General features: G+C 43.9%; 2 protein-coding genes across 8 annotated transcripts; both read left to right on the top strand.

Moving 5' to 3' along the window:
• The first annotated feature begins 37,779 nt into the window (after positions 1-37,779).
• lrp4 (low density lipoprotein receptor-related protein 4) lies at positions 37,780-116,299 on the top strand. Of its 5 annotated transcripts, XM_028956291.1 has the most exons (39): positions 37,780-38,406; positions 75,067-75,213; positions 85,636-85,752; positions 88,729-88,842; positions 90,353-90,469; positions 92,331-92,459; positions 95,132-95,251; positions 95,367-95,492; positions 95,969-96,085; positions 96,538-96,672; positions 97,932-98,057; positions 98,366-98,596; positions 99,050-99,206; positions 99,807-100,024; positions 102,316-102,492; positions 102,809-102,934; positions 103,129-103,337; positions 103,524-103,605; positions 103,704-103,809; positions 103,999-104,200; positions 104,445-104,634; positions 105,560-105,691; positions 106,342-106,482; positions 106,570-106,656; positions 106,861-107,032; positions 107,114-107,276; positions 107,364-107,589; positions 109,077-109,380; positions 109,476-109,694; positions 109,788-109,922; positions 110,295-110,403; positions 110,685-110,877; positions 111,030-111,143; positions 112,378-112,492; positions 112,593-112,657; positions 112,740-112,827; positions 113,152-113,293; positions 113,565-113,639; positions 114,094-114,229. In XM_028956291.1, exons 1-38 carry the CDS (start codon positions 38,358-38,360, stop codon positions 113,604-113,606), a joined length of 5,442 nt encoding a protein of 1,813 aa, XP_028812124.1. In that variant the 5' UTR covers positions 37,780-38,357; the 3' UTR covers positions 113,607-113,639; positions 114,094-114,229. The 5 variants fall into 5 exon arrangements, with proteins under 5 accessions (XP_028812124.1, XP_028812125.1, XP_028812123.1 ...); XM_028956290.1 differs by lacking the exon at positions 113,565-113,639 and having other exon boundaries at positions 37,783-38,406; positions 110,733-110,877; positions 114,094-116,299; XM_028956289.1 differs by lacking the exon at positions 113,565-113,639 and having other exon boundaries at positions 37,783-38,406; positions 112,399-112,492; positions 114,094-116,299.
• Positions 116,300-118,683: 2,384 nt separating this feature from the next.
• LOC114765745 (cytoskeleton-associated protein 5-like) lies at positions 118,684-132,045 on the top strand. 3 transcript variants are annotated; one of them, XM_028956150.1, is made up of 45 exons: positions 118,684-118,781; positions 119,149-119,217; positions 119,343-119,536; positions 119,616-119,822; positions 120,008-120,179; positions 120,832-120,967; positions 121,060-121,160; positions 121,258-121,371; positions 121,470-121,574; positions 121,680-121,769; positions 121,847-122,011; positions 122,134-122,262; positions 122,391-122,537; positions 122,646-122,744; positions 122,833-122,943; positions 123,059-123,151; positions 123,354-123,539; positions 123,634-123,728; positions 123,849-123,906; positions 124,879-125,004; positions 125,168-125,298; positions 125,381-125,555; positions 125,649-125,762; positions 125,858-125,986; positions 126,101-126,295; positions 126,403-126,547; positions 126,639-126,730; positions 127,518-127,640; positions 127,724-127,873; positions 127,990-128,193; positions 128,317-128,452; positions 128,543-128,736; positions 128,976-129,130; positions 129,215-129,385; positions 129,472-129,589; positions 129,671-129,847; positions 130,258-130,439; positions 130,546-130,618; positions 130,701-130,889; positions 130,976-131,023; positions 131,057-131,071; positions 131,151-131,225; positions 131,313-131,469; positions 131,605-131,723; positions 131,793-132,045. In XM_028956150.1, exons 2-45 carry the CDS (start codon positions 119,161-119,163, stop codon positions 132,024-132,026), a joined length of 5,886 nt encoding a protein of 1,961 aa, XP_028811983.1. In that variant the 5' UTR covers positions 118,684-118,781; positions 119,149-119,160; the 3' UTR covers positions 132,027-132,045. The 3 variants fall into 3 exon arrangements, with proteins under 3 accessions (XP_028811983.1, XP_028811982.1, XP_028811984.1); XM_028956149.1 differs by having other exon boundaries at positions 130,976-131,071; XM_028956151.1 differs by lacking the exons at positions 130,976-131,023; positions 131,057-131,071; positions 131,151-131,225; ... (1 more) ...; positions 131,605-131,723; positions 131,793-132,045 and having other exon boundaries at positions 130,557-130,618; positions 130,701-130,842.
• Positions 132,046-144,179: the final 12,134 nt, after the last annotated feature.

Here is a 144,179-nt window from a genome sequence, read left to right as displayed (position 1 = left end):
TTTCGAGGCTGCATATGCATTAGTTCAATGGTGCTCTGGGTTATTATTAATTGCAAATTCCTTACAGATGTATCCTGTTCACCTTAATAAATCTCCTGTTACACATGGTGCACACAGCTAGCTGGCAAAACATCCCAAAATCTTCAAATCATTAATTTTGCGGCAAACATCAGCGTTCAGATCAACAAGACCCCATTTTTAGAGGCATGTTTGAAAAGCAAGTATACCATTATCCCATTCCAGAATTACTGTCAGCTGTCTTCCAGAGGGGAGAGATGAGAGAAAAGAAATGATGAGAGAGCGAATTGAAAATGAGAAACAGAAGAAAAGGGGAAAGCAGCACAAGCTATTGTGGTGAGGAGTAGTGTGTGAAGAGTCTGCATTGTGATTTCCAGACAGGTAAATTAATGTCCAAAGGAACAGCATCCCACAATGGTCTTTGTTTAAGCAACATTATTTAGACAATTAATGGAGAATAAAAAGATTTTTGACATTCCGAGGGTCAGAATTGAGGACAATAACTTATTATTGTGCTTGTGTGATACCATGACAGAAAAGTGGCATCCATTAGCATGGAGATGAGTTTATAAAGTAGTTTATACTGAATAACAACACTTAAGCACTTAAATGGCAAAGTCATTGCAATTTAAAATCATTTACAGTTCTTAGACTAAACAGATGATAGAAACATAAGTCCTATGAGTTCACATTTACATTTTTTATTTAAATAAATAAAATTTAATTTTATTAAATAATCCAGATCATCTATCAATAAATACATTATGATAATTGTACACTAGCACCCAGGCTACAAATACCATTATGAATACCAATTCCATGCACTGCTGTAGAATAGACATTATAATAAACACAGTCAGTGCTACTCTAGGTACATCTTTAAAAGGTTGGCCTTCAGTTGTCATTTGAAGCAATTCAGTGGCTTTGTTGTTGAGAGATCCAGGGGAACTTCATTCAACCACCTAGGTGTCAAAAAAGAAGAGAGTCTGGATGCATGACTTGCTTGTACTTCTGAGCTGGTTTGACCAGTTGAGCAGTGATGGACATTTGGAGAGAGTGTGGTTTTGCACCAGTACTTTGAATCTCCAGGAAGCCAGTGCAGGGAGTGCAGCAATGTGGTGAAAAACGCAGCGGCATTCTGCATCAGTAGGAGAAGTCGAATGGCGCTCAGAGGCAAACATGCCAGGAGTTTTGAGAGAAATGTGAAATAAGAAATGGACTAAAGTTGAAGTGAAAGTGAAGTGATTGTCATTGTGATACACAGCAAGCACAGCACATGGTGCCACAACGAAATGTTTCCTCTGCATTTAACCCAGTGGGCAGCCATGAAAGGTGACAGGGAGCAGTGCTTTGCTCAGTGTCACCTTAAATATGAACGGGCAACCTTCAGATTACGGGTCCACTTCCTTACCCTCTAGGCCACCACTGCTCCAAAACCTATATGTGTCTTTTTAGATCACAATGACAGGACAAGGTTTGCTGATAAAAAGGTTTCCACCTACATTCATTATGTGACACTTTCAACAGATGCATTGTATTTCCAAAAATACCTACTTCAAGCAGACAAGGGCATGGAGGACTTCTGAGAATTCGGAGGGGCACTGAACAGCTCCCACAATCCTTCACTGAGCATGACTCCTTCAAGCGGCCAGATGCTAATTACACTAATCTTAAAATCAATATCTTTGCCAGTATGAAATCCCTCATCGCTGGCAGTATGTGTTATTAAACACTCCTCAGGTCGATGCTTAATTAGTAAAATAATGTTTTAATTACTATGCTCATAGAAATGCCACGACCTTCAAAGCGACAAATATGAGAAAAGGCAGATAGCAGTTAAACAGCATGATTGATTTTGCACCACTAGGCTTTTTGTTTTATGCTATTTTGCTTTCATGGATGTATTGTAAATTTTGTCATTGGTCTATCATTGCATTTTGCTGCGGATCAAGCTGAAACAGATGCTGGAAACTGTGCCTTTTTAAAACAAGGGAGGAAATGCCCTTGGATGACCATTATGGACCACACACACCAAGATGCCCACCGAGAAAACATGCATACTCCACTCTAAGAGCACCCTTGTGACCAGACAGTAGTTTACTATGTAAACTAGCAAAGCTATGTTTCGGATGCCAGGAAACAGACTTATTTCTGTCAACCACTCTCTAGTATTCAAAAGCTATATTTTGTGAAGTACATTTGTGGTGATCAGTGGTGAAAAAAATCACAGTTAAATCCTCTTTAATTCCATGTAGTAATACAATAAAAAGTCCCAAGTACATTTCTGTAACTGCTACAGTCCTCTCAGTTAAAAGTAAATGAATCCCCCGCTCTTGTGGAACAAACGAAGTGTGTTGGTGACTCATTAACAGATTGCACAGAAGAAGAAGAAAAAAAACAGTGCTATAAAACCACATTCTGGAGTGCCTGTGTGATATCGGCCACCAACTGTACACTCTGTTTATACTTCAGAAACCAAAGGGCCGTTTTTGCTTAGATATTCTGATGTCTCATGCAATGAACCTTATTTTTGGGAGCGTATATAGGACATTAGGATAATGCGCTGAATATTTTTATATTATAATTCGCTGTTTAGCTTTGGTCTGAGGTTTTGAGCGGTGATTCAGCAGCCTTGGGGCCGTTTTGTCCTTCGGTGAACCTCTGTAATAATTGGCTCTAGGTCTAAACGTTTAGCTGAAGTCCCCAAGCCCCCAGACTTGCAGTCTGCTACCTGCCTTTCCTGTGAGACATCTACGCTGTCAAACTTGCCATACACTCATATGTGTGTGTGTGTTTCAGGTACAGGAGACAGAGAAAAAATATTGTTCCACTTCTTTTTATTCTTTTTTTTTTTTCCGTGCTTCTGTCCTGAGGCGGTGCAACAGACTCTGTCAGCCAGGCCCCATCAGCTCTGACAGAATAAGGATGCCTCTTCCCAGCGGGGGGACGAGCGAGGGAAGCAGCGGCGGTGGCAGTTATCAGAGATAGGATAATCAGTTCACCGCCAGCTCCACAACATATGCTAGTTATTTAACACAACCTGACATCCTATGGAGCTGGTGTGCTTGTGTGTGTGTGTGTGTGTGTGTGTGAGAGAGAGAGAGAGAGAGAGAGAGAGAGACAGCAGAAGATGGCATCTGCAGATGTTCTGTCACAAGCATCACTGCAGAAGGGAAAAAAGTCACTAAATAACCTTCACCTCTTTTAAATCCACAGTAATTGTGCAGTTTTATACCTTACAAAATCATAGACGCTGGGATTGTTCTCAACTGCATGCTGATGAAAGATGTTCTTGGAACAATGGATGAGTTTCTTAATTTTGAAAATTTGAATTGGTTTTCAGTTGTTTCACTGTACAGATGTTTTGCCAAATGCACCTTTGTTCCAATGCACCTGGCTTGTTTGTATGTTTGAATAATTAAGATCTGGTAGGTCGCTTCATATGGTTACCAATAAATATAAAATGTGTGTAATAACAGATGTATACCACTGCGTTTTTTATGTCACGTCCGCGGGCTGACGGGGTGAGGAAGCACAGAAGCGGGAAATACTGGGAAACTATGACTTATTCACACAAAGACACAAAACAGGCACAACGGCCGAAAAGGAAATACAACAACAACAAACCCGCAGGCATGTGGCGATTGTCAGAATTGAAAACAACTACACACACGAGTTGTACGTAAATGTGGCAGCGTTGTTCTGCTGCCCAACAGGTCTTTATAACAGGGCTGCAGCCATGTATATGGTGCCAGCTGAGTATCCACAATATCTCTCAAATGCCTTGAGGTCATTTTCGTCAAATTTGGTTCAAACGATCACTTTGTACTTGAGGTTATTTGACTCTCGTGGTCAAAAGACCAGGGTTACCATGACCTAATGCACATTCAATTAATTGAAGTTGAAGGAATTACTTCCAAATTGTTACAAATGATGACAAAACTGACTAGAATATGGTGATTAATGATCAGAGGTCAAGGGCACTAATAGTTGTCTGCAGTGTGGGTATATAGAAATTAAATAGGAGGCATTGCCCGGCGGTGGTTGAATTGTCTGATTTGCTTTATACTTTGACTTGCCGTACTGTGTGAGACTATATAATAAGTATTATTGCAACAGCATATTAATACAGTCTAATATTTCCATAGAAATGCTTATATCTGTTATTCTTTCTAATTTTCAGTCTTGTGTGGAATATGTCCGGTCAACTTGTTGTTTCATTTTGCATAATAGTTTAATTATACTCGCACCAAGCCAGAGACACACGGCAGCAATAATCATTTGAAAATCAAATATTTGCAGTCGGCAATCACCACCTCCCTTGTGACTCGTTTTCCCTTGTTTTTCTCTTCTTTAACCACAGAAAAATCTGGAAGTTTTTTTTCCCTAAGCCACAACTTTAGAAACCTGAATTTGATTTTGAAGGAGTTGGCTTCAGCTCTTCTGGTGGTCCATTTTACCTATTAGACACGTTTGCATTTCTTGGCGGCGTTCATTTGGAAAATGACAGTGTTGCGTAACACACCACCTCCAGCGCGTGGAAACCTTTAACTGCACTGTGCTCTCACCTCTGTGTTTCATGAGCTGGTATACTGTAGAGTTAACAGCACCAGGGATTTACCAGGTTTCTCTGCTTGTCTGGTTTTGCACGCAGCCCGCTGCAGCCCACAGATTCTGACGGAGAATAAGGTTGGGAGAGGAACAAGAACAGGAGGAACATTAAACATGCATGACCTGAGCTTTGTACCGGGGTTGAAATGAGAACTGATATGGTAGCAAACACATACATAAATGCACACACACGCTTCCAAGATCACTCAGATTTATATACACTCATGCACAGACATACACAGACACACACCTCACCCCACCATCCTCAAAATCACAGCTGACTTCCGACCCTCGTACCTCTCCATTTGTGAGGGCGTTTCAAGGCCACCCAGGCTGCAGCGCTTTTTACTACCAAGTATAATATACATTCCTCAATAACCAGGGCACCATTTTCTTTTCGATTCCTGTCTAGTTTTATATCCTCTTAGAGGCTATGAGGGCGGTGTCTTAAATTAGAGAGCTAGGGGTTTGTGCCAAATGCAGCAAAAGTAAAATTACTGTTCCTTTTGGAACAATTCACCAGGGTTCCCTTATTTTAATGCCTGTGCAGGCTGAGAAAAAAAACAATAATGCTCCTAATATATTATATAGAAGCTGTGAGATCTTGCAGTCAGGTGTATTTTTTTCCCCTCATGTTCATTTCCAGTTGTCATGTAAAACATTAATAACTGTAAATACTGATGCACCATCACACATAAAGCTGGTTATCAAGTTGCGCCTGCTTTTCCCTTCCATCTTTCCTGGAAAAAAGGCACAGAACAGCGTAGAATTGCAAGTACCTGATAGAAAACAGTGGGCACAGTTCTACACACCTTTTCAGTCAGTGAAGCATTGATTGGCCCAAAGCCGCACTGATTTTTTCCCCCCATTTAATTTCATGTTTCAAAGCAATTTCCGCCCCTACACCGCGCTCTGCACTCACCGTATTGAGAGTGCTTCGGCTCGTCAGATACACTCATCTGAACCCGTGTTATTTGAAGCTGTCAGATAACGCATAGTTGCTGGTCTTTTTAAAGGCTTATTGATGCAGGAGGAAATGTAATGAAAGCATGTACTAAGTCCTTGGTGATATGCAGGCATAGCCATTGAGTTGCTCGTTGAGTTGCAAAGGATTTTGTGAAAAGACATTGACAGCTTTCTTTCAAATTGAAGCTCAGAGATTTGAGTAATCTGTAGATTTTTAAACGTCCAGAAAGCATTTCGCATTAGAAATAACATGGAAAAGATTCCATAAAAGGGGTGTCACAGTGTTTGGGAGGACCCAGTTGCAAGAGCAAGATGCATACATTTTAATAAAATAACAAAAAGGGGTTGTGCTTTGGGAAATATGGAAATGTATAGACACTAGTTATGGTTATACACGTATGAAAGGAAATGGTGACTAAACGGACCAAAGGGAATCAATCAAACTCTAGGGACAAAGAACAGATGGTGAGGAACATCAGGTGAAACTAATTAAAAACCACAGAAGAGCTGAAATGTTCCTCAGACCAGTGGGGGTCATTAGTGGCAGGGAGGTGGTAGGGACTGAGACGTGATAAGGAGACTTTATTTGCAACATGTCCAGTGAATAAAAAAAAAAAAACCCTGTTAACACAGTGAGATCCACCTGATGCTTTGAAGGCTCTTCACTGTAGCAGGAAACTGAGTCAGGAAAATCCTGCTAGTACAGCTGAACTTTATTTGGGGATAATCAGAGTCTCTTTAATTAATGTAACTGTCAACCCAATAAGACTGAATGATATAGTTAAACCCAAGATGCTTATGCCAAGGGTGTGCACATCAGCTTATGGGTACTCTTATTAGAGCATGATTAGGGCAGTCAGGGAGGTCAGGCTAGAGAGCAAATCCATAAGAGGGACATCTGATGATACAAAATAAATTATCAGGAGTAGTACTTTTCATAGCCTGTAGTTTGTTACATTGCCTGTGTTACATTGCCTGTGGTATTTTACATTTACATGTTTAAAAAGGAACCGCTGAAACCTATTTAAAATTTTATACATGAGATTTGTTTTGCTGTTTCATTGACAATAAAAAACATTTTTGCTGTTTCATTGACAATAAAAAACATTTAGACATTTTAAAAAAATGTTTTCCTCCCCTTAGAATAACACAGGGAAAATAATTCTAGCAGAACACAGACTATTCATGTGTACCTGACACATTAAGCATTAATTTGCAAGGGAATACTTACCCTACAAATTTTTGGAAGAAATTACATTTAAGTAAAAAGTACAGCCCTGCGTGGTGTTCTTAGTACAAGTGCATGTCTATAATCATCCAATGTTTAGCACAAACGTTGTACAATTTATTCATACGTTGGCTGCAGTAGCTCAAATGGGCTCATTCTATTGGTAATTTAATCAAATTTGTCTCAGACCAGCATTTAATTTGCAGTGAGTTATTCCAACCTAAGTTTGCAAAGGTATGTTAAATGGACCAATAGCTTTTTGATTCATCTGGGCATAATGGGGAGAAAAGCAACATTTTAAATGCAAGACACTTTGACACACAAGCCCCTCCCTTTTTTAAATAGACATAAAAATGGCTCCTTTACTCCCCATTTGAGCCCCTGGCAGCTAGTCAGCCAAAATAATCAAAATCAAATATTTCACCTTCAAGAGGGATTCATTAAAAATGCACTCTTGCTTATGCAGGACCCATATGCATTTATCTTTTCTTTTTCCAATACCAGTTGAGCAATTGGAGGACCTTTCACCAGCCTTTCATCATAAGCCTCCCCCAGCAGCTCACTGTAACCTAATCTTCAGCCGAAGAGACTCCAACCTACTTCTCCTCCACCCGTGTAGAGTGCCCCAACCTACTGCTCCTCCACCCATGTGGAGTGCCCCCAACCTTTCCGAAGACAAAGACTCTCAGGACCCCCATAAAAATGGATCTAATTACGGTGCTCATTGTGTGGAGTAATTCAGTTATTCAGTAAGTCTTTCCCGATTGAGGAGAAGCTTTACATACTTATACATAGATGAGGACCAAAAGTTATGGTCTGAGATCAGAGAGGCAAGGGGTTTCAGTTTTTTTTTTTAGCAAATGTTTCCTATAAATATTTATAAATGTCTTCAGTCATTTCCTTCCTTTGTAATTTATTTTAAAAAGTGTATAAAATGTAATGGAAACTAAACCTGTCCAAATGTACATGCCTATGTTATGTACAGAATTTATCCTGAAGAGTGATACATTTCAATCCCAAAACAACAAAGAACATTATATATCTGGTGATGTCAGGATTGACGGCACCTGGACACATCACCTGTGCCCAATCCAGACAGCGGTTAAAAGTCTGTGACTCTTTTCTGCTGCGGCGACATTTTGATGAACTCTTGTGGACCGTGCAACTGTTTGTTTTTGTACCTGGCAACCTTTTGGAGTTTATTTGAGTTTTCTTAATAAATCCTTATTTCCCAGCATGTACCGCCTCTGCGCTTTCTTCCCCTGTCAGCTCGCAATCGTGACTGGTGAAATCCAGTACAAAAAGGTAAACTCTAACCCCTCAAATAAGCAACGTGTGGTGAATGGATCATTTTTATAATATGCTGAAATAGGATTAACATTACAGCAATATAGTACAAATACTATATAGGACCACTCATCTGGGATTTGATGGGTTCTCTTAACTTGTCCTTATAGTGGCACTTTTTCAGAAAAGAATAGTTCTTCAAAGCATTAAGCAGAATCACAGAGATATGACAAAGAAGGTATGGAATCAGAACCCCAGCGGCATGCATTCCTCTGTCATTCTACCTTGGTAAACGGCACCTCTTGTTTTATAAGTCTGCGTTGTTCCTTACGCACACCTGCAATGAGCTCAGCACCAACATATTCCACTGTCACCTGTGAAACTCCACCATCCTTAAATGGCTGTCTTTGTCTGAACACCTGTCTTCAGTCTAGGGGTGTTGCTGTGCTGTTCTCACTGTGATAACATCTTGTACGTTAAGATTGTTTTACCCGCACATAACCTGTTGACTGAGTGAACCAAGCATTTCTCACCCATTCTAACGCTCAGTGTGGATTTTGGGGTTGTAGAGTGGCTAAGATTGAGGATGCTGCCTTTCTATGAGGGGGAAGGGGGAATGGGGAATACATTTTTTAATTACTTTTGGAAAATTGGTTTCAGAAATGTCATGCTGCATAAGTCAAAGACACATTGTGTATTGTGGAATGCATGCTTAAATTAGAATGCATGTTTAAAAGTGCATCATATTAATACACACATCTGAATTTATATTTATATAATAGAATAATAGTTTAATAAACTGTGTAATATGACAAATTCATTAAATATCATATATTCATGTCTGTGCCATTGTTTATTGTTATTATTATTACTATTTCAGATTGCAGTAATCACTGAAATAAGCTGTGACATGAGTATTTGTTCTGTGAAATGAGCTTACCTTTCCTTCCAGAGTTATAATTAATGTCAGGACATATTTTATGTATTTTGTGTAATATTAGACCCCTCATAATGTAAAAGTCACATTTCTATAATTGACTAAGCAGGGAATGTCTCAATTAGCTGTTGGATAACGGATGTTTAATGAAACATTCCACACTGCTCCTATCTGATAATTGATTCAGCTAATGCAATTAACTTTCTCATTCGCTGATCATTGTCCTCGGAATGTCTCTAGAGGTCTGACCTACTGCTGAGTGTTTTTTTTTATTGTCACCAACAATCTAGGGAGTTGAAGGGTGGGGTTACATTTGTAGAATGGTTTACCATGTGCTGTGTAACCCAACCCTGCCCACACCAGAGACAAATGTAGAACATGCAGCTTTTACGTGTGTGTGTGTGGGGGGGGGGGGGGGGGGGGGGGGGGGGGACTGAAAAACAGCTTTTGTGAAGTATGTGCAAGTGGGAACACATGGGAATGGAAACATTGCCAAGAAACGATCGAAATCAAGATTTATTATTTTTTTTGTGTACTTCCTAGTGTCCGTCGGAGTCTTTACATTTTGGGGTGACAAATAATGAAGCTATTGTCAATGACCCTGTGGGTTGTGAGATTTCCAAAAAGTAGTTGTACTAAGAATAATCTTAATTTAGCATGAACATTCAGGTTGGGGATTCCCAGCTTTATTCTGTCTGTGAGAAAAGGCCTAGATTTGGATTCACGGTCTGCAGTTTAAGAACCCAGGTCTTAAGACATTTACATTTACAGCATTTATCAGACGCCCTTATCCAGAGCGACTTACAATCAGTATTTACAGGGACAGTCTCCCTGGAGCAATTTAGGGTTAAGTGTCTTGCTCAGGGACACAATGGTAGTAAGTGGGATTCGAACCCGGGTCTTCTGGTTCATAGGCGAGTGTGTTACTCACTAGGCTACTACCACCCACTTTAGGGCAGTGGTGACCCTGTGGGTGGCCCATTGATGGCTGTCAGGATTGACTGCAGCTGTGCTCAACACTGGTGGCCAATCCTGACAGCGCTTAAATGCCGGATGTTTCCGCCCCTTCCAGGTCTCCGGCATTTTTGTGAACTTCATTTGGCAACCGTGTGTATGTTTGTGATTTGAGTTCTGGCAATCGCCACACGCCTACGGGTTAGTTTGTGTTTTTTATTGTAGTTATTGTTTTATTGTTTTCGGCCACCGCGCCGCTGTTTATTTGTATTTATTGTTTATTTGTTAATAAAACCCCGTTCCCAGCATGTCAGACCTCTGCGCTTCCTTCCCCCGTAAGTCCGTAGTCATGACAGAATGCCGGAGACCTCCCCAAATGCGCAGAGGTAAAAAGCAGAGAAGAAAATGCACCACGAAGGACGCAGCCCGGCGCGGCGAACGCGGACGCCAGGGGAGAGACGCGACACCCGTTCTGGTGGAGCGTTTTCTCCCCGAGAAGCCGTGGTACGTGGCGCCGCGTGATGACGTCACCCCCGGGAAACTCCGCGAAACCCGGAAGCGACAACGTCGGCGGGTGAGTGGGCGGAGCGAGGACGTTGGCGTCGGCAGCAGCGAGGAAGTGACGTGGGCAGCGAGCGCAGAAGATGCGACCCCCCACGATCTTCGGCATGTCGAGCCAAGAACTCTGTGCTCTGCTGGCAAGGCTCCCCGTGGACTGGGACGACACGGATGACGACGAGAGCACGGGAGACGAGAGTTGGGCTCCGCCCATCGCGCCAGTCTGCGATCGTCGCAAGGTCCGTGGGGACCCACGTCACTTCCAGGGGGGTGAGAAGCGACAACGGCGGCGTCCCTCCAGCAAGGAGGTGGGCAGGCTCCAGCCCAAATGGCCAGAGTACTGCCCATGGGAGTTGATCGCACCCTGGGTCCAGGATGTCCGCAGGGTGGACGACCCTCTGAGTCACCGGTGGGAGGACACGGATGACGTGAGTGACAATGACGTGGATTTTCGTTGGGCAGTCGGGGCCGGGATGGCTCCACCCAGCGCGCGCGTCCGGGATTGTCGCGACATCCATGAAGATCCACGTGACTTCCGAGGGTACGAGGTCGACACGGACTACGACAAGGATGACGGCAATTGGGCAGTCGGTGCCGGGATGGCTCTGCCCATCGTGCCCGTCCATGATCGTTGCGAGGTCCGTGGAGACCCACATCAGTCCCAGAGGTGCGACAACAGTGAGGAGGAGGACAGCGATGCGGGGGTAAGCTGGTGGAACAGGCCGACAGGAGGTCGCCAGCCAGCAACTGCACTGCCGGAACTGCCTCACAGGGAAGATGCCTTCCCAGCTCCAGTCGCCGACCCACCTACCCTCTGCTCGGACGTTCCCCAGCTGAATGGCAGCGCATCACCAGCGCCCCCGCATGCTGGAGAAGACGTCCACCACGCCACACGCCCACCACCATCTCACCACCATCTCCAGCGACGTGCCCAGCCCCGTGTGGGACAGCCCAATGGTCCCAGGACCCTTCAGTGGGGCAGCAGACACGGATGAGATCACCACCATCCTCACGTGTCTGACTGGGTCAGCATGGGGCTGGAGCGCAGCCCTCTGGCAGCAGGGAGAGACCGCCAAACGGGACCACGCCGGGGAGCCAGGCCGAGGGTCCGGGGCCGCCAAGCGGGACCACGCCGGGGAGCCGGGCCGAGGAACCGGGGCCGCCACGCCTGACCACGTCGGGGAGCCAGCCCGAGGGACCGGGGCCGCCACGCCTGACCGCGCCGGGGAGCCAGCCCGAGGGACCGGGTCCTCCAAGGGGAGGATACAGCAGGGCAGGAGCTCTGTGATTGTGATTTGAGTTCTGGCAATCAGCACACGCCTACGGGTTAGTTTGTGTTTTTTATTGTAGTTATTGTTTTATGCCACCGCGCCGCTGTTTATTTGTATTTATTGTTTATTTGTTAATAAAACCCCATTCCCAGCATGTCAGACCTCTGCGCTTCCTTCCCCCGTAAGTCCGTAGTCGTGACAGTGGCCTAGGGTTTAGGAAGCGGCCCTGTAATCAGAAGGTTGCAGGTTCAAATCCTGAGCTGCCAAGGTGCCGATGAGGTGCCATTGAGCAAAGCACCACCAGCGCCGCTTCCTAAACCCTAGGCCACACAATGCTCCCCGGGCGCCTGTCATGGCTGCCCACTGCTCACCAAGGGTGATGGTTAAAAGCAGAGGAAACATTTTGTTGTGTCACCATGTGCTGTGCTGACACAATGACACTTCACTTTCACTTACATGGGTGTCCTATATCAGGTCTGGCAGGGGCTACTCCGGGTTCGTGTTGGTCTTGTGTAATGTTCCCTGATTGTTATCACCTGTGTATAATTGTATAAAGCTATCCTGTTGTGTCTGTTCGCTGTCGCGTCATTGTCTGCTGATGTTCCCCTGTCCTGTCTACTACAGGGAGTGCAGAATTATTAGGCAAATTAGTATTTTGTCCACATCATCCTCTTCATGCATGTTGTCTTACTCCAAGCTGTATAGGCTTGAAAGCCTACTACCAATTAAGCATATTGTGCATCTCTGTAATGAGAAGGGGTGTGGTCTAATGACATCAACACCCTATATCAGGTGTGCATAATTATTAGGCAACTTCCTTTTCTTTGGCAAAATGGGTCAAAAGAAGGACTTGACAGGCTCAGAAAAGTCAAAAATAGTGAGATATCTTGCAGAGGGATGCAGCACTCTTAAAATTGCAAAGCTTCTGAAGCTTGATCATCGAACAATCAAGCGTTTCATTCAAAATAGTCAACAGGGTCGCAAGAAGCGGGTGGAAAAACCAAGGTGCCAGTTTCTGGAAGACACCTTCAAGCAGTGGTACAGGAAGAAGTCTGAATCCTTCAAGAAAAACATGATTTTCATGCAGGACAATGCTCCATCACACGCGTCCAAGTACTCCACAGCGTGGCTGGCAAGAAAGGGTATAAAAGAAGAAAAACTAATGACATTGTCAGGATTGCCTGCAGCTGGGCTCCACACCGGAACCCAATCCTGACGCCCCATAAATGCCGGAAGTTTCCGCCCGTTCGGGGTCGCTGGCATTTTCGTGAACTCTATGCACGAACTTGACCTTGTTTAGTTTTATGTGTTTTGAGTTCTGGCAATCGCCACACGCCTACGGGTTTGTTTCAGTTCTTGATTTATGTTAAACTGTTTTTGGCCATCGCGCCATTGTTTATTTGTATTTCTTTGAGTTTGTTTATTTGTTGTATAATAAAAACCCATTCCCAGTAAAAAAAAAAAAAAAAAAAAGAGGGGAGGGTAGGTGGGGAAGCGATGGAGCTGGGTCCTCCGGTAGCCAGTGAGGAGGGCGGGCCAGGCATGGGCCTGCGTCTGCCTCCAGATGGGTTGAAGCGCCATAGAGCCCCCGGGTAGGCATGAGGACCCAGCTGGGACAGGCAGGAAGAGGGCCTGCTTGTCCCAACGGACGCAGAAGGGGCTAGCCGGATGGTCTGGCAATGCCCCCCCCCCCCCCCTTGGCACCAGGGCCGTGCAGCGAGAGGGGCTGCATAGTCCCAGAAGGCACCAGCCTGGGGTGCCTGGAACAGTCGCCGGAGGCTCTGGGACAATCTCCCTGCGCGGTGCAGGGGGTGACACAAGAAGTGTCAGAGGGGACGTGTGGAGACAGGGCCCACACATACCCAGATGGATCGGCCCTGATTATTGTGTGCAGGTACGAGAGTCCGGGGCCGCCATGCGGGACCATGCCGGGGAGCCAGGCCGAGGGTCCGGGGCCGCCAAGCGGGACCATGCCGGGGAGCCAGGCCGAGGGTCCGGGGCCGCCACGCCTGACCACGCCGGGGAGCCAGGCCGAGGGTCCGGGGCCGCCAAGCGGGACCACGCCGGGGAGCCAGGCCGAGGGTCCGGGGCCGCCAAGCGGGACCACGCCGGGGAGCCAGGCCGAGGGTCCGGGGCCGCCAAGCGGGACCACGCCGGGGTGCCAGGCCGAGGGTCCGGGGCCGCCAAGCGGGACCACGCCGGGGAGCCAGGCCGAGGGACCGGGGCCGCCACGCCTGACCACGCCGGGGAGCCAGGCCGAGGGACCGGGGCCGCCACGCCTGACCACGCCGGGGAGCCAGCCCGAGGGACCGGGGCCGCCACGCCTGACCACGCCGGGGAGCCAGCCCGAGGCACCGGGGCCGCCACGCCTGACCACGCCGGGGAGCCAGCCCGAGGGACCGGGGCCGCCACGCCTGACCACGCCGGGGAGCCAGCCCGAGGGACCGGGGCCGCCACGCCTGACCACGCCGGGGAGCCAGCCCGAGGCACCGGGGCCGCCACGCCTGACCACGCCGGGGAGCCAGCCCGAGGGACCGGGGCCGCCACGCCTGACCACGCCGGGGAGCCAGCCCAAGGGACCGGGGCCGCCACGCCTGACCACGCCGGGGAGCCAGCCCGAGGGACCGGGTCCTCCAAGGGGAGGATACAGCAGGGCAGGAGCCCTGTGGTTGCCGCCGTCCGCCCCGCCGCCTCCACTGATGGTACTGTTGGGGCTCCGAGGACGTAGCCCTTGGAGGGGGGGCTCTGTCAGGATTGCCTGCAGCTGGGCTCCACACCTGACTCAAATCCTGACGCCCCATAAATGCCGGAAGTTTCTGCCCGTTCGGGGTCTCTGGCATTTTCGTGAACTCTATGCACGAACTTGACCTTGTTTAGTTTTATGTGTTTTGAGTTCTGGCAATCGCCACACGCCTACGGGTTAGTTTCAGTCCTTTATTTGAGTTAAATCGTTTTCGGCCACCGCGCCATTGTTTATTTGTATTTCTTTATTGTTTGTTATAATAAAACCCCCTTCCCAGTATGTCAAACCTCTGCGCTTCCTTCCCCCGTAAGTCCGTAGTCGTGACAGAATGCCAGCGACCCCCCCAGAGGTGGAAAGCAGAGGAGAAGAAACGCCGCGAAAGACGCAGCCCGGCGCGGCGAACGCGGACGCCAGACGAGAGACGCGCCGCCCGTTCTGGTCGAGCGTTTTCTCCCCGAGAAGCCGTGGTACGCGGCGCCGGGTGATGACGTCACCCCCGGGAAACTCCGCGAAACCCGGAAGCGACAACGTCGGCGGGTGAGTGGGCGGAGCGAGGACGTTGGCGTCGGCAGCAGCGAGGAAGTGACGTGGGCAGCGAGCGCAGAAGATGCGACCCCCACGATCTTCGGCATGTTGAGCCAAGAACTCTGCGCTCTGCTGGCAAGGCTCCCTGTGGACTGGGACGACATGGACGACGACGAGAGCACGGGAGACGAGAGTTGGGCTCCGCCCATCGCACCAGTCTGCGATCGTCGCAAGGTCCGTGGGGACCCACGTCACTTCCAGGGGGGTGAGAAGCGGCAACAATGGCGGCGTTCCTCCAGCGAGAAGACGTCCACCCCCCTCCACACCACACACCTACCACCATCTCCAGCGACGTGCCCAGCCCCGTGTGGGACAGCCCAATTGTCCCGGGACCCTTCAGTGGGGCAGCAGACACTGATAAGACCACCACCATCCTATCGTGTCTGCTTGGGTCAGCATGGGGCTGGAGCGCAGCCCTCTGGCAGCAGGGAGAGACAGACAGCAGTTTTCGGGACTTCCTGCAGAGACTGAGGGCGGAGTTTGATCGGCCAGAGCCTGAGCCAGGGATCGAACTCTGCCCCTCCACCACATCCAGCGGCAGTCAGGATCCGGGGCAAGAAGACCAAGCACTGGCGGGCGACGAGAAGGTCGCGCCTCCCGAGATCCTGGCTGTGCCCCCTGAGGAGGTCCCGGAGTGCTCAGAGAGGGAACTAGACGACCCTCTCTTCTGTCTGTCTCTGTCTGTGTGTGTGTGCGTGGCATATGTGTCCGTATGTCGCCCCCACTTCCCCTCTTTGTGTCCACCAGATGGTGACCCAGCAGCAGAGCCGAACCCCAGGGAGGGAGTTCCCAACCTGACTGCACCGGTCCAAGGCGAGGTGGACGAGCCCCAAGGTACCCCTAAGTCCAGCCGGGGGGGGTGCTCCCCCAAATAATTTTTTGGGGGGGTGCAGTTCGGGTTGGGGACTCTTCCTGAGGGGAGGGGAGGTGGGGAAGCGATGGAGCTGGGTCCTCCGGTAGCCAGTGAGGAGGGCGGGCCAGGCATGGGCCTGCGTCTGCCTCCAGAGGGGTGGAGCGCCATAGAGCCCCCGGGTAGGCATGAGGACCCAGCTGGGACAGACAGGAAGAGGGCCTGCTTGTCCCAACGGACGCAGAAGGGGCTAGCCGGATGGTCTGGCAATGCCCCCCCCTTGGCACCAGGGCCGTGCAGCGAGAGGGGCTGCATAGTCCCAGAAGGCACCAGCCTGGGGTGCCTGGAACAGTCGCCGGAGGCTCTGGGACAATCTCCCTGCGCGGTGCAGGGGGTGACACAAGACGTGTCAGAGGGGACATGTGGAGACAGGGCCCACACGTACCCAGATGGATCGGCCCTGATTATTGTGTGCAGGTACGGGAGTCCGGGGCCGCCATGCGGGACCACGCCGGGGAGCCAGGCCGAGGGTCCGGGGCCGCCAAGCGGGACCACGCCGGGGAGCCAGGCCGAGGGTCCGGGGCCGCCAAGCGGGACCACGCCGGGGAGCCAGGCCGAGGGTCCGGGGCCGCCAAGCGGGACCACGCCGGGGAGCCAGGCCGAGGGTCCGGGGCCGCCAAGCGGGACCACGCCGGGGAGCCAGCCCGAGGGACCGGGGCCGCCACGCCTGACCACGCCAGGGAGCCAGCCCGAGGGACCGGGGCCGCCATGCCTGACCACGCCGGGGAGCCAGCCCGAGGGACCGGGGCCGCCACGCCTGACCACGCCGGGGAGCCAGCCCGAGGGACCGGGGCCGCCACGCCTGACCACGCCGGGGAGCCAGCCCGAGGGACCGGGGCCGCCACGCCTGACCACGCCGGGGAGCCAGCCCGAGGGACCGGGGCAGCCACGCCTGACCACGCCGGGGAGCCAGCCCGAGGGACCGGGGCCGCCACGCCTGACCACGCCGGGGAGCCAGCCCGAGGGACCGGGTCCTCCAAGGGGAGGATACAGCAGGGCAGGAGCCCTGTGGTTGCCGCCGTCCGCCCCGCCGCCTCCACTGATGGTACTGTTGGGGCTCCGAGGACGTAGCCCTTGGAGGGGGGGCTCTGTCAGGATTGCCTGCAGCTGGGCTCCACACCGGAACCCAATCCTGACGGCCCATAAATGCCGGAAGTTTCCGCCCGTTCGGGGTCGCTGGCATTTTCGTGAACTCTATGCACGAACTTGACCTTGTTTAGTTTTATGTGTTTTGAGTTCTGGCAATCGCCACAGGCCTACGGGTTTGTTTCAGTTCTTGATTTATGTTAAACTGTTTTTGGCCATCGCGCCATTGTTTATTTGTATTTCTTTGAGTTTGTTTATTTGTTGTATAATAAAAACCCCTTCCCAACATGTCAGACCTCTGCGCTTCCTTCCCTCGTAAGTCCGTAGTCGTGACAGACATGGCCTCCTTGTTCACCTGATCTGAACCCCATTGAGAACCTGTGGTCCATCATCAAATGTGAGATTTACAAGGCGGGAAAACAGTACACCTCTCTGACAGAATCCATGGATGGCAGGCTTTTGAGTGTCCTTGCAAAGAAAGGTGGCTATATTGGTCGCTGATTTGTTTTTGTTTTGTTTTTGAATGTCAGAAATGTATATTTGTGAATGTGGAGATGTTATATTGGTTTCTCTGGTAAAAATAAATAATTGAAATGGGTATATATTTGTTTTTTTGTTAAGTTGCCTAAAAATATGCACAGTAATAGTCACCTGCACACACAGATATCCCCCTAAAATAGCTAAAAATAAAAACAAACTACAAACTACTTCCAAAAACATTCGGCTTTGATATTCATGAGTTTTTGGGTTCATTGAGAACATGGTTGTTGTTCAATAATAAAATTATTCCTCAAAAATACAACTTGCCTAATAATTCTGCACTCCCTGTATGTATTAAACCCCTGTCTTGTGACATTGTGCTTATGCATCCACCTTCCTCGCCATGTCCAGCCATCGTAACACATTTTTTTATTAGCCACTTTCCATTTTTTATTAGCCATGAAAGTCACTTTCATTTATTTCATTGTTGTACACTGCATTGTTTATTGTGTAACAATAAGTGTGAATATGACGTTACATTAAAAACAAAACAAAGAAAACACAAAAGCCCAGACTAATAATGCTGGAAACATGCTGCGTGTGGTAGAAATTTAAACATGTAAAATCATAATCATCATTAAAAACATTTAAAATCCCCCTCTACCTAACAGGGGTTAGATAGTGGGTGGGTGATTAGGTCCCAGCACAGGGCCCCTAGGCATCATAGACATATTTAACATTTTGTATTACAATTGATGTATCTATTCCATTAAAGACAACGATATATATTTTTTAATAGAACCCCAGATATCACCCCAGATAACAGATGAACATTTATCTTAGAGTTTTGTGATCTATGAATAAATATGGTTTTTTAATCATATTGTATATATTACGCTACATTTTGCAGTGTTTTCCCATCCCATAAGCCAAATGGGGAATTGTTTTTGTACCTTCTGAATATATACTCTTGAACGGTATATTGTTTTCCCAAAGTTATTCTTGGCAAAACTAAATTCAATCATGTTTAGGTCCAAGAATGAATTAAGTACATGTATGGCATGTCAGAGTTGAATTAAAATAAAGTGTATAATCTTAAAATACAAATAAACCTATTTGTCAAATCACCAAAGAAAGGGAGGACCCGGGGCAGGTGCTTAAACTAACAAACAAAAAAAAAACAAGGACAAACATATAGGGCTCTAATTGGGGCAAATGGAAGTAAAGACGGGAATGGTTACACCCGCTCAGGGAACACACACACTCACACTCACACTTGGCAAACTTGCATGCACACACACCAGACTCCTGAGTTCCACAGACTCTGACATGACACGTGGGTGAGCCAGCCCACAGTACACACTCAACAAACACCACATACTCAAACTCACACCACGCTGGCACACAGTGACGGACAGACCCGGACCCGGAACACTGGAACAGGTAGTCCTACAAAGGAGGAAAACAAGGTGCAGGAAACCAGGACGGGGCGGGAGCTGCACTCAGAGCACCGGGACCAGGAATCGTGCCCAGCTGACACTGGACGCCGGAGAAAATCGTTACACTATTGTCATTCAATCTAAAATATGTTAATGCTTCGCTTTCTTAGTTTATAAAATGACTGCTTTTATTGAGCCGTTCATAATTTCTCTCATAGAGAACACACAGTTGTGCTTGACATTTTATGGTTGGTTTTAAAATCCCATTTCATTTGGCACATTTTGAGGAAAACACTCTCTAGCCCTGCTTCCTGGATTTGTAATGATTTCAGGAAATAGGGCTATTTATTCAAGTGATATTTTAATTGGAGCTAAGGGTTTTGTCCTCTTTCAACCTCCATCCATCGTGGATTTGTGCCTAGAATGTAAATGGAAAAAAAAAACGCTAATGCAACACTACTGAAAACCTAAAACACAACATTGACTTTGGCCAGGAGGCAGCAGGTCCACAGCAGCCAGACAAACTTATGAATTGGTTGTTTCGCCGGTCGGCCCCATCTCTGTCACTGTCTAAGAATTAGTGCTATTGATGTTTCCATTAAATGCAATGACATCTTGAATGACTACCAAACAGCTATTTCTGCCAAGTCAAATAGCATTTTAATAGCAACGGTTACCTAACAAAAATTACAACAATTGACATTGCCCAGACTGCCCTTGAAAAGAAAGCATGATGCCTGCCACAAGACATAAAATTATGGGCAGACTCTCAATGATATGAATTGCATCCTTTTTTTAGACTCGTTTGGATTGTTATGTTCTGTCTGTGTGTGTATGTGTATATACAGTACAGGCCAAACGTTTGGACACAACTTCTCATTCAATGTGTTTTCTTTATTTTCATGACCATTTACATTGGTGGATTTTCACTGAAGGCATCAAAACTATGAATGAACACATGCGGAGTTATGTACTTAACAAAAAAGGTGAAATAAGTGAAAACATGTTATATATTCTAGTTTCTTTGCTCTGATTACTGCTTTGCACACTCTTGGCATTCTCTCAATAAGCTTCAAGAGGTCGTCACCTGAAACGGTTTTCCAACAGTCTTGAAGGAGTTCCCAGAGGTGTTTAGCACTTGTTGGCCCCTTTGCCTTCACTCTGCGGTCCAGCTCACCCCAAACCATCTCGATTGGGTTCAGGTCCGGTGACTGTGGAGGCCAGGTCTCCAATTTTTGTTAAGTACATAACTCCACATGTGTTCATTCATAGTTTTGATGCCTTTTTTGTTTTGAATAGTTATTGAGAATATTCTTTGTTTTTTTATATATATATATGTGTGTATGTATGTGTGTGTGTGTGTGTGTGTGTGGAACATTGGTAAAAACAAAAGCAAACTTGATATAAAGCACTTTTTTGAGATTTTTTTCCCAAGCACAGGATGGCAAGTAGATCAGGGAACAGGGAAAAGTCCCAACTGGAGCTGGAGTACTAACAGGAAACATGAGACAATACCTTCAAACAAAAGGTTTATTCTGTTTAATTTTTTTTTTTTTAAGTTTTGAACAGTTGGTTTGCATCTATATGAAAATTATATGCAGAGGAAGTGCCACAAAGTTGTTGTGACATTGCCTTCTGTTCGCCAGAAGCATTCATCTCCCAAGATTATGTTACGTAACTGTCCTAAAACAGCTCCTAATTCCAAGATGTCCCTTGAACCACCTGGGCTTTAATGGCATTCACAGGTGGGAGGTGGCAAGGCAACACATCAGCCTTTTCAAGGTGAGCTCTTCGGAGCCATGAATATGGAATTCATTCTGCCAGACCTGGGCTCTGGCTCAGCAGGTCCATCACTCCACCCGTCCGCTTCAGATGAAAAAATTCATGCTGCCCTTAAGATGAACCGCTGAGCTAGAACTGCTGTGCAACATAACGCAACATAATTCTGTGTCCTTCATTTTGCATCCAAGCGGGAATTGAGCATGGAAATGGCAAGGGTGGTTTCTGGTAAACATTTTATTCTGCTGCTTCAGATTAAAATTCTGGTTTAGCCGATTCACATTTAATGAAAGAAGGCTTTAATAATAAAAAAAAAAACAAAGGTGTTAAGAGTTTCATTTTTAGCCGCGGTCAGACAAATGGAAACAAGACTTTTAAGCTTTCATCAAATAATGGGCAGTAATTTTCAGTTTGCAGGTGAGTTGACACAGCCTGAGCCCTGTGTCACCCTGTAACCAGACTCAATTACCCACAATTTGTTCCATTTCAGGGGTGTGAAATGATCTGCTCTAGAGGAATCAGCATCTGAGATTTGAATCCTGCCATACAGATTGGTTTGTCCAGGATGAAAATTAGCATGCAATTTGAAGGTGTATGAACATATGGTCACATGACATTATGGGCAATAAGGGGTTCAGTAGTGAAAATAATTGTGTGTCAAATAGGATAATACAGTATATAGAAGGGGATCAGTTTCAGGTTCTCATTTCATTGTAACTGAGACAGAAAGAATGAATCCCCTATATCTGTCTAATATCATATGTCTAGGATGACTTGAAAGACAAAGGCATGCGAAAGGTTGCTTAGTATTCAAGAAATTCCAGATTCAAGAGAAATGTATTGTCAGTATGACAGTATACACAGTATACCATGTATTGAAATAGAATTTCACACAGACCCTTCCCATAGTGCAATTGTAAAAGAAAGAAAAATATATATACACAAGTATTGTAACATTACATAATGTTACAATACATTAGAATGCTTAGTTTTTAAACTAAAACTTAAATACTGTACAGACTATAAAAGAAAATTGTAAAATTGTAAAAATTTGTAAAACAGGACAACATCCTGTAAGATGCTTGTAAGAGGATATGCTGGGTATTTTAAACAGGACACACAAGACAAGACAATCTGCCAGACAGTACGAGTTGCAAGCTTGACGAATGACTTTTTTCTTGTAGAGCTGGGAGATGGGTGGAAGTTGAACCCCAATGATGCGATCTGCTGTCTTCACTATCTGCTGCAGGGCCTTCTGCTCAGCGACAGTGCAGTTCCCGTACCAGACAGTGATGTTGCAGCAGAGAACATTCTCAATGGTTCCTTGGTCGAACGATGTGTGGATGGGAGGAGGGAGGTTGGCCTTCTTCAGCTTTCTGAGGAAGTGCAGATGTTGCTGGGCTTTCTTGGTGGTGGAGGTGGTGTTGAGGCTCCAGGAGAGGCTGTCTGTCATGTGCACACCCAGGAACTTCATGCTGCTGACAATATCAATAGCAAGTCTGTCGATGTGCGCTGGGGTGAGGACAGTTGGTTTCTTCCTGCAGTTCATCAGTGAAGATGAACTGATCAATAGAAAGCAGTTTAGACTTTTCTTTAGTTATTTCCAACGACATTTATTTCTTATATAACCCAAAATCACATACAGTATGTCTCAATAGGCTTTGACAGGCTCTAACCCCTACACTTGACCGTTCTGCACATAAGTTAAAATGATAGGAAAGAAAAAAAAAAGGAAAAAAGTGATACAGAGAGGATAGAGTGAGCCTGCATTTGTGTCAGTGCAGGGATGGTGATGATTTATCCAAGAAAAGATTTTCCAACAGGTGTTGTGGTAGGAAGTATATAGGATCTGTCCATGTTTGGAGACACTGGACTGTACAGAGTAGGTTTTAGTCCAGTGTCATTGTCTTCACTGCATGTGCATTATATTGGTACTGGTGTCCTGAACCTTTAGCCATTATGGTGTTGGTGGCTGGACAACCTGCTGGTACATCTTGTCAACAGCTCAATGCCAGGAACCAGGATGAGAACTCAGACTCAGAGAGAAACAGATTTGACTGGGGTGGCTGGGACTGAGTGGTTATGGTAAATGCCCTTTGAGTGCAATAATGGCCCCTGTGCACTATCTAGGACAGCCTAGGTGAGATGAGAGTCATAGTACATGTGTGTTAAATGTTATGGAATGCTTGACTAAAAAGATGTTTCTTTAGCCTGGAATTAAATATTGACACTCTATCTGAGTTCTGAACATTAGCAGTAAGGCTGTACTAAAGCAGAAAGCTAATTCACCTGAAAAAGAATTTAAAGAATGAATGAGACCTACAATTGGCACACTTATATGAAGATGAGGACCCAAGTACGAGGCTGAATAAAGTATATTTATTATTACATTTCAGAAAAACGGGCAATGGGACCCCAAAACAGGCACGTACAAAAACATGAAACAAAAATTAGGCCATTTTACAGGTAGGACTAGTACACAGCAGCAGTCCAAAGATCGACACTTGTTACTGCCAATCTGAGTCCTTAAATGTTTTAATGGGGTGATGAGGTGCAGATGGCAGTGATGAGCTGTTGCTGGTGTTGGTGATAAAAAGGTTGCCAAACGGGAGCTGGCCAATGGGGTGAGAGACATGACAACAATATTAATATAAAGTTAGATGCATATCCATTCAGTCTCAAGCTGTAGTATTGCACATCTAAACCGGGAGCACAAACTGTACTCATTTGCATTTTTTACATTTATCAAACTAAATATGGGAACCAAGAAGAGCCGAGGTCAATGGAATATTCATGGTCAATTTATTGATGTGCAAATTAAAGCCTCCAGAAGGAGGTAGGCAGCATGAAAGCTGCCCATTATGCCCAAGCAAGAAAAGTCTGGGTAGGAAGTTATTTGCTCTCCTTTAAATTTCACAGAAACAATATGTGGCTAACTAATAACATAAGGAAATAACTGTCATAGAAACCAAATGTGCACATGCATTGTTAAAATAACGTTTTCGACAAATCTAACATTTCATACATCAAGTAACAATAGAAAAGGCAGTCCTGTATGTTCAAAATGAGTGCATAATTTATTTAGTATAAAGCCCTGTTAGATAAATGACTGTCTATAATGACTCAGTGTAATCCTTTAATATTGTACCCCCAACACTGTTAATAGAGCATAGAGCAGATCCATACATAAAAAACATCAGCCATGCCAGAGAACCGCTGTCATTGCAAAGGAAATGATTTAGTGCTGGCAGCCATGCAAAAAGGTTGGGGGGGCTGTTTTCACAGGGCCGAGTGTTACAGTCACCCGTGCTCAAAAAGGCAAACACACCTGGCTCCCCGAAGGCTGCAAACAAGTGTGCCGAGAATGAAACGAGGTGCTTTTTTAGTTCACATGTAAAGCACATAATTAAGTGCAATTCAAAAACTTGCACACACACACACAACCCTCCCACAACATCTGCCACCACACTCATATAATGTCATCTTAAGTGTGATCCAGCTAAATATACAGTGCTTCACTTTCCCTGTGGGAGAAATTGACTGCTCACAGCATACCTTAATGATGACAAACCTTACAGCGATGACAAAATTATGAGGGGAAAAGGCGTTGCGCTTTCCATTGACTTTCCCTGCAAGTTTTAGTGACACCTATATGGCATCAGACACTCCTGCCTTCTGCACTTTTTAACAGGCAGCTCCGCAGCACACACACAAACATCCCAAGGTCTCATTACATCTAAAAAAAAGAAGACATGGAAAGAGGAGAGAGGAGTCAATTGGACCAAGTTAATGAGGATGACTGGAGCATTGTGAGTGACTTTGACCTTGGAGTTTACCACATTCAGTAAATTCAGCGGAATTATTCAGAACAAGAGGGAAAAAAACAACATGATCACACAGTCCAGTTAAGATCCAGTCATGTTAACAAGACCCTTGACCTCATTAATATGGAAGGGGGAATTCCTTGTGTATTAACTCTTCCATTGATTTGCTGCCTTTGAAAAGTGCCAAACTAGGAACTCCTGCTTTCTGCCGATTAGTGACAAGGGCCAGACTAGCCACCCAGCAGTGAAGGGGGAAGAATCATTGCATTTCCTATATCTCGTTGCACAATCCATTTTCTGAATAAAATACCCATATGTTGACATGTCATGTTCTTTTTGCACCTCATTTGACCCTTGCAAAAAATCATTTCTCTGAAGACCCATCAATATACAGTGGGGCAAAAAAATATTTAGTCAGCCACCAATTGTGCAAGTTCTACCACTTAAAAAGATGAGAGAGGCCTGTAATTTTCATCATAGGTATACCTCAACTATGAGAGACAAAATGAGGAAAATAAATCCAGAAAATCACATCCTCTGATTTTTAAAGAATTTATTTGTAAATTATGGTGGAAATTTAGTATTAGGTCACTAACAAACAAGCAACATTTCTGACTCTCACATACCTATAACTTCTTCTGTAAAAGGCTCCTCTGTCCTGCACTCATTACCTGTATTAATGGAACCTGTTTAAACTCATTATCAGTATAAAAGACACCTGCCCACAACCTCAAACAATCACACTCCAAACTCCACTATGGCCAAGACCAAAGAGCTGTGTAAGGACACCAGAAACAAAATTGTAGACCTGCACAAGGTTGGGAAGACTGAATCTGCAATAGGTAAGCAGCTTGGTGTGAAGAAATCAACTGTGGGAGCAATTATTAAAAAAATGGAAGACATACAAGACCACTGTTAATCTCCCTCGATCTGGGGCTCCATGCAAGATCTCACCCCGTGGGGTCAAAATGATTACAAGCCCTAGTGAATGACCTGCAGAGAGCTGGGACCGAAGAAACAAAGGCTACCATCAGTAACACACTACGCCGCCAAGGACTCAAATCCTGCAGTGCCAGACGTGTTCCCAGTACATGTCCGGGCCCTTCTGAAGTTTGCTAGAGAGCATCTGGTTGATCCAGAAGAGGATGTCATATGGTCCGATAAAACCAAAATAGAACTTTCTGGTAAAAACTCTACTTGTCGTGTTTGGAGGAGAAAGAATGCTAATTTGCATTCCAAGAACACCATATCTACTGTGAAGTATAGGGGGTGAAAACATCATGCTTTTGGGGTGTTTTTCTGCAAAGGGACCCCAGACAACTGATCCATGTAAAGGAAAGAATGAATGGGGCCATGTATCATGAGATTTTGAGTCAAAACCTCCTTCCATCAGCAAGACTATTGAAGATGAAACGTGGCTGGGTCTTTCAGCATGACAATGATCCCAAACACACCGCCCGGGCAATGAAGGAGTGGCTTCGTAAGAAGCATTTCAAGGTCCTGGAGTGGCCTAGCCAGTCTCCAGATCTCAACCCCATAGAAAATCTTTGGAGGGAGTTTAAAGTCCGTGTTACCCAGCGACAGCCCAAAAACATCACTGCTCTAGAAGAGATCTGCATGGAAGAATGGGCCAAAATACCAACAACAGTGTGTGAAAACCTTGTGAAGACAGAAAAACGTTTGACCTCCGTCATTGCCAACAAAGGGTATATAAGTATTGAGATGAACTTTTGTTAGTGACCAAATACTAATTTTCCACCATAATTTGCAAATAAATTCTTTAAAAATCAGTGGATGTGATTTTCTGGATTTTTTTCTCATTTTGTCTCTCATAGGTATACCTATGATGAAAATTACAGGCCTCTCTGATCTTTTTAAGTGGTAGAACTTGCACAATTGGTGGCTGACTAGGGCTGCAACTAACAATTATTTTAATAATCTATTAATCTGTTGATTGTTTGTTGTTGTTTTTTTTTTTAATTAATCGTAGAATCGGATAAAAACAAAACAAGAAAAGCATTCTATTCCAACCCTTTATTCAAAAACAGAACCAAAATCTTTAGAAAGTGCACAAACATGTTGCTCCTTGAGCTGTTATTATAATAATAAAATAAAATGAAAATGGACTAACACAAAAAACATACACATGTATGCTTTACATCTGCCAAATATAGACTTTTTTTAAAAAATAAAGTGCCACCTGAGCTGCCAGAACGCTAAATAATTTATAAAAAAATAAAGAACAATACAAATCAGAAAATATAACAGGATTTGTTTGAATGTCAGAACTTGTTCTCTACACTACACTGCAGATGCACACACTCGTAGACGCACACACTCACAAACTCTCTCACACACACACACACGCTGCAAAAAATGCTTTTCTAACTTAGTAGTTTTGTCCTGATTTCAGTCAAAATCTCTAAAAAATCTCAAATCAAGATACATTTACTAGACACATGAAATAGCATAAGAAATGATGTCTTGTTTTCTGATAAAACATCTCAAAATTAAGTGATTGTTTGTTTAAAACAAGCAAAATTATCTGCCAATGGGATAAGAAAACTAATCTTAATGAGAAGTTTTAAGCATCACTTAATTTTCTCTTGTCTAGTAATCTTGATTTAAGATTTTTTAGATATCTGGACTGGAAACGAGACAAAATTACTAGGTAAGAAAAGTTTTTTTTGTAGTGTAGCTATACATGACAACAGATTGAAAAATGAATGGTCCAAAAAAGGCTAGTGAATAAAAACATGTCTTTAGTCTTTTAATGCAAAGTAACTATAGCACCCCTGCTTTACTACTGTTATTGACGCTAACTCGTCATGCCTGTCAAGCTGGATGACTGGTAAACATTTACAGCATTTATCAGACGCCCTTATCCAGAGCGACTTACAATCAGTAGTTACAGGGACAGTCTCCCTGGAGCAACTTAGGGTTAAGTGTCTTGCTCAGGGACACAATAGGCGAGTCGTCCACGCGGAGACGCAGAGAACAGTCCGAACGCTGTTTCATCCCCCCTCCACACCTGTAGGTGGCGCTGTAAGTCCCCGTATATATATATATATATATGTGTGTGTGTGTGTGTGTGTGTGTGTATATATATATATAAAAAAGCAGGAGCTTTTTGCATGCACTGCCAGGTTAAAGCACACTTTACAAAAATTTTTTTTATATATATGTCTGGGAGCAGAGCTAAATGCACGCTGGGAGAACTCAGACCAAATGTATATTTCAGTTCACTTGTATTCACAGAACGGAACCAAGGTTAACGTCAGTCAACTTCTAAAATAAGGTGTGTAGGGTGGTAGTAGCCTGGTGGTTAACATACTCGCCTATGAACGAGAAGACCCAGGTTCAAATCCCACTTACTACCATTGTGTCCCTGAGCAAGACACTTAACCCTAAATTGCTCCAGGGAGACTATCCCTGTAACTACTGATTGTAAATCGCTCTGGATTAGAGCGTCTGATAAATGCTCTACATGTAAGTAAAAGGTGACTCAACATAATCAGATGTTTTTTTTAGCTACAACAAATGACCGTTCATAGCAAAATATGGTATAATTTCCCAGAGATGTTCGCCCCACAGATTACAGTTGAGCCCTTGGGGATATACTCAAAGGAACTGTGTTTTCTAATTAAAAATTTGAGGTGGTTGCGATAAGATAACTAGCAATAAACCTGTTACCTGTACATAAATGCTGTGATATTAGTGAATATGTTTCATATGGAATCAGGAAAAAATGCCTCCAAAAAGTGTCAAAACTGTCATTCAATCTGAGTCACTGGCTAAATGGCCATAGTGAACAAAGGGCACAGCAGAGTTTATTAGAAGTATGTTTTGACCTTTTCCATCCATGCTCATTACTTCTCACGATCCTGTTCGTAATTACCCTTTCTTGCCTTTGGTCCAGTCAAAAAATGTTTCGCTTTCAATGTGGTGGCTTTTTATTGGCTGGGAAGTTGTCACATGTGACACAGCACAGCACCCAGTACACACAGTGAAATGTGGTCTCTGCATCTAACCCATCCCCTGAGGGAGCAGAGGGAGCATTCTCTTGTTACGCACTGTCAATTATTTCTAAGCAGGGTCTCGGATGCTGGATCCTGGACACTTGCCGCAGGGTGGGGACTCACCCAGCCTGGTTTTGGACATTTGGAGGAAACCAGAGAACGTGGAGGAAACCTGCACCGTAATGTGAATGATAGAATCTCATGTCACAATGCTGAATACCTAATTTTTAAGTCAGCTTACAAAGTTTTGACTGATTATGATACGTTTTTGTCACAGTGGCAGCAGGAACAGGACACAGGATTTTACTTGAAACAAAAGCACAAAAGGCCATAACACAACGATTTACTACACATTATAGGACTGCATTTAAACACATTCAAACAGGTGCACACCCAAAAACAATGACAACACAAAACGGGGCACCCCTCCATCAATTTTACAATTTGATAAGGAATTCAAGGTCATATGTAAAGGACTCTAGCAGTTACTGAACACACACTGTAGAAAGCACAAAACAAAATCAGTCATATGCACAGTTGCTGTTAATTTAGGCAGAGCGAACATTGAAAATGCACATCCAGCATTAATTGCCATCATTTTGGCTATAATGATAAAGAGAAGCTTCCAGAACAGAGAGAAATGAGCTGGAAAATTGAATGACTGAGAAAAAAATGTGATTTTAAAGAGATGTTGAGTTACAATAAAGACAGACTGGCTACATTCAACAGAGCCACAATCCACCATGGAAACACTTTTCTGCTTGAGCATTTCAACACAATTCTCAGGAATGTTTTCGCCACCTTTAGTGGTTTAAAACTGCGCATTCTGTGTTCAATTACAACACACGGTATCAAAAGTAGATGAAACTTTCCTGTTCCTCATCAGCATCTGATCTTCATGTATTGGCAGCACATTTACAGCACTGGTAACAATGCTTGTGAGGACAAGACCAACTTCAAGACTGCATTTGCTCTTATCTGTCTTAGGAAGAATTTATCTATTTATCTTATGAGTTGATAATTATTTAGAAATATTGGTAATTCCAAAGGACTTTTATGTGGTTGTGTGTGTGTGTGAATGCATAGAAGCCTGCAAGGTTTCAGTACTTTTTGGGAAAGAAAAGAAAAGGAAGAAAAAACACTGGCAAGAGAAAACGTATCCATTCCATTAATCCATTCCCCACAGGGCGAGGGAGGGGGTGAGAGAGAAGGGGGTTAAGTATGAAAGAGAGAGAGATAGATACGGGGGAGGGCTTAGATATAACATTCTTAAAGCAGAAATAGTGGAGAAAAAAAAATAAGACTCGTCAGTAAAACAAATGTGTGGTCAGGAAAGTCAAACAACCTTGCCCTTCTACTGCAGTAATTTCTTTATTTATTAGAAACAATCTTTTTAGGTTTTCAGTTTTTGTTTTCGAAGGATTCCTCAGATTACGCTCAGCCCATTTCCGATAAATTTACTCTGGCTTGCACTGTATAATTATAGAAGTAATTATATAGTAAACATATTGCTTCTTGTGACAAGTACAGAATATAATTTATCACATGCTTGTACACAACCCTTTCCTCTGCCTGAGACGATCGTCTTACCTGATCACTTAACATTTAACAGCCTCATAACCCATTTCACTCCAGGCTAACTCTGCTTACATAAAGCTTGAAATATGGCAGGCGCTGTCAATAAAAACATGGGCGTGTCAGCGGAAGATAGATATAGAGGTAGATATAGACATAGTTATAGATACACACGTCACAAGTTCTTACAGGAGTGTAGAAGAAGAAAGAGCTGCTGTGTATATCAGTGCAATCTGGAATCTACACTGCACAGCAAAGCACAATGACGGTTGGCTGTTGGTGTTTGATCACTTTTAATGTTTTTGCTCTATTGTGCTTTTGGACAATCTGCTGTATTTGCTTGCTTTGCCAGAAGTGTGTCTTGCATAAACAGCTTAGCTGCATGAATGCTTTCTCTCATGCCAAATTTTGCATTTAACTTTTTTTTTTTTTTTTTTTACAATGCCATATATCTGTAAGCAAAAAGCACATTAATCCACAGAATGTCAACCCCCTCCTAGCTGCGAGGCAGATGTAATGGTAAAAACACTAAATAAAATTTTAAAAAATCTTGGACTGCAGTCAAGCCCTTGGGAAATCGTGGCTTGATGCAGACTCATGGAGATACATGAAGCCCGCGCCACTGAGGCCAATTTGCAGACGTTCATTTCCCACAATCTGTCAGAGAGGAGCGAGGGAGCAAAGAGAAGAAAAAAAAATAAAGTAAAGCCAAATGAGACTCAGGGGCATAGAGGACCACAGGCCACTGGTGCCAGAGCAGCGCCCTGAGTTGAGAGGGTTGCTGAATGTAAACAGAACGCATTTGATTCTTAAAGTTTCATTATTTAAACATAAGAGCATGCTATGCATGCACCAGAGAAAGAGTCTGCAATCACACAATTATTGTTTTGCTCCCTGTTGTTAAATTGCAGAGCACACGTACAAACCAGTTCAGGGCACAAGCATTCAATATGTCTGTTAAGGCAAACATTTCACTTGCATTTGCTATATGTGGACGCTGAATGAATTTCAGAATTAATTAAAATGAGCAACAATGGCAAAACCCATGGCCTCCCTCCACCCCTCCAGGCAAATGGGGTGGAAACATCCTCCCACACAAATACCCAGAAGACATAATTAAGGAAGTGGACAGTAATGTCAATAACTTGATATTAAAACCCTGTGGTTGACCATTCAGGCACTGATTTGGGCAGAGGAATCTATCATATTTCAAGCCACTGAATTGTTGGCAAACAAATATAACCACTGTTTTCATCATTTCTATGGATTTTAAATATGAGGTTGTTTTCAGTTATGTTGGACATCATGTGCAGTTTAGGTAAACGGCAGTGCAGAACAGGATGGAGAATTGAAAAATCTCAAGTATCCCAAAAACCGAGCAAAAGAACACAGCACCACAGCAGGAAGGAAAAATGAGACAACCACACGTTATGATGAGAACAAAAGACTTTTTTACAAGGTAAACATGCAGACAATAAGACTCATTCTTGAAGTAAAATAATAAAAAAATGCATGGTGGAAAGAGCAAATTCTTTCTGGATAGTACTAGTTGCACCTAGTTCCCCTTAAAGCCATACCTGATGCTAAAAACTGCTTAATACAGATACATATTATATTAATGCTTGATTATGATTCAGATGCTGTGAACGCATCTCCATATTCTGCACTTTAACTTCCGGCAGGATCTGGAAAATCCCAGAAGGAACTATTTCAGCATGACTGGAGAGGCTTATAACTGATGATTCCCATTGCCTATCCCACTAGCCTCATGGTCTCCGCTCTCTTACACACGCTAACATGGTTGTATCATCGGTTCTGAGCTTTCATCAGGTATCCACCTGAGGCATGGTGGTATTCTCTTCTGTGATCCATGCTGGCCTCTGACAGTCCATGATGGAAAATTGGCTGTTATTTACTTTGGCGGGGACTCAAGTCTAGAAGCTGCCACAAAAATGGTCCCCAGTGCAGATCAAACTAATGCTTCTTGACTCTAAAAGTGTGGGAGACTTTGGGATGTGGATGTTGGTTGTGGGTCTGGGGTCGGATGCGTATTGCTTATGGTGCAGACAGAAGACTCCACTCTACTCCCTGAGAGATCAGCCTGGTGTAACTTGTTTTTTTTTATGACTGAAGCCTAGAACTCACATGGGACCATGTACACAACAAGGACACGTATGACATGAATAAAAAGACAGAGGACTGTAAAGCTGGTAAAGCTGAGCTCAAGGCAAGGACACTTTTTTAATTGTTCACAATCTACAGTGTGGCTTTATTACAAATATTAAACATATTAAAAACTTATTGCCTTGAGTCAAATCAATAAATGCCATAAACATGTCTTTCAACAGCCAAATATGTGATTTAGACAGAAAATGTCTAGGGCTGCAATCCCATCAAAGTTGGATCAGTGTTGTCCCAAGCTTTCACATATCAAAAGAAAAACAAATGTCAAATTCTAAATGTATGTTTCTCTTTATCCTTTCTAGATTTCTAAGATTAAACAGGCTACAGGTGCATTAAAACAGGAGGTGTTGTCTCTATAAAGACATACAGCAACACAAATGTTCCCAAAATGCACATGCGCATTTCAATATGGTCACATAAAGCCGTAGAGCAAATAACCTTTACAACTGCCAAAAGCAGAAAGTGAGAGAGAGAAAGCGAGCGAGAGAAAAAAAAACCTCTTCAAAAGCTTCAGAGACTGCATTATGATTGCACGGTAGTGTATTGACACAGCTGCAAGCCCCACCTTCCACAAACGACCACGTCAATCACACGTAGCAGGGATTGTGCTGCACCCATCAATCTTTCCTGAGAGGTTAAAAGAGAACCCTGAGCAGCAATTTTATCAAACCAGCCTCACATTTACCAGCATGTATGGATTCTGTGGGGGTTGTATGTGTGTGAACTTATGATTAGTGAAAGTGCTGTTCCCTAAAATGACACACAATTACAAGTTATATTCTGGAATGGGAGAGAAAGCACCGAGGCAGTGAATGGCTGCCTATTTATAGGCTGCCTGCCCTTGTTGCCAGCATCTTGGGATTGTTATGTGCTTGTGATGGAAAGTGTATACAGCAGAACATTTCCTGTCATTGGCCTTTGTTGGGATAGAACCTTGTAATTTTGGGACGTGCAGTTCTTCCTATAAGTAGCCAATTATGTTCTTCGACGTGATCAAAGGATTAATGCCCCCACGGGCGCATTGGACCACATCAGTCACGCGAGCCGGCACCTCATGCAAGTATTGATCTTCAAACGGAGACAGGTGGCAGAAAAGGAAGGGTCCTTTGCGTTCTTCTTTGGGTGGATCCTGTTGCAGTAGCGAGCCTCTTCGCTGTCACATCTCTCCTGCCGCTGGCAGCGTTGTCTCTATAGCTACCGGTCCTCCGGTTTAAAAATAAACAGAAAGATGAGCGGCGGTGGCGGCTTCCTGAGAGGAAAATACTAAGTGGGATCCATTAGTGAGGAAAAACTCATCAGCAGCCACGTGCAGATGTGGGTGTGACACAAATCTAGCTCTTCTGGCTTTAGCGGAGTTCATTATGTTTCATACACTGACTGAATCAGCTTTACCTTTTAAACCAAATTAACGTTCATTTAACATCCTATTTACACAGTTGTTCCAATTTCCATATCAAAATAAATGTGAAATAAACAGTTTGGGGTCAGTTTGACTGATGAACAAGTCACCAAACTGATGAACACCACACTGATTTTTTCATTCTTTCTCAACACAAACCTCCTGCAGATGGCAGAGTTCCTTCGGTTTTCAGCAACACGTGTCCGGTCCGCTCAACCGTCTGAGCTCTTAAGACTTTTAGACCCCAAACTTTCATAATGCCATTTTTTAGGTCAGTAGTACAAACTGATATTGCTATTCTTTTTTCTAATTGTATTAATAATGATAACATTCAATTTGGCCTAGGACAGTGTAAGTAACTGTGTAACTAGCTTCCATGGATTATAACTTTGCCTAATTCTAGTTTGTAATTGTAGCCATAGTGATGTGCATTGTACATAATATCATTTTATTCACGTGAGAATCATGAGAATCAACTAATACTTTCATGCCACATATTTTTTGAAAAAGCTGCGAATCATTCAGTCCCTTTAATTATTCCCTGCAGACATATTTATTAGACAAGCACAGTTGCTTGGCTGGAGCTGGCAGTCTGAATTGAATATGACAAAAAAAATTACAAATGGAAATGATAGAGTAAACACCATTGTCTTAGACAATGTGCCAGGGGAAATATGCATGTCAATATTTTGTTTATTTCTTTGTGGTTTGCTGTTGCGCAATTTGGTTCATCCTTCTGTTTGAACAGTCAATCCAAAAGAACAACAGTTAAAAAAAAAAAAAACAGGCAAACAATCCTTTTCCACTTTGAAGCGAAAACGTTTACAATAGATTTGGAGATTCCACATGCAAATGAGCCTGTGAGTTAGAGAAACAAAGATTCCATGTGTAGCTTTTGGCCACCTGTTGAGTTTGTACTGCGCACCCTGATCAAACCTGAGGGAAGTGTCTCCTTCCGTAAGAAGCGAAGAAACGTACAAGTCCCTCCACCCGCCCACCCGCGAGTGCAGGGAAGTGTGTGATGGGGAGCAGATTTAGAGCTGACCACGAGCAAGGAGTGGAGGAACAGAGGGTTTCAGCTTGCACTGCATTTCATGTTAATATTAGGTGGTAGCAGCCTAGAGGGTAAGATGGAGGTTCAAATCCCACTTATTACCATTGTGTCCCTGAGCAAGACACTTGTTCCAGGGGGGCTGTCCCTGTAACTACTGATTGTAAGTTGCTCTGGAAAAGAGCATCTGATAAATGCTACAAATGTAAATAGTGTGTTGATCACCATTCTAATAACAGCTAATTTTTTAATGGATGTACTAAAGGTTTCTAAATGCGACCTGTTTTCAGATTACCGACACATTCATCTACTACATGTCTCTGATAATTCTAATTTTGGGTGGTGCCTTCAACATTACTCATCCTCTCATGTTGGACTACAGGCTGACTTGGAGAGGCAGCAACTCACTATTGCCTCTTGACGTATAAATGTGGTATTACCATACAGGACATGGACCAAGGACAGTAAACTTCAACCAATATCACTGCAAATCAATACATGACCTTGTTTTCCACAATAATAACATTTCCATGTTGTATTGATAAGTTTAGTTCATATTTTATGCTTTAATTGAAGGTTGTAACACATATTTATACATATTTAATGATGCTAAATTAAATTGATGAGCAAGGTCCAACTTGACTGTTTTTCTAAAGGAAACCTCCTCTTTTTCCTACAGCCCTGAACTTTAAATTATTATAAGATTACGCAGCCTGAACACAATGTGATTATCAGAGCTTCAAACCCCAAAGCTAAATCTAGGCAATAATTAAAGATATCAAAGAGTCGAGGTTAATATCTGTTTTAGCTCATGCCCCAACCCCATACCCAGGATGGGGCCGCTCTGTACTCGATGCTCCCCTCTTTCTACCCCCAGACCCTCAGGCATTGGCTTGGATGACTCACAGAAGCCCTAATGGCTTTCTCTCATCAACCGCTTTTCAATGTGTAAAGTTCAAAGACACCTGCAAAGCTTCGCCAGGTGCTTCTGCATTCAAGTTCCCCCGCCTCCTCTGTGTTCTGGAACTTTTTCTTTTCGCAGCGGCAATGCTCATCTGTCTGCATGGTCTGATCAAGAAAACGAACATGCTGAGATTTGGCACTATGTCGAGCCTTAGTTGTATCCCGCTTGAATGCGAATGTTTGCACACACTAATGGCATTTTTATGACACCCAGTTTTCTTGTTGATGGACAATCCACAAAGGATGGCGATGGGAAATATATTCTGTGGAGCTAATATGGAACAGAATTCTAAACTTTTTTTTCCATTTTAACCTTCAAACTGAAAGTAATGGATTCACCTGGAAAGTTTTTCGATTTTTTATAGCATTCTAATTGTTACTGAAATGTTTAATGTTTAATAGGTTTGTAGCAGCAATAATAAAAAAAAAAAGTTTAAATGATTGAGCTGAATCATGAGGCCATTAAGGCCAAGCCAATGGACCAATGCATATCCCCAGCGCACAATTCCACAACAGAATGTCACATAAATTACCCTACACTTTCCTGTCCAGGCCTGAAATTATATTTGGAGATTTTCCCTCTTCAAGAATAGAAGCACATTCGGAACTGCCGCTATTATTTTGGGATAAGGGAAAACTGTTGAATATAAATTCTTCACTTTCCCAGAAAGTAATGTGGTGTGGACCACCATTCAGCAACCTTTCTTGTGCACATTCCAAAATAGAAAAGCCAATGCTTATAAATGTAGCAATTGTGCAAACAGTAAGCATAATAATACAAAAATCACAAGAATTATGCAAATACCATAACCCGTATTTCAGTTAAGATAAAATCTCACTGTAGGCTAAGACCGGAGTGAATGGTTGGGCAACAGAACTGCAGGCAAACACTGAGGCCACCAAGAACATGGACAAAGGGCAGCCACTGTGGTCTGCGTTTCCCCACGCTGTGCAGCCAGGACGTCTCCAATTACAGGAAGAGACCCACACACCTATACCCCCACATCTAGAACCATGCCCATGTTGGTGCCCCAAGGACACCCGCGTCAGGACAGCTGGTGCACCCTGTGCCCTGTCATATGCCAGTCAAGTCCCTGTAAAGCAGGCGCGGCAGGAGGAAGCTGACAAATCCTGATGCCCCTGCTCTCTTCCAAATATTCATTGCTATTGAATTACGCGTAGGCTGATTTATTTTAAGCCGGGTGCGGACTAAGACATTAACCATGTGCATGAAAGTGAAGATATAGATCTCTCAGTCTGTGCTGCTTTTTTGTTCATTCCACTGACTAATAAAATCTTACTGGTGTGGCATAATATTTATAACACAGTGAGGAGTTTGCCCTTCGCTTCAGAATCAGAACAAAAGAACACAAGCGGAATTTGGCTTGGTGGAACATGGGTGTTGTTATTGTGGCCATATTACAATTATTCTGTCGCACCATTCCACCAAATCAAATGAATGTTGTATTCTTTTGTTCGGGTTCTGTTATTATCCATGTTCTACTTCCAGGGTCGTTTATTACAAACCTCTCAAATGCTGTTCATATTTCCCACTCACATTCAGTTGTTCAAACAATATCCGGGTTTCATAAATTACACAATATTACATGGTGAATATTGTTTCATCTCTAGAGCAGGCAAAAAAAAAAGGTCACTGAAATCGACTATAAAAACATGCTCTGCTCTCCAGAGAACCCTGGATTTTATTACCAACGGGTTCAAAATATTCTAGCTAGGGAGCAGACTCCATCACAGGTACGTCTGCCCAGTGCCGGTCATGTTTTCCAAAAGTGCTGGCTAAAATTAGGCTGGGTGGTGTGGCCCGGCTATTCTGAATACACGCCTCTTGAATTCAGAGGACCAGAAGAGTCAGAACTAACCCAGCTTCGAAACCCACGACGCGTGGGCTCTCCGCGCTCCACTTCTCTTCGGTCGCGCTTGTCAAACGCAGCGCACGCCGCACAGGGGGGGGGAGCGGGACACGCTGAATGGCACGGTCCGAATTCGACGTCGCTCGCTGCCACTTGCCGCTCATGTCAGTAAGCAGCAGTCATTTCAACGCTTGACAGAAGACGAAGCGGACACTTTATTTTTTCATCCGCACCTCGTTAAGTGGTGGCCGCCCGCGGTGAGGTCTTGCCGTTTCCGTCTACTCCCCCCCCCCCCGCTGGGATTTGGTACAGTCCGAGGCTGCTTTTTGATCCAGGACCGCCGGCTCGAGCGCACAACACGCTGCGGTGCAGCAGGGTCTCACCGCGGTCCGCGCGTCAACTTTTCGGACGGGGGGGCGTTAACTTGAGAGGAACTAACGAACAACAAAAGAGAGAGAGAGAGAGAGAGAGAGAGAGAGAGAGAGAGAGAGAGAGAAAGAAGTAGACGACACACGGTCAGATATGAAGTTTGCCCGGCGCACCGCTTCCGCCGACCCAGAGGATCTCCTTCTTTGAAACTCTTCCCCTTCCCCAGAGGCGCAGAGAGCCGAGACGCGAAATGCATCTCGCCGTGCTCTGCGGCGCCTTGCTGACCCTGATGCTCCAAGGTAGGAGACGCACCGCTTCGCTCCGATTCGTCCGGATTCGCGCGGAACTGTTGAAACGCCGGCGTGAGGTTTTAACAGAGACGTCTGTAATAAAAACCAAAAACTACAACAAAAGTTTTACGAAATCTTATAATCTAATGTTTGTATGTATGAACTGAAATGAAACACTTGTTTCCGAAAATACGACTGAATCGGAGACTGTCGAACAGGTAACGTGTGTAATACCCTTCCAAGATAAAAATGCATATAATTATCTCATTATCTCATGCATATAATTATCTCTTTTTTCCCCTCTTAAAGATATTTATATGTGACCTAAATGATAAACGCACATTTCTATCTATCTATCTATCTATCTATCTATCTAGAAATTGGCTAATTGTCCACTTCCAATTGGAAAATGCCACCTTAATGTATATTGATATTTTTAATGGAGAAATATTCCATACAGGCACTCAGGTGTCAATACTAGGAGACGTCTCCACGTTCTTTCTGTGCTGCTGTGATTGGTGACTGTGTGCAGCGTATTTTTTTTTTAACCTCTTCCCTCTGCTCTCCACTAACACCTTGTATTTACAACATGTTACAACAGCCGCTTCCAGCGGCCTGGAATGCGGGGACCTTTTTTTTTTTTTTTTTTTGTTCCCTCCCCTCTCTGCTTTTTTTTTTTTTTATAAGGACGCATGGAGCCATGCCTTCTGTTCCTGCTTCAGACAGGACCTCTGGAACATGCCCCCCCCCCTCGCACTCATTAATACACACCATCATTTCCTGGCGATTTTGAGACGTGCCGCGTATCGATAACATGCGAGATTGAAGTAATTGCCCAGGAAATCAAAATGTCACACGGGACAGCCTCCCCAAATGTCAACCAGATATGGCTCGATATCTGTGTGGGGGGAACAAAAGCCCACCGGATGCCGTTAACCGCTTCTCTCTGCTTATCACGGTGAAGTTCTTGCGTAAGCGTTTGGACCTTTGGCACATGGAAAGGCTGGTGAAGGCCGTGTTGGCGGAGCGCCGCTCCTAATTGTGCCCCCTTGTCTTTCATGTTCCCAAAAGTAGAAGGGCATCAGCCATCATTCCTGCCTTCCTGTCGCTGGCCCACTGTTGCATTTAATTACTTTCTGTCTCTCAAAAAGTAATAATCATTCTCGTCATATGTGTGGAAAAGTGGGGTTTGCTTTGTCTGTCTTATCTTGCATCAGACAAAAAAAAAAAAAAAACAGTAATAATAATCCGAAAGAAAAGAGCATGAAAGATAAATCTGTATCCTGCATAAAAGAAACGTTTGCGTTTAGGTTTTTTCGCTTTTTCTTCAGAATGCACCGGTGTTTAATATGTGATGTATTTGTGCACACAAAGGACAGCTTGGTCTTTGTTGCCGCGTCCAAAAAGTAAACAAGCCGAACAAAGCGGCGGGCGCTGAATGGCATAATGGGGAAATAATGGCGATCGGCACATCGGCCTATGGACATTTTTTTATTGATTGGGGAAACAACGGTCCCTTTATCATGGTAAATGGCCGCATGCCGATAGGCGGGTTATTTAGTGCAGCCGCCGACCGCGGAGGCCTGGCGTCGGTCAGATCCGCGGCACATTTCTCCTGCGTGGTTGTCACAACTGTTGAGTGCGAAATTGAGCGTCGCACCATATTTCAGTGCACTTTCCAGCTCCGTCGGATTAGAGAAGGCACGCCGGGTTCGAGAGTGCGTGAGCGGCAGCTGTTCTGGGCCGAGCCGGCAGGTTCGCGTGAAAGGAGGTGCCATTTGCCCGCCCGTCCCGCGCCGGCGTGCCCGGCTCTCTGTCCTGGGTGGAGGGCCCAGAGATGTCACCCCCACCCACGGTTTACCCAAGACCGCTCTCAAGCCGGCTTTTTTAATTAAAAGCGACTTTTTTTTTTTATTCGGGGGAGGAATAAATCCTTCAGGCAGCGGCGCTGAAGACTTGAAGATATTGTCGGCCCTTTTTTTTTTTCCTGCAGCGTGCAAATACGGCTTTCACTCTGCCTTGACATTTCTGCCTGTATACGTCTTCGCAATCCTGGCACATCAGGGGGAATTAATCCCGTCTTCTTTTTTTTTTTGCCTTCTTTAAGTTGCAAAGAATTTCTCAGCTTTGCTCATGCAGCGACGTGGATATTGAGTTTGAGGAGAGCATTGCGTAAGTTGGCAGGCGTTAAAAACCGGGCGACATCGGACCGCTCGGAGATGCCATGTCTCGGATTTTTACAGTGTGTTTATGAATGCAGGATCAGACCTGCTACAGTTTCCACATGTGGGATAAGTATATCGCTGTGTGTGTGTGTGTGTGTGTGTGTGTGTGTGTGTGTGTGTGTGAGTGAGTGAGGGGGTGGAGAGTTATTCATCCGGCTAAACTAGTCAGGCTGGTATACCGGTGTACGGCCGGACACGATGCCCCAAAAATTATATTGCGGTGTTTTCGAGGTAATGACATCGACAGCATTCGAGTATAGACTTACCGTCTATGAACATGATGTGAATGTTGACAATCGTGATATGATATTTTATCACACGGCTGTAGCTCCAGGCATGTTCAGGACAGAGTGCGCTGGCCTATTTTATTCTGTGTGATGTCTGGTCGTTTGCCGTGGGGCTGGCGTTGCACCCCTGGGGTGTCTCACTCCAAACGTAGGGTCGCGGTTTTATCTCCACCCCCATGCCTTTCATCGCCAGGCCCGTGAGAAAGGGCCGTGGAGGGGTGACGCTTGCTCACGTTTCCCCCCGATTCCTATTCGGAGGAGATCATCGTGCACAGAACCTGTTAACTGGCTCGGCGGATGTGCCGTCAGTGCCAGCTGTCAGCAGTTTTATGGAAATGTCTCTTTATTAGAAGCTTCACTGCCGTACTGGACGGGATCGGGGTCCGTGGTAACAGGGCCTGTCTCTGTGTCTGAATTAGCTTTCACGATAAGAGACAAGAGAGTGGAGACAAGAAGTCTGCAGGAACCAAACTCAATTCTTCACGTGGTCAGAGCACAAGACCTTAAAGACTCTCTCGCCCTCTCTCTCTCTCATGCACACACATTCACACGGCAAGGCAAGGGGAGAAGAAAAGCGAAAGAGCGGCCTCCCTCACCATGTAACTCAATTCTGTAAGGGATCCTGCTCCGCGTCTTTAATTGTGCGAGCGTGGTAGAATGGTTGAGATTGATGACACAGACCACACTCGCCTTTTACTCCCCCCCCCCCCCCCCTCCCCCCCCCCCCCCCCCCCCCCCCCCCCCCCCCCCCTCCATGGTGAAGAATGGCAGAGAAAATTAAATTATGGTGTATCCCGTTCCTGCTGCTGGATGAAGACGTCTGTCTGAAAGGTCGGGGCCTTGGCGCATTCTTTGGTGCAAACACAGTCCTGCGCCTCAGCGCCGGGGAATTAATGAAATTAATGCTGTCAGTAAATGTTGGGCAATTGTCATTGTGATACACAGCAAGCACAGCACATGGTGACACAGCGAAATGTGTCCTCTGCTTTTAACCATCGCCCTTGGTGAGCAGTGGGCAGCCATGACAGGCGCCCGGGGAGCAGTGTGCGGTACTTCAGTGGCACCTTGGCAGTTCGGGATTCGAACCGGCAACCTTCTGATTCCTTACCACTAGGCCTTACCTTTTGATATTATTATGTTATAAAGCCCTTATATATGTATTTGTGTGTATGTGTGACTTTTGAAGGAAGTATGAAAAATTAGATAAAGACAGCCAAGCGGTAGTGTCTGGTGAAGTGCAAGGGAAACAAAAACATCAGAAGCAGTCATCACCCTCGGACCCCTCCGCCGAGAGGGTACTCTGTGATCAAGGGGCCCGGGGACAGGGCAGCGTCACCGCCTGCGCTCTCCCGCTCTCTGCGCATGCGCTTGCAACAAATGGAAAGAAGCCTCGTTCAGAACCCTCCTTTGGAGACATCGTGGGCACCAGGACCTGGCTCCAGGTAGAGCAGACGTCAGTGGCCCGCCTCCCTGCGTTGTGACCGCCCTGCGGACGTCTCCAGGGATGAGCTCATCCCTTTTGTTGTCTAACTGGTGTTGGTGTCAAAACTGCTCTTGTTTGCTCAAACCACAGGGTGTTTACAGTTGTCATCAGCTGCCAAATACCACCACCATACTTCAAAATGTGACTTTTGGTACAGTATTGATATATACAGTACAGGCCAAATGTTTGGACGCACCTTCTCATTCAATGTGTTTTCTTTATTTTCATGACCATTTACATCAAAAGCATCAAAACTATGAATGAACACATGTGGAGTTATGTACTTAACAAAAAGTGGAGACCTGGCCTCCACAGTCACCGGACCTGAAACCAATCGAGATGGTTTGGGGTGAGCTGGGCTGCAGAGTGAAGGCAAAGGGGCCAACAAGTGCTAAACACCTCTGGGAACTCCTTCAAGACTGTTGGAGAGTGGAACACCCTCAAGACTGTTGGACAGTGGAACACCCTCAAGACTGTTGGACAACCATTTCAGGTGATGACCTCTTGAAGCTCATCGAGAGAATGCCAAGAGTGTGCAAAGCAGTAATCAGAGCAAAGGGTGGCTATTTTGAAGAAACTAGAATATAAAACATGTTTTCAGTTATTTCACCTTTTTTTGTTAAGTACATAACTCCACGTGTTCATTCATAGTTTTGATGCCTTCAGTGAGAATCTACCAATGTAAATGGTCATGAAAATAAAGAAAACACATTGAATGAGAAGGTTTGTTCAAACCTTTGGCCTGTACTGTATATATATATTTTTTTGGGGGGGGTAAAGTTTTTGGTTTTTCAGCCATTGCAGTAAGAATTAGAGTCATGCTGCTCAAAAGGCATTATGCATGCAGCATGGTGTTTAATGGACTTCTCCATTTAGTGTAAAGCCGCCTCGGCCTGAGAGTCCTTCAGTCGTGCATCCCTGTCACATGTTCACCCTTACACTTGCAGAGGGGCACTGCGCCGAACTCACAGTATCACTGCAGGATCACAAGGATCTTTAAAAATACAACAAAAAAACATGGATGCCTAGTTTTTTTTCTTCTTTTGACGAAGTTGCAAAAATGCGGTTGGAAATAAATAAAAAAAACGTTCTAATGAAGCTGAAGTGCTCCTTTTGGTGCCGGATCCTTTCACAGGGCGCCAGTAGGGACAAAGTATCAAAACAGTCCAAAGCTCCCTGGCAGTATGGGAGTGTGTGTGAAGGCTGCCTTTTGACTCTGCAGCGTTGGGGTGTTTTTTCAAAGCAGCTCCTTTTTTTGGGGGGGATGGAGAGGAGTTGGAGTTGGAGTCGGGGGGCGGAATACACTTAATGAAAACAAAGCAGCGTAAATGAGCTCTCCACCCTGGACCCTCACTGCAGCCAACTCATGCAGGCTCAGTGGATGCCTTGTTTGTCCCCAAATTGGATTAAAATGTTCTGCATTCAAACGTTTTTTTTCCTCTTTCCAAAAAAATACTGGGAAAAAATGGATGGGACTTATATATATATATATTTGGGGGCCGCTTGGCATTCTGGGCAGGGCTGTGCCACCACATCTTATTTTGCTGATTTTCAGGGCCAAGCATCGCTAATGGCCTCCACAGTTCACAGCGATGGTCCTTCGTTTCTGATTCTGATCTCTTCTCAGTACATTTACTCATTTAGGGTTAAATAAGATGAGTTTTGACTCCTATTATCTCCTCCCTTCATCAAAACTGGGTAAATGGGAGGGGTCTGTGAGGTTTGAAGTTGTGCTGTTGTATATTTGAGGTCTCTGCTTTCAAGATGGTTGTCATTTTGTACAGTTTAATCCCACCTTTCATCAATACATCACTCATGCAAAGAAGGGCAAGCGGTGTTGCCAAATAGTTTTAGCCCACAGTCATCCATAAAAGGGCCAAAACAAGCACCAAAATGATGAAACCTTTAGTATTGTGTGACTTAGCATGCATTAACATTGGGTTCATCAGTATCAGTTCTCCTCTCAGCCTCCTGTGTTTCCCTCGGTTTTATTTGCTCACGCGACCAAATACGAACAACTAGCGTTGCAATCATTTCTGGATCATGTCCACCACCAAACCACACCGACGGATTTCAGAATTCTTAGCAAGAACTTGTAAATGTCCCCAACACACGGTCCCCTGAATGTTGTATGAATAAGTGATGTCATTTTGCCTGATAAAGGACTGTTTCTTCTCTCTGTCTCCCAGCCACTTCACCCTTCCCACAAATTGTCCCAATTGAAAGTGTCGTGTCTGTTTAGATGTGTTTAGTAGAGGAAGCCCGTCGTGACAGGCCTGACCCACATCTCCTCTCTCGGCTCTTTCTCTCTTTCTTTTAATCCTTTTTTTCAACTTCGTTTTCAGTTCATTTTAACTCCATGCTCTTCCCACTAACGGTGGAGTGTGGCAAACCGAGTGCCCCGAGCAGGAGTGCATCACTTGACCCACCCACAAATTAACAGGTTTTCGGCAGAACAAACAAGGACGGCTTTGTTTATTCGAGGTCGAGGTCCTTTTAGTTCCCAGAGCCTCCTTCTGCACATGAGGCCCCCGCTGGAAAGCAACAACGTCTTCCCAGAAAACCTGAAAGGCATGTCCGCCATTGTTTCCAAGTGGAAGAGGAGTTAAGTGCGCGGCGCGGCCGACGCGGCTCCTCAATGGGCTGCCTGCGCTGTGCTAATGCTAACGCTATGGCAACTGTGAGAGGCCACCGTTTTTTTTTCCGTTTGAGGGAGGGGGGGGGCATCGGCGTCTTCCTCCCGGTTGGCCTTGGTTGGAGCGCTGAGGAGGAAAAGAGAAATAGTTCTCATCTGCTTTGAGAGCTACAGTAGCTGAGCTAGAGGTGGCGTTCAGTGGCACTCCATAAGGATGAAAGAGACGGCGGGTAATTGGCTTTTGCCTGGGGTAGAGGAGCAATTTTTGGGGTTTTTTCTTTTCAGACGCAGCTCACAGGACATCTTGAGGCAAATAATGACAGGTCTGGAAACCCAGAGGGACCAGAGCAATTAGGCCGTCCTATTTCTTTCTTTCTAAAAACAAGATGCAGCGCTTTTGATCGTCTGTGCATGTGTTGCACAGACACTCAGGGATTCACCTGGACTGTACGTTGTCGAAAGTTCTGTTCCCACTCAGGCTTTAATCACTTAAACATTGTGACCACAGTGCAGCAAATCTGGTCTGTGACATCACAAAATGTAGCATGCATGCCACATGTTCATGTGTAGATAATCACGTTCCTGGAAGTGGGCAGACCAGGCCCCCTCGGGGTTGATAACTCTATAAGCACATGTGCTGGATTCCGAGCACGCTTCCATTAGATATTCTGTCTGGAAGAGTGAGCTGAAGATGGGTCTGATGTTGTCCGCGTGGGTTTTTTTATCCACAATTCTTTGGGCAGCCCAGTGCTTGAGATCCTGTCCAGGTGTTGCCCAGAAGCCACAGGAAAAGCACACTCGTGGCTGCAGACAGTCTGGGAAGCTGAGCCTGAGGTGGGGCCACCTTTCCCCAAAGGCCGCTAGCACCACGGAGCTCTAGTAGATTCTCTATGGTGACTTTATACAGCATCACGAGTAAACAGTTCACTTAGATAACATGTCCCACATGTTGCATTCTGGAGCAGAGCCTTGGAAGCACAAGCAGCATTACTTTGAAGCGCCGCCTGGACTTCTTTGTTTAGTTCTATGATTTAATACCATCACAGCGCAAAATGTACTGAACCATGATGCATTGTGGAAATTTGGACGCCCTCCTGACAGATCCTTCAATGTTGAATTGGGAGATGGGTGAGAAATGAGAGGAACCATAACATGAACAAGTCATTTGCTGGGCACCACACACTGCCAGAACTAATTTAGTGATTTGTGGGGTAGATTTGGTGGTCACTATAGAAATATAAGCACAATGATTCCAAAATATGTTAATTCATGATGTTTTGGTGGTAAGGATGTTGGTGAAGATGTTACATTGGCCTGGTAACCAAAGGTCATATTGTATGATTTACATTCCAATCAATAAGGACTGTGCAAAAAAATTTACTCATGTTAGATTCGTGATTCACTTTCGCATATATTCTAAAAAAATATTCATAATTTTGTAATGGTTCTTTTGCTGTATTTGTTATTTTTTATATCAAAAACATATTTAGCACCATCCAATCGGGCAACACAGACAGCACATCATGAACACACAATGATGAGAAGTGATTTTGAATTGAATCCCGTACCTGAGAATCGGAATCAGAATTGAATCATCAGACTTCTCTGAATCAGTGATCAACCATTTGATTGTGCCTGTGTTCTGTGGAAGGATAGAATTGTTTCATCTTGGGACAAAGCTGGTCGGTCATGAATCATAATGATTCTCTCTCTCTAAGGGCACAAGTTACTCCCGAGCCGTGTAAGCAAACTGGCCCCCGCAAATGAGTTTCTCCCCTCATTTATTTTGATATTCCCTTGAACTTGCCACCCATCTGCAGCTATATTTGCACATAAATGAACAAGCACATGGTCACAAACACATGGCCCGTACACTCCCCTGAGCTCATTAAGTTTGTCTGCTTGTTTGATTGGCCGTCATTTATCTTGTAAAGCATGGCGAACTTGTACATTAGCACGGCTGACTTGAGATGAATGTCACAAAGGTCCTATTTGGCTATACAGAGGGGCAGCATTTCTTGGATTGGGAATGCCTCAACGGTGACGTACAGTTTTGCAATGTATGGTGGTTGGAGCGGACGGGCGAAGCATGCTGGCTGTGTGAAAGTGAAGCTGGGGGATTTGGGCGGAACGCTGCGAATGCGAGAACCGCTCCCTTGTCCCAGCCGTCCCTTCCCTTCGCGCGGTCCAGACAGGTGCCGGGGCTTAGTCTCGTGCGTGCCGCGCCGCGTACGCGTCTGTGCGTCTGCGAGTGTGTGCTCAGTAAGCATGCGGTGTTTACGTTGGCTCACGAGCTCGGCCCTTTTTTTTTTATTTTAGCATGTGTGCTTTTTGTGCATTTGTAGCTCTCAGGATTACATATGACCCTGTGTGTGTGTGTGTGTGTGTGTGTGTGTGAGAGAAATAGAGGGACAGGTGCCTGGCGCGGGCCAGTTGCTGGGCAGTAGAGGCGGGCAGAAGTGAAAGGCCTCGTCCAGCGTCTGGCGCCCGCGGTCAGATATTCAAGCCTGGCACCCTGCCGCACTCCTGGTGCGCCCTTTATCCTTTATAACCTCCGGTTACCGTCTCCAGTCATTCCCTCCCCTCTGTACAGGAAGGTAGACAGTCCATTGACCGCGCTGGTGCCAGTGCTCCGAGACAACTGGATTCCTTTTTGGCCGGGGGCCCTGAATTATTGGACTTGTGTGAAACCCATCCATGCAGCTGCACCTCTGTTTAAAGTAATACAGCGTAGAATGGATTGCTGTGGCCACTGATGCCGTTAATTGTATTTGATGCCCCTTTCATTGTAACTTCTTTTTCATGGTCTGAGTTGAGCTCCTCAGTTTAAATGGCAGTCTAGTTTTATGGTATTCGTTATTTATAGTCTTCTTTTAAGGTTTTCCTGTCTTGTTGGTAAATGGGCAAAGACATTACAGCTCTGACTACCTGACAGAAGTACTTATTTTTATTTATTTTTTATTTTATTAGAAAGCATGTTGAGCTTATTATGACTCAGGTACGGAGTGTGAGAAATCATCCTCTCAGTGCTTTGTGTCTGACTGAAGGGCATAAGATAGATGACCCACGAGAGAGGCAGTATTTCTGCATAGCAACAATCAGTCCCGAGCCCGGCCTTCTGCTGTTGTCCACCCTCACCTTTCAGGATATGGGGTTTCTGAAGAAGACTGCATGTCTGGGCAGTTTGTGTTACCTTGTTTTCATGTGCCCTGGCTGTTGACGTTTTAAAAGTTGGACTGAATTAACTCTGAATAGATTGGACTGATATATTTTATGGATACACACAGTTGGAACCAAAAAGCCCCCAAAAAAGAATATTAACAACAAATTAGGATCATTGTCCCTATCAGATACTCTTTCCCTGTATTCTTAGAAAAAAATGTCTGTCAGCCCTTTAAAATACTTTTTTTTTTTTTAGATGGATGTGGCGTATCTGTATGCGCCATTTGCTATTAATAGCATGTGTTGAGGCTTATCTCCCCACCACCCCAATGTGATTATAGTAAATAGCACTTTCCAATAAGGGTAGAACTTTAAATACTTCAGCTGACTGGATATTTCTGTTAATAGCCCTCCAGTAGACACTTCAGTGGAGAGAGCTTTGGTGAAGGGGGTTGGGGGTGTTTATGCCATGGGATGAGTGTGAGGTCACTGAGTGGGGGCTCAGGGGCGGACCTTCACCAAAGCGCCGGGTGTTTTTCCTGACTGGCACATGTGTGCATGCAGTAGATGACAGTGTGTTGTAAGTTATGTTCTCAAAGCTCTAGTAGGCTTTTAAGTGTCTTCGTTGTGTTGTAATTTTAGATGTGCAGCACCTATAAAGAGTAGTGCATGTGTAGCGTATTCTTAAATGTGGAGATGTGTCTCATTTAATGACAGTGAGGGACATTTTGCTACCCATGACTGTGAAGTCAAGTCAGGTCAAGTCAACTTTATTTCTAGAGCACTTTATCAGCAGTTCCACTGCACCAAAGTGCTGTATAGGCATAAAAGGACACACAGATATACATAAGAACATAGTAAAATACATGGACGGTAGAAGCAACAAATAGGGATGAATAAATATATATACATACATACACACAAACACACACACACACACAATTAAAATGTCAATGTTGGGGAGGGCTGAAGAGAACAAAATAAAAACACATTGAGGAGGGGGGGTCCAGTGAATGAATTCCATGACCTCCTGAAGTCACTGGAATCCAGTACTGGAAAATGGGACAAAGGGATACAGTTCATGCTCAGTAGCTGTGCTATTTTGAGACAAACCACATTTCAATTAGTGGGGTTTCTGCAAAATGAGCTGGCACAAACAACATCAAAGGAAATTATGCCTAATTTAAGCCTCTTGTGTAATGCTCAATTAATCTGTCCTCCTCGCTCCATTTTCAGCTGTTCTTGTTTCCATCTTTTGTCCTTGCTCAAAGATTTTGCCATGATATTTCACTTCATTGCTAAACTTGTATTGTCTTGTGTTGTCCTTATTGTCTCTGTGTAATCACTATAACTTCTTAAAAAAAGAATTAAGCTTCTCTGTAGCACCAGCCACATGAGGGCTGTCCACTGAAACATTTAATGGACTTCTGGCTTCTACGAGGACCTCTGGGAGACCAAACTCAATTACTGTGTCTGTGTTCACTTGGATGGGAACTATCTCGGAAGCAGACACTTCGCCAAATGAATTGTTGCTGCAATATAAGATGACAAGTTCCGCCACTGGTGGCTTTGCAGTAGCTTCCTGTCCGTCCTATAGGGTCCACTACTCCTTACAATTCCCAATGAATGGATTTTGTTTTGGACTCAACAATTGGCCTTCTTAAAGTTTTGTCGGTGGAGTGCCCACCCTGCCCTCTCCAGACGACTGGAGGGAGAGCAGGACGGCCGAGCTGATATGGGCCCTGAATGTTATCTTTTGTGCTGGGCTTCAGAAGTAGCTCTGGGCTGGGACTCGTCTGACCAGAGTCGGTGCTGGAGGAGGGCCAACTATCAGTCCCTGAACACTTTCTCAAGTGTGCTGCGGTGACCTTGGAGTTTGGAGCGCTGTGAATCCGAGACCTGGCATCTGATCATATCTCTTTATGGACACAGTGACGACCTTGAGAGGGTCACGTTCCCCCGTGGCTCCCTTTGATCTCGTGGGTCTGAACAAGGGGTGGAAAAATGGAAAGGCTAATGACCAAAGGGTTGTGATGGAAGTTCTCATCCATGCTGCTCTTACTTGGAAGGATGGTAAAATGTGAACAAATAAACATCCAAAAACATCTAGCTTTTAGCGTGCTTTCCCTTTGCTTAGAAATTCATCTATGCCTTTTGGTTATGGTCAGATCCAAGAAGCAATTCTGCCAATGCTACATCTATTTGGCTTTTTAAAAAGAGGGCATAGAGACTGACCTCCAGATATCCCCTCTGAACTTGGGACACAGTTGTGACCATTGTCTCCAGCTAATGATCTTTCCCCTTTCATTCTTTCTGTGTCTCCCTCAGTTCCGTTAAAGGCTTTATGGAGTCAGGAAATGGTTGCACCAAAATGGGAAATAACTTCAGGGTCAATGGAAGTGGGGTGAGAGGTCACCACAGGGTCATCTTAACCATAAATTGAACAACCTTATTCCTATGTTGTACCTTTTTAAGCCTGAAACGGCAGCTCTGGGCCGTCAGCGTGATGGAGTGTCTGGAAGCTGTCTGACTCTTAATACTGGCCTTTTATTGACCAGCGCTGCTTCTTGCCTTCTGTTTCATCACTGAGCGCCTTTGACAACTGTGTCTGATCTTCTGTCAGGCCAATATGACCAGGACCTCTGCGGCCTCAGCCCACAGCCCCTCAACCCTTTCCACCCCACACGGGAGGGGAACTGTCCAGCTGTATTGATCTGTTCCTCATATTTTTGGTTCATGCTGAGTGGGGGGTTGACATTTCTGTTCCCTGATTTAGCACCTTTCCCCTCCCTTTTATCTGGGGGTCCACACTTCAGAATTTGCAGGAACAGCTGGCAGTAGGGGGCTGACTGAATGAGCTCTGTACCAACACATTGTCTGAGCCTCAACTTTCCTGGGGAAACAGCCAGAAAAAGACCCACCCCCCCATTTTTTCTTTACACCATAATGATCTGTCAGGATCTCTCCTCCCCTCAATAGATGCTGGCCCCTCTAAGGACCCGGTTGCACCGGCCTTCTGTTTGAACACCGCCCTCCTCAAGGACCCCAGTGCTGTCCCCTTTGTTCTCTGGCAAATAAGATCAGAGTTTTATTCCCCCATGCTCTTGTGTCCAGAGACAGTCCGAATGCTCCTCAGGGGACTAATGGTGTTTGGCAGGCCTATCGATCATAGCCCCCTCAGTCCCTATATCTTTGGTTTTTCCCTCTGTCCCTAAAATGGCAGATTGGAGGTGGTCTAACAGTGAGCCAGCTGGGACCCCTCAAACAGATAGCCTCGAGCCTGGCCTGACTGTAGGCTGTACGTTAATCCTTTTTCAAAGGAAAGTACTTGCCTCTCTGTGACACTGAATGGGGTTTCTCTCCATTTATGGCTTAGAAGTCAGTACTTGAACCTCAGGACTTAAAAGCCTATGGCATGGTGTATGTAGGAATAACAGGAAGTGACTGTTCTAGACAGTTTGTGCCCGTAAAATCTAACTTTCTCCTGGCAGCTACAATAATTTCCCCAGATGGTCTCGTTTTGTCATTATCCATAAAGCAGGTTGTCCTTGCAGTGTTAGAAGAAGAATGGGATACTTTGCTCTCTTTTGGAAAACATCAAGGAGGAAACTGCGGTCCTTTGTCAACCATAAATCAGGATTCGTTTTTTGTTAGCCAGATCCATATCCAAGGCTCTGCTGAAATGTTCTTAGGAGTTGAGGAGTGAAACGAAAAGCAGAGAATGACCCAGCTGAAGAAGGAACAACGGCTGCAGTGAAGGCCAGTGTTTCCTGAAGGGCTGAGCCAGGGGCAGTGAGGAGGTTATCTAGTATGGCTATTAGGACAGGATTTGGAAAGGAAAGCTGGGTTTTAGCTGCAAACCCGATTAGCTGGGTCTTTGGCAGCTTGTTCGGCAGTACTTAAGAGTCGACACTGATCTCTAAATTGGATGGGTAAAGTAGCCTAATGTGAAAGTTCTCCTCACCACTTCTTATGGTCATCTCTGCACCGCTTCTTATCGTCATTTCTGTTTTATTGCACTTGTCACCAGGTTTTGGATTTATCAGAATCCAGAATGGACAGTCTCAATTCATTCATTTTACAAGGCAGAAATTAGAATAGTTATTTAAAAAAAATGCTGTGATATAAAAAGATGAAAGTATTGTACTGCCATATAAAAATGGAAAGGTGCTTAATGCACTGAAATGTGGATGACTTTCAATGTAAAGGAATGTATTACTTAAAATGACTTACTTTCACTTTGGGATATTATTTAACATTAATACGAGTTCCCCTAGCCTGTCTATGGCAGTGGCTAGAAATTGCGATAGGTGTAAAGAGTGCTTTGGCCATTCTGCTTTGCCGTTCATAGAGCTGCAACTCATACGGCCAGATCTGGATTTTTGTCCCCTTATGTCTTTACAGGTTTTTTTTTCTGGGAAAACACAGGCACAACATCCTGTCTGTGCCAAACATTATGGTTGGTGAATGGTGTTTATGATGTCATTTCCGCGATAATTCTGCACCAAGGCTGATTCTCGGAAAGAGACGTCAAATACAGTATTAGTGGACCACTAAGCAAAAAAAGAAAATGTGAGGGGACCTTTAATGCATTTAGGAACCTATAGCAACCTATCCAGCCACAACTATTTAACTGAATTTAGGTGTTTGGCAGGTTTTTCATTGTCTTCTTTTTTTAAACTGCCTTATGCTGGCTAATCAGTCACTGCTGGACAAAGAACTATATGTTTACACTGATAAGACCAGCAGTTGCTCAATAGCTAATCTCAAGAGCCTAATCAGACATGTCTTGAAGTAAAGGGAATTTGGCCGGAGCCAATTTTACTTCAGTTGAAGAGTGATGGGCGTGTTGGTCCTTGGTCATGTACACATTTACCCTTTCAGCTAGGTCATGTTAAATATTGATATCATATTTGCAGGCTTCACTTAGGGCAATAAAGTAATAGGGTGACTGATATCTGAAACGTCTTCCTAAACACTTGGGGCTAGATAATGCATCCCTCTGGGTCAGGAATCATAGCTGTATGCCAACGACATTGTGAAACTGTGTGACTTTTGATTTAGTGGCCCATTTGAGGACACATACAGCCTCATGGGAATTATGGAATTTGTGTAGCCTTCAGATCTCGCTGTTGCAGACTGGAAGTGTTTCAGTGGCACTCCAGTTTCAGGGGCCTGTCCCGTATGAGTCATGTTATATCGGGTGTCTGTACTCTGAACGCATCAGGCCCGCAGTGTAATCCCTCTGTCCTAGACAATTACACGCAGCGCTCTGGTCTGGAGCCGGACCTCCACCTGTCTTTATTCCCCCTGGACCAAACCTTTGTGTTTCCCCAGATTTTGGGACACCACAAGGGTGTGGGGCTTCTGTGAAAGCTAGCGAGTGCTCCGTAGTTATGTGACCAGCTGTTTCCTGCTTTTTAAAAAATGGAATCCTGGTCAAAGGAGGAAGGCATGAGAAGACACTGACAACTCTGTGTAAAGAAACACCAAAAGTAGTTTATTAAAACACATGGACTGCAGCGGTCTTCGAATCTTGCATACCTTTCAGGGCTAACACTGTTGGTATGACGTGGATTACTTTTTGATGGATCAGTCCGATGAACATGCTTTGGAAGATGTTTTCTACGTACTTCCAGTGAACAGTGAAACCACTCAGCCTCTCGCTCGTGTGAATTTATTTTCTTTGGATTGAACCTTTTCTACTGACGGTGAAGAAAAGGAGGAGAAAGAAAGTTCCACCACTCTTTTGCCATGTTTTAACTGCAGCTCAATCTGGTGCAGGCCCCTTTGTTCGGTCCCCAGCACCCCTGCCGGGCATTGTGGGAGAAGCTCTCTGCAGTGGGGGCTTGTGGGAAAGGCCGTGGGCCCACTCATCAAGGCTGACAAATCAATGGGGAGGTTCACAAACCCAGACCCCAGGAATCTGCCTGGCTCAGGGGTAGGGGAACAGGAGGACTGGGTAAACTGCCCCCAGATGGGAAAACTACTCCTGGGAGCAGGTCGGGCTGGAACTCGGCCTCCGGTGTGAGTTGGGAGGCTGCTCTCTTGTTCTTGCTCTCGTTTTTTAACCACGTTAATTCCTCCTGTAACGCACTGTCTGTTGCCACACACAGAGTTTATAAATGAACACATACAAATCAGCTTTTGTTTGGAAAACCTAATGAATTTTTATGAGAACACATGTTGGGTTTCCAACGTGTGCTAAGATACTGGAAGCCCTGAAGCAATTTTTCTCTATTCAGGTTCTGTGACTCACCCAACGTGTGACATATTGATGGATTTGAGTCAGTTTGTCATTTTTGCACCTGTAAAGACCATAGTCTGGATCGATTTTGTATCAATGAGCTATGAGCTGATATATGCAGTCATGTAATGTTACAAAATACATCTGTAAACACTTTGAATGTCTAAATGACCATATTATAAATGGTAAATAACATGATACATAGAAATCTGGAATTGGAACATAGGTGGGATTTAAGGGGCATCTTACAGTTTTCAAAACATGAAATTGGACAGGATTTCTTAGTGTAGCTGGGTGAATATGAAACAGCAGTGGCGTGACCCCCTCAGAGTCTGGAATGCACTGTTTCTCTGTCCACGTCCTGTGCAACAGAGCATCAACGCAGTAAACTCCGGCTCAAGTTCATTGTCAAGGCAGTTCAGCCAAATGGGAGGAGACAAGTGCATGATGGGTTGGTAAGGGGGTGGGGGGGAGTCTGTAATTAAAGACCCTTGAGTTTGGGGCCCCCCAGCACACTGTTAGATGCATTTCATATGACCCCCCCCCCAATTCTATATTCCCCCTAAGGAACAAACAAATTGGACCTTTCAGAGCACGAGGAGGGCCAGAGGGCAGCAGAGTGGGGTAGATGAGAGAGACAGAGAAAGCTGTGAGCTATAATAGAGTAATAACTAACTAATTAATCACACACCCTCGTGCACAATTCAACAGCGAGCACGTGTTCAGACACACACACAGGGAGAGCCGCTTGTGGACAATATTTGTCAGTGCTGGGAAAAAAGAATAGAGCAGCTTCAGAATAATTCCTGTGGACTGAATGAAAGTTTCTGGCAACAACTAATGGGCCGACTGGAAAAGTGATTTCTTTCCCCCTCATGCCGCTAAAGCATGGCGAGTGTAATGCTGTTTGCTGGCAGGGGGTGTGTGATTTATCTCCTCAGCAATTGAGTTGTTATTAATTCATAAAATCTTTCTCGGTTTTTAATGCCTCCTGCGCTCTGAAGCAGGCTTGTGCCGCTGGACTCACGTAGCCTTTCAGGAGTCCGAGAGAGAAACATTAATGACTGCACTTGACGTTCAACATGGGGAGAAGAATTTAGATGAGGCTTTATAATAAAGTGCCATCTTGTATGTCTCGTGCATGCAGTTGTAGAGCAATAGCCTCTCAAGGAGAATCTCATGACACAGAAGATATTCGTTGGGGGGGACAATACTCTGGCCATATGAACAGCTTACAATGTGTGCTATCCACAGCTTATATCCTGGTCAGCCGCCTGGCCCTGACTGAGCTGGAGGAGGGTCAGAACTAGACATGAGGTACCTTGATGTCCTGACACGGTAATGCTCTCTGGGTTTTGGGTGGGCTGGTGATAAAAGGGGCCTGGACTCCCTCAACGCCCTGGCTGCACCAAGAAACTTTTATGGACAGAATGGAACGGAATTGGTGATTAAGTGCAAACCTCACCGGAAATGGGTCCGTCTTATTGCAGGTGATGCAGACAAAGCTCTGACACCATTCATACAGGGACTGAACAGCACTTAGAGTGCCTGGTACCCCATAATTCCTGAGCACTCCCCATAGGATTCTCACAGGGACACAATCAAACACCTTCTCCAAGTTCACGAAACACGTGGACTGGCTAAGCGAACTCCCATGAACTTTCCAAGATCTTGCCGAGAGTATAGAGCTGGTCCATTGTTCCTCAAGATTCGATTATCCAACAGACCCTCCTCTCCAGGACCCCCAAATATACCTTACCAGGGAGGCTGAGGAGTGTGACCTTTTAGCTGGAACTTACCTCTACCACTACTCATGCCTGCCAGTCCAAAGCCTTGAGAAACCCAGGGTGGGGAAACCCCAGAGCTTTTTAACCACCTCTGAGACCCCCTGAGCACTCAGACTCTGCTTCCTCATTGGAAGACATGTTGGTGGAATTGAGGAGGTCTTCTCCTCCCGAGTCCAGGTCGGCTGCACACCATCCCCACTGTACAGTGTTGACAGTTTACTGCTTCCCCCTCCTAAGACCCCGAATGGTGGACCAGAATCTCCTCAAAGTCCTTTTCCATGGCGTCACCAAACTCCTTCCATTACATTGACATAAAATAAATATGTATTGTGCCCCTCAAGGCCTTCTGTGCCGAAAATCCAAGATGTTATCAACAAGATCTAAGCTTCAAAATTTTGGACACAGCGATTCTGTGGTGGTTATGGAGACTAAGATGAAACCATTTCAAAGAATCCAATGCAAGAAATAGAATTATTTTTTTTTGTAGCAGGTGAAAGCAAAGTATGTTGGATGAATCTGTTTTTTTTGTGCCTCTTTTTAGCTTCATGGCTGCTTTGTTCACTATTATCATCATCAAAAGCTGCTTCGTTAACATGAGTGAACGAAGATAAAGTGTTCAGTATAAACCTTCAGTTCTGTTGGAATCCATCCTCATTGTCTAACTTAAGGTGGTGGAGAGAAGCCAAGACTGTGAAGTGCTGCCATCACAGCAAAAGCTCCCTGATTTGGAGAGATGCAAATGTTCAACTTTTTGCCTTCTTTGAATTATTATTTTTTTGGTTATTACATAACCTCATGTGTGTTATATCATAGTCGTGTTGCTTCAGTTTCATTCTATTATGTAAAAAATGCAAGATCCATAAATGAGTAGGCGCATCCAAATATTTGACTTGTTTTAAACCTGTATAATACATTTTTTATTACATTTGTCACCACCAAATAAAATAAATTTGAATCTAAAGCCCATTTGCTTGCAGTATCGGTAAAGCAAAGTATCATCTTGCCAGATTAGTTTGCCTTTTTTCCTCCAGTCAGAAACTTCTGACAAAGCCTGTCCCTTTCCTACAGTAATGGGTGGGGAGCACATCTAATTTCACTGGCTGCTGCTCTTAACCTTTTAAAAAATGGCTCTGGTCCTCCCACCGCGCAGCAAGTCTGCCTCCAGCAAGGACGAGTGCCTCTCCCGCCTCTCACCTTCTCAAACTTTTCCAGCGCTCACGTGACAACCCAAGTGCTCTAAACAGCCGTTCACAACTGAAGCGGCGCCGAATGCAGAATGGGGATGAGGGTTCGCCACTGAGTTCGTTAAACCTCCATTATTCAGATCCATCCTTTTCATTCCACTGTCTGTCTAAAAATACCTCAAAGCAGCCTGCTTTCCCAGGGCATGGAACAACAGACACTTCAAACAGGAAAGGGGTGAGAGAAGGAAGAAAAACAAGGGGAATGAGTTTATTTTCAGCCTCGGTGCCGCAACAGATTTGCCTGAGAGCCTTGACTGGATCGAACCCGCCGTTGCCAAGGAACATCATCTGCGGCGTCTCGGAGCTCCTTGCTTTCACGTGGCGTCGTGTAATCCATTCCCTTTCATCTCCCAGGGGCTCTATCAGCATGTCCCCCTACGTACACACACATATACGGGAAAGAGAGCGATCCTCAAGCAGTCCCGCACATGCATGCAGACAATCACAAAATCTCTCTCTCGGTCTGTCCCTCTTGCTCTCGCTTCCTTCATGGCTCTGCTCTCTGGGGGAGGGCTTTGCGTGATCCCTTTCTGATCCTAATTTAATCAAAAGTGTAGAATATTCTGTCAGTGCATTTGGTTTCCTGGTAGCGAAGGCTGGCGGCTCCTCTCACATCCAAATTGAAACATTTTCTGCCTCTTGCTACTCTGTGCTCCCAGAACATTTTGTATGGTTTTTATTATTATTTTTTTTTTTATTTCAAGTCATCACAGTTTAAGATGCGGAAGGGATGGCCTTTCATGTGGAGAATTTATGCAGTTGTCCTGAAGGAGCCAAGTTTTCTCTTGTACGGAGAGGAATAAAACATAAATTACAGAGTCAATTCATAAAGTAGTCATCGTGAGATACTTTCAGTGAACGTTTGTATGGGTTTTAGTTGGTAGTTGGGTTTTTTCTGAATTACACCATCACAAAGTGAACTTGCGCTTTCATGTGGCGCAGCCATCGGAATGCGAGGTGGATACACGTCCCTTTAACTTCAAACATGTGGAGCAAGGTGCCGGGATAAGACAGACCCTTAAAAAAAAACTCTCGGGGTGAACGCTCAGAAGGGCGCAAGCCCCGACAAGTTGGCTTGTGCACGTGGCCTCATTGTGGCATATCTATCTGAGGGGCACCGCGGAGAACGTCCTTAATCTTCTGATCGTGTCCTTTGTTGAGAAATCGTTTGCAGCGATGCTTTGTCGTGTGCAGTCTTGCCTGGTGGGCACCGGTGGCCCTAATTAATATGAATGGGTGGCTGAGCGAGTTGAGTGAATGTGTAAGGCCTGCATTAACCTAATGCACGGGTCGGGCTGCTTTTTACACTCCACTCAAGAGCCTTTGGTGTTCTGTCAAATATTTGTTTGCCTGCATTGTGCTCCGTTGACTCCCCAGTTAGATCGGCAATTAACAGAACACTCCCAGTGGACGGACCAAGCTACTGATTGTATTTTGTCCGCGTTGTCTGAGTATCACTTGAGTAAATTAAATTGTCTGCTGCTGTGTAAGCTGTGGCAAAAAACATTGAGTCGCAAGCTTGTATTGGAGTGCCCAGTGTTTCATGTTCATCTGGATATTCTCCATATTGGAACCTGTCGGAGTATCAAATGCACAAATCAACACAGTACTAACCAACAGAGTGTTCGTAAAAGTAGAGGCTGTGTGATTTTCACGTTAGATACAAATGGACGTGCAACATGGTGCAACATTTTTTTATTTATTTGATGCAGCTGAAGGAAATATGCGCAGACATGAGCTTCTTGTGCCTGACAGATTTGATATTTGGTCATCTTATGAGGCTGCTGATGAGTTGCAACAGATTTTTCTGTTGCAGATGGAATCCTAAGGAAAGAGTTTAGTAGTTTTATTGATGAGGCTGCGAGGTTCCCACATTGAGAAGCAAAATTATTCTTTGTTTGTCCCTGCAAAATGGTGCCAGGACGCGTCCATCTGAATGTTACAGAAGGAGGTCTTAGATGGATCTGTGCCGAAGATGTATTGTCAACAATCATTTGTTGAGAAATGGATTCCATATTTTCCACCTCCTCGGGCCGAATCCATCGTCAGCGCGTCTGTATTAAGCTGGCACGAGTTGTTGTGGGCAGGAAAAATGGTTCTGGAGGAGCAGCACAGCAAGCCTCCCTCGGCTATTTCATAAAGCAGAAGCCAGCCATCTTGGGGGGGGGGTTTCTTCACCTCAGGATACATTTTTTTCTCAAGTCAAATATGCATCTCTGTCCCTGTCTCTTCTTTGTTTGTTGCCACTGTTTGTCATTTTTTTCTACTTGTCCCTTGATCTTGATGGATGAGTTAATATCGAAGATCGTCTCGAGCTGAGATGAACTTGTTTTACCGCCCTCCTCGCACTTTTTCTTTTGCTTTGTTAGTTGTTCTCTGAAATGCAATTGGATTTTTTATTAGAATGGCGTGGGCTCTGTCCATTAAGTCTCCACCTCAGTTATTTATGAGGATGTGTATACACACACACACTTAAAATTATGAATAGTTTGCAAGTAGCACAACTGGGATGCTGCCGATTCCCTCCAAATTAAACATTACCGCCGCTCCTATTATTTCAATCTCCGGCCCACTGAAAGCACTAATCAAATCAAAATCTCTGTCTCCTCAGAAAAGAAAAAGAAAAAAATGCATTCTCTGTAAAATTAAAACTTAATAAAGTTGTGCAACCTGCCAGTATATCTTTTCTCATTTGGTTACATAGTAGAGCGGGTTCCCATCTACCGCGTACCCTTCTTTCATCTGTGGGCACTGTTAAGCCCATGGAGAAAATCATCTCCACGCTCATATTCATCAAATTGGCTTCGGATGCGTGGGCTCTCAAATGTGTTTTGTGTTAAGCGCCGGTAACGAGGTGCGCGTGCTCGCACACACGCTGGCTGCACGTTCCATGTTGGAACATGGCTGTAACCAGGCTCGGTGCCGCGGAGGGCTTTCCTTCACTCGATGAACGCTAGTATGAGCAGTGTGCCTGTGTGCCTTTTTTTTTTTCTTCCCCTGAGCACTAATTGAACCAAGCACACCGAAAGAGAAAAAGTGCTGAAACATTATCATCAGGTGGGTGGAACGCATCTCCGTATTAAAACTGCGTGACCCTTACAGGCAAGTGCCGTTTTTCGAGTTAGGATCAGCGGTCAGGACCTGCTGACTGTAAACTCCTCGTGTACCTTTTATGTTTTATCATTTCAAGTGCTCAGATTTTTATTAGCTGGTTGAAAACTAGGGGTGGGGTTAAAAAGCATATTTCCTCCGCATATCATGATTGATATGTTGGTATCTAGCATTGAAGATGAACAACCATGATGTTAAAACATAAATAAATAAATAAAAATAGATACAAATTCTTTACCGTGGCACCTTTCATGCATTAAAATTCAGCTCAGTGTGTTTATCTCCACTAAAATGATTTAGCATGTGCCCTGTACAGGTCAGTCATTTTTTATTTTTTAACTTTTTTTAAAACCATGCTAGGTGAGTATGTGCTGATTTAGGAACCCTCTTGATTACCCCAGGCCCCAGAGGCCTTCTTCTTTAGCCTTGATGAGGAACCACTTCCCGCCAGCTTCGGGAGCCCCTGCAAACTGCTAATGTCCCCTTCATGGGACACTTAAGAACATTTGGCTGCTTGGGCCATGCTGTTTTGGGCTGAAAGAGGAGCTGGGGGGGTAAAAAGATATAGTGTGGACCCCCTGAAAGACTGATGACAATGTCTATTGGGCCTTGCCTAGCAGGAGGCTAAGTCTAATGCCTTGCAGAGGCTTGCAGTTTCTTTCCCCCCCTTCTTTCGCGACGTTTTGCAAGTGTTTGGCAGGTGAAATACTGTGGGAACTCCTGTGAGTGTGTTTTAAATGCTTTTTTTGTTGTGCTTGTCTAAATGTTGAGGTGCGTTTTTGAATGCTCAATAGCTCGGTAGGAAACAGCTGTCAGAGGAAGAACGGCGCTCTCTGAACCCAGGGAAAGTGACTGCTGCCTTGTAGTGGCTTTCTTTTTTGCTCTTTGTCTCTTTTCTCTGTCCTCGTCCTTTGTGGATTGCATAGCATCCACAGGTGTGACCCTCCACACACACACACACACACACACACATAGACTCTCCCCAAAAAAAGTGTTATGATGTGATTTCAGTGCTGGCCTTTTGTATGTCCCTTTTAACCATTGTTAGTTGCTTTGAGCACTGAGTGCCCTGTATCTTGTACTGAACCAGTTGTTTTAATGCATTTGGTGCATTGAGTACACTGGTGCACTTGTGTGCACTTGGGTTCTAAAATATTATTTAAAAAAAAACGTATTCATTCACCCCGTGGAGGTGCCCAGCTTGTGCTTAAGTCCGGGCGGGGCAGGGTTTGGAGGAGTTAAGTTGTGTGTTAGTGGGGACCACTGGGCAGAGGGGGTATGGCAAAATCAATGGGGGGGGGGGGGGGGGGGGGGGGGGAATAAGAGCACACTTTCTGAAGATTTGTGCAGCGGGTAAATAGGGGAAGGTCACCCTGGGTCCTGAGAACCCTCTGGAAGACGTGCACAGGTTCATTCTCGACTCCGTGCATTTGAGTTGGTTTTTCTTGCATTACTCTTTTCTGCCAAAGCGAGAGGAGAAGGCCCTGCGGTAGCATAGGTGGTCATTCGGATTTTGGGAACGTGGAAGGTTTTTGCTTTAAAAACGAAATGAGAAGGCAAGTAAGAAGGAGGGATGAATTGTTTGGAGTAACCACATGGTAGGCACCATTGTTCATCTTTCTCTTTTGAGCCGAGGGAGACAGGAGCATTCACACGCCACTTCTCAGGCATCCTGCTGGGCAGGCCCGGAAAGGGGCCTTTGCAGCTGGTAAATAAGATTCGACCTTACGGGTAAATAACGCTGAATGGCCGGGTTTGTTTATTCTCTCGTTCTCCATTCATCGACTCGGGAATTATATCGGCCCAACAACAGGTTATCCTCTTAGATACTCTGCAGACTTTCCTTCTGCATTGCATTTGGATTTCAATGGAATATCATCCTTTGTCACTGTTTAACATGGCAGAGTTAGTTAAGTTAAATCACTTTCTGCAGTCCCTCATGAGAATCTGTCGACTGAGTGTTTTCTCACTGCAGAAAGTGGAGAGCATGTAGAGCGCTAACAAACATGGCTTTGTCATGCTGGCTAGTTTCCTATGGAATCAGATGACCCCTATTTAGCTGCATGTCTTTACATTTATGAGCAACAGAATGTGATTAGGGGAAGGGTTCAGTGTTATGGGCTGAGGAGACTCCAGTCAAATACGCCATTAACCTTTGCCTGCCAGTGTGGACCTTTTAAATCTATTGTACACAAGACTTTGGCACTGCAGCTGTAAGATTCCTTTACATTTGCTTAAAAAACAAATTAACAAGCCCATAATGCCAGAAGTCATGTGAGCAGAAACGTGTTTTTTAGAGTTTTGAACCTTCTTCTGAACTTTCATTGACCCTTCAGAACTCTTACATCAATTATGCATGATTAGAATGAATCATAAATAATACATTTGTTTATGGTGTACATCTTCATTGTCACAATGTTCAGAAGGTGCCTCAAATCCAACATGCTCTGAATATTTTCCAGCATATGAACAAGCAATAGGTGGGAATCACAGAGGATCCTGCAATGTGGTAATCTGTCCATGATAACGGCGACATAACAGCACTGTTCATCCTGTGATATTCAATAAGTTTCTTGACAGTTCTCTAGGATACAGTCCTGATATGTGTACAACGGGACACATTTTTGTCCAAGCACTATTCAGCATTGCCTTCCTGGTTGTGCTATGCCAACAACACAAGGAGGTTACATAGAGTCAGTAAAGTCTGAGCACAGATCTGATGAGATATTTTGTATAAATTATGTCACTGGGCATTGTTGGATTGTAGATCCAGAATTTGAATGGGTCAGCCATAAACCTCTTCATGAGTCCTTAGCTCTGTTCCATTTCAGGGGTCTCAACCATCAGAATGTGGTCTTAGGAAAAGGCGGATCCATTCCTGGGCTGCATTTGAAAGCATTGAATTGGGGTACTGCTGTGTTATGATATTTGGGTTCCTTTTGTTTCTCAGATTTAACTGGTTTTTATTTGGTCTGAACAACTAGACTGTTTCCGTCTGCCTTGTTACCTGGCAACAGGTAGGCCTGTTTCTGTCTCAGGGTTTGTATGGTAATGTACTTCAGATATGGCATGGAGAGGTGATCAGTGAGTCTAGACAAAGACCATTTTAGGGGTCTGGCGTGACGGTGGGTCAGGCCAGACACGCGGGTCATGTAGCAGCCAGAGGGACGTCTCTTCAGGACCACTGTGGGCTGGACTGGGCTTGTGCCAGAAGCTTGAGTTTCACTGGCATTCCACAAATGAGCCAGTGGACGGCAAAGGAGGGGACAAAGGCAGAGTGTAGAGGTGAGACGATTATGAAAGTAAAGCAAAAAAAAACTTTACATCACCAGCAGCACTTCAGAAATGAGTATCACGTAAAAACTGACCCTCTGTCCGAAGCCTCTATCTTCCTCCACTCCTCTTTCATTATTACGGTCAAGACATTTTATCTCATGATCAGTTGTCATGTAGATAATTAGAAGGAATGATTTTAATTGCCCTAATTGCCTAATCATAGTTTAATAATACTCAAAACACAGTATGAGGAAAAGATATTTGTTAACATCGAACCTTGAAACACTGAAATAAATGAAAATGATATTTCTTGTTATGGATAAAGAGCAGCATGCAATCAACATGTGGGAGGCAATTCTAACAATTATGCAACTTGTTATGCAAAAATTATCATCATTTTTATTGTTCCTCAGAATTGATTCTAGTGCTGCAATGTTTTGTCATATTTTTTAATGTTGCTGAAATGTGGTCCTGGTAAATAATTCCGGATTTAACTGAAGAGGAGCGCCCTGCTCCCCTTCTCGTCCTTCATTGAAAATTCCTTCACATTTCCTCGAGTCTTAAGGCCTCTCCAAAGGAAGAGAGTGCAACTGATCTCAGACGTAAGCGCTGAGCATTAGGGCTTGGTCATTCATTTTTCATGTCAAAAAGGAAAAAAATGGGGACAAAGGCTCTTTCTGTAGGGCGGCACTGAGACAGATTCTAGGAAGCCGCTAAGCTGAGATGTTTTGGAACGTTTTGCTTCGAGCTGCAGCACCACAGTGCCGCTTCATATTCTGGTGAACTCCTTTGCTCTGTGAATGGGAGCGTGTCTATTTTTGAAGCCAACCAAGCCCTAATTTTGCTTTGGTCTTTCTGTGCCTGAAGAAGGCCTATATGTTCCCGTTGCTTCACATGGTAAGCCACAAAACTCGACCCGCCGCTGCGTTCTTACCACGTTCATCTGGGGCACCGGCATCCTGCGATTTTTGAGGGCCGAGCATTGGCTGTCAGCAGCCACCACGTGTCCTCCTCTCTGTGTGACCCATCTGCACTGCCTACAGGGCTGCAGTCAGGCTAAGGCACCCTAGCTGCGAGGAGACAATCTGGGGGATTATGGGGGATCGGGCATGGGACAGCTCGCTCAGCACATTTAACCTGGGTGCCTTCTGACTTTCCCAGAGCGGGAGGGGCGTGTCGGCTGGGCGGCGGGGTGTGATGAGGCTGGCCCGCTTTGCCTCCAGCGGGACTCTTTTTCCTCACAAAGAGCTCTTCATCGCTGCCTTTATCTGATGGCTGAAATGAAGCGTCTCTGAGCAGAACGTAAAACACACACACACACACACACACACACACACAGGGCAGCAGTAGGGCTTTGATCTTCTTAATGTGGAACTCCTGTTGCTGCGTCAGTAAGGTTTTGGCAGAAAGGCCTTTCATCACCTGAGCAAGCCAGTTGTGCGTTTGTGTGTGTGTGTGTGTGTGTTCTTCTTTATGTGTTTAGGTATCTTGTTTTCTTGGTGGGTGTTAGTGCGTGTGTGGTTTATAGCTCAGTGATGACCTTTTCCCACCCAGCTCATTACCCTACTGGGCACCTGTCCTGTGTTTCACAGCCTGTAAAAAACACCCAGAGCTTCTGCTGGCAACACACACACACACACACACACACACACACACACACACACACCAGCCACAGCGTGAGATCCTCAGCTGCTTTCCCTCTCACCCTACCTTTGTCCAATCGCTGTTCTGTTCGTTAATGCTTTTAAGTCATTACCGCTGTCACTGAACCCATTATCACCTTATGTGTGTATTACAGAAAATCAGAGAATATTCCAACAGGTCAATTAATATGTAACTAAATAACCGGACTAAACTCAAATAAAGCTTTTTTGTTGTGTGCTCTTGTGCTAATGTCAGATACGCTTGCATTAACATTCTGTGTATTTTGCGACTTTCTAATTGTGTGCTTGAAGAAGAAGAAGAAGAAGAAGAAGAAAACTCCTTTCTACCTTTAACAGAGGAGTCTATAAACAAAACCCGGCCCAACAATAGAGCGCGCTGCCGAGCGGGGCAGGGAATTAGCTCTTGTTTAAAGAGTCCGGGCCTGAGATGGCTTTTTCATGCACTCACCAGCTGTGGAGGGACACGAGTGGTGGGGGTTCTGAGGGACGGTGGAGCAGGGAATGCACGGGGGTGTGGGACTTTTCCCCCACGTAATGACTGACTGTTCAAACATTAAAGTGACCAGACAATGGTGCTCTGTGTCGGGAGGGGGGTTCAAAAGGGGGATGGGCGGGGTCTGGGTTTTTTGGGATTTCCTGCTCGTGGGAGGGCAGTGTATTTTGAGATGGTGGGTTGACGTTGCTGGCCAGTGGCACAGTTTTATGGTTGCTTAATTACTCAAAATCTTTTTTTCCCTCTCCATTTATAACATTTAATTTGTGACCCCAAAGCCACATTTGGCATTCCCACAGTAAATCGGAATTAATGAGCTCATTCCCTCACAGAGAACTTTACACTCGGTACGTTTCCATTCACTGTTTAGTCAAGTTGGACTGGTGTCAGCTATTAATTTAAAAAAAAAAAAGTGAAGTGATTGTCATACACTGCAGCACAGCACATGGTGCACACAGTGAAACTTGTCCTCTGCAGTGTGTGGGGACAGTGCTTTGCTCAGTGGCTCTGCTGCTATAGGTGGCCTTTATAGGTATACAGAGTGCCTTTCAATCAGTAGTTACAGGGACAGTCCCCCTGGAGACACTCAGGGTTAAGTGTCTTGGTCAGAGACACAATGGTAGTAAGTGGGATTTGAACCTGTGATTGTGTGGTCTTCTGGAGAGTATGTTACCCACTAGCCTGTTACCACCCTGTTGTTTTTTCCATTTGACCCATTACATCACTGGCCAAAGATAGAGGAACAATTAAGCTGGCAGAACTTTGGTACAATGTCAAGCAGACAGTTGTCTTGGTACAATGTCAAGCAGACATTGTACTTGCTGTACACTTTACTTTTGCAAACAGGATATTATCCCTTGTGGTTACAGTTTTATCCAGAGGCAGATGACACAGCTATGCTAAAATTGTCTTCTTCGTCCTTCAGCTTCTCCCATTAGGAGTCGCCACAGCAGTTCAACCAGTCTGGTTGTCTGCACAATTGACATGGCAAAGGTTTCATGCTGGATCTCCTTCCTAACACAACCCTCCCCATTTAAATGGCTTGGGACCGGCACCAAGAAAGATCAAGAAAGCTAAGCGCAGTGGACATCCAACATTTTCCCCCCCTTTATTATCTGACAGGAGTTTATTCTGATTTTGTTTCTGTGTGTTTGGCAGTGGGGGTACATGCCGGGGTGTGTTGGGGTAAATGCTTGTTTTAACATTTCCCCGTCCAACTCTGGCCTCATCCCTCCCCACCCTCAACCCCAGACTCTGAGCCCAGTTAAGTGTAGCCTGCACGGGCCAGCGCCATTTAAAATGGCTGACTGTGGTGGAAAACGAACCAGGCAAAAACAAATCGACACAGAGACCACCCCCATCCCTTTCACCTAGCCCAGCTTCTCCATCCTTGCTTGCATCACAACATCACTCTACCCTCTCCATCTCTGTCCTTCATCTCGGCTCCGTGCGCTCCTCCTCTGCATCCCAGGCCAAGTCCTGAACTTCAGCTGCATCCTGGCTCCAGCTGCCAATCCCAGTGTTGTCTTTGAACCCACTTCACTCAGATGTATTCATGGCACTGGGACGCCTGCTCCCAAAAAACAGGGCTGTCCTATCATTTCTTTTTCCACTTGGCCTTTTATCATTCTTCTTTCAGTTGCTCTTTCCATCTTTCCTTCCTTCTTTTCTCTCCCTCCCTCTGTGCTGGTGTGTTCTGGCTTAAATGGGCACTCCTGACTCCAGACGTATTGACAGGAGCCGCTGTGTGCATTTTCATAACCCCGGTCCTGACTGATGTTGGGCGGAGGTGTAGGTGAAAGGTGGCTGCCGTGTCACACAACATGCGCTTGCGCACTGACACACACACAGACAACCTGATCTGTGCTGTATCTGCATATGTAAGTGTGTGTCAAAGCGGCCCTTTACATTTAATGAACTGGTCCTGTTCCATTTTTTTTTTTTTTTTTTTTTACTTTTATACTCACAGTGTAATCAGTAGGGTGGTGTCGTGCTGAGCTGGTGCCACCGTGCCACCTGCGTACACTGTCCTCCACCCATCAGCTGAGTTTCAGGCCTCCCATGTTCTGTTTTTTTTTGACGACAAGACCGAACAGAGCTGGCATGCTCCCACACTCCCTTATGGGGATCCGTCTTTGTCTCTGTGCTTTGTTCCTGTGGGACCAACACATCCACACTTACACTCACACCCACCCCCACACACACAATTACTTACTTATTAGATCATTGTGGGAACCATGATAATATCTATGTAATTTCTATGTATAATGAATAAATGAAGCTATATTTAACATAAGGCAATCGTTTTAAATGTATTGTTTTAAAGATAGAGTAAATGAATAGACGAATAAATGAGGACAGAAAAAGACACACAGGACAAGGCAGCTCCTGGCCCTGCATGAGTTGGAACTGCAGTGGCTGATGGGTAATTAATGAGGGGAGATGGAGATGATGATGAGGTATTGGCATCCCCTGTTTGCTAACCACTGTAACCGCAAGCGACCATAACCGCGGCGACCGGTCCTGCTGTGGGGGGATGATGGGAGCCCTGACGCATTCCAGATGTGGCGGTTTTGGGAAGACAGGAGGGCAGAGGCAAGAGTCGAGGAGGAGGAGGAGAAGATCGGAGTGAACAGACACGTCCGTTTTTTTTTTTTTCCGGAGAATGTCCTCGCTACATAAATCTGACTGCTGCTGTTATTAAAGCAAACACCCTTAATTGGCCTGATCAGATTTCTGTGCAGCTCCCCATAGGAGAGGAAATGACCTGGCGGCACCTCCACCTCCTCTAATTAAACTGTCCTTGCCATAATGGCTTTGATTATTTGAGAAGTGACACCAGACACCAGAAAAGTCAGTTTGTCTTGCGGCCTTTAACTGACTTATTAACTTTTCCCCCTGTGCCATAATAAAATCCAGCCATTGTAAAGAATACTTTATCTGCTTTTAAGCCAGTTGCTCTTGTGCTGAATACGAATCTCTGATTGTCAATAATGGCTTTATTCACGCTAGGGTCACGGGTGTCAGGGCCTATCCCAGGTCATCAGTCCGGGCACTTTCATCGTGCTGTAGACAACGTGTCAGATTCAAGGGTTTGATAATAAGAATTCTTACGTCCCTGGTCTAGGGACAGGGACATTGCAAATGGGAAAAGGGGAAATTTCAAACTACACGACTGCACTTACGGTTAACCATGTATTGCAAACAAATGTATATAAACAGACAAACAAACGCAAAGCAGATCTGGTCAGTTGAGTGCTGATTCAAGTCTATGTTCTTCTCTTGTCTTCTGGTCTCATTGCTTCGCTTCACAACACACTTCCATCTTGTCCCAAACAGATGCCATTTTGAGCCCTCTGCCCTATTACAGCCCACCAATCACGGCATGACAGGAAGGGGGAGGAGTCCAATCATGGGCTGATGAGGAGCCACCCTGCAACATTACAGAGAGAGAGAGAAAGAGAGAGACAGACATACAAACAGAACATACACATACTCCTCCACGGGACGTCACAGAATTCCTGGAGTAATGCATTGGTCTAGTGGCTTGGTAACGGACGTTGTCCTGGTATAGTCCATTCTAGAAATTACAGACTTCAGAAGGAGTCTTTTGAAGGAAAAGTCGCTGTCACTTGGTGTTATATACCGCAACATGTGTGTTTCACATGAAACGGTGCTGTCACTAAACAAACCCTAAATAAACTCGCCGCTCCCGCCAGAACGCTCTGCTGTTTGCATACACAGGCACGGCTGCCATATACAGCTTGGAGTGCGGAGAAAGGGAATACAGAAAGAAAGTACGTGGGGGTTTTGGGGGTGTCAGCGTTCCTGCAGGGGTCTTCTTTATGCTAAATTATGCCTGTAAACTAGCGGAAGCAGATGTTTTTTTTTGTGTTTTTTTTAACACTCAGAAGAAATTGGCTTCAGGGGCTTTTGTAAGGTTTTGGACAAAGCAGGTTGTTTTGAATGAATCACAGCTTCCTCACACTCACACACACTGTGACATACTGTCTCACACACACACACACACACACACACACACACACTGTGACATACTGTCACACACACACACACACACTTGCACAAGCACACAGGCCCCTCCACAGAGTTGCTTGGGAGGTCCGGCCCTAATTAACGCTTTTAGGCCGGTGACGTCCATGCCAGGGTGACCACATGTGCCGGAGGTCAGTGGCCACCCCGATACCCACCTCAGGGGTGATCCCCTTTTGTTTTAAATATGGGGTCTCGACCACCGCGCCTCGCGGCCCACCCTGCATGGAACGTGTATATTAAGAAACGCTGGTCTGTCTTGCGGGGTTCACACTGTGTGCAGTAGTAATTATTCGCTGAAGGTGGCGGAGGCTACCCTCCCGCCGCTGTCGTCGTTTCCCTCCCTTCTCAGCCCCCCCACCCTTCACTTTGTTTGGGGAAATGTGGTCGAGTTGTTGTCTTTCAGGTTATTTGGAGACGGATTGGGCTTCCTGCTGCTCTGCTGTAGGTTGCGGTTGCGGCACGTTGGCTACGTCAGCTGTGGGACCACCTGTGGTGCGTGGAGGTGTTGGCCCGGGTCTGCAGCGGGAGGGACTGAGCGCCAGGAATCAGCTGCTTTCCTTTAGGAAAATGCCTGAACATTCTACCGTTTCATTACCGTCGGTTAGCGTTCTACAGGGGTGCAAAAATGATGAAAAGCACAGAAATGACTTGCTTGGCCTGGCTACATACTAATTCCTAGTTTGTTGACTAGTTGCCACACCGGTAATATGTGGCACAGATTTTTTTTTTTGGGCTCTGTATTATCGCCAGTACTTCAGTTTGCACATGTTGGAATGACGTTTAAATTGTCTGATGTAGGAACAACTCAATGATCAAACAGTCCCTGGAAACAAATATATGGATGCTTTTGAATCAAATAATAAGCCAGATATCCATATTTAACCATATATGCGCAATGATAGTGACTATTCAGCTTTATGTGTGTCCTGAGGTCTGACTGTAGTAATGAGGTAACCATGGAGGGGTGTTGAGTGACTAATTGCTAATTGTAAAAGTTTTTTTTCTTTTCTCCATGTCACATGTGAGTCATATCATTCACTGTCCTCCGATAGCAGCGCAAGTCATTTTCCCGTCACTTTTCCCTTCACAACCTAATCCTGAAATCCCGCTAATTGCCCTTTCTTTCTCTCTGCCAGGCTTCGACCTGTAATTTCCGGCTAGTCTGCACTGTTTGTCTACTCAAATTGAATTGTTCTACCTCTGTGGCTCGGCCCTTTAAAGTGCTTTTGTGTCCTGCTGGGATGGTTCTACCCATGTCCCCTGGTACCCCTACGCTTACCAGTTCAGCTTCCTGTCATCCTGTTCCCTCACTTTTATACCCACTTCCTGAGCCTGCCTGAGCCACTCAATAAGACAAGGAGGGGGCTCAGCAACCAGACACCTGCCACCCCGTCCCTGCTCCCCCAGGGCGGAGGTGGCTGTGATTATTGTGGTGATGGTGGGGATTTAATTTGACTTTATCCACTCCCTGTTTTTTTTCTTCTTCTTCTTCTCAGCCCAGTCTCTTCCTGTCCTGCAGCTTAGGTTTCGGCTCCGCCTCTTCCTGCTGAAAGGCTGCAGGTGTGAGTAGCACGAGTCAGGGTGGAAGGATTCTTGGCAGTGTCGGGGTGAAATTGATCCGGGAGGGGGAAGTGTGTGTGTGTGTGTGTGTGTGTGTGTAGGCCCAGTGACTTTACCATTCCAGAACAGTAGACAAACACACACAGGCGAGCATGCAGGTGAGGCTTTATCGCCCCCATCGACTTTCTTCTCAGGCTCCTCGTCATGGCGGCTGCTCCTAAAAGGACGAGGCGGGCACGGCCCGGTGGCATTCCATTGCATTGCGTTATGCTGTGCCAGGGAAATGCCACCTGCTTATACCTTGACGTTGCTTGTTCACATTAGCTTAGCATAACGCTAACACTGCGGTTGATCACAGTAATGCGGTTGAGTTGAAATGGATAAGGGCGGCATCTCCCGATCAACATTATCTCCCTTTTAAATCCAGCTGCGTGCCTGCCACCGCCAAAACTTTTTCATTTTTAGCTCCCGAGCGTGCTCTAGAATGCTCACAAGCTCCTGTGATCTAGCCGGGGTTTTGGAAGCGGCCGTGGTTTCCACAGCGCTGGCAGGTCCACCCTGTAATACATGTATGACAAATGCTGCCGTCTTTCAAGTGGTGATGCGTGACACGGCTGCTCAGTGATCTTCAGTAAAAAGGGCTCTAATTCACTTTTGGGGGAAAGCCGCGGTAATCTATATATACACACACGATTGTGCATCATGATGGAGTTTTGATATGCTTTTGTATGTTTGTGTCTCACATGCATACACTGAACAAATCGGCTGAAAGCAAAACTTCCACAAACATTTTGGGGACAGTGGTGTTGAAATGGGTCCAAATCCCGAACCACCAAGGTGACACTGAGGTACCCTTGAGCAAGGTACCGTCCCCACCCACTGCTTCAAGGGCACCTGCCTACTAGAATGAGAGCAATGGGTTAAATGCAGAAGACACTTTTTGTTATGTGCTCTTGCTGTGTATCCCTTTCTGATGGAAGACCCCCCTGTAATCTCTACAGAACATGAAGTCTACATTCATGGACAAAAGTTTTTTTTCACAAAGCAGTATTTGCACTGCACTGGTGGCACCCCGAACCCATGGCTCAATCATCTTCTTGGGCACCCAGAAGCCTTCTTCACAACACTTGAACCTCTTTCCTTGAAGTTTTAGATGACCTTTTTTTGTGCAACGCACATGCACGTGATACCTTGACTTCATGTGACACCTTGCAGGTAACCATGGTTAAACAGAAGAAGGACAATGATTTCAAGCAAGTCTGCAATTCTAACACAATCAGCATGACTGAATGATCTCCAGCCTTAATGCTCCTCAACCCTCTTACTCGTGTTAATGAGAGGATCACTGAAATGATCTCAGAAGGTCCTTTTGTGGCAGGGCTGAAGTGCAAAAAAAAAAACAGCAAAAATGTTTTGGGTTTTTTTGGGATTAACTTTCTTTTTATGATTCCTCTTCATAACATTTTGGAGTATATGCAAAGTGCCATAATAAAAATGGAAGCAGAAAACTTTGGAAAAAACTGTATTTGTGTCATTCTCAAAAGCTTTTGCCACAACTGTACACACAGAATCCTATGAGTGCCATTAGATTGGTGAAAGGAGAAGGAATTGTGGAGAGATGATGTTTAAAAAAATGGACCTCAGTATCCTTTGATAGTTGATACGCCAGTATCCAGTTTCAAAGTTGATAATGTTTTTTTTTCCCCCTTGTTCTGTTCTTACACAGATATCGTGATTGTATCATACTTGACTGGCTCGACAGTCATATCGCTCGAGTGGTCCCACCGTCTCTCAAAGTACATTGAAGACATGCATCTAGACTCTTCTCTGTTTTGGCTACTAGGTGGTGGAATGAACCTCCCCTAGATGTCCAAATAGCTGAGTCACTGAATGTCTTCAACCATATGTGGAGAATTCTCCGATATCATCTTTACCATGGGCAGCAATTCAACATTTTATCTTTCGTGGGACTTTCTGTAATGAGACTGGATGCTCCACTCAGTGCAGACCGAGGTGCCACTGAGCAAAGCAACATCCCCACACACTGCTCCCCGGGCGCCTGTCATGGCTTCCCACTGCTCACCAAGGGTGATGGGTTAAATGCAGAGGACACGTTTCATTGTGTCACTGTGTGCTGTGCTGCAGTGTATCTCTTCTCACTCTGACAGGCTCTCCTGGGTTGACTGATGCCTTTGTGTGGCATCCAGTAAATGCCTCCTCCTTCTCCCCACTCCTTCCATCCCTTTCTACTGTGTTCTTCTCGTGCTCTTCCTCTGTAGTCAGACGCTCATTAGTGGTTATCAGGGACTTTATTCAAATCTCCACTGTGTGTAATAGAGACCATTTACTTTTATGAAGATTGTATCTGTTACTACTACTTTAAACACACACACACACACACACATTGTCATATAACAACGCATTTGTACACGAAACAGTTTATCATTCTAAATGTTATTTTTTCATATTAGTATCAAAAATTAATTGAGGTAAAAATACAGCTAAATCCAAAGCATGTTTTTTTACTGCATGTCTATGTTTTTTTTTGTTTAAGAAGAGGCAGGTCTTCTGGTCAGGCTCCCTGTCGTCTGTTCTACATGAGGAGCTGCGCACTTTCACACTTGGCTGCAAGCGTTTTATAGGTCTCTCCTTTTAAGACCCTCACCCGCCCTCTCCCTTCAATCTTCGGCCCTTTCATGGGATCTAAAGGCACCATCGTCTCATGTGAACGGGGGAGCTTTTTTCATACACACCCTCACTGATGAAACGATGTTTTTTTTTAACTGCTGTAAATCTTATTCACATGGCGGGCGGCTGGGTGCAGGCAATGGCTGCCGTTTTTTTCTTGTATGAAACTCTGTGGCCACTCAGCAACAGCCAACTGGAACAACTCATATACGACTGTACATGTCCACTTCACTCAGATGGTTTTGCCATATGCTGCCATGCCACTGCTGTTTGCCTGCCATCGCACATTTCCGACATTTCTGACCAGCTGGTTTCATGTACTGAACTGGCACTTGACATTAACACTAATATACGGTTATGCTGAGAAGGGGTAGCCAGTTTTATTTTTTTTTTTTTATATATACCACAGTACAAATAACTATACACACTGAAATTGCTGAACTTTAAAAACATTTATTATACATTGAGTATTGAAAACGCGCACATTATCATTTAAGAGTGTTTGTAATGTCTACATGTACAACTGTGCCCATATTTTCATTTCAGACAAACGTTTGTAAAAATTACAAAAGTTGTAATTGGTTTAGTGGCAACTTCTAAACTTTTCTGTGAATAATCATTGAGCTGAATCTCATTCTTTGTGGCATTTCAGTCCTTTTGAAGAATCAGATTTATAGTTGGTGATAGTTGGTGATTTTTCCATGTGTGTATTTCTTGTGTCTGACGGTGCTCGCTTCTTTGGTTTCTTTTGCAGGCGGCTTGGGAAGCACAGAGTGTTCGTGTGGCCGAAATCACTTCACCTGTGCGGTGAGCGCGTTCGGAGAGTGCACCTGCATCCCAGCGCAGTGGCAGTGTGACGGTGATAATGACTGCGGTGACCATAGTGACGAGGATGGCTGCAGTGAGTACAGACCCACGTAAACTGACAAAAAATAACACAGTCGTCTCAGAGTCTTGCAAATGTGTGTCCAGTCTCATTTCCGCCTTTTTTCTTTAACAATTTTTCCGTGGCTCGCATTATATATAACAAGCCACATCCTGACCAACAATCACTTTGAATTTCGGCTTCTCCTTATGATTTACTTAGTCATTTCTCAGCTTTTAACTCTTATTTCATGTTGTCGCTGAACTTGGATTCTCAGTCACTTGATTTGATTGGTACCACGTGGGCTAATTTGTCTCCATCTTTCCAACGTTAAATCAGTGAGCGGGTGCCCTGCGTCTGACTGAAACTGAGCCGGAGCTTTAAAACCCAGAACCAAAACATTCTTCCTCTCTCAGGGCCAGTCTGGGTTTGCTTACCAACGCTTGAGTGACTTTTGGATTTTAAAATGGCTGGGTTCATGGGCCAGTGGCAGCAGCATCAGTAGGGGAGTGTGTGTGTGTGTGTCTACAACAGTTTCCATGTTCCAGCAGCTAATCCGCAGTCCACACATTCCTCTTACATTGTTGACAGTCAAACACACACACACACACACACACATTTTGAACTCTAATACAATAAGATCTGGTTACCTTTAGTGCCGGGTCAGGCGGCTGTGTTGTGAGATGTTGAGAAGCATGTCAGCCAGGCCAGGCGTCACACACACACACACACACACACACACACACTTTCAGGACCTGCAAGGACGAGTTCAGAGAACAAGGTCAGGAATATCAAACCCTCATAAACAATTTCTGACACTGAGTTCTGCACGCTGTTACATGACACCACACCAGCATCTGACAAAAGAATTTCTCTCGTCTTGTTGCCGCTGCAAGGCTGACGGGCAGCGCCCGCGTAGTCGAGTGGCACCCTGACCTTTCTACGGAATCCTGCAATGCCATTAACATGGTAATAGTGTCATGTCATTTGTATGAAAGGACTGTAAGGACCAATGGACCATAAAAAAGTCCCAGACTTCATCTGTGTTGAGGCTAAAACCTGCTCATTAAGATGCCAAGAACCTTGCAAGACAGACTAATCGTTATTGATTACAGCAAATTAATTTAGGAGCGGACCGGCTTGTTCTTACTTAACCGCTGTATGTAAAAATGCTCAAAATGTTAGATGGCCAGCCATCCTGGATTCCCTCCTTTCACCCCCATGTTTCTTTTAAGAATGTAGTGTGACTACGATGAGGCACTGATGAGGGCAGATCTGATAAGATGGCTTGAGGTTGGAGGTTAGCTGATCATGTGACGAGCTCCTCCATTAACAAAGATTGAATTAACTCCGGCCTTGTCAAGACACCCATAAAACAGGGTCTGCCTTGATTTTATGGCTTCTAGGAATGCTGTTCAAACAGGGCAGCTTGCTTTAATTTTTGGCTAATGTTTTCTTTCTAAATCACAAACACACACACACACACACACACACACACACACACAAAAATTCCTCGATCTGTCTGTCTGATTTTTTTTTTAGACCTTTTAGACTCCTCTGAATTTCCCATGAAACAGAAAAGGTATTTTCTATTAATTTAAGTCTTCCCCTTCCAGACATATTTAATGGTCTAAATTGTGTGTAATGGTGATAGGGCTTCGTCGACGGAAGGATTGTTGGTTGTTGACAGCTCTTTTTTGAGTGTGTGTGTGTGACTACATACTTCTTTTGATTTAATTAGGAACTGGAGCCTAAAGTGGGGTGGTCCATTCTCTTTTTGTGGTCTTATATGGTGCAGTGTTGCATTGTGTGTGTAACATGCGTGTTTTGACATGGAGATGATCTTGTTTCATTGGGGGCCACAATGGAGCATAGAGTGGATCCTTGAATTTTTAAAGCGGGTAAAGACTGTTGGGTTAAATGTTGCTGGCCTCATACCAACTAGCTTTAATGGACCTAAAACAATCCACATAATCCGTAATACCCAATCAGATGAGAGCTACTTTGGCAAAAACCCCTGATCAGAACTTTTTAAAACGTTTTACTATCCAAAAATCATCTCAGTAACATGGTCTGATTTTTTTTTTATCAGGATTATAGCAACAATTAACTGTTGGTTTTTAACAGTAAAATTAGCTTCCACTTCTCTTCAAAAAACAGCCCAGTCTGTGATGTTGCTTTTCTACATTATCATGCTTGAAAATTGTGAACCCCTGAGAATAAATATGACCTGAGGCTGTCAAATTTGTGATTCCCTGCATAAATATGGCCTAAAGCATCCTCAGATTGTCAAAGTAGACAGAGAGAACCCAATTAAACAAATACCGAAACAATTATTATATTACTGAGGAAAAATATTGGAGATAAATAAGGACGAAGCATGTTTTTGATCATTTGGCAGTGACACTGAGGATCTGTCCAACCCTGACACCAATCAGAGGGGACATGTGGACAGAGCAGCCTGGTTATTGAAGGCCAGATTGCGGGGAGAGATTGAGTGATGGGGAAGGAGGTTGAAAATCTCAGAAGCTGTTTGCGTCGCGCCGAGAACACATGTGGCCGCCGGCTCATCTTTATGCATGGTCGTGTGTTATAAGAGGCCCTCAGGGGTGCCCATAAATCAGCCTGTTGAGGGCTAGAAAAAAATAAATCTCATCTGGACACCGATGTCTTGTTTCCCTGCTGGAGCGTTTGGGATGAAAATGATTTGAAAACATTTTCTCCTGGGGAGAGTGGCCTTTTTGCTTGCCCTCGGCTTTGAAAAGTGGAGGGTGGAACTTTTCAAGGACAACCTCGTAATTAGTAAAGATGAAACTTAATGAAGGCATAAATCAAAAACAGGCTCATCAAATTAATGACAGCCCTCTTTTAAAATTGCTAGTATGTGTGTGTGTGTGTGTGTGTGTGTGTGTGTGTGTGTGTGTGTTGCCATGGTATGTCTCGGACAACCTGCTGTTTCTCAGCAGTGGACGGTCCTTCCTATGACTCATCACTGACATACTTAAACCATTATTCAGCCTGTAGGACATTGACTTTATCAGATATCTGCTGTTGCTCTGCTCAGAAAGCTGCGAGAAGTGGCAGCGTGGTGCTCCAGGCAATTAAAAAGGTGTTAAGGATTTTGGTGCCACATTTTTTTTATTTCTTTTTTCCCCATTTGAAAGGAGTAGGTTCAACTGCTTACAATAAATAAAGTTGTTCAATGATGTCATTGGTCCTGTGGTCATATCCCACAGACCAATGTGTTCATCTGTCTAATCTCCTAGCCTAGCCTCTGAACAAAATACTTTCATACTTGTAAGTGATTCTTGCTAGTCTGGGATAACTAGTCCACGTCCAACTAAATCATAATGCCTGAATATGACCTGAAATGTTGCTTCAGCAATTGAAAATACATTGACCGTGCTGTTACAGGATGATGTTCACATTGCTCTATTTTTTTTTCCATGTCGGGTGTACTGTTTTCTTTCTGTTGGCACTTCCTCTTCAATTTTAACATGCAAATCAGTCATGAGAGGAAACACATTTTGACTTTTTCCGACTATGCCATCATTTCTGGTTCAAAGTCTGGTTCAAAATGAATAATAATAATATTATTAATAGCTATTCAGGGGCATTTTTAATATTCAATACTTAAGTGAGAATTTTAAAAATGTACCACAGTCTCCCCTCTCCTCTAAAACGAGGTTTGGAAATGCCAGTATTGCATGAATGATCAAAGACACAAGGATAGATGGAGTGACTGAATGGGGGGAGGCATGAAGAACCATGTCACTTTTCAACCATTTGTTCAGTTTAATGCCCCTCTCTTTCCCCCCTCATCCTGGCTCATTTTCACCTCTTATCTCTTGCTTCGTCACCTCTCAGTTGCTTCCCTTTGATCTTTTATTTTTTCCGCTTTAGGTACTCAGTATCACACTCAGCAGCACAGATTAAGGCCGCCGTTGCCTCTGCGCACAGCCGCACACAAGCCCACGCACAGATACGTCCCTGCCTGAACGAGCGACCCCCTGCTTAGTTAAAAGCCTGGGGCCGTCGTGGGGCGAGGGGGCGGTGGATCTGGTTGGAGGTTCGGGAGGAGAATAGCAGCGGCGATTCACGGGCCGACACGCTTCTGTCTTAAGTCGATTCAAATGCAGCGTGCGTGCGTGATGAAGGGTGAGAACACTCGCTCCTCCATCAGTGCGTGCTGCAGGGGGTTCATTCCCACCGCTATGACTCGGTGTCCAAAAATGTTCCTTGTTTTACCCATAATCCTCTGGTCTCTGCAGCAGAAGCCAATCAGAATGCACCTGCACCCTCGGGGATGCCTGTGCCCAGCATGAAGTGAGTGCAGAACTTTAAAAGCAGATTATAGCACTCGGCCTGCTGCCTGGCTTTCCCCTACGCTGTTCAGGGATGGAGGAATTTGCTTCTTCTTCCTTATTTTTTCTTTTTGTTCCAGGGTTTCATTTGGAGCAGTTTGTATTCGCCAGCATTTGCATAATCCTTCCATTGCAGCAATTTGTTGGCAGTGGCCCATGGTGAACTTGTATGGGTCTGAGCATTTTAACCGCCTCCACTCCCCCACCCACCTAAATATTTACTCCTGGAGTAGTGGAGGACACTTGTACTGACCGAAAAGCGGCGATTAGTGAATAAGAGAACAAAACGAAGAATGGAATAAAACATCACTTTGATCTGATCTCCCATTAAAAGATGCACTTTTAAGACAAACCCTTTGCTCTCCACAGTTAGCATAACCTTTTCAGCCTAAATGCAAAGACAGAATGCTCTTTAAATGTTTACCAGGATGTTGGCTGAAAGGAGGGGGGGGGGGGGGGGGGTTGAGAGGATTACTGAAGCATTCCTTCTGCACAAAAAAGAAACGCTAAATATGACAGGTGATGTGTGCCCACATTAGAATGAATTGTGGTGTTATTACCCTCAAAGGTCACCATCTGGTCTTAAATGTGCTCCCTTAAAAGTTTTGCAGTGTTCAAAGCCAGCGTGTATTTTACCATATACATGTGCACCATACCGTTAGCTAGGATGGGGTCAGTACCTTTTTCTAGTAATTATCAATCACCATCAGAATTTTCCCAGTAATTTACCATAATACATTGTAATTTATTAAAATGACTAGAGGACCCAATGGCAACTGAGTGTGTAGTTGTGATTGATTGCTGATGTAGTATGAACCCTTAAAGACCCAATCACAAGTCAGGATGATGTACAGCGGTTGTACGGAACTGTACAGCAACCTGACAACATGTGATGTAGTCTGAATTGACCATTAATGTCAGTTCCTGAGGTTAATCAGGAACTGATTACCACAGGGAGGTTGTAGCGTAGTGGGTAACACACTCACCTATGAACCAGAAGACCCAGGTTCAAATCCCACTTACTACCATTGTGTACCTGAGCAAGACACATAACCTTAAGTTGCTCCAGGGGGACTGTCCCTGTAACTACTGATTGTAAGTTGCTCTGGATAAGGGCATCTGATAAATGCCGTAAAAAAAAATGTAATCAGTATTCAGTTTGGCAACACTACTCGATTGTGGATGTTTAAAAGCTGGCAGGCCAGAACGTGTCATCGTAAGCCACTATAATGCAATATAATGCAAACTTTTAATCCTGACTGCGTTAAAAGAAGGAACGATACAAAGGAAATGTGGCTTAATTTCTATTCAAAATTACCTCACATACAATAACATGAAAGCCTTTGGGAGACACCTATTCCCATGCATTCTTATCATATGAGACCATCCAACTTAAGATCATCCACCTGACTTTGTCATTACCCTCTAGACACGGATTTTAATCACAGCCTCTGCTTGCTCGGTTTAGGTGTGCAACAGAACAGGCCTTTTTAGGTCACTTTGGGTTTTTTTTTGCTTGCTCTTTTTTTTGTCCCATCCCTCCTGATTTCACAACTTGATCATCTCCTGATCTGCTTTGCTGGAAGTTCCCCTCAGGGTGCAGGGCTGTGGGCTCCTGTGGGATGGCAGGGCTCTCTCTATAAGTGTGCAGATTGAGATAAGCATGGGACACCACCACTGCACAGGCTTCTGGTCTTCAGCACTGGCAGGCAGTGGCCTCCTGTGTGGCCCCGAAGAGCTTCTGTGCTCACGAGGCCCCAGGTGCAGCCTATGGGAACAGATACGTCCCTTATCTGAGCTGCAGACTCTCCGGTGCAGATTCATGTCTTGCTCAAGTGTCTCTTTTAACATCCTTTCTGCACTTGGGGCTGTTTGTCATGGCAGCACACAAACATATGGTGGTCAAATTTCTGTTTCCAGCAAAAAAAAAAAAATTGGACCTTGATTTTTTTTTTGCATTAGTGACAGTATACACCCATTGTGCAGTTTCTATACAACACTACAATACATTTTAAGCATTTTGAAAATAATTATATCTAAATAGAGATTTTTTTTCATTTGACTCAAATCTAACTCTGTCACATCACATTCAATGAAATTCAATTATCACATTATCACATTCTGACAGAGTTAGATTTGAGTCAAATGAAAAAAATATCTCTATTTAGATAATATTATTATTTTGGCACATGAATTGCTGGTTATATGATAGAAATGAAATATTATTCTACAGAACCCAAGTCAGTGAAGAAATGGACCTGTATGTGCAATTAGCAGAGAAACAGTTGAGCTGCTGTGAGGAAGCGCTGAGCCCATCTGCACACTGTCCTGTCTGCAGCCTCCCCGAGCCGCCCGGCCCTGGCTGTCAGGTTCTTTACAGAGCCTGAGGTGCGTTAAAAAGCATGTCTGACAGGCACGCACGCAGCCAAGAAAAGCCATGTTCTGTCCTACCACTCCCAGATTTAGAATGGCAAGAAATATGCGGCCGACTGGAGGCCTGCCAGCGATCAGATAAGGCCTCCTCTGTCAGGATGGGCATTGAAAGGTGAGGCGAGAGCGTGTGTTTGTTGTGCGGCATATCTGAGGAGGGCTGTTTTCCGGCTCGCAGGTGAGCAGACAGCGCGGGTAATTATGACTGAGATAAGGGCAGGGGCAGTGCTGCACGTGGTGGAGGGGCTGGAGGGCGACCCACGTAACCCACAGTCGATCAGAGGAATTCTGTTCACCACAGCCACGCTGCTCGACCCGGCTGGATTTGGTGGTTTTTCCTCTGATCCATCCCTCATGAACCCACTGAATTACTGTAGCTGTATAGAAATAGATAATCATTTGAAATGAATTGGGTAAAAGCTGAGGTTGTGTGACTATTGTTCATTATTATTTTCTGCTGTTGGCCTCTTTTGGTCCATATTATAAACTAAAACCGCTGTCAGTTTCCTTCCAGCGCAATACATCAACTTATTCACTTATTCTATACTGTTATTAGATATATCCCAATGACTTTCTATACGACATTTACACAGCCCCACCATCAGATGTGACTAGATGTTACCCATTTTATCAGTATTCTTTAAGTTTGCAAGAAGAAATTGTAATATTATTTTCTAAATTGTAAGCCTATTTTTTTGGCATCTCTGTGTGCATGGTGAAAGGAGAGCAGGCTTCAAGAATCAGGCGACAAACACTTTGTTTGGGGGTCCTGATGCTCTCGCAAGGCAGCTGTTAGTATCCTAGTTAAGTTTTAGGAAAGACATCTGGATTTTGAGGATCAGTCCTCCCTCCCAGCCTGTCTCTGTGAGTGGCGTTAGGACAGACAAATTGGTCCCATAAGCAGGGCCATATCCTGAGCTACAGCAGTTAATAGGAGCCCATTACTGAGGGCCCTCGGAGCCGCTTTAAAACATCGCCGATCGTACCCCATAAAAGCGCCTGTGTCTTAGAACTCAAGGGAGAGATGGTGGCAAAAACACAATTGCTCATCTTTTACGACCGTTTTTTTACATCCAGGGATATACAGGCAGACTCACACTTATGTTTGTGTGAGGGGAAGCTAACATCTTCTGGCATTTATTACTTATAAAGTGAATTTATTTTGAGTCGCCGTATCCCTTAAGAGGTGCACAGAGATTCAGGACTTCCTGAAATGCTTGTTTAATCTGGACGGGGGTTTTTGATGGGAGTTTCGGAAGCTGTGTGTGGATGGGAACTCGAGTCGGAAATGTGATGCACGCAGTGACCCTGGAGGTCAGGTTTGTTGTGGGCCGCCTGCTCTCGCGCTCCTCGCTTTCAAGCAGGAGTGTAATGGCCTGATGTCCTGTCAGGTGGTGAAGATGAGGAGATATGTGGAATAAAAGCAGTGTCTTCATGAGTTTAATGTTCAGTGATTCAGCTGATAACAGACATGGACCGTGTGATCTGTATTTACTTGTAAGTAAGTCTATGGACCATGCCTGTCTGTATCAAGTACCAGTGGGCTATAACGGTGGTGATTCGTCTTTAATGTGTCTTATTTATACGAATGTGCGTTACGTCAGAGCCCATGTTCTGTCATGTAACACTGCTCTGTGTGTGTGTTTGTGTGTGTACTGTACCAGAAGTACAGAAGCCTCTTTGTCTTCAGCTGAAACTGGCGTAAACAAGACCAGAAGTATAGTCTGTCATGGCTTCACTTTTTGCCCCCTGCTCACCTTCACTTCCTGTCAGCAACTCGTGTAGATTTTGGCCGCAGCACTCCAGCTCGCTTACTGCCTAATGTGCCATGTGAGTTAACGTGCTGACGTGCTGACGTGCTAAAGGCCCACGCCTTAATCTTACTGTCCATGATAAAACTGATTTTATTGTCTCTCATTCTTTTTTTTATATTTTGATACACAGCAAAGCACACGGTGCACAGAAATATGTCCTATGCATTTAACCCTTATTGAGCAGTGGGCAGCCATGAAAGGAACCCAGGGAGCAGTGGGTGGGGACGGGGTCCCCCAAAAGGTGACCTCAGTGGCAGGTTTAGGATTTGAACCTGCAACCAGTCAGTTATGAGTATGCTTCCTTACCCGCTGGGCTACCACTGCCCCAAGTAACTCAACATAGTCAAACTATATATACATGAATTGGATCACCATAGCAGCCTAGGGATCGATTATGTCATAAATTAAAACAATTTAGAAGATAAAAATTGTCAACTGTTTGCAGCCGCATTAGTGCAAAGAAAATGAATGGTGTTTTCCATTCTTCTTTTCATCTTTGTCAATGATCACCAGAATGTGACCAGAAGTGTTGTCACAAGGTGCATTTTACAGAAATAATAATAATAACAGAATTATGTACACTGACAAAGCAAACGGAAAGACAATTGTTATTGTCAAGAATAAAGAAACGGATAAAAGAGTTTTGGCCATTTTCTTTGTGCACATGTGCATTTCTTTTTGATGCGTGTGTGTTTTGGTGAATGTAGGTCAGTAGGGCCCCGTCACTCGCTGTTCTTTCTCCCCCCTCCATTGACTAATGATTTATTCACTCGCCCACTTTCTCTTTCTAACCAGCCGTGGCTGTGACATGACATCATGAATTTTTAATGCCCAGCATAGTAAACGGTCAATATTTCATAGAGTGTATTGACAGGCGTGTGTGTGGCCCGAGGGCAGAAAAGCCCCTCTCTTCCTCACCAACCTCTTCCTCATCCTCATCTTCCCATTTTGAGAACATTGTTCTCTGCTCACAAAGAGCAACTTGCTGGGGGTTGGGATAGTAACGGAAAAGAGGAGTTTGTGCGGACTGTGTCTGTGTGTGTGTTATATAGAGAGTTTCCTTCACACACAGTACCCACCTCTTCATATTGTGTGTCCAACTGCACTCGATAATGGAGTTGAAGAGGTTGTGCTGTGCGATCTGGTCACCTGCCAAAAGTACTCTTCCCCTTTTTCCTGTCTTTCTGAATTTCATGCTACCATGTGGTTTCTGCCTGGGGAAAGTCCCTGCCATGGCTGGAGTGGAATACAAGACCAAATGAATATAGCGTGGTGAAGACATTGTCTATGATCAAGCCTTAATTAATGTTTTAACTACGTGAAATCATTGGTTATAACAAAAACATGCATATTGAAATGCATACATTGAGAGTCCATGCGTTTGCTGGATAGAGCACCAGCTGCCTTAAAATGAGTCAACAGCCTGCACCAGGGGATGAAAGAAACCAGCTTTGCAGTCAAAGTCGTCAGGTTTAATTGCTAGACAATTATCGGCCGCAGTCACGTGTAGACAAAAATAATTTTGCTCAGTAATTCTTTAATTCTTTGTTGTTTTCGATTGGCGTGTATGCTGTATGCTTTAATTCATACTCTACTTAATGGCATGGATGTCTGTGTCTAAGCAACCGTGAGCCATGCCATAAAAACCAGCATCTCCACTCTAATCCTAGGCTTTTCCATTAGACAAGCACTTTCTAACTAATATGGGCTCCCCATGCACTTATGAAATAATGACTACAGAGGGCAAAGGCTACAGCGGGCAGCCTTCGGTGATTGTTAACAAGAGTGGAGCGTGCCAAAAGTCCTAGTCACTCTACTTGAACTCTTTCTCGTGTACTTTTGTTCTGCAGTGCTGCCTACCTGCTCACCGGTGGACTTCCACTGTGACAATGGCAAGTGCATTCGCCGGTCATGGGTGTGCGATGGCGACAACGACTGTGAGGACGACTCGGATGAGCAGGACTGCCGTAAGTCAACTTCCTTTGTCCCCGGATTGCATTCTCACCCAGGATGTGTGTGTGTGTGTGTGTGTGTGTGTGTTTGTGTGAACGGGACCAATTTGATCTGCATTTTAGAGCTCTTTCATTATGGTCACTATAGATCCACCACAGGCTGCAGAAAGAACGCTGCATCTTGCCCTACAGTCTTTGAAGTTTTCTGCCTTGGCCTCCTTTCACGCCCCTATGGCAGAGTTGAAACGAAGTTAAAGCAACTGATGTTAATCCAGCTCCTTCATGATGATTATTCATCCTGCTGCAGATATGTGGCCTGGAACAGACGTGTCGACAGCCTTCACCCAAATGTTTGCTTTAAATGCATGTTGCTGAAGAAGGGAAAAAATAGAAACAACGAACCACAATGCCTGTACAAGAGGTCATGGCTCCCATGGCAACGACACCTGACATGAAGGGGAAATTTGGGGGTTGATCTTTGACCCTGCTGTTTACACGCTTCCTTCCATGGCCTCGGGGAGCACTTGGCAAGTGTGTGGTTGTTTCGTGTGTGTGTATTTGAAAAAATGAAATAGGCTGCAGCTGGCAAACAGAGGGACTGGTGTTACGTAAGTGAAATATGGAAGTGCATATATGTTTATAGGATTGTACACACATCTATGTTTAAAGATCCCCAGTTTGATGAATTTGGGTGTTCAGCTCAATATGACTCTCACAGTGCAGGCTTGGGCCTGAAGGAGCCAAGAGTCTCATGGAAGTGTGTGTTTCATTAAATGTGTAGCAAAACCCCCTTTTCTAACTTTTAACATAACTCTAAACCCTAAATTTAAGTTTTGGAGCCAAAGATAAGTGTAATGGTATTTTAAGGTTCTTACATTAAAATACCATGTTTTGGTATGTTTTGGTCCTCATTATGTTATAAACACACACATGCACTCACAAACACACTTTGCCTTTACATAAGGATCTGAAACATATAGAATATTGACATATTGTAGCAGCACACTCTGTAACAAGTGTCTTATTTAGTCTTGCAAAGGAAGAGGATGACTTTATATTAGGACAATACAGCATTATATTTGTCATTAAAATGTGTAAGTACCTCTTTGAAACAAGAACAAAACCCTGAACCTAACCCTGTCCCAACATTTAAGTTCAGGAAGTAAATACTGTATTTTCTTTTTGCTATTTATAAATGGCAAAATGTCCCCACATGTACTGAGCTGTTGTTTTTGGTCCCCATTTTAAATATGTGCATTAATGGATTAAGTCTCTAGCTGTTCACCTATCAGTCTCTGGTGTTGGGTCACCATGGGTCTGTGCGTTCCTGTCTGACCCATATTCTGCCTCTCAGACGCTGCCACGCCCTCTGCATTATGGGGGGTCTGTCTGGCATGAGCAGTTGATTAATGTTTCATCAAGCTGCCTTGTAAAAAAGAAAGCTCCCCCATTCCCTAACCAACTTATTATTTCATGCCCCCCCCCCCCCTTTCCCCTAGTTCACCTGCAGTGTATCTCTTCATCTGTTTCCTTATTCAGAGGGAGGGACAACAGCCATTCAGGCTCCAGTGGAGCTTTGCATCTTGTCAAAGTTTAAATAACGGGCCAGGAGGGAGAGAGAAACGTGCATCTCATGTTGCCCCGTGCTGTGTGTGGGGAAGGCCAGGGGCCTACACACAGACACACACACACACAAACACTGCAGAAAAAGACTCCCGCTCACCTCTGACCTTAGGCTGCTCTCTTGAATGATATTCTGCCCCATGCCTGTCTGACCTCTCACCTCTCCTCAAACAACAAAGAAATAAGTGATAAAAGTAAACGATAGTAATACATGTATAAGGAAAGAACAGTGTCATGACAATATTGTTTTTATTATTTGGTACTGATCTTATATTTATAATTTATATACTCAAATATCCTGGAAATCCAAAACCAAATTAAAAGCGCTATATGTGTGTGTATGTTCATGTTCATGTTCATGTCAGGTCACATGTTGAAGACAGAACCCCTTCCATGGTAAAACTCATAGCGAACTCCCGTTTGTCATGTGGCTTGCTGTAGATTGGGTCCGCTCGTTATTCATTCCAATCTGTCATTGGTGGAGGAAGTGCACGGCAAATTTATGGCCCAATAAGGAAGTGGCATTTCCTACGCGGACCCGACCGCCCGCACCCTGCTGCATGGCACATTTTTCTGAAATACTCCCCACCTCCCGGTGATTAACAGTCGGCCATCCACCGCTGACCTTCTAGCAGTATTTACTGTAAATTCACGTTAGACGTTCCACAGCATTATGACTTTAATATCCCATAAATCTTTGCTATGTGTTTTTTTATGAAACTGTGCACGTCTGATGGGGTGCGTAGCTTCAGCTTTTTTACAGCTGGATTCCTTCCCCTCTGATTGTGTGTGTGTGTGTGTGTGTATTGTTGGGGCCATGGTTAGTAAAGGTATAACTAGTGTAGATTAATTCTTAATGAGCACATACACACACATACACACAGTTGGACTGGCCCCCGCCCCCTCCCTCAACACTAAATAAATCATCATCCCCGGCGTGAAGTGCTACACTTACAGATGCATTGTGGGTGGTGGTGTTGCCGCCTGTGTAGCGTCCCCGCTGTCCAGAAGTGTAATTGGCTATCGATCGATGCTGCGCGTGGGTCTGCGTCAGTCGCGGCGTGCTGATGGCCTTGAGCGAAGGTGGTGTTTTACTTCTGCAGAGGCAGCCCTGTCACTTCACTAATGGAGGCAGTTAAACTCTCTCTTACACACTAACATTTTTTGCCCACAGATTCAAGAGCAGAAGACATCTTTAGACAACACAGCCATAGACGTTTTTAGACATCTTTTTCAGTTTTCTGTCTGTATTTTATTATTTAAACGTTCCGCTTATTTTTTTGTCAGTAGTTGAAACAGTTGTTGTGCTCACTGCATGAAGGATATGCTGATATGTTCACATTAGACTGTCTGTCGCTGTCTCTGTAGCCCCACGGGAGTGCGAGGAGGACGAGTTCCACTGCCAGAATGGCTACTGCATCCGCAGCCTGTGGCACTGCGATGGAGACAACGACTGCGGGGACAACAGCGACGAGCAGTGCGGTGAGTGTCAGTGTGTTATTAAGCTTATATGTCATCTGAAGCCATCGCCACTGGCTGGTTCCTAAAGTGGACGCATTCCATTATTTTCACCATCGTGCAATGGTGACATCACACTCAACACAACCAGATAAAACCAGATAATCCAATAAGCAACATTAACTACATGAAATTCTTTTATAAATGTTGAACCCACATATTGGGCTCCACTTTGAAACCTGGACATAACTAACTAATTAAGCATATTTGGGACATTGACCATATATTAGGTCACTTGTGTGATCATCATGGCATTTTTCTCACACTCACGTTGCTAGAATATGTACAGATAATTTAGTTTTCGCTGAGACACATTTTATAAGAATCACACACACACACACACGCAAACACATTGTCATTCTGTCATGTGCACATATTTCTAAAACTGCATACACACGCATGCACACACAGCTGGGCTTTGTGCAGACCAGGCCCCTCTCAGCACACATGGCTCTGCTGTGTGGTTCCCAGCCTGGGGGGGGCGCCAGAGATTGCAGGGGATGTGCGGAATTGTCTCTGCGCTGAGGTTACCAAAATGATATTTATAAACATTAAAGGTAGAAACAATCACACACCCAAAAGGATAATGACGCCGCATAATCCGGTATACTATATAAACTAGAACTGGGTCGGGCTCAGGTCGGCTCAGTCAGCAAACTTGAACTTACGGTCTACAGTAACTTTCCTTTCCGTATGATTCACTGCTTGTAAATTATTTTCCACGATTGGTAAATGTGTTTTGCAATGTTGTAAATTAAATTTATTAAACATTGCACATCAGTCGGCTCAGGTCAGGTCGGGCCTAACTTTTTAGGGACAATTACAGCTCTAATATAGACTCTATATAGCCTGCAGTCTGAAACAAAAAAGAAGACTGTTTATTTTTTTGCAAATAAAAGTTTGCAATTCATTATTTTATTCTTTTAATGTGTGTATGTGGGAAGGAATTGGGGTTGGGGGTGTTCTGGCTTGTCCTGGCAGGGGGGCTTCAGGGAAAAAGGGGTTTGCTCTAATCCAAAAAAAACTGACAAATGGAGACCCTCAAAGCCAGTAGGTGTAAAAAACCAACACCTCTCTATCTCTTTCTCTCCTTGACTCTTTTCACTCCATCATTTGTTTACCCCGTGTCTCTCATCCCTTCTTCTCCCACCCTCCTCTTTGTTTTCTTCTCTCTTTCTTACAGACCCTCAGTCTGTCTCCAGGGCACTGTCTCTTAATAATTGCCTAATTGTTCTCCCGCTGCTCCGTATCTCAGCATTGCGCCTCTCCATGGCCTGATGGGAGATCAGGTTGTGGTGTAATCCTCTTTGCCTGCCTGCCTGATGGTTGCCTGCGTGAAGTGACTGTCAGATTCTAGCCCAAATGTCTGCAGGATTTATGTCATTGTTCATGTGTGGATATGCACAAAACATATGGGCCATATTGACCATGCTTTCTCCTGATGGTGTGTGTTTGTGCGCGCATATGTGTTTAGACATGAGGAAATGCTCGGATAAGGAATTCCGCTGTTCGGATGGGAGCTGTATAGCTGAGCACTGGTACTGCGACGGAGACACGGACTGCAAGGATGGAACCGATGAGGAGAACTGCTGTAAGTTTCTCTCCCTCTCACAGAACGCATGGTATACTGTATGCCATATGGCTGTGGCCCATCAAGCGTTAATGTGTGTGGTTTATCCCAGTGTGTTTCTCTGCTGCTGAAAAAAAGTTTAATAGTCGCTATAGCATATCGGCAAATTAAACCACTGTATGTGAGAGACAGTGTGAGGGCCTGCTGAATGATTGCCGTGTGTCTTCAGATGTGGGTGCAGCGTATGTATGTATGTATTGATTGATTGATTGATTGATTGATCATTTGGATTTTTCTGGAAAACGCATTAATAACAATGATTATAAGCCAAAATATTACCTGAAGTTGAAGTGTCATATTAGGTTTTTAGTATTCAAAACCAATTGTCTAATTCTGTGTGTGTGTTTGTGTATGTATGTGTGGCTTTCAGCCCTGACTCAAATCAACTAAAGGAATCCTCTACTCCACCATCCCACCCCCCCACCCATAAACCTTGTCTCTGATTGGATTTAAATAGCCTGGCCTGAGTCAGCTGGCTGTGATCTACAGCGGGTAGTGTGTGTCTGTGTGTGTGTGTGTGTTGGTGTGCACATGTTTTGTAAATGGATCTGGTGTATGTGTGTATCTTTGTGTGTGTGCGCACATGTATGCCTGTAATACAGCACCCACATCTGATGCTGATTTAACTGCTGGCACATGGTCCACGTTCTCCGTCTCACTGCTGGATGGGGAGGTGAGGATTGTGGGGGATCTGGAAGCTCTACTGTACTGCAGTAGAGACCACAAGTCCTGGTCTCCTCTTTCAGTTTTGTGTTTTTACCCCCCCTCCCCTCTGCTTTGACAGAACCCCAATGGCGACTGTTGGTAGAAGCCTTTTTTTTCCCCCTTTAATCCACTCCAAATGTAATTGAAGCGAACTGTCAGCTCACTCCTAGACTTCAGACTGTCGGCAGTTGGCTGAAGCGCTGTTTCTTTTGCCATTTTTCCTGCCTTTTCATCCTTTTCCCTTTTAAACACCCATTTACAATCTCCCAGTCCCCTTCACCCTGCTGTCAACATCTGGAGATCCCCAGACGAATCCGTACTCTTTAGCGTGGAAAGGGTCAAAGTGGTAGCAGACATCAGCAACAATCTCACATGGCAATGAAATCTTAGGTGAAGCCTGCTGGCAAGGGACAGTAGTGTCTGCGGTGCCACTGTGAATGAGGCGAGGTGATTGATGAGGCTCAGTCGTCAGAGGTCTCCATCACAACACAACCATAAAAGAGCCTTGTGACAGTTGGGGAGGGGGGATTCTGAAGGTTTTAACACAGGTGCACGCTTGAGGCTGGAGCCCCCTCCCTTGTGGCTCACAATATCACAACTTTTTGAACTTTTATAAAGGCATGTGCCATTTAGCTGTCTCAATTATATTTCGACAGCTTCGCCTGAAACGGCCAAAGAGTACCAGATAAGTATTTGGTTTCAAAGCAGGTCTTCTTCAAAGGATGTAAAGACATGAAAGTGGAAATGACATTCTTTTAGTTCTGTGGACACAGCCATTCAGAACCTCTGTAGTTATGAGGCAGTGACACTGGTGCTATGAAGACTCGAGCTGGAAGCTCGAGCTGCCCACCAGTACGACCATATTTGACCGTAAAACTCAGGTAATTTGGTTCTTCAACCAGCATACTCAACACAAAGAGATTCATTGTGGAAAAGAAACATGTCCTCTCCATACAATAAATATGTATCTCATTCCCACTGAAACAAAGCTATTAGCTGTGAGGGGGGGTTAGATCTTCACTGCAAAGTTCATTGGGACTACAATAAATATATCTAAATTTATATAGATAGACATTTTTTTGGTAAATGTCTAACCATGTGATTTGTTCATCTGTAGCCTCTGATGTTAAGACGGCCACCTGCAGCGTTGAGGAGTTTCAGTGTGAGTACGGCCGCTGTATCCTGGACATCTATCACTGCGACGGAGATGATGACTGTGGAGACTGGTCCGATGAGTCTGACTGCTGTAAGTGGCAGGCCTGTCGTCCTTTACTTCACTTTAGCATGTCACCGTGCAGTGCCGCAATTCAAATTTAATACAAATCTCAACTCAAATTTTCCTGATCCACCTCTCACATTCAGTTGTGGTAAACAGACTTCTGTCATAAAGTTGGTGGATTTCAAAAAAAAATTTAGAATAGTTGAGTGTTTTAGTGGGAGAACAAAGGCTATATCAGACCTAGTTGCCTTACCAGGTGTATTTGGAGGAAAATCCAGTTTATTCTGAAATTTGTCAGATAGAAAATAACGTCTTAAATTAATACAAACCCTAACTCTAACTGTGAATTAATACAGACCCAACTAACTGCAATGGCTAATGACTATTCATTGTCATATAAAGGTAGCACCACCTGATTATGAATATTTTAACCTGTTTGCAATATACGAGACATGTTGATTTTACATATTGTTGTGTTCAGAGCGATATCATTCAATGAATGATCTGAAAATCCCTTCTGAATTAATATTCTTCCCCATAATTGTGTTCCTGGTCTGAAAAAAGACCTAAGACTTTCATAAGTGACATGAGATGGACCCTCACCCTAAATCTCACTCTTTTGGTATGCAAGTAAAGGGTTTCCCCTCACAACCCCCTCCCCCCCACCGAACCCAACTGTGTTAAGACCTTTAATCCGCCAACCGGCTCACGTTTCTTTCCACCAGTTTAACCCTAAATATAGAATGTCAGCCCTCATAGCGTGTGTCAGGAAATGGCAAAACGTGTTTAATGCATTCACATGTTTCATATACAGTAATTCTGGTGCAAGCTCTGCAGACGATATGCAAGTCTTGGGCTTCTTCAAGGGCACTTCAAAGGGAAAACCCTGCCGAATGCTGTCCCAGATTCACACGTGTGCCTTCCAGATGAAAGGACTTGAGGAAACATTTGTGTGTCTACAGAGAGAGATGCTGTCTAAATGCTCCTAAATTCCACTAACGTCGAGGCAGCCATCAGTTGTGGTTAGATGCCTGTAGAAAGGGTTCGGTGGGTAATCACCTGTGTGAACTGGAGTTTGCAATACATTCTACCACATCTCTGGAATTATCGCTCTGACACACGCACCACACACTCACACAACCACTGTACCACCAAACCACCGCTCTTTGCAGAATGTTGGATGGAACGTTTAGCCTGAAACGGCACCGTCCACTCTAGGCCATTAACCACGACCAGCATCACCACCCATGCTTCGTGCGGGCTGTGGACTCTGGTTGGTTTGTGGATTTCCAAATCGCTCCGTTACACTCGAGGCTCTCCCAGTAGCCCCCAGAAAGGATTCCTGACATTCTCTCTCTGTGTCTGTCTCATTCAGTCATACTCAGTCTATACTCTCTCTTCACTCTTCTTTCACACAACATGCCTTTTTAACCTCTTCTAGAGAGTGGAGGAGGTGGATTTCACCTCCAAGAAAAGGAATTAAAATCTTTTTCCTTATGACAGTGCAATAAGTACATACTTTATTAACTCCAACGCTTTTCATTCCTGTGCTCCTCAATTATTCCAGATCTTGACATATTTAGCATGTCTTTGGAAACTTGAATGCACATCAAAGAGCAGAAAAGTGAGGAAAGAGCAGGAGAGAGGAGGGAAAATCCCACACAGCATAGTGAGGAGAAGTGCGGCAGAAGTGCCATCCTCAGAAGGAATGCCCTGGCAGCGGGAGCCGTCTGAAGGCTCTCCCCGTGAAGGCCCGTTTGTTAAAGGAGAGGCTGGTTCTGGCTCCAGTGCAGGGCGGGAGATGAAACGCCTGGTTGTGTGTGGGCCGTTTTCTCTCCCCTGATGACTGAGGGCGTAAATGAATTTTGTCAGTATTACAGGGTGATAAGATCAACTTATTAGTGTCCTTCTACTGAATCTTTGAGTAATATTGATTTATTTTAATATCAAAACTTGTTTAGTTAGCTGTTAATGGAACATTATCGACAATTTTTTACACCAATTTTGGACCATAAAAGAATATAAAACCATGTTGAGTTTGACACTGATACAAGCTCATCAAAAAAGCAGTACGCTGCAATAGACTGTGAAATCGAAAAATTTGTGTAAACCGAGACAAAGCAAACAAACCTATTTCTGTGGCTTTCCCTTTGGACACTTTTCTCCCAATATCTCCGACATACACTCTGTCTCCATCTCTCCACCTGTCTTTCTGCCTCAGCCTCTTTCTCTTGTTGACCCTCTTCTGTCTTTTCTCTCCGAATCCCACCTGGTGTTTTGATCCTCCTCTAGTCACTCCCGCTGCACACTGGGCCTTTTATTACAGCCCTCGTTTCTTGGCTGCTTGGCTGCAGCCCTAGTCAGACTGATAACGTTTACCTTGATGTGCTGCTACATGGCGAAGGGAGTCCAAGAACAGAACGGCGCAGCAGCGCTCTGCTCATTCTCTTGTATCGCTTTAATCACGTCCCTTATCCTCACTCATCTGTTCTTCATTCGAGGAGCTCTAAAGAGGCTACAGAACAGGCGTGGGGATTATATAACTCATACGGAGGTAGAAAAATCTCACTCTGGGGGGACGTGCGTCATTTGTATGCCGTGTATGTTTCTTTGTGTTCTCTTTACTCACTGTACACTCGATGAAGTTACAATAGAGCAAACATTCATCTATGTGTGTTTGTGTCTGATTTTGTACTCAGCGTCCCACCAGCCATGTCGTTCAGTGGAGTTCATGTGCAGTAGTGGCATGTGCATCAATGCTGGCTGGAGGTGTGATGGGGAGTTTGACTGTGACGACCAATCAGATGAGAAGAATTGCAGTAAGTGCCTCTCTTAGGTGTGCGTGTGTGTGTGTGTGAGAGAGAGAGAGAGAGAGAGAGAGAGAGAGAGAGAGAGAAAGGGCAGGAGTGTTGACATTTGTCCTCCTTTTTTTAGCCACCTCCATGTGCACAACTGATCAGTTCCGCTGTGCATCGGGCCGCTGTGTGCGGTTGTCATGGAGATGTGATGGTGAAGATGACTGTTCGGATGGGAGTGATGAAGATGGCTGTGAAAAGACAGGTGAGTGGTCGAACTAAACTAACAGCCAATTCAACACTCATAAACACAAGAGTAGAAGTATACAGATTATATGGCACAAGAATTCTCTCAATCCATGACAACAGAGGAACATCTGCTTTAGTTCCATCCAGTGTGTAATGAGTTTATGGTCCATGCATGGGCCTTTATTACCGTTATTTCAGGTTAATTTCACATTGTAGTATCACATTTACAAATGTTATGTACGGAAACAGTGAAATTATTTGGAAGTAAGTGGAATAGGTGCAGGGTAATGGGTTAAATGCAGAGGACACATTTTGTTGTGTGCACTGTGTGTTGCTGCAGTGTGTCACAATGACAATTGTTTCACTTTCACTTTGAATATGACTTAGTAAAATATGTAAGTATAATATTATAGAGGAGTTGGAGATTATTTAATTATCTCTTGGAAAAGACACTGACTAATACATTATTATTATTATTATTATTTCCCTCAGACTCTCCCCCATGCGCCCCTGATCAGTTTCTGTGTGGGAATGGACGTTGTATTGGCTTGAGGAAGGTCTGCAATGAAGTCAGCGACTGTGGGGACGGTAGTGATGAACAGGACTGCCGTAAGCACAGACACCCACTCACTTTTGTAATATCAGCTATTTTCAGACAGCAGTCACATTTCATAGTAATGTCACTGGTCAATACACTGTGTAAGTGAGCCTTTCTTCAGATGTCCGTGCTTAAAACGTCTGTTACTGTGAATGGTTAGGTGAAGAAAAGATGAACTTGATCACCAAAGTTCATCTTTTCTTCACTAAACCATTCACAGTAACAGATATTTTAAGCACGGACGCATGCCACTACTACTCTAGGAAGTCCGTATAAAAGTCAATTTGGTATCAAGCCTGTACTCTAACTCTAACACTGACTAGGGTGTTGGTGTTGTATTGACCTCAATAATGTCTTAACCACAATGTTCTTGGACATTTTTGCTATGTGAACAGTCTCATATGTTTGGTTCTCTATATGTGCACATTTGGTAAAATTGACTGGATCATCGGTCTGGTTGCAGGCCCCAGGTCTAGCGAGGGCAACTGTAATGTGAATAACGGGGGCTGTTCTCAGAAATGCCAGATGGCCCGGGGTCTGGTACAGTGCACCTGCCACACTGGCTACAGTTTGACTGATGATGGGCAGTCTTGTGAAGGTAAGTGGCAGAGAGGTGGAGGCTCAGGTTGTTCATTGTAAGAAGTTGCATTTATTGCTATGTTATAATGAAATGAGGATTACCTGAATTTACTGTGCTGTCCGCCAAGGGGAATTTTGGCTTGTAATAAAATTGGCTGCAACTGCTAGTAAAAGCAAAGTCCATGGTCAGTGCTGGCTTTGAAATATGATGAGATGCATGTCTGGAGATAGGTAGGCAAAATGTATCCTTCTGTAATATATAACATTTAATCATGAGAAAAGCTCAGGAATTCTTATCTTAGCTCTCATGACATACAAGGAAGCTTGTTCTTCGTTTCTCATCAGTTGGGCAAGCCTGTAGCATCTTGAAATTCCTTCATAGCCCCAAACGTGCATTGTCTGTCCCAGGTGGAAGCCCCCTGGAGCAACCCTGTGAATCAAAGAGGGGCTCCGCCCCCTCATATAAACTGAACATGACCTGGTTGTCATGACTAAAGCAGGCACACAGACAGTTGGTATGCCATGGTACATGCAGGCCTTGAAAGATTAATGGTTTATAGACACAGCCTACTTTTTGACTTCACACAAGTGTGTGGTGTCAGACCAGGGTCGCTATCTTGGAGGCTGAGTTTTATTTCCTTTCATCTTCCTTTGTTTGTTATTTCTGTTTGTGGAGGGATGAGCTGTTCCACCAGGCAATGCAGGAATGTCCTTGATCTTACCACTGAGGAATCATAGCATACATTGTTATAGGGTGAATGTGTGTTTATGGATGTGTGTGTGTGACTGAGATAGATCCAATCTTGAGTCTGTAATTTTGTGATAAAAATGCATTTAATAAATCAATACTGAATATCATTATGATCTTATATGGTTGGACATTATCATCAACACTGAAACTAAAAAATCTTTGAATAGAACTTAAATAATATATTAGATCTATGTTTATCAAAACATGCTACTGTCACTACTATTATTCATGTACAAACATGCACACAAAAGGCAATGCATTTTTTTTATTTTAATTGAAATAGCTTTGCAACAAAATAATAAAACATAACTGAAAAAATATACATATGACCATGCATGTATATTTTGTGCACATTATATTATGTCTGATTTTATTATGAATTAGCCCAAGTGAAATCAGGCTGCAAAAAAGCCTGTGAAAACATGGAGGGACTAATTATTGTAACCTCATTGCTTTCAGTTCTGCATAAGTACATACAAATATTTTGACATTTTGTTCTTGTTCTAAACCATGTTTTATGAACTCAGATCTGGATGAGTGTGCTGAGGAAGGTTACTGCAGCCAGGGCTGTACGAACACGGAAGGGGGTTTCCAATGCTGGTGTGTTCAAGGTTATGAGCTGAGGCCTGACAAGCGTACCTGCAAGGCGCTGGGTAAGTCATGGCCGGCAATTGCACCACGTTACTTCTCCACACTGACTTACTGTGTTTAAATACAGCCATATTTCTAACCCAGTATGGGGTCTTAAATTTAGGGGTCCCAAGTTATGCTTGGAAGAGTCAGGCTATCTGGTGTCTGATGTCTGGGTTGGGTGAAACTCTCTACCAATGTATCATTTCATAAATCTGTTATCTATTGATGTTTGACCTTTCTGGTTTCCACGTTTTTTCTCCAATGGATGTTTTCAGCACTTAGACTCTTTTTCTCTGGAATGTCTGAAAAAGCTCCTCTTTTTCTTTAGGTCCAGAGCCAGTTCTTCTCTTTGCCAACCGGATTGACATACGCCAGGTTCTACCACACCGCTCTGAGTACACACTGCTCCTGAATAACCTGGAGAACGCCATTGCTCTGGACTTCCACCACAGCCATGAGTTGGTGTTCTGGTCAGATGTCACTCTGGACCGCATCATGAAGGCCAACCTTAATGGCAGCAATGTGGAGGAAGTGGTGTCCACTGGCCTGGAGAGTCCAGGTACAATCGCCCATTACAATAATCAGTTCATACCGGGCATTAAATACAGCCAGATTCCTCCAACCCATTTGTGAAAAACAGACCTGCAGTTGCAGTACGGAAGTGGTCTGGCCATATTCATCCTGAAATCATACCCAAACTCTACCAGTGATAAACACACACAGGCCTGTTATTTTCCAGACTGGCAGATAATTTTAGTGCAGGGATACTAATTTGAGGTTTGGTTTTTTTCATGCCAGATCAGTTATAACAAAAATCCATTTTCTTATTCCTTGAGATGAATGAGATGAAAGACAACACTCTACACAAAGAACCCCCTGGAGCAAAATACCTCAGAATCATGGTTTCTTTCCGAAACCATGCCATACTGAACAGCTTTGTTTTTTTCTGTTAAGGTAATCTGTTAAGGAAAAAAAGAAAAAGTTATTCTGATTCAAGCCCTTATGTCCATAGGCGGTCTGGCCATAGATTGGATCCATGATAAGCTGTACTGGACCGACTCTGGGACGTCCCGCATCGAGGTTGCCAACTTGGATGGCACACACCGCAAAGTCTTACTGTGGAAGAGCATGGAGAAGCCCCGCGCCATTGCCTTGCATCCTATCGAGGGGTAGGAGATTCCCCTCTCTCCTTATGACTTTATCCTACCACTATTTTTTGTCGGTGACATTTTCACTGCTTGAGGACAGGAAAGTGAAGAAACCTCCAATTACAGGTTTGCATCCTTATCCGGTAGGCCACCACTGTCTCCACTGCTTGTATGAAAACAATCAAGGTGATCAGGGAGCACAAAACAAGGCAAACATGTAATTCCGGTCAGGAGTAAAGGAAATGTCCGGATTGTGACAAAAAAACACAAGTCCGTCAACCTAGGAACTAAGTCTTCTGGTTCAGAGGCAAGAGTGTCACTCTCTAAGCTACTAACTTCCTTATTTTTACACTTCTGCAGTAATGTAAATGTGTTACCAAAATAATACAAAATACAATATGAAAGTGAAAGGTAAAGTGAAGTGATCATTGTGAAACACTGCAGCTCAGCACTCGAAATATGTCCTCTGCATTTAGCAGTGGGCAGCCATGGCAGGCGACTGTTATTTTTGTTTTTCGAGCAAATTTTGAGGTAGTATATTTAAGTGTATGAATGTTGATTTGTGTGGAACTTTTAATATTTCATTTAGTTTTTGCCTGGTCTGAATCCTTCCACCTTTAGAAAGATCTACTGGACAGATTGGGGAAATACTCCACGCATTGAGTACTCCAACATGGACGGCTCCAACCGACGAATCATCGCAGACACACACCTCTTCTGGCCAAACGGGCTTACCATCGACTACGCCGGCCATCGCATGTACTGGGTTGACGCGAAACACCATGTAATCGAACGGGCAGACCTGGACGGAAAGAACCGTAAGGCCGTCATCAGCCATGGTGAGCATACCAATACCAGGCACTGACCTCATTCCACACCTTTGTACCTTTTCTGTGGAAGAACAACTGGGCTATGGGAAAAACCCCCTCCAGGGTCCTTCCCCCACTTCCTCGTCTGTCGCACATCATTGTCGAGGCTGCAGAATCCCTCTGGAATCGGTCTCTGGCACCTTGGGTTACCTGGGTTTACAGAAAATCCAGTCCTCACAAACCTCCCCCTCAAATAGAGTTGGAGAGGAAATTAAATTTGTATCAGCCACAGAGAGGGGAGCCAGTCTGCTGGGTTACCGAGCACATGAGAAATAAAGAGGCAGCAGATAGACCCACTAGTCTGAGCAAAACTATAGGCAGACCCATTAAAACATTAAACCCATTAAAACCCATTAAAACAATGAAACTTCCCAAAGCCCCATTAATATCTGCATTTGACACAGGACCGGGGCTGTTTTTGAGTTGGACAAGGTGGTTACTTTTTCAGAATATATATAATAAAATTGATAGCAACACCACTGAGCATCTCCAATACTGTCACCTCTCAGGAGTCTGGAGGGTTTAGGGTAATTGAAACAGGGATTTAAAGCTTTTCTCCTGGGTTTGTTTATGGGGCGAGCGCAAGCCATGCGCCACCAGTCCAGCATTCCAGTACGCCATCCCAAACCGGCATTCCGGCTCAGTGGAGAGAATTCCAGCTGCTCGGCAGACACAAATTAAACATGCGAGGGGACAGACAGTGGAAAAAGCCACTGGGAGATCAGTTTTATTTCACCCCATCTTCATTTCTGCTGAGCCAATAATGGACTGTTATCCTACTAACTGCAGAAACAGGCAAACGCCAGGAGACGAAGGAAGAAGTAAAGGGAAAAGAAGATGGATGAATGGTTGGAGGAAGAAGGGATAGAGGACGAAAGGATAGCAAAAAAAAAAAACTTTAATGGCTTTTAAGGCTGGCTGTTGATATGTGAAGGCGTCAGCAATGGCCTTTAATGATGTGTGTGCTCAGGATGAAAGGGCTTAACTGTGTTGACCCCACTCTGTCAGTTTGGGCTGTTTGTTCAAACGGCAGACAGACAAATGGTGTCCTTTTTTAGTGTGTGTGTGTGTGTGTTTGACCTGAACAATCAGAGTTTGCCAAAGCGTCAATTTTGTGTGATCTGTGTCGGGAGTGTTTTGTGGCTGCTGCTGGTGTGTGTTGACTAGGCTGGGACACCTGCAAACCTGGAGCTCCAGGGTGACTGAGAAGTGGGGACATCAAATGACCCCTGTCCTTTGCCCATTCCCTCTGCCTGACATGCACACAAACACACACACACACACACACACACACACACACACACCACCATTGTCTCTCACACACACTTTTAATTAGCACGTGCATCCACAGGCACCTGACTGTGTATTTCACAAATACAAAATCCATTCACACAAACACAAACAAGCACAAAAATTCCCCGCCGCTTCGTATATTCAGAGTGATAATAAGGAGGTGATGAGGCGAGAGCAGCACCCGTCTCAAAGAATTTCACGTTCCTTTCATCAGGTTGCTACTTCCGTGTTTGTCCTCTCTTGACAGTGGCCTTATTATTTTATCACTGTGCCAACATACAAACAAACCTGCTCTTCTGCACACACCTGAAAGAGAAAGCGAGAGACGGCGTTCTGCAGCTGAAAAATCACACGCCTCTGCAATACAAATATTGAGGAAGATAAAAAATGAAAGCTGCGCTTTTGCGTCAAAATTCTGTCTGACTGAATTCTTTCAACTGACCCGCTATTCCAGGAAGATGGCCACATTCTGCCTGTGTCAACACAGCTGATGCCCTGTGAATAAAGGATACTGACTTCTAATTGACTGACAGTGTAGAAAAGATGACCTTTATCTTCACAATATGCCTGGGACAATTTGTGTTTATTAAGTACATTTCTGTTTTTTTACAATTACCCCCAGATTTAAAGCCAATATTAAAATACATTAAATTTATGTATTTTATACACATTTTATACACATTTATACAAATGTGCAAATAAATATATTGTTGATACACAAATCAATATGCATAACCCCTGCTTAACCCAAGACTAGTGCAGATAAGTAAAAGTAAAGTAAATGCAAATGTGAAATAGTTTTAATTGTGTTTGGTGGTTGTAAGTTGTGCAGTCCAGTAAATAAGGATTGTGAGGAAAGGGATACTCATAGCTGGAATTGCAAGCTAAAGGAGAAGCTCCAAGGACAACTTTTTTTCTCTTTGCACCTTCTTCTATTTGATCGTGGCCCTCCTGCTGCTGCCTTGCAGGTCTTCCTCACCCATTTGCAATCACTGTGTTTGAGGACAGCCTGTACTGGACAGACTGGCACACCAAGAGCATCAACAGTGCCAACAAGTTCACGGGCAAAAACCAAGCGGTGATCCGCAGCAAACTGCACTTCCCCATGGACATCCACACTCTCCACCCACAGAGACAGCCAGCAGGTTGGACTCACACCCACACAGAAGTGAATCATCAATACTGGCAACAAGATTCGTAAATTTGACTGGTTTTATATCACACTTAATTACGATTTCATCTGCCCAGTTTTTGTTATATTCATCACAATATGGCACAACAAATGCATATTAATGTAATTTTGAAAGCAAAAAAACATTTACTCTGCTTCACTTTCATGCATGTGGAAGCCTTACTCCCTGGGAGTGAGTTTGGCCCATTCTTCTGGGCAGATTGCAGTGCTGTAATTACATGAAACAACTTCTAATGTTTACCTCTTTTCTCTCAATTTGTTGTCTCTAGGTGGTCGAAATCGCTGTGGCAGCAACAATGGAGGCTGTAGCCACCTGTGTCTCCCTAGCAACAAGACGTACACCTGCACATGCCCCACTGGCTTTAAGAAGGTGGACCACTATAACTGTGCCCAAAGTGAGTTCTACCATCATGGTGAACCATCATCATTTGTTTATGCACTCTGGCAGTAATTTAATTCAGGTTGACTTGAGTGTTGATTCTTGATTTTGTGTTCATTGTGGATGTTGTCTGTGATTACTGTGATAATCTGTGATAACCCCATTTGGTAAGCCTAGAGGACTGACATGAGACCTTTGGTCTTTGATCAGGTCTTGACAAGTTCCTGCTTTTTGCCCGAAGGACGGACATCCGTCGGATCAGCTTTGATACAGAGGACATGTCGGATGATGTCATACCACTGGCTGATGTCCGGAACTCAGTGGCACTGGACTGGGATGACAGGGATGGGCACATCTACTGGACAGACGTTACCACTGACTCAATCAACCGGGCCTTGTGGAATGGCACTAAGCAGGAGGTCAGTGCTGAAAGGCAAATGAAAGTGTTTCAGTCTCTGCTACACACACACACTTTTAATCTGCTCCTCTGGTTGGCATTTCGGCATGACTGAGGAATAATGGTGAAACATTGCCTCCTATTGGTTCAATGGAAAACTGCAACTCTCCTGTTTGAAGCTCCCTGATGTCTGGTGCTTCATTGGCAGGTTGTGGTTGACTCCAGCCTGGAGAGCCCTGCTGGTCTGGCCATTGACTGGGTGACTCACAAATTATACTGGACCGATGCTGGTATGTCATATTTTATTACTGGAGATAATAAAGACCTCCCCTCATGCAGCAATACAGTCCACTGAGATGCATCCTTGCATCCTCTCTCTTTCTGCCAGGTACAGATCGAATTGAGGTGTCGAACGCAGATGGCAGCATGCGCACTGTACTGATCTGGGAGAATCTGGACCGCCCCCGTGACATTGTTGTGGACCCTATTGGAGGGTGCGTTAAAGCAGAGATTCAGATTGCATTAACATTGCTCTGCCTGTCTCTGTATGTGCTGTGCTCTTTCATAATAATAAAAGTAAACAGTAATATACGTTTTTGGGAGAGATTAGCATTCAATGACTGGGCATTTTGGGTAATAGAAAAGATGTCTCCATGGAATTCACATGTCTGCTGGTGCTGTAGGTTCATGTACTGGACAGACTGGGGTGCGAATCCGAAAATTGAGCGTGCTGGAATGGATGCTTCCAGTCGGATGGTTATCATCTCCTCTAACCTGACATGGCCCAATGGACTGGCCATCGACTACCACACAGAGAGGCTGTACTGGGCCGATGCTGGCATGAAGACCATAGAGTACAGCAACTTTGATGGTTCCGGCCGACAGGTACAAACATTGCCTTTATTCCCATTACCCAGAGCACAAGAATGTGGATTTTACTGGAGCTATTCATTATACTGCTTGTCTTTTATCTTTTCAACCTACACCACAAAAAGACCAGTTCTTAGCTATAGAGATACCTGTTTTTTTTCTGGGAAATTAGTCTAGAAGAGTGCATTTGAACATCCAATGTCAGTGTCTGGTGGGAAGTGCTCATCTACCCATGATTCTCTCCTGTCCCCTCTGGCAGGTGCTGATTAACAGTCAACTACCTCACCCCTTTGGACTGACACTGCACGATGATAAGATCTACTGGACCGACTGGCAGTCCAAGAGCATCCAGAGTGCCGACAAACTCACAGGCCTGGGTCGGTCCACACTTGCAGAGAACCTGGAGAACCTCATGGACATTCACATGTTCCACAGACACCGTAACTCAGGTGAGGAACACTGAAGGCAGGCCATGCAATCTCTTTTAAGACCAGTTTTTAATTGTTGTCCTGCTGAGATATGTCTGAAATTCTTTATTGACTGAGATCAATAAGAATTTCCATTCATTTGAACAGCAATCAATAACAGGCTCTTTTTACTGGACAGCGATCTATAATAGACTTCCTCTAAATCAATGAGGTGGTGTTTTATCGCCACAGGACCAGTTTCTCTTAAGCCACATCTCTGAAATCCATTATGCATTGATTTTTCTTGGCTCTAATTGTGAGGTGCTGTCATGGTACAGCAAAGCGTCCCCATCACCTTAATAACTGCTCTTACAGAGGTGCAGCACTTTCTCAGCTTCTTGGAATGTGGAGCCTTTTGTGGGTTTGTATTTTATGTGTGTTTGTGTGGGAGTGTGTGTACGTGCTTGTGGGCACATGCGTGTGTTCTGCTGAGTTTTGGTAAGTGACCTCATTACCTTCTGGCTGTATCATGACAAAGTGCTGGAAGATTCTGCTCCCATCTTGTATCCAGTGTCTCGTCTTTTCACAGAGGGGATTAAGAATGCAGAAAGCCGATCCTGGGTCTATGGGTGGGGGGGTAGAAGGCACCTGGGGGCTCATACCAGGGTAAAGCGAGATCCGATGCACAGGAGGGGCTGTCTTTTTGGCCCTGTAGGGGTCTGTTGGCCTGGAAAATGTCGACACCCCTCACCCAGACCCTTATGTCATACTGAGGTCACTGGCTGAGAGTTTGAGGTGCGCTGCTGAGTGAGAACAGCACCACTTGGGAAGAACCAAAATATATCTCAGTGTCACATTTTACTACCTCTGTTCATCTCATTTTATTTCTCTGTCAACCAATTTGGCCTGCAGAGTTAAGATGATCTCCTTTTAATGAATATCTGCCTTGTTCTTCTTTATTCTGCAGTGCGGACCCCTTGTACTGTAAATAATGGGGGCTGCAGTCACCTCTGTCTCCTTGCTCCAGCCCCGAAACTCTCTAGCTGTGCATGTCCCACTGGCATCAACCTGCAGGTGGACGGCAAGACCTGCACCAGTGGTAAGTTACTTTCCTATCTGCTGAACCACAGTCCATGTTGCACACATACTCTCTTAATGTTGGCACTGAATTACAGCATGTAGGTTTGTGTGCACAAAAAAAGGTTCCCCAGTCCATATGGTAATATTCCCTAAAGCCAAGGTTTTCAATGAGAATGGGGCCAAATTGGGGACAAAAATTAGTGGTTTGGTAGTTGCTATTCTATGGACATGTTGTAACCAAACTAGCCAAGCTTTTGATTTAATTTTTCACCATTTTACTGCATACAAATACTAAAGGGCTTCAAAAGCTTTTCTGTGAACACATACACTTGTGTCCTTGGGGGACTGACAGGCCCCAGCTGTGCTCACTGTATGGTAGTAGAGGACACAGAACATGTCCTTCGCCCTTCTGTCAGAGCAAAGCAGCCTCTTTGAAACCTGACCTCCATATTTCATATGGATCCTGTGAAGCTGAAGTGGTGATCCTGGTCATCCTGCTTACAGCAGTCATCTAAGTACTGACCTTAACATCAGACTCTATACAGCTTTATACAGCTGTAGTCGAACCTTGCTCATAATGTGGTGTTATTCTTATGCAAATATTTGTAAGTAGAATTAAACTTGGCCATGCTGCTTGAATAGAGAAAAAACTTTTTTTTCATCCCTAAGGAATGAACAGCTTCCTGATTTTTGCACGACGGACAGATATCCGCATGGTATCTCTGGACATCCCTTACTTTGCTGACGTGGTTCTGGCTGTCAACAGTTCAATGAAGAACACCATTGCTGTCGGAGTGGACCCCAAAGAAGGTACTTGACCGACAGCTTGACCTGCTCTTCTCAGACCAGTCTTAAATGTAATCTCCCAATGGAAAATTAATTCTTAACTTTCCCCAGGTAAAGTTTATTGGTCTGACAGTACATTGAAAAAGATCAGCAGGGCTGATGTCAACAGCACACGCTATGAAGACATCATCTCAACAGGTAGGAAAACGGGCCTAATCAGATCTGCTCAGAACCATTTGAGAATAGCCCAACACAACTCTATTGTAAATACATTAGTAGATAAAAAAACTCCTAAAAATGTTCATTATCAATATATACAGTAGTTATCAATACAGAATACTTATGAGTCACTTGTGCATCTCTAATTTATTGTCCCATAACTGCTCTTCTGTTTCATTCTAGGCCTGATGACGACTGATGGGTTGGCTGTAGACTCTCTGGGGCGGAAGATCTATTGGACAGACACTGGCACCAATCGTATTGAAGCAGCCAATCTTGATGGGTCCATGCGGAAAGTCCTGGTCTGGCAGAACCTGGACAGTCCTCGGGCCATTGCTCTCTACCATGAGATGGGGTAAAGTCAGGCTTACTGTTTGTGCTTGTGTGAGGAAAAAAATATATACTTGAATGGGTCTTTTTTTGTTTTGTTTCCCAGCTATATGTACTGGACTGACTGGGGCGAGCATGCTAAACTGGAGCGGTCCGGGATGGATGGCTCAGAACGTGTGGTTCTCATCAATAATAATCTGGGCTGGCCTAATGGACTGGCCATAGATAAAGCCGGGTCTCAGTTGCTGTGGGCAGATGCTCACACTGAGGTAAAGTGTCTCAGTAACCATTTGATTTTGCGTAATAAAAGCTGGAATGTGAACTGAACTTTTCTGCCTGGACTCATCCTCTTTCAGCGAATTGAAGCATCAGATCTTAATGGATTGAATCGGCGGATCCTGGTTTCTCCCGTGCAGCACCCATATGGGCTGACTCTGCTCGGCCCACACATCTACTGGACTGACTGGCAGAGCCGCAGCATCCAAAGGGCAGACAAGACCTCTGGCACTAACATAATCACCGTCCGGTCCAACCTCCCAGGCCTCATGGACATACAGGCGGTGGACAGAGAGAGACCACTGGGTGAGTTTTATACCCATCAAGTGAAATCTTATCTGGGAAGGTAGTAGGGTGGTAGTAGCCTAGTGGGTAACACACTTGCCTATGAACCAGGAGACCCGGGTTCAAATCCCACTTACTACCATTGTGTCCCTGAGCAAGACACCTAACCCTGAGTTGCTCCAGGGAGACTGTCCCTGTAAATACTGATTGTAAGTCACTCTGGATAAGGGCGTCTGATAAATGCTGTAAATATAAATGTAAATGGAAGCAAATAAAATCTAAAATCAGCAAATCCAGATTACGAGACACTGTGCAACATGGTCCTCTGTCCAATGGTGCTCTCTGCAGGATAACTTGTGCATTCTCTTTAATTACCCAAGCAGCTCTGTTCCACTCATCATCCACTTTACCATGACCATTGGATTTCTTTAACAAGAACCTGAAAGAGATATGTTCAGTCCAGAGACCAATTGGGCATCTTCTATATGTCTTCTTTAACCTAGAAGACCTCTCCCTCTCTGCACACTTAGCTGAGAGCTGGCATTTGTCACACTGCACATTCTCTGCACTCCCGATAGTGGGTCTTTATGTTCCCTTCTGTTCAGCTGAGATTTCATGGGTCACCTCCCCTGGTGCTTCAGACCTGGTGGTCCTGTGTGGGGCCAGCGCGCCAATGAACCAGTCACAGATAATGAGGCTCTGGGAACCAATGCGTTCGGTTTGCGCTCAGGCTTGTTAACATCGCCCCATGAATGAGGCGTCCCAAGTGCAGGCCAGAGTCTTGTTATAAAGTTGTTAATGGAAAGGCTGCAGAGTTCCATGTCTAGTTTCTAACAAAGAATGTAGGCTGTTTTTTCTTTCCCCTCTATTCATTCTGTGCCTTTTCCAAGAGGAGGAATATAATAAAAAAATGTACAGATTGCTTGCAACAGTTTTTTTCTTCAATTCATCTGTTTTCCACACTCAGACTGAAAGATTTACTGTACCCAACCCTCTGTTGCATTGCTGGAAGGACTGCACACAGTACAATGGCCATCTTTGTTTTTCGGTTGCTGTGACCCAGAACTAGTGATGTTAATGTTGTTGCACTTATGACTTGTGACAGTCGGGTGGAGATTTGCTTGTGCTGTTGTCATTATGTTTTATGTTGTGCCACCAACGCTGCATTGCGTCCAACACTGCAGACCTTTCCCACATTGTATTTCGTTAAGCTTTATTTTGCAGTTGCAAGTGTGGATGATAAAAATGTTGCATAATAGCAAATATGGATTTTAATGTGGAGGCAGAGAACCACCCTAAAAAGCAAAGGGATTAAAATGTTTTAATGTTTTACAACAGTCGTAATGTTGTGATACCAGTAAATCCATGTCACAACAGTATATATAATTGCTCCCCGGATGCCTTTCATGGCTGCCCACTGCTCACTAAGGGTGATGGGTTAAAAGCAGAGGACACATTTCGTTGTTCATCATTTTTATAACTTTCAATTTTCTTTCTTTCTCCATTAGGCTTTAATAAATGTGGCCGTAGAAACGGTGGCTGCTCCCACCTGTGCTTTCCCCGCCCTAATGGAACTTCCTGTGCCTGTCCCACCGGCATTCTGCTGAAGGGTGATGGAAGGTCATGTGACGACATTCCTGAGACGTATTTGCTCTTCTCTAACCGAGTGAGCGTACACCGCATTTCACTGGACACATCAGACAACACGGACGTTCACATTCCTGTGCCTGAGCTGCACAACGTAATCTCTCTGGATTATGACAGCGTGGATGGGAAGCTCTATTATACGGACGTCTCACTGGACGTCATTAGGTTGGTAGTTTTGTTTTACAAAATAACACCTTGATATCGGCCCTTCATCAGTTTCATTCCGCACACTTCATGACTTCGCTCTCATTTCTACTCAGACGAGCCAACTTAGATGGCAGTGGCATGGAGACGGTCATTAGTCAGGGCCTGAAGACTACCGATGGGCTGGCAGTGGACTGGGTGGCCCGTAACATGTACTGGACTGATACCGGCCGCAACACTATCGAGGTAGCGCGCCTGGATGGATCTTCACGGAAGGTTCTGGTCAACAACAGCCTGGACGAACCCAGAGCCATAGCAGTGTTCCCCAGCAAAGGGTGAGGGGTAAAGTGATAATGCGGAACTGGCTGACAATGCCGAACTGACTGTCTTTATATGTGGTACTGGTCTTACACACATGCCTTTTGTAGGTACTTGTTCTGGACTGACTGGGGTCACATTGCTAAGATAGAGCGGGCCCACCTAGACGGCTCAGACCGCAAGGTTCTGATTAACACTGACCTTGGTTGGCCCAACGGCCTCACTCTGGATTACGACACTCGCAGGTGAGAAAAGACAATGTTTTTTTTTTTAACATTGACCATTTTCTCCAAATAAAGCTTTAGGACAAAATATAGCGTATAACTTGATATCTGTGGATAAGGGCATCTGGATAAGGGCGTCTGATAAAATGCTGTAAATGGTTATTTGATTTCTAGTTGGGCTCTCAGTGGATATTCCCATACTGGCCTGATTGTAAAATTTATGTATCACAAAACTACATCACAATACTAGTAGATGGTGCCAAAATTTTTTTTTAAATGGCTGTTTTATTGTAAGGTATGGGGCCAACCACTGACATGTCTGAATGTCTCTAATAAAGTGCTCAATGAGCCCATTGAGAAAACTGGATTAAATTCTATTCTCTGTGTTTTCAGGATATTCTGGGTCGACGCTCATCTGGACAGAATAGAGAGTTCGGATCTAAATGGAAAACTCCGGCAAATCCTTGTCAGCCCAGTGTCACACCCATTCGCCCTCACACAGGTACCTGTGTCAGCTGACCCCCTAAATCACTTTTCCTCACTCACACCCCTCCTTTCACTCACTTCCTCCTTCAGTCACACCCTACTCACTGCCTCCTCACTCACTCGCTTAATTTCTTTTATTTTAACTTCTGTTATTAATTTATACCATTAACTCTCTGACCCTCATCTTCCGCCCTGTCCCCCTTTCCTTTGTTTTTCCATCCTCCATCTTTTCCTTCCCCTTCCCTGTTTGTTTTCTGTTTGTATGTCCGTATTCTCTTCTTTTTCCCTTGTTCCCAGTTGAAGCCAGTGACCTCTTCACTAACCCCTTCTTCCCGAATCTCACAGCAAGACAGCTGGATTTACTGGACGGACTGGCAGACCAAGTCCATCCAGCGGGTCGATAAGCACACAGGCCGCAAGAAAGAGACGGTTCTGGCCAACGTAGAGGGCCTGATGGACATCATTGTGGTGTCGCCACAGCGACAGAGTGGTGAGAGTTGGTTCATGCGAAAGAAGGTTTTTTTTCTCTTCCCTGCTCACTCTAATCCAAACCTTTACGGTCAATCTTAATTAAACTTTTCTTTTCTGCTGGGTCCACTTCATTGGCTCCATTTCTGAAGGATCCTCTTGTGTCCTATGCAGGCACAAACCACTGTGGAGTGAAGAACGGAGGCTGCACCCACCTCTGTTTCGCAAAGTCCAACAGCTTTGTGTGTGCCTGTCCAGACGATCCAGATGGCCAGCCGTGCTCCACTGGTGAGTTGCACCCGGGAATCTGTTTATTGCACTGAGGACTTGGGGAAAGGGAGTCACAGCATCAGCTGTACTGTAGTCATCTGGGTAGAAAACCATGTCTAGCTTTCCTGTTTACATTTTTAAAATGATTTTCGCAGTCCACACATTTATTTAAATTAGGCTCTAAAGATTTTTCACCTTGCCTCCCTTAACTAAAGGTGTTTTGACACTTATGCAAGGCATGCACATAAACTTATGCGATTAATGAGCACACTCAGGGGGGCAAGGTTTAATATGTTTATCTAAAATTGTTAGGAACATGGCCAATTTTCATTGCACTCTAATTTTGCAAGAGATTTAATAAGAAATATATTTCCAAGAATTTCTTAGGCTATGCCAATAAATGCAGGGGGGGGAGAAATGTGTGACTTGTTGTGTGTTAAATATCACATCTACAAAGCTTTGGTGTGTTAGAGCTCTGTAGTAAAAAATTTAAGGCAACGGCTGCTAAGCATGCCAAAACTACATGGCTGTGAAGTTGAGAACTTAAAAATGCTTCATCGCCGGTTGCCTTAAATGTTTTAGTTTAAAGAGATTTTTATGTTTCACAGAGGTAATGGACCTGCAATCAGAATGTTCCTGTTCAAATCCCAAACCGGCATGTTGCCACTGATGTGCCACTTTGGTTTGCTACAATGAGCAGAAAAACTGTCTCCGTTTAGCCTGTGCTCACCTTGTAACAGTCTTATATACTGGTAGTTCTCCTTTAAATGCATTAAACGCACACGTCACTATGCTGTGGGCATATGCGCAGCGTGAAACTCTTACTCAGAGTGCCCTGTACTCAGATCAAGCAGCCACTGTCAGTACCATGTCGGAATCAGAAAATCACCAAGAAACATCAATGTCATATAATTGATTATGTTCTGCACTGCATCAATGCAGGTGTCCATGTCTGCATTGTGATGCATCGATTATACAATTAAATTCAACACCCATAGTCCGCATACACTGCTCCTGGCACACTGTCCACTGATCACTAAGGGTGATGGTTAAAAGCACAGGACACATTTTGTTGTGTCACCGTGTGCTGTGCTGCAGTGTATCACAACGACAATCACTTCACTTTCACTTTTAAGTAGAAATCGGATAAATATTCTGTAGGACACTTATATTAATTTTTAGCAGCCTTGTGCACTCGAGAATGTTGAGAATGTCTCATGGCCGAACTCTTCTTTCACGAGCTCTGGTTCAGTTCCAGGTTATGTACCCACAGTTCCTGCTGGTGGTAGTAAGCCCATCACCCGGGCACCTAGCAAGAACGGGAAACTTCCTACAGAAAAACCTCAGCAGGGACCCCCAGTGGTGAAGTGAGTGAAATGCAGCACTCCATACATTGTGAACTGACTTATTAATTCACTTACTAGGTTTTCATATATATATATAAATATATGTTTACCCTGATAACAGCTGCACAGACAAAAACCTTGGCTTGGAGGGATGCATCAAAAGTACTGTTGTGAGTGCTCCTGGAGGTGAGAAAGATGCTGTTTTTTCATCAAATGTAACAGTACATGGGCTGTTATGAAGGTGTTTATCTTGAACTTTTTCTTAAAGGTGATGGTCTTCACATCAGCTATGTGATTGGAGGAGTTCTGACTGTCTTGGCCATTCTGATCCTCATTGTTGTGGTCATCATTTATAAGTGAGTGTTTTAGTATGATTATTTAAACTGGCCTTTATCCAGAGCGACTTACAATGCAGTGGTTACAGGGACAGTTTCCCTGGGTTAAGTGTCTTGCTCAAGGACACAATGATAGCAAGTGGGGTTTGAACCTGGGTCTTCTGGTTCATAGGTTAGTGTGTTACCAACTAGGCTACTACCACCCTGATGCATGCATTAGTTGTGCTCTAAGAAATTGGAAAGTTGTTTAATAAATATGAAAGTGTTGGAAATACATACATACATACACACATACACTTATGTAGTTGTGTAGTAATAAACGTTTTTATTCGTCTTCATTTTCAGGCACAAGAAGTCTAAGTTTGCCGACCCAGGTGTGAGTAACCTGACCTACAGCAATCCATCATATAGAACATCAACACAAGAAGTGAAAATCGAGGCTGCCCAAAAGCCCCCTATTTATAATCAGCTCCGATATAAAAAAGAGGTACGATCGTTGTTCTGTTTCCACAGAAAAGCCATTTATGTTGCCGCGTATTGCAACTAATATAAATATATAAATGTATAAATCCTCAAAAAATTTTTTAAATGACCAAATGAATTTGTTCCTCTGGTTGGTGATTGTCCTCATCATATCATGGATGCCAGTATCTGTTATTTTGTTTTTGGCTGTCCTTTAGATGGGTTAATAGTTGTGTAAAAGTACAATAAATGACAAGACTTTGCTCCAATTTTTGTTTTCTTCTCCTTCACTACAGCTCTCTCATCCTTACAACTCCCTCTCCCCCTTTATCTTTTGACCCATTTCTTTTCCCACCAAAATCACTGAGGAGGTAGTTACGCCGCATGGAGATTAAAAACAAACACTGCTTAGTTGTACACGTTTTGAGCATCTGGCCTTTCTGCATGTAACTTGTACTTTTACACTTACCATTGGTAGTGACATTTGACTTTGAATCCTGCAGTGTGTCAGTTTCTTTGTGTATATGCATTTTTGACACTGTACATCTTCTTATGTTGATTTTGGTGTCTGTATTACTGGCAGTCTCTGTAAATAGAAGCATGTAAAGACATATTAACATTTGAACAGTGTTGGCAGTAATTTCCAGATGTTTGGGAACATGAAGCATTTGCAAACACACATATGCCTCTGTGTAGTCCTGAACCAGCATGCTTTTTTTGTTGCCGTGTTAACAGTATTGATATATTGGTGCTGTGTTGAGGAGGCTTTTAGATGCACAGTCCAGAAGGGGCATGTGACATGCATATCTCTGTTGTTCTCCCCAGGGAGTAGTGGACACCAGCTACACCAAGGAGAAGATCCGGATCGTGGAGGGGGTGTGTCTCCTTTCAGGGGAGGAGCTCTACTGGCAGGACCTGAAGCAGCTTAAGGTGTGCCGGGGTGGCGGCCTGCACACGTGTATGAGGACGGACACCGTGTCCCTGCAGGCCAGCAGCGCATCTCTGGACGACGGCGAGACCGAGCAGCTCTTGCAGGAGGAGCAGTCAGAGTGCTCGAGTCTTAACACGGCCCCCGCCGTCACGCCCCAGCACCACGCCCCCCACCCAGACACGGGCTGGGCTCCCAATCGCAAACCCTCCACTGAGAGTGAGGTCTGATACACAGACATCACAAACAGCAGATCCTCATCCATCAGAAGTGTAAGACAGACATAGTCACAAAGTTCATACACACAAGTTAACATGGACCCGTCACAACAATCCCACAAATGCTTAGCATTCTCAGATACGCTACTGGACCCAGACATCTAGTTTTCTGCTTCCAAATTCCAGTACAGTGCACACACACACACACAGAAAAGCAGCTGGACTGACCTTCATAGTCCAATACACGCTAGGACCACAACCACCGCGTGCACACCACACACTTCTACAATGTCTACAACCAATACCCTCCCTGCTCTCCGTCCTGCTTCCCCCTGTGACCACCTGCACTCCCGTCTGACAGCTTACAGAGTTCCACTGTTCGGAAATTAAGAGACATTGTCTGGAGCTGATCTGTGAGAAGGAGGACTTTGTTGTGTACAATACAACGTCTGTGTCAACTAAGATTCATCTCTGCTCCTGGATTACATAAAAAAAAAATTGTCCCTCTTGACCGTCATCCCTTACATGTTATGTCTTTATAAACTCTATTTATAGAACAATTTTGTACTTGTGAGTGGGTCTTTTGATTTTGTGTGCGTTTTTTTTTTTTTTAAGGAGCTGAGGAGAGACTGAACCCATTCATAAGACTGATTTGTATTTATAACAGTGCCAAAGGACACAGTGCTTTTCCTATTCTGCGCTTCTTGGATGCAGCCTCTTTCCGAATTGTGCAGAGGGTGAGCGATGGACGACCGCTCCACCAGACTTCTCACCTTCTTCACCTTCTTCCTCTTCCTTCAGTCAAGATTGTACATATGGGAATTTTACATTTACTCTAGTAACTCTTATTAGTCCTCGGGGAAAGCAGTCTCAATGAAGCAGTGCCAAACATTTGCTTTTTTTGTCTTTGCTCAGTTATTTATATTTCACAGAGGTGTTTAAGTATACACGTTTTAACCATTTTTTAAAAACTAGATCTTCCATCTCAGAACCTGTAAACCTCCATGCACTTGCTTTTCAATGAAACACAATGGGGTTATGGACATGTATAACAGCATATCATTGGCCATTTATCGAGACACCGTTTTCTGAAAGTATACACAGTGTATGTGGAGAGTGCTTACAGGGCTGGTTATGCTGCCAAGTATGATGTAGTGTTTGCAAAAAGGAAAAAACACAGTTTATCTTGAAGTAACTTCAACCAGTTCAGCGCTGTGCTGATTTCGCTGCTAAAAAAAAAAAAACTCATGCCCCAACACTGAGGCCAAGTATCGGTGGTCTTGGCAGCTATTTAACTGAAGCTCTCTGACGGTTATGCTCATGGAGAACCGGGCTGTTTTATCTGCATTTTTATCTGCCATACTAACCCACTGGCTTTTATTCAGATTTTTAAACTGCTAACAGAAAGTATTGTACAGAATTCACTATGGGGAAAAAAAATGAGAAAAAAGTGTGTGTTGAAGATACTGTGTTGATTTTATTGTATAGAAAGTCTTTTGTACAAAGGGATATCATGATTGTTTTTTTTTGTTTTGTTTTTTTTGGACTTATTTGTATTAATTTTACTCACTGGAAAGGAACTTTTTTTTCTGGATTATTTAACCACTTTTTGTTTCCAATTCTTGTGAATGATAGGGTTGATGCCAGTTATTTAATAGAGTGCGCTTTTATGTTACAAAATATTGGTCACATTTAACTGTTGTAAACTTAACTGAAAGACATATTTATATATTTTTTTTGTTTTGGTTGTCCCTCATGTGTAAATATGAAAAGACTGTATATGTCCCCCTCCCCTGCCATTGCAACTAACAAGCTGTGTTGTGTGATATAGTGAATTACACCTTTGCTATCTTTTAATACAAAACTGCATTTGTATTCATGTGGATACCTGGCATTCTCATTTGCAGTACAGAGTCTGTGGTTGCGTAGGAAGCACCTTCAACTGAACGCAGCATATTTCCGACCTACATTTTTAACTAGAGGGCTCCTGTTGTGTAATGCTGTGTGCAGTGCAGCATTAATTATAATGTTTCATTAAAAACTAATTGAGGCAAGGTAAGTTTGATCAGTGCATAGATATCACTTCAGAGGAGATTTTCTTATATTCACTGGATTCTGTCCTCTGTAGATAGAAATCTAATTTCTCCATAGCAGATTATGTTTTGTGTTTGCTGTGGCATTATAGCAGCATAATTACAGAAACTGTAAACTGTAATACACTCTTGCATAAATGTGAAAATGCAGTGCAACATGTGAAGATACAGCACTGAAAACAAATCTGTGGAGAACAGCCTCAGCTCTAGAGCAATGACAGCCCTGTTTCCTTTTACACATTTGAAATTTGAGTTCCGCACTCAATACCTGGGATTTTACTTCATTGCCTAATACTAAGATAAATTATGTTAACACCATGCGTTTGGTCACATATTTGTTTTTAATTCCAAAGTTTCGGTATTTAAATATAGATTGTTGTATATTTGACATAAGTTTATTAAGAAAATCAGTGGCATGGGCTTTGATCTTACTGGTAATGTAAACGGTCCAATGTAAGTAGAGTCAAGTGAAAAAAGTACTGAAAATATTTAATTAAGTTAAAGTATCTATACTTCTAAATTCTACTCAAGTAAAAGTAAACGTACCCATCTAAAAACCTACTTGAGGAAAAAGTAAAAAATTACTTAATTTAAAATTTACTTTGAGTAAATGTTACATAGTTACTTTCAATTACTTGATGTAAAAAATAATTAATCATAAATCCAATCCACTCCAATATACTAGTTGTTTTTATTCAACTTTTAGGCAGTATAATGTACAAAATATGTTCAGTTCCAACTGAACAAATATTTTTAAGCACAGTTGGTCACAAAAGTACCAAATTCTGAATTGTATGGTTCACTCAACCCTACAATAAAAAAGAGGAAATAAGTCAAAATCAAAGTATCCAAAACTGTGAAAATGTTCAACAATTCATTATGAATAAACTGGGCTTTTTATTCTTTCTATAGCAAACATGAATATATCAATATATCAATATATCTTGCCAAGTGATATAAGAAATGCAATAAAGCACCTACAGAATACTACAGCATGTTCAGTTTGAGAAACATAATGTATGGAATATACAAAAAGCATATACAGTGCATCTGGGAAGTATTCACAGAGCATCACTTTTCTCACATTTTGTTATGTTGCAGACTTTCCAAAATGGATTAAGATATTTTTTCCCCTCAGAATTCTACACACAACACCCCATAATGACAACATAAAAAAGGTCTACTTGGGGTTTTGGCAAATTTATTAAAAGTAAAAAAACTGAGAATACACATGTACATAAGTATTCACAGCCTTTCCCATGAAGCTCAAAATTGAACCTCCTGGTTCCCCTGATTATCCCTGAGATGTTTCTGCAGCTTACTTGGAGTCCAACCGTGGAACAAACATAATTGGACATAATTTGGAAAGGCACACACCTGTCTATATAAGGTCCCACAGCTCACAGTTCACGTCAGAGCTCAAAATCTGGGGAAGGTTGCTTTGAAGGTCCAATGAGCACAGTGGACGAACCACCAGGACTCTTCCTAGAGCTGGCCGGCCACCTAAACTGAGCATTTAGTGGTGAAGATGACCAAGAACCCAATTGTCAGCCTGTCAGAGCTCCAGAGGTCCATTTTTTTTTTTTTTTAATAAACTTGTCATTTAACCGGTTCTAGGACTCAGCGCTTGTATCATGTGAGGTGCTGCTGTCCTCGGTCTGGCACATATGTGCAATTTCCATTCAGTTCAGGGACATTTTGATTTTTTTCTGCATTTCGCTTTTTACTGTGACATTTTTTGTCCAATGTAGCGAAGCAAAATACTTGCGTAAAAATGTACTTGAGTAAAAGCAAAATGACAAATCACAGAAAAGTGGATAAATGTAATTCATTACTTCCCACATCTGAGAACAGTAAGTATAGCCCTATAGACCTATAATTCTCCTAGCACTAGTAAACCGCGAACAGTTCGGGGGGCTGCATCAGCGCCATAAAGAGCCCTGCCAGTGCTTAACAAGAGAGAAACTATAACCCAGCTGTGTTAGATTTTGAACTATTTAATATACGAATATACATGTACGAACATGCGGAGCGTTTGGCATTTGCCGGAAACAGCTGTCTTTCTGGTGGCGGAAGCCTTTTCAAACGGACCAATCAGGCGGCGGAGCGACAACGCTGCTGGCCAATCAAAAGGGGCAACGCGTTTTAAAATCGGCCAAAGAAGCTGTCCGCGCCGTGTTAGTGGCAGCTATATCAGTGGCTTCTTCCCTTTGTAGGGCAATATTTTTTTTTTTTGTGTGTAGTCGCATTTATTTCCTTTTAACCCGCAAGAAGGTAAGGATGCAGCCCTTTGCGTGGCAATAAATTCTGTAAAATATGCATCGTTTTAGCTGAAGCTACAGCTTGTTGCTCTTTTTTTTGACTGTGGCTGCTTCTCGCCGTGTTAGCATTTAGCTTGTGACCCCCGCTGTCGCGCTAAATAGGGTTCAGTTTTGTCCGAAGAAAATTCCGAATGCATAAATAAAGTAATTCAGCGAAGTCGGGTGTTCAAGCTCGCCCGGTTTCCGTTCGTAGCGATGCTCTGTGCTGTTGCCTTGAATTACAGCTATACTTCTAGGAGCCACTTTGAACGTGTGCTTGATTTTATTAATTTTTTTCCCTAAATCGCCCCACGTTTCCTTCGCTGATGAACAATTTGAAGTAAATATTCCAAATGGGGGATGACTGTGAATGGAAGAAGTTGCCCGTCGACCAGCAATGTGACCATAAGGTAATTCAGTGCCATTCAGTGCCGTGCTGTCCCTGATGCTCCGGGTACAAGTGACGTCTCCTCAGTGGATAGCAGGCAGTCTGTCACACAGACATCCCCCCCCTCCTCTCTCTTTGTCTGTGCAGGTCTGGAAGGCCAGGCTGAATGGCTATGAGGAGGCGGTGAGGCTTTTCCAGAGGATCACTGATGAGAAGAGTCCGGAGTGGGGGAAGTACCAGGGACTGATTAAGAAGTTTGTCACAGACTCCAATGCAGTTGCCCAGCTGAAAGGTCTGGAGGCGGCGATGATCTATGTTGAAAATGCACACGTGGCGTCAAGGTTAGTTTGCTGTAGTACTTGTTGTACTTTTGCTCTTAATCTGGGCGTTAATCCTAATGAGGTGTGTGTGTTACATTAGAACTGTGGGTGAGGTGGTGAGTGGCGTGGTCTGTAAAGTCTTCAACCAGCCTAAGGCCAAAGCAAAAGAGTTGGGTACAGACATCTGTCTGATGTATGTAGAAATTGAGAAGGGAGAGGCGGTGCAAGAGGAGCTTATTAAAGGCCTTGAGAACAAGAACCCCAAGATCACTCTGGCCTGTGTGGAGACCATAAGGAAAGCCCTGAGGTGGGTACGCTGCCACTATGATCGAAAAATAAAAATCTGCCTATCCAATCTAAATCTGAACTGTCAGTTTAGACTGGGTAGCTTTGTGAAATGTAGTAGTGTCTCTTACATTTAACTTTCAGTGCCTGGCCATTATACGCTCAGCTGACTTTTTATTTTATTTTTTTCCTCTTCCCGCTTTACAGTGAATTTGGCTCCAAAATAATTGCTCTTAAGCCTGTAGTGAAAGTTCTACCAAAGCTCTTTGAGTCTCGCGACAAAGCAATCAGGGATGAAGCCAAGCTCCTAGCTATAGAAGTATACAGATGGATTCGAGATGCTCTCAAAGCACCTCTTCAGAACATCAACTCTGTTCAGGTAATTGTTTTATTATTATTATTATTGTTATTATGAGTACACTTCAGCAATAGTGTCTTTTTGTCTTGCTTGTGATACACAGCAAGACCATAAAATGTCCTCTGCATTTAACCCATCTCCCTTGGTGAGCAGTGGTCTGTGTTTGGGGACTGTACCTTTTAGGGATCTTTGAAACCAAGGGAGCTCTAAACGAGTCCAATGATTGTGGTGGTGTCTGGGAACTTCAGTTCCAAGAGGTGCTGTCATTGGTGTAGGAGAAGAGCAGTGAGGAGTGGATTGGTCATTGAGTGGCACCAGTACTTGGGGACCAGAAGTGCCCCCCCCCTTCCTGTTTGTCCTTGCTCGGGGAGTTGAACTCCACTTTTCCTTTGTCACATTTGGATGGATGGATTTATTTTTTCCACTCTCTGTACAACTGTGTGCCTCTGGCAGAAATGAAATATACATATTTAATAGGTCTTCATTAGTAGGCAGAATCATCTGGCTAACCCCATTTTCCCCCCTGTGTGATATCTCTCTCTCCCCCTCTCAACGCTGCCTCCTTTTGTGATTGCTGATCAGCAGCATTGCGTGGCTTAGTTAGACTCCAGCTGCTCCTGTGTGTGTTGCTCATGTCTTTTGTGCTTCTGTCGTCTGCCTATCTGTCTGCCAGTTGAAAGAGTTGGAGGAAGAGTGGGCAAAGCTGCCAGCATCAGCTCCCAAACAGAATCGCTTCCTGCGCTCTCAGCAGGACCTGAAAGCCAAACACGAGCAGCATCAACTAGATGGAGGAGGAAACGAGGTTGATGGTACGCTCCCTTGAGACGGACCCTCCCAAAGATGTTTTGCTGCTTGTGTCCATGCAGGCCTATTTCAACTCTAACAGAGTATATCCTGTCAGGTATTGACTCTGAAGAACCTGTCTCTGTGGTGGACCCTTATGAACTGCTAGAGGCGGCTGAGATCCTTTCGAAGCTCCCTAAAGACTTCTATGAGAAGCTAGTAAGACCTCTCTTCGTGATGGGATTTTTTTTTTTTTTTTTTTTTTTTTTTTTTTTGAGCTGATCACATGCACAAACTCAAGACGTTATTTTTATAGGAAGCCAAGAAATGGCAAGAAAGAAAGGAATCCCTTGAAGCTTTGGAGACATTGCTCAAAAATCCCAAACTGGAGCCAGGAGATTATGGAGAGTTGGTCAGAGCCCTTAACAAGGCAAGTCTGACCTAATCTACATAGGCTCTCCTCTGCTTTCTTGACTAATCCAATTTTTTTTTTTTTTTTTTTTTTTTTTTTTTTTTTGTCCATTTTAGGTGATTGGTAAGGACACCAATGTCATGCTGGTGACACTGGCAGCCAAGTGCATCGCTGGACTGGCTGCAGGGCTCAGGAAGAAGTTTGGATCATATGCTTGTATTGTAGGTCTTACATTACATTTGCAAGAAGAGTGTTAATCCAGTTTTTTTTATTTTTTTGGGGGGGGGGGCAAGGGGCTTTTAGTCATTTTATTTTATTGATTTTAGGTGGTGCCAACCATTTTGGACAAGTTCAAGGAAAAAAAAGCACAAGTAGTACAGGCCTTGCAAGAAGCTATTGATGCAGCTTTCCTTTCTGTAAGTGTCGTGAATGGAACTTTAAATCAATTTAGCGCAGAATCGGGTCACTTTTAATTTAATTTTTCCCCCTTCAGACCACACTTCAGAGTTTGAGTGAGGGAGTTCTAGCTGTGATGGACAACAAAAATCCCTCCATTAAGCAGCAGGCCTCACTTTTCCTGGCCAGAAGTTTCCAGCTTTGCAATTCCTCCACACTGCCTAAAAACCTGCTCAAACCGTTTTGTGTTGCGCTGATTAAGGTATGGAATTGGCCAGTTTTAAACCTTGCAGCTTATTAGGGAATGCCATACAGCATTTTCATACAGCACAACATGACTTGGTGTGCTGTATGTTTGACAAGTCTGTATTTCGTCATCTGCAGCAAGTCAGTGACTCTGCCCCTGAAGTGCGTGATGCAGCGTTTGAGGCCTTGGGCACTGCAATGAGAGTCCTGAGTGAGAAAGCTCTATCCCCCTTTCTGGCTGACCTTGACAAACTCAAAATGGACAAGGTAAGCTTGAGATGTTGCCATCTTAACCATATTTGATGGGATACAGCACATTATGGATTGGGTAAATAATAAGCATGAGCAAAAATGTACAAACTTTTTTTTTTTTTTTTTTTTTTTTGTATTGACAGATAAAAGAGTGTGCTGGTAAAGTGGAACTTGTGGGAGGAAAGAAAAGTGGTGGTGGTGTTGAGAAGGAAAAGCCCCCTCCAAAAACTGCACCAACTGAAGCTCCAGCAAAGTCATCTGCACCGCCCAAAAAGGCCCCGGCAGCCAAGGTGTGTTCAAGGGCTTTTTTTTTTTTTTTTTTTTTTTTTTTTTTTTTTTTTTTTTAAATCCTGTAGGGCTTTTGTTGAAAGATTCTGAAGGTATATTGTCTGATTCAGCCTGCCGGACCTCCTAAGAAGGCCAAGTCAGCAGGGGGAGGGACTAATGCAAAGACCCCCAAAACTGGCAGCAAAGAGGCCATAGAGAGTGAGCTTTCTGTGAGTGCACACTGAAACACATGGCTTACTTCACATATGGACTTGTTTAGTATCCTAGCTTTTGTTCTCATGCCGGTTGACCTTTCAGCCGGAAGTCTGTGAGGAGAGGGCTGCTGCTGTCCTCCCTGCCTCCTGCATGCAGTTACTGGACAGTGCCAACTGGAAAGAGAGGCTGGCCAGCATGGAGGAGTTCCATAAGGTGCGTTTTCTATCTCTCCAACAATTTCATTTTCCACATCTTCCGTTGTAACAAAGCCAAGTTTGTCGGCTGTGTCTCCACAGTTAAACGAACCACTGACCTTTCTGTCCTGCAGGCCATAGAACAGATGGAGCAGAGTGAGGTGCCCTGCCAAGCTCTTGTCCGCATGCTGGCCAAGAAACCTGGGTGGAAGGAAACCAATTTCCAGGTGACCCCTTAACAGATATATATTACACACACACACACACACTTTTTATATATATATATATATATATATATATATATATATAATTTTTTTATTATTATTATTATCCTCCCCCTCCCTTTTTGAATTTGTCTCAAATTTAAATGTTCAGCCTAGGGCTATGTGATGGTAGCTCTAATCCTTTATAATAAATCTGCTTTTATAGGTGATGCAGCTGAAGCTGCAGGTGGTAGCTGTCCTTGCACAGAGGGGATCGTTTTCTAAGACGTCAGCCCTTCTGGTCCTGGATTCTCTGGTGGATAAGGTGGGAGATGTGAAATGTGGAGTGAAGGCCAAAGAGGCTCTGACTGCTATTGGGGAGGCCTGTTCGCTGCCATGGACTGCAGAGCAGGTCCTGCTTTAATTTTAATTCTCTTCTAAAGCATTATTGGACAACTGGTGGCTGAGCGATTTTAATAACACCCTGGTCCGCATTCCTCTTCTAGGCCGTCTCGATGGCCTTCGCTCAGAAGAACCCCAAAAACCAAGCCGAAACTCTGAACTGGCTGTCTAATGCAATCAAGGAGTTTGGCTTTACAGGGTGAGTTTTAAGCACTTTCAGGACAGGATTTCGTTCTACTTGTCTCTTCTGCCAGGGTTCATTTTCGTCTGGGACATTCGGCTTTTAATTCAAGTGGGTTTGTTCTGCTTAATCTTTCAGGATTAACGTTAAGGCCTTCATCAGCAGTGTCAAAACTGCCCTGGCAGCTACCAATCCTGTGAGTTCAGATCACGCTTTCTGCCCTCTTGTTTGCTTCGGTTTGATTTTTCTCTGCTTAAAAAAAATAAATAAAATAAAGGGAACATAAAAATAAGACATCCTAGGTCTGAAGGAATAGAACATACTTATTAAATACTTTTTGTTAATGTAGTTACATTTGATTTCAATCTATTTGTTTGTCAGCACATTCATGGAGGTCTGGATTTCGAGTCACTGAATTAAAGTGGAAGCACTCTACAGAATTTTTGTAATGTTCTTAAAACAAGTCAAAATGAGGCTCATTAGTGTACGTGGCCTCCACGTGCCTGTATGACCGCCATACAACGCCTGGGCATGCTCCTGATGAGGTGGAGGATGGTCTCCTGAGTAATCTCCTCCCAGACCTGGACTAAAACATCCGTAAGCTCCTGGACAGTTTGTGTGGATGGAGCAAGACATATCCCGGATGTGCTCAATTGGATTCAGGTCTGGGGAACAGGCAGGCCAGTCCATATCATTGCTTTAGTCTTAAAGGAACTGCTGACACTCCAGCCACATGAGGTCTAGCATTGTCTTGCAGTTGGAAGAAGAACCCAGGGAACTGAAGTGGTCTGTGGTAACCACCTGCAGAACCACACCTTAAATAATTGCCAATAATTTTTTTATTTAATTTTTCCCTTTCTTACCCATTTGCACAGCAACAAATGGAAATTGTCAGTGTTGCTTCCTAAGTGTAAGATTGTATTTCACAGAAGTGTGATCGACTTGGAGTTACATTGTTTGTTTATTTGTTACATTAAAATAGTTTAATCATGATTCTGTATGAGACACAGGTTTTTTTTTTTTTTTTTTTTTTTTGTAAAGATATCCTAAAGTGACTTGATTACAGGCTTAATCCTGGGAAACCCAGTAAATGTTTGTTTATTTTTTTTGGTTCCAGCGTCTTGCACTGGACATTAGCAATGACTGATCTTGTGATTTTGCCTTCTAGGCAGTGAGAACCGCTGCCATATCCCTGTTGGGAGTGATGTTTCTCTACATGGGTGCTCCCTTGCGTGTATTTTTTGAAGACGAGAAAGCTGCGCTGGTCTCTCAGATTGACTCTGAATTTGAGAAGGTGTGTGTATAATGTTATCCTTTAGATAAGTGATGTATGGGGTTTTGGAAGCTGTTGGAATAACATTTTTGCTGGGTGCATCTGATTTCTAATGCACTGCATATGACTATAAATGATTTTAAATAAATAAAAATATATTTTTTCTTCCTGTCCCTGCCCTCAGATGAAAGGTCAGTCTCCACCTGCACCAATCAAAGGATCCAGTAAGCAAGCAAATGTTGAAGGTGATGCGGAGGCTGATGAAGATGATTCATCCGCTGAAATAATGGACCTCCTGCCCAGAACTGATGTTAGGTACTTGCGAGTTTACTGGTTACTTGTAGAAAAATCTTGTTCGTTTCCACAATCCCGAAGTATTATGGTGTCTCGTGTACAGTGATAAGATCACATCTGATATGGTGTCCAAGCTTGGAGACAAGAACTGGAAGATCAGAAAGGAGGGACTGGAAGAGGTGTCTGCAGTGATCTCTGAAGCGAAGTTTATCAAGCCCAGTCTGGGAGAGCTGCCCCTTGCACTCAAGGCCAGACTCTCAGACTCCAATAAGATACTGGTATGGTGAAGGTTTTGTTCTAAGATCATTTCAAAAATAATAAATCTCCCTTCAGTCTTATTAGAGCAAGTTTGTCTTTTGGTCTGGATTCAGGTGCAACAGACCCTTTCAATCTTAAATCAGATGGCCACAGCAATGGGCCCTGCCCTGAAACAGCATGTCAAAGACCTTGGCTTTCCCATTATTGGTGTACTAGGAGACAGTAAAGTAAGCAAGCTCACACACTTAAAATATTACTGTCTTCTATTACGGCACAAACGTGGTCATTTTCTTGGTAATCAGATCCATTCTCTTCCCTGCAGAACACTGTACGGGCTGCAGCCTTGAGCACACTCAATGTCTGGGTGGAACAGACGGGAATCAAGGAGTGGCTCGATGGTGAGGGGCTTTCAGGAGAGCTGAAGAAAGAGAACCCCTTCCTCAGACAGGAGGTGATTACCCACATTTTGCATGACTTGTTTGTCAGCTAGTTTTCCCATTTAAAATGTTATACTTGTGTGCTAACTGGTTCATATCCACCAGTCACTTCCAATATGCCTCTGCAGGTGCTGAGCTGGCTGGCAGAGAAACTGCCCACTTTGCGTTCAGTGCCGGCCGAACTTACGCTTTGTGTGCCGTACTTGTACACCTGCCTAGAGGACAGAAATGGAGATGTTCGCAAAAAGGCCCAGGATGCACTGCCTGCTTTCATGATGCACCTTGGGTTTCAGAAGATGACCAAAGCAACCAGTAGCATAAAGGTGTTTTTTTTTTTTTTTTTTTTTTTTTTTTTTTTCCCTCCCCTCTCTCTCCCTTCTTCCCTTCTCTCCCCTCTCCTCCAACTCACAAAACATTCTGCTCTTCACAGCCTGCCTCTAAGGACCAGGTGCTGGGACTGCTAGAGAAGGCCAAGGCACTTGTGCCGGCTAAAGCTGCCGCTCCTGCCAAAGCGTCAGCAGTAGTCTCAAAAGTGACCGCCAGCACCCCTGCTGTGACCTCTAGCTTAAATTCAGGTATGTGCCTTGACTGCTTTCTTAATACAAACCAGTTTTCTGTGCTTCTTGGGGATATTCTGTGAAGTAGCATTTCTCAATTTTGACCCAGCTGCATCTAAAGGACAGACTGATTTCTCTGAACCATCAGAGTCCAAACCGGAAGCCAAGAAAGTCTCATCTGGGTTAGGAGCCAAGGGAAAGGTAACCTTTTTACCCTGTGAAGGGCTCCTGGTGCACTCTGTAGCTCATGGTGGTTTTTGTTTTATCCTCTCCATTTAACAATCTCAGATGTGCCCAAAAGTTTCAAGCATGAAATACTGGTCTCGACTCTACTGTCTTATCAAGATTTAGGCATATTTCGAAGTTAGCTTTTTAATATCAATGCTTCTTGAAGTGCATCTACAGACCTTTTTGAGCGCAAATGCAATCCTGGTACTTTCATTCTGTGTTTAAATCTGACCACAGTACAGAATCTGCTCTGTTAGTCTTTTAATGACATTCTCTTAGCAAATGATTCTGTGGCATTTGTATTAAGCCCTCAAATGGTTCACAGGGCTCCATTCTGGGTCACTTATTTATTTTTATATTTTAGTTTGCAGTGGCCACCGCACATTTATTGAATGACCTTCCAACCAGTGTCAGGCAGACCCAGTCAATCACTGCATTTTAAATATTTTTAAACTTTTACACGCTGTGTTTTTAACCAGGCGTTTCTTATACGGTGTTCTTGTGCAGTCCTTTCATAGCTCGTTTCCTTTTTTCTTCCCCCTCCCCCCAACCTTTTGCTTCATTTTCTCCATTTAATTTTGTGAACATTTTGTCCATGTCTGTCCTGTCCCTGGTAATTTAAAATGTTTATTTGACTTTGTTTTGTTTTGTTTTTTGTTTTTTTTTGTATAAATATGGTATGATTTTTCACAATTTTCTGTGCCGACGTTTTTAAACTGACTGTTTTTTTTGGGCTCATCAATAAACAATTTTATTCCAGAGCGCAGTTGGTAAAAAGCCTTCAGGCAAAGAACAATCTGCTGCTGAAGACAAATCTGGTCCAATCTTCATAATGGTGCCAAATGGCAAAGAACAGAGGTTTAAGGAGGAGAAGAGTCTAAAGGCAAGAGACACTTTGTCCTACAGTATTGTGATTTACTAACTGCTCTGCTTTTGTTTTTTAATGTATAATTTTATATGCGCAAGGTGCTGAAATGGAACTTCATCACCCCTCGAGATGAATTTGTGGAGCAACTGAAGACTCAGATGGGGTCTTGCGTTGCTAAGTGGCTTCTGGAAGAGCTCTTTCACGCTGACTTCCAAATGCACATCAAAGCAATTGGAACCATGATTGAGGTTGGCAGTTTAAAAAGGTTTTCATGCAGACTTCACCCTTTTATCTGCTACTCTTGTATGTTTTACTATGATCTTGGGAGAGCACTTCAGCACTTCTTTCCTTATCTTCCATGAAGCATCTTGAGGCAGAGAAGGAGGTTACAGTGTCCTGCCTGGACCTGATCCTCAAGTGGTTCACATTGCGTTTCTTTGACACAAACACCAGTGTGTTGATGAAGGCGCTGGAATATCTTAAACTGCTTTTCACTTGCCTTGGGTCCATGGACTACCACCTTCTTGAGCCTGAGGCCGCATCATTCATCCCCTACCTCATTCTTAAGGTATGTACTTTTCTTAACTGGCATTTTACTAATTTGTCCCAGTCTAATCAACTCATTTTTGAAGCATAGATGGGGGGATTGTTATAGATCTCTAAGATATTTATGCTCTGTGCTCCTCCATAGGTGGGGGAGGCCAAAGACTCTGTTCGTAAGGATGCTCGTTGCATCCTTTCCTTGCTCTATAAAATTTACCCAGCCAGCAAGGTCTTTCCCTTACTCATGGATGGTACCAAATCCAAGAATTCTAAGCAGCGAGCAGGTAAGGCTCAGGCTTCCCTTGAAATGAGACAATGCACAGTTCAAGAATTACTTTTTATATTTTCTTTTGTATCTGCTATGTCCTCTGCAGAATGTTTAGAGGAACTTGGCTGCATCATTGCCCTCCTTGGCCTCCTGGTTTGCAAGCACACAGGCGGCAAGGCCCTGAAAGAGATTGCAGGGCACATTGGGGACCGTGACACATCTGTTCGCAATGCAGCCCTCAACACTGTGGTGGTGGCTTATAATGTCTGTGGGGAGCAGGTGTACAAACTCCTTGGCAATGTGAGTCACTAAATGTGCTAATTAGTGGTGGAACAGAATTGATATAGCACTGAATAATGTTTGCCAATTATATTGAAGTTCTCTGTGTACACTTCGGCTTTTTTATTTTTAATTTTTTTTCCCCTCCTCTTCGTTCTCTCCTTTCCCTCTCCAATATCTGTGGTCCCAGTCATATTGGATTGTGCAGCGCAATGACTTATACTAAAAGTTAATATTTCATGAATGTTTCTACTGTGTAGTTGTCAGAAAAAGACATGAGCATGCTTGAGGAAAGGATCAAGCGTTCTTCTAAAAAGCCTTCAGTTCCTGACCAAACTAAAGTGTGTGCTACAACTGCCCAGACCAAGGCTGCCTCTAACTCTTCCGTTGCCCAGGATGAGAGACCAAAGCTTGGGTATGTGGTTCACAGATTTCCTCCACACATTTCCCCTTCAGAGCATTTTTGACATTACTTCATGGGCCAGTCTTACTCTTGCAGTCAGATTCGGGCTCAAAATGCTCTCATGAAGCAACAGCAGGCCTCCTCTGTGACTGGTGAGTTCCAGCTGGACTTGGATCAGTTTGAAGGAGACAAAGCAGGCCATATAGAGCTCCCTAGCCTTGTGACACACAACCTGGACCTGTCACCAGTTGAGATCCCAGAGTTTAAGTAAGATTAAGTTTGCATTTTTACTTTAATAAGCACCAATAATTATATCAGTTTGTGTTCGAAGCATCTACTTTGTCCATCTGCAGAGTCAAATTTGAATCCGCCACGCTTGATCTTCATAGCAACACTTCCGCCAAGATTAATTTGATAATCTCCCAGGTTGCCAGTGTGGAGACAAACACCAGCATACAAGGGTTGTTGCAGGTATTTTGCAATGTGAAATGTATCTATTTATTTGAAGTTTTAATTTGAAGTTTTACTTCTGAATATACTGTCCCTCTGCAGGTCAACGAGCTTTTGTCTCAGCCAGCCAGAGTGCAGGCCATGTCTGGTCATGTTGACCAACTCGTGATTGCGGTGCTCATGCAGCTCCGTCTCCTCTCGACACACATGGCTGACGAGCAACTTGCCAAGTGCGAGGTTTTCAACCTCTACAGCAGTGTCGTCAGCACCACAACTAACGTAAGGGACTTGGTTCTTCTTCCTCCTTGCTCGCCACTCGCTCACCATAGGTCTTACATTAGTGTTGCATCACTGCAGGGGTCCCTGCTGTATATAGCCTGACACTTTTTGGTTTGGTTGTTGGTGCAGCCTGCTTTTCCAGTTTCTCGTGTTTTCTACTGAATGAACGGATGTACTTTTTGAGGCTCTGAAAATGTGTAAACTCCACATGATTTCGCCGATATAACCAGTCTGGGATGATTAAACTGACCTGTTTGCTGGAGCTGTTCTGCAGTGGCGGAACTCTCCAATCAGATGCCTGATGACATGGACAGGGGCCATCTGACCAGTACTGGGCGCAGGGGAACGTTCTTCTGGGGAAGGTCTATACCGCAGAATTCTCATGTCCCAAGTCTTTCCCTGTGTTGCAGTTGTTTAGCGTCAACAGACTGGCTCATGAGGCTTCTGCAGGAGTCCTGAAAGATCTGACCCAGGCGCTGCTGCCTTTCACTATTGATGCCAGGATGGAGGAGGGCAGCGCAGACTTCAGTCGTTCTGTTCACCAGCTGGTGGGCCGCTTGCTAGATCGGGCTGATCAAACTAATATGCTCAGGTACATTCTGCAGGATCATAAAGTGCAGTCAGTTACTTCGGAGTTAAGAGTTGCTTATTAAATCAAGCTGCACTTTTATGTGTTCAAATTTTATTTTTATTTTAAGTGCTCTTATAGTCTTGCTTCAAGAAGCCCTTAATTCTAATCCATCCTCTAAGGTCTCGGAGATCATCATGAAGGTGTGGAGTTTTATAAAATAGAAAAAATCTTTATCTTGCGGTCACTGTTTGCCTTACCTAATGAAACCTGTTTGCTCCGCAGTGTCTGTGGCGAGTGATTCGTTACCTTCCAGATAGAATAGGCTCTATAAACTTGGATCGGGTTCTCCTGCACATCCACGACTTCTTGAAGGTCTTCCCCAGACAAAAGCTGAGGGAGCTGAAGAATGCCAATGCCCAGAGGACTATCAAAATCCTTCTGCACACGATCTGTAGACTTGTTGGTCCTAAGGTTTGTTAAACAGCCTCACACAAGTTGAACTGACTGCTGTGTGAAGTGTGTGCAAATGGTAGATATTTCATTTTTACTTTCCACAGATTTTAGACCACATGACCATGATACAAGACCCAAGAGAGTCTGAATTGGAGTCTTATTTGAAAAGGGTAGCTAAAGACAAGGATGCTCCTCAAATGGTATGTTCTCCTTACTGAATTTAATGCAGTCATGTCTTTACCCAGATACTGACCTAGCCTATTCTTATTAACAAAAAAGCTAGCACACCCTGAAAACAACGAGGTTCTTGGTGAGATCTTCAAGAACCTTGTTTCCCAGGAAAACACCACTGAGGTAGTGCTCAGTCCGTATGACCTGCTTTTCATCTTTATTTTACTCCGGTCTTCTGTCTAATTCTAAACCTTCTCACCTCTGACTCAGGGTCTGAGGAAACTGTTGGAGTTTAAGGATCTGAACCCAAGTGTGGACCTTGCCCCACACCTCAAAAAGCTGCCTCAGAGCCTGCAGACTGTGGTGGAGCGAGGCCTGAGGAATGCAGAAAAAGAAGCCAAGCCCAAGGCTCAGACCGCCACTGCAGGTATCATTTCCTGACTAGAACTGCTTCTAGGTGTTATACATTTTTCTAATTCTGTGCAAAATCTGGTCTTGTGGTTTTAAAATGTTATGCTCTTGTTTTATTTGACTGTATGCAAATCTATCTGCTCTCTTTAAGGTGTACCTAGCCATTCGGAGCCTGTGTCTGAGCCTTCAAGCTCAAACTTTAATCTTCATGTTTACCGAGAGAAGCTCAAGAAGCTAAGAGAAATCCATGGCATGCCAAACCCCATCCAGGTATTACATTTTATTTATATATTTCTTATATATTCTTCCTGGTTTTGTATTAATTTCACTTTCATTTAGACCCTACCTCTGCTGAAGACCACTGATGAGAGGCCTCCACTCACTGAAATGATTTCTAAAATGCCTGTTTTGTCCTCATCCACCACGTCGTCTATGGAAATGCTCAAGACTAAGCTTTCCCAGCTCAGGGAGTCTAGGGAGCAAAGTGAACCGGCTGGTCCCCAAGCAAACTCTTCCCAGCCCAGCCTTGAAGACCTTAGGATGAGACTTGACCGGTTAAAGGCTAAGAAATAATTCTCTCCCCACCCCTTCCCACTGCACTTTTGAGCAATTGACCTTTTATTATTATTTGTCAATGTCCTTTTACTTGAATGTTTGTAAGCTTTCTAAGTAGTAGTCTTTTCTATTTTCTCAATGTTTTAATCTTTTTTTTTTTTTTTTTTTTTTTTTTTTTTTTTTTTTTTTTTTTTTTTTTTTTTTTAATATTTGTTCCCAGAAAACTGCAATCTTGCAGTTTTATTCTTAATAAAATGCTTTTATTTTAATTCTGGTCTGAGTCATACGGGTGTTTTGTATTTTGGCCAGCAGAGGGCATTTGTGCATCAGATACTTGGAACCAGCTACAGACCAATATGAAATAGTTTTGACCTAGCATAAGGCCTACATTTTCGTGTGATCTTAGTCAACTCGTCAGTCCACAGCAATTTCGTTTGTTGCTCTTGATATTTGTCTATTTTTATAGAACTCATAGGATTTGTTCCTTGAGATTGTGGTAAAGTTGTAAAAATTATGCCACACCCTCTTGGACAAATTGGTTTTTGAAAAGGTATAATAAACTTGCACAAAGAGCAATTGAAATAACGTTTTAACAGACATTGAGAGAGACATTAATTATTCATTGTGGAAGGCTAATTGTTTGACATTGTTTCCTTAACCCCCCCTCCCACATATGCTCTTGTTCTCAGACTATTACTTGCCTTTTTTTTTTTCAAGGACGTACAAATCAAGGGGACTGAGCAGCACTTACATTAAATTGCCATAACTGCTTCATAGCTTGGCTTCGTCTTCTTGATGAAAGGTGGTAGTATCTACTCACTGGTCTGAGCTTCCATTCTCATGATGTGCAGCTGGGTATAGCCAAGAGAGGAGACTTACTGAACATTGGTGAATCAATGTTCAAGACCTTCCTCTTTAAAGAATATTTAGATTAAATTGTAATTTTCTTGTTGTCGAACTTTGTGTACAGAATCTACAACAGAGTGAATAAAATAGATGTATTCATAGTTTGGGTCCTAGTTAACCAGAATTGATCTCTTCATCGATGGTAACTTGAAAGCACGTAAGTCGCTCTGGATAAGGCCGTCTGCCAAATGCTGTAAATGTAAATACGTATAATTTAACTTAAATGCCATACATTTTTTTTTTTTGTTTTTTTTTTATCAGACTGGTGTCCTTTAGCAAAATGTCTCATAAATAGATCTGAGACTTCCAGAATGCATTGACAATTCTGTTTAATAACTACACAACTTATGGCAGATGTCTCCAGAAAATGGAAATGATCCTCTGTGCCCTTCAGTTACTAACATGAAAGTGATTGTCAGATCAGTGGATCTTTTGATATCTCAGCTATCGTGAGACCTGGACTCATAAAGGCTGCCCTGTTTGCCCTAGAACCTGGTTAGGTAGGCTCTGAGTGATCAAACACGATCAGAGAATCACCGTGTGCTGGGGAGTGAAGGAACCTTCACAAATTTTTCTTATCCATTTGACCAGTGATATGGAGAGTTGAGCGCTGCAATAATGCAAAGCTGCGAGTTTTGCATTATCCCTGCTTCTCCAGGTTTCTTTGACACTGGTTAAGGTTTTTGATTCTTCAACATTATATATATTAACAATTTTTTTTTCTTTGCAACAATTATTCTTGTGTCGAATAGACTCCTAGAAGATCACTCGAAGAGTAGAAATGTTCCATGACAGGACTATCATCTGTAGTGCAAGTCACCTTGAAGTGGTCTTAAAATTTTAGAAAAGACATGGCTGGAGTTAATATTCACAGAGCATGTATCTAGATTAACTGTCAACAAAGCAACATTTTTTTTACTCAATGAAATACTTGGACTTAAATCCACCTCCTCCTTTGGCTGATCCTGTTAGGATGTTAGGCGTCACCGCGGTGGTGCGCAACTGGTCTGGCTGTCTGCACAATTAAACTGTCAAATGTTTTATGCTGGATGCCCTTCCTGACACAACCGTTACATCAAGAAATACGCTGTCACATGCACCCCCAGTGGCTGGGTTTACACAAGTAGCAATTAAAGCAGAAGGTAAAATTAGTGCAGTTGTGTGTCTACCAATATAATATATCTAGTCAAGTCTCGGTGTTTGCTCACAGTATTAGGATGTGTAGTTGCCAGGCACAGTCGTCTTGTTTTTTTTTTTTCACCTTACATTTTTAACACTTAGCATGGAGTTATTTTGCAATGGCAAGACCATCATCACTTTCAATCATGGTCTGCACCTCAACAGACTCCTGTTGGCCTTCAAAGCCACTTACTGTACCTTCACATTCACATTACTCTCATGTTCAGGTTGGTTTTTGTATTTTGCATCAGACTAGGTGGACATTAATTTTTCACTTATATATCATGTTTATTCAACAGTTTAGGTTACAGAAATATAAAGGAATCTCCGTTCAGTTTACAGGCTTTCAAACATCGCTGTGTCAGGTACGACAGCATTGATTGGCCAACAGCGGGGACCGGCAAAATTGCCCAAATGACTGTAAATGGCCTCTCAAAGTACCTGTCAGGGTGGCATTTCACCGTGAACCAGTCCTCCATCCCTACTCAGCTGGTTAATCACCATTGCCTGACCTTGGTCCAGGGTCCTTCTGCTGCTCCTCCGGCAGCAGGTGATTTGAAAGAGATGTGGTGCAGCAGCAGTTTTCAGGTGGGCAAAGCCAGTTGTGCATTTAAAGGTCAGTCTCAGTGCTAGACGCGTTGAAAATTGGGCCCATTTTCCTTTAGTGTCCATATTCCCATGCTAATGCTGCATTTTGCTACAAACCACCACTTTGCTGACGTGTCTTACGACCCCTGGCGAAGCTAAAAATTCACTGTTTCAATGTTCTTCCCAAATCCATGATGCAAATGTGCTTCATTACACATACACGGCTACAATAAATCAGATGAATGTTTTCAGAACAATATTTTAACTTGACTGTTTTTGACTGTCATTCTCAGAAAAAGCAACAAAACTGTTAGATGTTAAGGAGAAAAGTTTTGTTCAAAGCCAAACGTTCTGTATTTAGGTCTTGGGTTTAATAGGACCATTCGAGGATTTTGCATGCAAATTTAGCTTTTACTAGAATTTGGGTTGTCCTCCTAGAAGCTCAATTCCTTCTTCCAGGCGTTTTTTTTTTCATGTAAGATTGCTTTAAGCCATGCCTTAACTCTCCATTTTTAATGAGCTTTCCAGTCCCTGAAGATGCAAAGCTTTACTCCAGCATTATCTTTACACCACCACACTGCATGGTAGGGGTTGGGTACTCAAATTAAGTGTCCTAAATTCGAATAGTGCCAAAAAGATGCTTAGTTTTGAGGCCAGAGAGCTCAAATTTCCAGCAGAGATCAGAGACTCTGCTTCTACAGTGCTTCAGCAGCCTCCAGTGGAAAATCCAAGATAGCCACTGGCTTTCCGATGTCCATCATTTGATGATGGTGAAGATATGAATGTGAGGTGAATGGCCTACTCTTGTTCACACATTGTTATTCACACCAACTTTGTTTAGTCAGAATCAACTTCTCCAGCCCTTGGACCATTTCAGAAACCCCCTCCCCCCCTTTTTTTTAAATGACATACCCAAAATAAAATATCTCAGCAATTGCACAGTAGTGTACTTTTGATGTAATTATAAAAATAACACTTATGAGATTACTGCAGATGTGCAATCAGTGTATATGTTACTAATCTATTGTCCATCTACAAAAAAGTACACTTTCACAGTGATTTAGCCATCTAAAAGAGGCTTTTAGAAAAATCTCATCTACTTTAGAACATCTTCATCTACTCACCACTCGGGTTGGCTTTTTATTTAAATCGAAAATTCCACAACACTCTATAGAAGACAATCACAACCTGATATTAGTCCGAAAATCCTGTATTAACAAGTATGATCTATGTTGCAGGTGTGCATGGTCAACTAATGTTTTCTGGAAAGTGTCCTATTTTAGCAGACCTTGATGGCTGTCCGTGCGGAATTTCAGTTTATTCTTCTGATAGCTTTGTCATGTTGTCTCATTGACCGGTCACATTTTTTTCTGCATGGACGCAAACCAAATCAGTTGGAAAATGCGATGAATAATTTCAAGCATTTTGGTATGAATGCCCTCTTAGACTCACACTATAATGATTCTTATTTCTTTAGAGCTACCAAAGCATCTATCTAAGCGCCTTTCCAGAGCCTGATCCTGGATTTGGTCTGAATCATTGACGGTTCTAATGATGAAGGGTGTCATTCAAACCTTCACAAAGCTTTCAGATGAAAGGAATTTCTTCATTTCATTAGTTTTGTGCATTCAAGGTTTTATGCTGATTTACATCAATTTTAAGCATGACTGTTGCATAAATTACTTGAGAAAACAAATTAATCAAACTAGTTTCACACAGAACATTTCACACATCTCAGAAGGATGCTGAAATATTTTTTTCCAGCTTTCATATTGTCAGTTTTATGACAAGACTCGAGCTAATAAGAAAAATATGCTCAAAGAGAATGAGCGAGAGAGAGAAAACATTTGAAGTCATATGCTGGCATTTAGCAATTAAACATGTAAGACGTCAAAACAAGGAAACTTGAAAATGTAATTATAGCCTGTAATGTAATTATGTATTTACAGGAGCTGGAAGAGAAAAAGAGGGAAAAATCGTCCTCACTGTACATTTGCTGAAAATGGAGGCAGCAGGAAAAGAAAATTAGTGTGTGCAGGACTGCTGTTATATTAGTGTAATAACACTAATCATTACTTTAAAATCTAAACACTGACAGTTAATCAGGATAAATATAGAATATATTAATAGGTGATATGTTTATATATTATATATAATTCCATTCTTTCTTGACCCATTTCTTTCCTCCTCATGTTATGCTCAAGTTGTTGTGCAATCATGGTGTGTAGAATCTGGATAGCTGTGTAGAAACGCATAAAGAAAATGCAAAGAGAAAAATATTTATTAGAAATGTTTAAGAATTCAGTGGGGAGAAAGTAGACATTTTGAAAAGAACAGGACCTATTTGGCTTTTGAAGAGAAATCAAAGTGAAGTGAGTGTCACTTGTGATATGCAGCAGCACAGCACACGGTGTGTCAGGATCCGGTCCGAAATGGGGGTTACTCCGGTCCGGATCAGGATCAGGATCCGGACCGGAGTTTAATTGTTGTCCTGTGTAATGTTCCCTAATCGTTTTCACCTGTGTATAATTGTATAAAGCTGCCCTGTTCGTTTCTGTTCGCTGTCACTTATGTTCTGTGTTCACCAGTGTATACGTCTCGGATGTCTCCCCTGTCCTGTGATTCACCATTAAACCCCTGTTCCGTGATGTCAGGTGAAAGCGTCCTTCATTCCTCGTCATTCCTCGTCACTCTTCGTCCTCCTCTCCGTTCACCCGCCGCGTCATGCCCGCATGGACGTGACACAGTGCACACAGTGAAATTTGTCCTCTGCATTTAACCCATCACCCTGAGTGAGCAGAGGGCAGCCATGATAGGCACCCAGGAGCAGTGTGTGGGGACGGTGCTTCGCTCAGTGCTTTGCTTGGTAGATCGGAATTCGAACCGTCAAACTTCTGATTACGGTGCCGCTTCCTTAACTGCTAGGCCTCCACCGCTCCTGAAATACTACATATAAAATGTCATTATGAGAATTCCTGTGGTGGCCAATTTAATGCTAATTAAAAATATATTATGGCCTAATTGCCATTCATTTAGTCCTTAGTTAACATGGTATTATGAGTGCAATTTAAGTAGTGATGGTCGCTGGAATTTCCCTTTTATTGTCGTTTTCTTCAGTGTCAGAGCGGCTCCTGTGGCTTTGGTTTTTCATTTGTGTTGCTGCAAAGTAACTGGAGAAACATCCTCGAGCTGTTAACAGTTGTGCGCATGCATATGCAGGCCTATTGATTGTCTTTCATCTTCATGGTCGTCTGTGAGACAGTGTCCTGGAGGTCATATAAACCCCTCCAAAGCCTTTCACAGAAAACAACATTTTATACTTCATCCGGCAACATCATAACATTCACTTTCCTGTGCTTTAGGATTGGTCTGACACCTTGAGTGAATACACACACACACACACGACCCAGCTTATGCAGTGTGTTGTAATGCGGAAGAAAGGGAAAACTCTTCTGCACATCTCAAATCCGCACACTTATTCTTCTTTTTCCTGTGCTTTTCTACTCTTTCTTCTCCTTTTCTTGCTCATTTGTTAGCGCGGTAACATCTACTGAGAAAAGCCCCAGGAGAATGTCTCGCCGCCGAAATTCCACAATATACATGTAAATGTGACAAAGTAAAAAAGGAAACAAATTTAAATGTTAATGCTCCATGACTTCCACTGGCGTGATGATGATGCCTCGAAGTGAGTGTTGGTAGGTGGCAGAGACTGACAAACAATACTTACTCCCATGTGGAGCCCAAAAAAACCAAGAACAGCGGTGGAGTCTTCACTGAGAGGAACCCTGGAACATTGGTGCATTTAATTAGGAACACGTTTCCTTTTTCTTCTTCTTCAGCCCACGGGCTGAAGTTGATGCAAATAGAAACAAATATCACTCAAGACACTCTTTCACTCTTTCATGACAGATGGTGACATTCCAGTTTTAAAGAACCAAAGAGCACAGGGACAGAGGTTCTGGAGAGGTACAGGGAGCATGTGTTGGATATGATCTGCCCACAGCATTGCTTGCATGTCTTTGAAACCGCTGTGCATTTCTAAAGGGCACAACTGTAAAACAAAACAAAAAAATATATATAGTTGGACAGAAACATGAAAGAGGAGCTTACCATATTAAAAATGCAACATGGTTCTCCAGAATGTGCTCTGCTAAACCACGGCATGCGTCTGAAAGTGCACTCTGGATAGAATGTTGTTTACTGGTTTCTAGCAAAATCGAAATCCTGTCAGGATGGGTAAACTGTAAAGGTTATACTCTATAATTACCTCACCTTTGACACCTGATGGCTTTTTCCCCCCTCAGGTCTACAGCAAACTACGTCAAGTGTCGGAACACGAACGTTTTCTGTAATTGTAATGCCGTTGCATTTGTAATGCTGCTGTGACAGTCGAAGTGTGATTTCTGAATGGAAAGGGACTATTTTACTTATTTTACTTTATTACTGCTTTGGGCTTCAGTTGACTGTGAATGCAGGGATGCTTAACAGATCAATGTATGCATGTATTGATTGATGGGTGGATGCATGTGTAGATGGATGCATTTTGAAGATGGACGGATATATGGAGCACCTTTTTACCTAATTAAGACTGTGGTGACAGTCACTGTGAGCTCATGTAATTTTCCCCTGCACTAAAAGATGCAACATGATTATCTGTGAAGCAAGTTTCATCCTTTGATCTATTTTGTGCCTGAAAAAAATTATTTCAGCAAATGGTGCTATCACTGTTGTCATGAGCTGTTCCAATGTTTGCCCCTCCCCAACCCCAGTTTTTCTCCTAATAAACACTTTTCTTCCAAATGAAAATGAAGTATGGCCGAGCATATGGGTTTTTATCCATCTTTTCATCTCCGTTTATTTAATAAGGTGGCATCAGTATAATAAAGCAGCTGTCAGCACACACATTGGTGTCTCACTGCTTGAGGCTGCAAACACTGATTCTGAGCTGGCATCAGTCAGGTCGTGTCTGGCAAAGTGCGCCATCCTAACCCCTCCCAATTAATCCGACTGGTGACAAATCAGGGTTGGAGCTGACAGAATGCCCACTTTGGAGCAGCAGTGTAATTCCTTCGTATTGCTGATGATATTCAATTGGCTGATGTAACTGGATGAGAACAGATAATAGTGATACATTACCATCCATGTAGATTGGTATATTTAATTATAATGAGTCATAATGACATTAATTTGAAATTCTTTCCAGAGCAATGGTTCTTCCTGTTCGAAAGTACAATGGTTCAAAGGTCAAAAACAGGCAGCATCTCAACTATTCTTTTCCAGTAGTTTTCAAATTACTAAATCATCCACCATAATCTGAAAAGCTATCTATCTACATTTAAAGTGAAGTGAAATGATTGTCACTTGTGATACACACCACACAGCACACGGTGCACACAGTGAAATTTTTCCTCTGCATTTAACCCATCACCCTGAGTGAGCAGTGGGCAACCTTCTGATTACGGGGCCGCTTCCTTAACCGCTAGGCCACCACTGCCCCGCATTTACAGCACTTAGAAGACTATATATAGATATCCATGTAGATAAATAGATAGATATATATAAAATATATAAATTGAAATATATAAATTGCCTGGGTGAGCCCAGAGCTAAATGTACGGGTTTCGCAATTTTGAAACATTAATTTTTTCATGAGTTTATGTACACTAACTGGTGTGAGTTTTCCCCTTCCATTTTTTGGTTTATATTCTTATTTACTTATTTGTCTTTATCCAAGATATCTAAATTGTCTAACTGAGTCCAGAGGTCAAATTTGAGAAGTATCACTGTTTTCTATAGTTGTTACAGAATACTGAGTGTGATCTTTCTGCACCTCTCTCTACAATATACAGTATTAAGAACATAAAAAAAAAACATTCACAAAATAACACATACAAAATATTCCAAATATGTACATAATTTATAATGAAAAAGAAATAACTTTTTGCACACCAACCCCACGCACCTCTCACAACTCATGTCCTGTGTCCAAGAGAACTGAACCGGGTCTCCTACCCACTAACCCAAGGGCATGGCCGCATCCAAACGGAGGGTGATCAAAGTTTTATAACCCACATAACATATTTCACATAACCAGAAACATTAACACACTTCGACATTCTACAATTCATTAAACACCCGGATTGTCTTTATAATTCCCTCACCCACACCAGAATACAAGTAACCAAAATAAAAGTCTAAAGAAAATAAGAAAATAAAAGACACAAATCTAGTGTAACCATATCACTCCGGCACATCAAGGAGATGCAGCAAGCTTTTTTAATACAGAATTCAGCAGCCGTGGTCTCCTGGACATGTGCACATCATGGGCCAGCATGGGCCTTAAGGCAATATTAAATAGCACAGGTACATCCTCCTGGGGCCATTCCCCCAATATTCGTGCCATTTGTCCCAGATCATCTGTCCATGCCTCTATGGGCTGGCCACCAATATTTGTAAGGCATGAGCGATGATATGGAATCTGACCTAAAAGAAGAAATAATTGTGTGTGTTCTCAAGTTGCATGTGTGTGTGTGTTACGTATGTTCTTTCCGCGTGTAAAGCTTAAATAAAATGTGCTTGAAAAATGTGAAACTTCCCTGAGTGAGCCTCCTTTTTGTGTGTGTCTGTACATACAACATCTACTGTATACAAATAATAGTGCTCAAATATGATGCTATAATTGTAATACAACATGCACATATGTATAGTGCTGATTATATACAGTACAGGCCAAAGGTTTGGACACACTTTTTTTCAATGTGTTTTCTCTATTTTCATGAGCATTTACATTGGTAGATTCGCTGAAGGCATCAGAACTATGAATGAACACATGTGGAGTTGAGAAAGTGTGTCCAAACTTTTGGCCCGTATTGTATGTCCCCAAAAATATCTTATGTATCTATGCTCCTTCAAGCATTCAAAAAGCCAGACCCTTAGACAAAAAACAAGTTTTGGTGTGTGTGTTCAGTGAACGTTATCGCACTTCTGTCATCATAATTCGTTTCCTTTCTGGAAATGCCAAGCCAGTGTCTTTTTGACTTGGCAGTTGTTATGAGCTACGTCAACCAGACACTGTTCACCCAGCTGTGACAATTGGGCCTTCTTCATGGCATTCCGAACCTACCCATAATTCAGTGGCCTTGCTGGGCCCTGATAGTCTTATCTTGGTTCTTCCCATACCTCCCAAGCCTTGGCTGGCCTTTGACCGCTATGGAGTTTCCTGAAAATGTGCATCCGCCACACACACCTTGATAATCTGTGTTGGGTGAGATCATTGCAAGTTCAGATGGAGGTCACTTTGTATGATCCCCTTATCTTGTGTGATCTTGGAAGCTAAGCAGGATATGTTTTGGTTAGTTCTTGGACAGAACAGGTTGGTGCCAAGCCAGTGTTCCTCTGCGCCTCCATTCACACCGGATTCATTCCGGAATTATTCCGAAACTCAGGACTTTTGGAAAAACTCAATAACATGGTATATTCATCAGAAACGATGTACCTTTCATTATTCCCCTTTTAATTATGTTTAAACGATGTGCATCGGTGCCTAGGTACAGTATTTTGTGTAAAGAATGTGGATGAATGTGTCTGAATTAAACATCATTTTTAGATGGTATCTTCATTGCAGATAACTTGTGCTAGTATCGCTGTGGGTTACAAAGGGGGCATGACCCCCTCCCTCCCCTATGGGCAAGCTGCATCATTGGATTCAAAGTCATGTCCAGGTCGGGGATCAATAGCAAACATAAAAGTGCTGATACCTCCTTTGTGCTTTGTTATTTTGACCTTCTTTCTTTCGCCTTTCTAAACTGCTCCTTTTGTCAACACGTGTCCGACCTCCGCTCAGACTTCATGGAAACTTCGGTTCAAGTCGTCATGCACCGTACTCACCAACCAACGATGAAGAACCCGAGCAGACACGGAAACACGCGAAGCCAGCCCAAACCGCAACCCGCTGCTAAGCAACAAGACTGCTGATGACAGCAGCCACGGTGTAAAACTCAGGAGAATGGAGTAAAAACTTCTCTCTCTACACACAAAAGCACTGTATTCAAACCACTCCAACTTGATGTTACCTGGCAGAAAGAGGCATGGCATAGAGGTTAAAAGATGAACAGTTCCTAATTTATTAACCCCAGTAGATTATTATTGCAGTTACATGTAAAAAAGGTACCAAATGTTACAGAGAAAACCAAAATGAAAGACAAGTGGAAAAGATAGAAAAAGGCAGAACAGCCTGAACCAAGCTTCAGAGACATCACCTGATCCAGGAGAAAAATGGGAGGAGAGAAAAGACTCGAAAGCCGGAAGGTCCGGTTTTGATGGAAAAGCAGCTGAGAAAAAAAGTGCCCGTTCCCACACGTGAACATGCTTTATACATTTGACCCACAGCAAGTTGTCATAAACCAATCAGAATTTCTTGTTTCTTTCGTCACGCCCTCAGAGTTTCCCGTCTGGGGCAGACAAAGAGAGAAGGTGGTCCTGACGGCCGGCGCCTCGCACCTTTGGCTCGGGGGAGGGCCGGCAATTGCTGCAATGCCGTCCGACAAAGACATGTAAAATGGAGGTGTTGAATCTCCATGCACAAAAAAAGCACAGAAAGGCCATGATCTTTTACTGGTAATAGTGAATAATTCTGGGGACGCCCTCTGTATTTGCACATTACCTTTATTATTGAACATGACCATGATACTAACTTGCTGCACAAATAGTCAGTTGGTGGTAATGATATCTTAGTGTAAGCCCAGAGGAACGGCTTAGTGATCTGATTTATTCGACACGTACATTTGAGCTGGATTCCACGTACATGTTCCTGTGAATGCTGGTTTCTTGTCCCTACACTTGTTTACAGCATTTATCAGATGCCCTTACAATCAGTAAAGATCAGTAAAGACAGTCCCCCTGGAGACACTCAGGGTTAATCATCTTGCTCAGGGACACAATGGTAGTAAGTGGCATTTGAACCTGGGTCTTCTGGTTCATAAGCTAGTACCACTGACTGCAGATCTGGACAATACACACACACTCAAACACACACACACTAAAGTTGTAAAATAAATAAATAATGGCTGGAAAAGAGCAGGCCCAACATTAGCAGAACAAAAGCTGTGCTGGGCGTCACTCGCCATGTTCTCTTTCTCGGCATTGCACCCCATAAACCCTGCAAACCTGCCCCTTCCTCCTCTTCCCCTCCCTCCTCTGCCTCATTACCTCCTGTGCGGGATTCTTGTAGACTGTGATTGGAAAAGTGCCACCCCATCACATGCTTGGGCAGCATGAAGCTGCTGGCTTCCTGGCATTTTTTGGGTGCTTACCTTGGCGCATCCGCAACAGATTTGAATCTTTGCATAGAAGCTTAAGCCCGTTAATCTCCGTCTTCTTCTTATTCTTTCCTGATGATTCATGCTCCTTGTGGGATGTGGTTTGATGGGATATTCATCTTTTTAATTTTCCCTCAGCTGGAGCCCACCACTTTCTTCAGGGTCCATCGTTTCTGCTGAC

The sequence above is a fragment of the Denticeps clupeoides genome, chromosome 16 (assembly GCF_900700375.1).
Source record: "Denticeps clupeoides chromosome 16, fDenClu1.1, whole genome shotgun sequence".
Lineage (NCBI taxonomy): Eukaryota > Metazoa > Chordata > Actinopteri > Clupeiformes > Denticipitidae > Denticeps > Denticeps clupeoides.
The sequence above is the reverse complement of the archived record's forward strand: the minus strand, read 5'-3'. Positions and strand labels throughout refer to the sequence as shown.

Coding starts and splice junctions, on each gene's coding strand:
- lrp4 (XM_028956288.1), top strand. CDS start 38,358: ATGCATCTCGCCGTGCTCTGCGGCGCCTTGCTGACCCTGATGCTCCAA. Junction 98,058..98,365: donor GCGTACCTGCAAGGCGCTGG/GTAAGTCATGGC, acceptor CTTTTTCTTTAG/GTCCAGAGCCAGTTCTTCTC. Junction 109,381..109,475: donor GTCTCACTGGACGTCATTAG/GTTGGTAGTTTT, acceptor ATTTCTACTCAG/ACGAGCCAACTTAGATGGCA.
- LOC114765745 (XM_028956149.1), top strand. CDS start 119,161: ATGGGGGATGACTGTGAATGGAAGAAGTTGCCCGTCGACCAGCAATGT. Junction 120,968..121,059: donor AGGAGGAAACGAGGTTGATG/GTACGCTCCCTT, acceptor ATATCCTGTCAG/GTATTGACTCTGAAGAACCT. Junction 121,372..121,469: donor TGGTCAGAGCCCTTAACAAG/GCAAGTCTGACC, acceptor TGTCCATTTTAG/GTGATTGGTAAGGACACCAA.